At 43.1% G+C, this 143568-nt stretch overlaps 4 protein-coding genes across 7 annotated transcripts; 2 read left to right on the forward strand and 2 right to left on the reverse strand.

Moving 5' to 3' along the window:
* Positions 1 to 7699: 7699 nt before the first annotated feature.
* Positions 7700 to 12743, reverse strand: NUDT2 (nudix hydrolase 2). The gene is made up of 3 exons (XM_050913350.1): positions 12620 to 12743; positions 11847 to 12004; positions 7700 to 8051 (listed from the first exon to the last, which is right to left on the reverse strand). The coding sequence occupies exons 2-3, from the start codon at positions 11977 to 11979 to the stop codon at positions 7726 to 7728; spliced, it is 459 nt and encodes a 152-aa protein (XP_050769307.1). The 5' UTR covers positions 11980 to 12004; positions 12620 to 12743; the 3' UTR covers positions 7700 to 7725.
* Positions 12744 to 19995: 7252 nt separating this feature from the next.
* KIF24 (kinesin family member 24) lies at positions 19996 to 44453 on the forward strand. 3 transcript variants are annotated; one of them, XM_050913207.1, is made up of 12 exons: positions 19996 to 20609; positions 23917 to 24106; positions 25588 to 25685; positions 27748 to 27963; positions 29522 to 29609; positions 31661 to 31782; positions 33382 to 33487; positions 36204 to 36275; positions 36926 to 37035; positions 37971 to 40412; positions 41346 to 41439; positions 43751 to 44453. In XM_050913207.1, the coding sequence occupies exons 1-12, from the start codon at positions 19996 to 19998 to the stop codon at positions 43889 to 43891; spliced, it is 4293 nt and encodes a 1430-aa protein (XP_050769164.1). In that variant the 3' UTR covers positions 43892 to 44453. The 3 variants fall into 3 exon arrangements, with proteins under 3 accessions (XP_050769164.1, XP_050769165.1, XP_050769166.1); XM_050913208.1 differs by lacking the exon at positions 43751 to 44453 and adding an exon at positions 42728 to 43021; XM_050913209.1 differs by lacking the exon at positions 43751 to 44453 and adding an exon at positions 41771 to 41910.
* A 5408-nt stretch (positions 44454 to 49861) lies between these two features.
* Positions 49862 to 86003, reverse strand: UBAP1 (ubiquitin associated protein 1). 2 transcript variants are annotated; one of them, XM_050913531.1, is made up of 8 exons: positions 85953 to 86003; positions 66468 to 66508; positions 61603 to 61727; positions 58194 to 59123; positions 54230 to 54265; positions 53584 to 53781; positions 52003 to 52104; positions 49862 to 50554 (listed from the first exon to the last, which is right to left on the reverse strand). In XM_050913531.1, exons 2-8 carry the CDS (start codon positions 66499 to 66501, stop codon positions 50414 to 50416), a joined length of 1566 nt encoding a protein of 521 aa, XP_050769488.1. In that variant the 5' UTR covers positions 66502 to 66508; positions 85953 to 86003; the 3' UTR covers positions 49862 to 50413. The 2 variants fall into 2 exon arrangements, with proteins under 2 accessions (XP_050769488.1, XP_050769487.1); XM_050913530.1 differs by lacking the exon at positions 49862 to 50554 and adding an exon at positions 50728 to 51022.
* Positions 86004 to 87772: 1769 nt separating this feature from the next.
* Positions 87773 to 110023, forward strand: DCAF12 (DDB1 and CUL4 associated factor 12). The gene is made up of 9 exons (XM_050912869.1): positions 87773 to 87912; positions 88769 to 89040; positions 98115 to 98321; positions 99573 to 99633; positions 102690 to 102883; positions 103968 to 104033; positions 104743 to 104905; positions 108866 to 109050; positions 109830 to 110023. The coding sequence occupies exons 1-9, from the start codon at positions 87777 to 87779 to the stop codon at positions 109986 to 109988; spliced, it is 1443 nt and encodes a 480-aa protein (XP_050768826.1). The 5' UTR covers positions 87773 to 87776; the 3' UTR covers positions 109989 to 110023.
* The last annotated feature ends 33545 nt before the right edge of the window (positions 110024 to 143568 follow it).

The following is a 143568-nucleotide window of genomic DNA, read 5'->3' on the forward strand; positions in this document are numbered from 1 at the left end:
CTCTGCCTTCATGAGTGTTCACTATCTGCTACCTAGACTGGACACAAAAAGGGCAGAAACCATGGTCCTGTCACAGTTTTAGGTGTTGCACACCAGGCTAACAGACATCAGGCATAGTCATTGCATCAAGATGTGACTGTCATCATTTGTCAGATGGCCAGTGAAGCCCATTGCCGACCACTGATAATTCATGGTCCAGTCTGTTTCCCTCTTTCATTTAGTCCCTTATGCAAAGGAAGGTGGTTTCAGGACTTTTCTTGTGAAGCTGGGGTGCAGAACTGAGACCTGAAAATCACATTCAATTCCTCCCCTTATCCTCTCCTCCTCTCCCTTCTTCCACTCCAGGGACCAGAAAAGAGCTGGCGTTCGTAATGACTCTTCTGTGTTTGTCCACCCTGTATTGGGTGATGAGGTTCCCAACCTTCCTCAGGGGAAATTAGTTCCCTTACATGAGGCTATCCCTTACCTTAAGGCTTGATGGCCCCAATGACATTTTCAGCTTTGCAGAAATGCATAAAGAGAAAATGTGATGAATCTGGTTGGCATAAGCAAATGGATTATGAGTATAACCTTTTGACACTAAGAGGCTATATCTCATTCAAAATAAAAAGAGATACAATGGCTTTTTTGGCTGTCATGTGCAGATAAGATGGCCTTTTTACTGAGGTTTTTAATTAGCCAGCTAGAAGATTAACATGTAATCATTACAGTAGTCACAAGTGTTAGCGTTTGTTTAACATGAAGGTAAATACAGCCAATACAAATTAGATACCATAATAAGCTAGTTAAATATAGGCTAGGAAATGTGTGGAACATTTAAGATATGGGAAAAAGGCATGTGAAAAGGGCGTTTGCATTCCCCAAGGCAATGTTCCTGGCAGCCCAGGGCTGCCTTGGAGCCAGGCTCCCCAAATAAGGCTGTCAGGGTAAACACTGAGCAGGCTTTGAATCAGGTTGTGCCACTTAGCGTGTCTTGTGCAAACTGATAATTTTCCTATCAATCCCATGGTTCAGAACCTACTGGAGGCAACCTCTGACTACTCAGTAACAACATCAAAGTCCTATGTGTTTGTTTAGGCCTTTCTCATGCAAGTTTCAGTTGACCATCGACAGACAACTTTTACTTTGGCAGGTTATTTGCTCAATAAATTACACCCCTGTACCCATCGATGCTCGTGCCACAGGAAGGGATGGGGTTGGGATAAGCAGCGGGGAGCCCTGCTGGTATGGGTTTCTTGATCTTGCCACATACATCGGTGCAGGAAAGGGGTGACTATTGCTGTCACAAGATTTCCCACAACCTTCCCTCTAGCAGTAGTTGCTACCCCACATACCCTATTTCTGCAGTAAGACTGGCAAGGCAAAGGATGCCGTTGAGCCTTGGAAGAGGTATGGACTATCTACCACCCTTTTGATCCCATTTCTTCATCTGCTGTGTTAGTAATACCTGTGATGCTTCCACTTGCCTCTTCCTCACACCTCATCCTTTAACAGCTGGTGTTACTTTTTAGACCAATGACCTTATTTACCACCAGAAAACAAGCTCTGCTTTGGCTGTGGATTCCATCTTGAGAGGTTCATTTCATCTTTGAAATCTGGGAGAATTGAAGGCCCCTGATGCATAGGAGGAGGTGATCGCTATTGCACCACATCCTGTTTGCCTTGCAGGGTAGAGGACTAACAGGGCAGAGCTGGGTTCCCTTCCCTTGCCAGGCACCGAGCGTATCCAGGTATTTGTACAAAAGTAAATGATAATCACACACATCTTTGCTTTACTTCCTTCCAAGCTAAAACCATTGATTCATCAAAGACCGATGCCGTGGACAGAGAGTCTTCCGTGAGCTTGACTGACCCACCTCTGGCTAACAAATTTAACAGCACAGTGTCTCCAGTGAAGACCAAACAGGCATACCTACCAGCAAACGAGGGTGAGCACTTTTCTTTTATGAATGCAGATGTGAGAACAGCAGGAAGGAAAGTGTGGGCGGCATCTAGCAATTACTCAAGTATTTTCAATGGTGGTAAATACCCGAGTGCTTCTGAAGAACTTCCATGTGTACCACTGAGTGGTTCAAGGCTTTGCTCTCACACATGTTGAGATGTTTGCCTTGGCAAGCGGTTCAGTGATACAGCCATAGTCTTAACCTGGAGGCACAGCCCTCAGATGTTCTAGGAGCAAAAAACAGGTGTGGCTGGGGAATGCTGAGGAACAAGAAAGTTTCCTTTTCCCTTCTGGCTCCATACAAAGGGGATTTGTGGTTACAGTGCAGCCCCAGGAGGAAGCTGGAGCTTCCTCCAGTTCAACAGTGGAAGCTGCTAATCTGAGTCTCTCTGCTTCTTCCCCCAGATGCATCCCACAATCACTCTAAAAAGCACCATGGAAATCGAGGGAAAAATGCTGGGGCCAGGCTTGCAGGTAGGTCCAGGGATCAGCCAGAGGAGGGAGAGACCAGGTGGATGAAGGTTCATCAGTGCCCCTGACCTTCCCATCAATACAGAGTTACATTCCCCTGGGTCCCGCTGAGGATGCTCAGTAGGGAACGAGGGCACCAAATTACCTGTCAGAAAAACTCCTTTTAGAGATTAAACAAATCCCCCCAGGCCTGGAGTACAAAAGTGAGTAAAAACATGCAAATGCTTTGTCCCAGCTCACCAGGAGAAAGAGAGACCCACTAGCACTGGTGCCTTCCCCCAGCCCTTCTTATTTCGTATCAGAGAGCTGCAAAGTGGGGAAGCATGAACAGTTATTGTCTTCCCAGCAAGAAAGAAAACTTTTTTGTGGCCATTTTCAATAGAAGGATGCTGTGCAGTGTAAAGCAGCTGTAAGATGTTGATCATATGGACAAAGGACTTTTCTTGTTATCTGCTAGTCTTCAGGGACATTACAGGTGTTTTTTGTGGCAATCATGGCTATTGCATAAGAATGGAGATAGGTACAGCAAACACATGATTGTTTTCTATGATATCCTTTCAGGCACCAACTGGAAGACGGCCATGCTGGTCCTCAGCCCTTTGGCATTCATACTGGGATTAATAATACTGACACTCAATGTTCATTACAACAAGTAAGTGAGATTGAGGTTCATTTGGTTTGCCACTCGATCTTGATCTTGGCACACTTCCCCATCCAACACCTGAAGTGTCTGGCTCTGAGCAGATGGGTCTGCTCACCCATGATGTCACCCTTGATGACTTCTCTCTGCCACCCTGTTTCTCCTTCCCACTCACTATCCCATCCAAATGCAGCCGCTAATGTTGGCTCCTCCTCTCCTACACATCTCGTGCCAACCCTGAATGTTTAGGGAATGTGGGCACTACGGTTGCTGAACCCATTGACATGGAGGAGTAACCAAGCGACAGGCAGATGCAGTTACGTACCCTCTTCTCTATTCTCCTAGGAAGAAGAAAATCCTCTCTGCTCTGAAGAGCTCCCCAGCCAACAGCAGCAGAGCTGACTTACGGGAGCCATCTCCCTTACGAAGAGGTCCCCAGCCGTACCTTCCACCATCTCGCTCCCCTTCTTTGAGGCGTGGAGAGATCCTCATTGAGTGGAAAGATGGGACTGTCACTCCTCTTTTTGATAATGCTAATTATCAAATGGACTAACTCTGAAATAATGGAGCTGTTGTTCCATCCTGTGTCACTCTTCCCACCAGGAAGAGTGCCACCATAGCCAATCTCCTCCCTAGCCTTGCTGTTTTGACAGGGAGTTGTAAGCACTGTTTGGGTTTTTTTTAACACTTGAGAACAATCTCCTTGCACAGCACGAGGTTGAAGCAAGCAGAGCAGATTGTTTGGTTTGTATAGGCACACGCTGCTTAGCTCTTCCAGAGCTGATTTAACCTGTAACAAAATCCAGATTTAGCTAAATGAAGCCGAGACTCTTGCCAGCTGCAACTGTCCATTGCCCTGAAATTCTAGAGTTACTGAGCATATGAGAAAGTAAATCCTTGGAGACAAGGTGTAAGGTGAAAAACAGAGCTCCTGATAATCCTTAAATCCTTTTTAAGATCAAACTAGCTGCCAACAGACACAGAAGGCTGTCAGTTACTTTGTCAATGTGAGAACATAACTAATAAGCACTGCCTTCAGGACTCAAAAGATTAAAGAGTCTCCTCCAGATATCTGCCAAAATACTCCCCACACTAAGTTATCAATTAAGTAACAGCAAGTCATTTTTCTAACTTAAAAGGTAGCACTCCATCATCCTCTCTGCATCACGGCAAGGGTCCTGCTGAGAGGGTATGTGTCTCTCAAAATATTTCCATATTTAATGTATTAGACCTTACTATAACACACATCCTCTTTCTTTATGTAGAATGACAAGTAACATCGGTGATGCTTGTCAGGGATATTACATTATCCAGCCATTTTATACCAGCTTCAGTCTCTGATTTCCTACAGTCATACTGAATAGTCAATGAACAGATATGCTGCTCCTGTCTAGAGCGGTAATACAGTTTTTTTCTAGAAAGGAGTAAGGCACTTTACTTTTTCAGCCTTTACACTTCGTGTTAGAGCATAATTACCTGTGACCGTCACACTCAATCCTGATCTTTTCTCAGTGAAACTTGCAATGTCTTAGTGCTTTCCTAATATTCATGAATTTATGCTTTCCTTCTCTCTGATCTTGTGATGACATAAACCGTAATCACAGCTATAAATCAGGAATTATTTGGAGAAAAAAATACTAACATCAGGAAATTACAAGTATGAGCTGCATCAGTGTATTTGTTGAGTAGAGCAAGGGAAACCATATCCTAACCTGTCTCTTACTTAGACTTAAACAACACTTTTCACTTTACCTAAATTAAGTAGTTGTGCTATTTCAGTGGAGCTTGGACTTCTCTAGAGTTTGATTTTATCTAACCTAAGGCAGAAGTAAGGTCTCTAGGGAGTTTAAAGTCTCTGATTTTTTATTATTTTTATTTTTAAACATAGATCCACCAACTGGTAAAAAGTTAACTGCCACAAGATATTATTATGACCAAAAAGTTAGCTGGTCTCAAGAAAGAAAATACAAACCTTATTGGTTCAGGGCATAAAAATCATAGAGGTTGGAAATAAATGCCTTCCCCAGGCAGATTATTCCATAATTATTTACTGGAGGGTTTCCCACACGCTCCTTGGGAAAATATTTTACTACTAGACATAGGCAGAGGAAGAACTCTTTCTTCACCAGTGAGCAGTGAACACAAACAAGAGACAGAATTAATTTCTGACTTTCCAATGTTTCTACTTTAAAACAAACCCAAAGACTTTCGGGTCAAGTTTCCAAATGCATAAGCACCATTTTACACACAAAATTTGTGGGAATACATTCTGTACATAAATTGCTGAAAACGCACACGCCGTCCCTCACCAATTATCACACTTACATCCCTTGTACCTTTTTCTACCACAATTAAGAGCCCACCTTTGAAATTTTGTCAAAGGAGCACATCACCTTACAGTGCATAGCACTTGTTACCCTCCAAAACCTTGACACACTTTGGGAACACTATGTATGCAGTGCCATTAAAATGGAAATACTTACTTGGAGTTCAGCTAACGTGCTTTCCAAAGCAACAAGTGCTTATGTTCATTACTGCTGAATGGGCAGAACAGATGACTTGTTAATGACTCTCTATAATTCATACTTAATATGCTAATCTCGATCATAAACATGAAGGCAGTAACACCATTGTTTACATAGCACTGATTAAATGGTAGTTCGAACAATAATGAAAAAATAAGACTGTGAAGCAGCACAGGCTTTTAACTATTTTCTCCCCCTCTCTTTTACTGGTTGTTATCTTTTAGTTATTTCTCACTGCTTTACCTACATTAGATGCTAGAGACCAAATTTTCCAAGGTATGGACAGAGGAGCTAAAGGTGTGAGTCTTCATCACGAGAGGTCTTAAAAAGCAATTAGCCAAACACCCATCAGGAAAGACTCACAAAATAGCCGATTCTGCCTTGGGGCTGGACCAGGTGACAGTGGGAGACAGCTTCCATCCTCTGCTTCTAAAGGTAGCTGAGAAACACTCAGCAATTGCACAACCTATGTGCTGTTCACTCTCTGCCATCACCTGAATGCAATGCTTGTAAACAATGTTCATAATCAAAATAAAACCTGACTGTAAAATGGAGGAGCACTGGAATTGTTTATGTGTGTATATATACATATTAAAAGCCCCCTTATAGTGCTTCCTTTTGTGTGTGTGTATGTATATATATACACAAAAGGATGCACTATAACAGGGCTTTTATAAATCACTCCACAGGAAGATAACAGAGTCATGAGCAAGACACAACTGTCACAGTGGTACTAACATTATGAATGTATGCTGCACCAAAGGATGAGTGCTGCATAACTGGAGAGTAACACAGTATTAAACTGCTGCCCATATCAGCCCAGTTATGCTGCACCTCTGGTATCACAGGTCCCCTCCAGGGCTGACATGATGCTGATGACCCACGCTTCACTCCCGCAGCAAGGAGGAAGACAAAGTGGAAGTAGAACCCACCTTCTCATACACTTACTTGCTTTGTGAGTTCCAAGTGCCTAAGCAGTAAAGGCTAGAGGAGACGTAGGGAAGAAAGGACACTTGTTCTCCCCCAAAGTTGCCTGGGATTCAGAAAACCTCATTCCTCGCCTAAAAATTTTAATAATGCCATCATGCTTTTTTGGTATTTATGTACCAAAATATCCAAAAGATTATGAACCATTACTAACTGAACATGCATAATCATACAGAGTGCTAACAACCTCAGCTCCCCCCAATGTCAATGACAAAAGAGAGGTCCACAGGAGAGCTGATGCAGGTGAGCTCCTCAGTACCACCGCAGGCTACTGCAATCATCCAGCATGAGTACCTACAGCACAGCACTGGCAGTGCACGTGGCCCTGCTGCCCACACGTGGGTGCAGGCTGCAGCCACAGAAACACAGATGCTATCAAACAGATGCAAAATTGCACATTAGCTTAGATATTGTGTGCAGAAAATGCTGTATTAGGCAGACAGATTTCCCTTTCCCAACCCCCTGAATAACGTATGGCCAAAGTGTCTGTTAAAGAGCAAAAAGGAAAAGAAAGAGGCAAAAGAAGAACTTCAAGTTGATCATTTAAATACTGTATGTCAACTGTTTACTAAGACTCTTTGGATGGAAAATGTTTTCATAACAGTACATTAGTGATGTACATAAATTCATGATACAAACAAACAAGACCTGAAATGATTTGACAAGTTATCACAGCATATCAGTGGAGGAGTTGGGAACAGAACTACTGCTTACAAGTCTCCATTTGCAATGCAAGGTGCAACTTCTGCAGCAATTATTAAAAATCTCCATATGCTAATTTTCTCAACTCTGTAGTTCTACATCAGCAAGTCAAGAAATATCAAGTGTTTAACTTTTCAAAAAGACCTGTGGTTGTTCAGCACTTCAAGAGGGATGGGAGGGAAAGGAAACAAGAAAAGTAGACAGGGACAGAGGAAGTCTTTCTTAGCTCTGGGTTTCAGTTCAGACATCTCCGGCTCATGGTTTAATCAGACCACGCTTTTTTGTGTTAGCTAGGGGAGACAAATGCACAAGCTCTTTAAAAGCTCTTCACTGAATTTGTATAGATTTAAAAAAGAAATCTACATTTCTGCAGCCATGTAGTTCTTCTCCTGGTGAAAAAAAAAAAAAATAAAAAAAAAAAAAGCAGGCCGTGCTTCTTCAAAAACTCCCCTTATCCTTCACAAAAGCATTTGTTCTTTGGAGCAGAGAAACTGATGCACTTCTTTCAACGTAGCTTGCATGTCTTCGTATTCCGCAAATTTGCAAGCATCCTCCAGCTTCAGCCATTGGAAAGCCTGGTGCTCCTCCGAGAGCTTGATTTCTGTGTTACAGTCCTTCATTTCTGCCAGCCAGTAAATGACGGTCTTAGGTTTGCCGTGGACAGGATAGTGCAGTTCTTTCTTGTACCCCTCTATGAGGGTGAGCTGACTGGCCTGAAGACCAGCCTCTTCCTGCGTTTCCCGGAAAGCTGTCTGCAGGTCATCCTCACCTGGGTCCACGTGGCCTGTTAAGAAGGTGAAAAAGTACATCTCTGAGAAGGAAACTCAGATTTTGTTTATTTACTTGACAACTAGGAAACATTGGGAGACAGAGATGAGACTACATTGTAGCTGATACAGAATCAAATGGAAATTGGAGAACAGAGATTGCTTTTCCAACTCTTATGTCTTGATTTGTCTTTGTCTTGTGGCTTTTAGGACCGTTGTTTATCCCACATCTTCTGAAACTCCCAGTGGCCTGTCAGCACTAGACATCTTTTCTTCCCGGTCCTCCTCTCCTCTTCTGGAGCACTCTGCACCTGTAATGTTCCACCTTAGATCATACTGAGGACTGAGTGCCTCATGAATGTTTTTCCTTTATCCAGTTAGAGGGGAAAGTGCTCATCTACAAGAGTCTTAGTTCTCTCTCAACCCTTCCCTCCAACAGAAGCTTAAGCCTCTGTTCTGCAAAACTCTTACTCATGTCAACAGCCCAGAAACAACGGGACCAGGAACCAACAAATACCATTTAAAAGGTGGGTTTCAGTTAGGGGTATTTTTATTTCTCTCCCATATTCCCCTCTGAAATGCAGTAAGCCTAAAAGCCAGTCCTTTCACCAGCTGTGTAGTTCTTCTAGGACACATAATTTATTTTACGTTGCTCAGAATGAGAGGTGCCATTACAAACAACGGATAAATATAACACATCCCCAGCTGTTTGTACTTTTGTTGAGAAATGTCAGATTTGGTTTTCTCATGAAAGCTCCAGACCAGAACATAAATAGAACAAGCCAAGCAAGATCTCAAAAAAGCAACATAGCAGGAGTTGGGAGGCTTCAAGAGGAAAAAAAAGTTAAGCTTTATTTTGCCCCTGCTGTCATGCTATTTTCTATGTAGCTGGCTGCAAATAGCCGTAATTTCATCACAGAGATGAATCTTTCCTCAGGGCCCAGGTACCCAAAGCCACCCTTTAGTACTAGCACTAGTATGTGGGAAGCTCATTTTGCTGTCCCAACAGGTCTCACTCACTTCTTTGTCTGCATATCAGAAGCTTAAACATCTCTTACAATGTGACATCATCTCAAATGTAAAGTATGCTTCTATTTCAAGCAGCAACTGTGCAGAAAACAGCATCTGATGTTGCACTTGATGGCTCGGATATTTGAGATCAAATACGCTGAGGCTTTAAGTAAAAATATTTTCCCCCTGAATCTCAGCACTGCAAGTCAAGCTGTCTCCTTTTTGACAAAGTATGTTTTTCCATAGCTGGGACTTATTACTAATAGTTGAGAAACAGAATCTACTTGGCCTCGCACAGCTGGATTACTTTTACAGTACCCACAGCAAATGCCCACAGAACATCTATGAACAGTAAGTAACCACTATTCTTTATGATAGCCATGATCTGTAGTCACCAAACATGCAATGAGTTGAGGTAGCAATAGAGCTGGAGGGCTGAGATTGAGTTTCAACTCGAAGGATACCAGTGCAACCTCCTGCCCTCCAGCACAGCGAAAGGCAATCACCTCACCCTGCTGTTGATAACCTCAAGTCTAAGCTCAGCAAGTTTCCAACTTTGTGCAGTACAGTCTACCTACTGGGCAGAAAAAGGAGTGCTGGCAGCACCTCACACCATAGCTTCCAGATCCTCCCAGCAGTCTGCACTAATGCAGTTCCAATATGCTGAGGAGGAAAATGAACCCCGTAACCCCTTCCCATCAGCCTTGGCTAGTGCAAAATCACAGTTCTAGGAGCAGAGATGAGGCTGATGAAGCTCATGTGGGGGGATCCAAACAATCCTGTAAGGGTTGCAGCTGCTCAGGGAACTTTTAGAATACCAATGTACAGCTGTTGCTGTAAATTGCCTTTTGCGTGCTCTTGGAGAGATGATTACAACTTCTCATTCTGGCTCCTGCCACATTAAATCTATGTCTGCATCATATACAAGTTATGTTACTGCATCATACAACCTAAGGCTGCCTTTGAAGACCACTCACATCACAGAGAATATATAATGTAATAGCTCCCCTTCATTTATGGCCCCCAAATCTGTACCAAGCTACTATTAAAGGCTGCCATCAGATTGTGGCTTTTGCATGTGGCTTTTGATCTATAAAACCTTAAACAATATGTCGAGGGAGATGATTCTGCCCCTCTACTCCACCCTGGTGAGACCCCACCTGGAGTACTGCGTCCAGCTCTGGAGTCCTCCGTACAAGGAAGACACGGACCTCTTGGAGTGGGTCCAGAGGAGGGCCACAAACACCATCAGACGGATGGAACACCTCTCCTCTAACGAAAGGCTGAGAGAGTTGGCCTTGTTCAGCCTGCACAAGAGAAGGCTCCGCGGAGACCTTTGTGCGGCCTTTCAGGACTTCAACGGGGCTTATAGGAAAGACGGGGACAGGCTTTGCAATAGGGCCTCTAGCGGCAGCACAAGGGCTAATGGCTTTAAACTACGAGAGGCTAGATTCAGGCTAGACACAAGGAAGACATTTTTTACCACGAGGGTGGCGAAACGCTGGAAACCGTTGCCCAGAGAGGCGGTAGATGCCTCATCCCTGGAGACATTCAAGGGTCAGCTTGGACGGGGCTCTGAGCAACCGGATCTAGTTGAAGACGGCCCTGTTCATTGCTGGGGGGTTGGACCAGACGACCTTTAAAGGTCCCTCCCAACCCAAACCATTCTATAGTTCTATCATTTTGAGTGCATGAGATGTATGCCTATGAGTCATTTCAATCGCTTGTCCAGAACTACCGTGTTCCCAGTGAACCTTTCCACATGGGTCTCTCCTCTCACAACCATCAATTATGTCCAGCACATGTTTTTTAGCTTTCCAGTAGGCTGCAAACTCTACTCCCTTAGGCTTTTGGTGAAGTGGACAAAGGGGGAGGTTTGAAAAGTTTTGTTCTGTGCCTTAATAGGAGAGCATAGTTGATACTGTTACAAGCTTTTTCTCCAGTTTGCAAATTCCTGTTTACAAACTGCTCCTGCACTATGCTTTAAGAGCACTGCACTTTACAAAACAAGAAGTAAAAACTAGCAGGAAGAAATCTCAGAGGGTAAAAACCAGCATATATCTACAAGGAACCTGAAGTATTTCTGTGCTGTGCCTTTCCTGGTACCAGGGCTGCGACTATGCACCAAACACTGGCTCTGCCATGTGTCTTTATAGACACGGTGTTGCTCTATGTCTTGGGGCACCAGGCTTGTCTTCTCCTTTGGGGCCTCACTGACGAGCCAGGATGGCTTAGGTGAAGATGGCTAATAAGGTTAGTTCTCCTAGCTGTTCCTCTCATCTCTGCTGCATTAGGTATGTGTTCTTCATCAATGATCTCCTGAACTCAAAATAAACCCCTGCATCTTCTAAGAAAGGTGCTTTAAAGTAAATCATCACCGATTTTAGTTTGCCTTCTAATGTTGCACTGCAAACTGTGACCCTTCTGATGATACATGGGTCAAACAACTGTGCATTGGCAACAGCGGTATGTGGCACAGGGTCAGACCTGACCTAGCTACCTAGTTTCAGTTGTCTGCTCAATGTCTGCCAGAAACAGCATGTATCTGAGGAGCGTGATTGGGTGACCCCTCCCCAACCCCAATCAGTTGTGTCCAATAGTTTATACAGTCACAACTTGCAAAGAATTTCGGCCACAAAACTCCCCACTCAGCTGCACAAACAGCATAATCAGTTGCTACTGTCAACTGATTAACTGCCCCTCAAAGCTGACCTTAGAGGCATTCAGCCAAAGTTCAGTCTGTAATCTCACTCACTGCCGACACAAACGACCCTGAAGTGTGTTATCAGGACAAACATCACCTTTGGGTGGGGTCCAGTGATGGGTCCCATAGGATGTCTGAAGGAGGAGGTATTCAATACCATCAGTGACCTTAGAAGATGGTGCCGACTGCAGCCTCCTGTAGATGATCAAGCCACAAGCTCTCACAGCCATGCCCGTCTGTTAACCGCACGGAGAGCTGTGGAAGAGCACAGAGGATCAAGCAGGAACAACATACAACGTGGAGCCCAGACCAGCTGTATTTAGCCAGCAAACATATCCCAGCATGTGCTAAAAGTCGTCCACGCCTTTGTAGTTACTACACAATTAAACTGCACCTTATTAACTATCTTTGAGCTGTAAACAATTGAGTCCTTTCCTCTTAAAAGAAGAAACAGGAACCTACATAAAAGCTTTTAAAAAAAAAAACTTATCAAGAAGCATGGAATATGACCTGCATGACACTTCTTTGCTGCTGATATATTACAAACCACACTGTAGGGAGAAAAAAGAATAGTAAAGCAAAAGGAAAGCCACCAATTAACACTCTGAAGCTTTTCCACTACAAAAATCCAGAGGCCCTGTGCAAAGATAATACCTCAACATTACTGGAAGTGGCATGCAGAAATAATTGCCCAAGACAGATTCCCTGCAGCAGAGAACTCCTCAAGATGCCAGTGGCAGAGCTGAGAAAATGAATCACAAAGGACAGGCTCTCTGCTGTCTGGGCTAGACATGAGGCTGTTATACAAAACTAAAAGCTTCTTGGCATATGCGTCAAGCACTAATTCGATGTAAAGAGAAAGGAACACACCTCTTAAGTGACAAATATTGTAATCAATAAGCTATGCAGCCAGGACAACTGGTCCTATACAGAAAAAGAGAGAAAGCAATGGAGATGAGAAATCCATGTCAAAGAATACAGCAATTCCCAGTTCCAGGCAAAGCTTTGCATTTTCACAGAGCCACACGTTTCAATAAGTAATAAATTTACACAACACGGGTTCTCCCTGGGATGCCCACTGAGGCATCACAACACCTCCAGTTTCCAAACTGGGAGACCACAGCACAGAGTCCTTCACCACCAACCAAGCCCCAGGATGGTGTTCAGCTCTCTTGGTTAACCCCTCTTTAACCGCCTCAATTAACTTCTGATCAGCCGTGCCAAAGATAACCCCCCCTGCCAGCCGCCAAACCCCCGGGCAGCGCAGGGACCGACCCCGGCTGACTCTGGAGCCAAGAGGCCGCCCAAGGCGGGAGACCAGCACCACCTCCCGTGCGCGCCTGGAAACGCCGCGCCCGGACGCCCAGAGACTAGGCGGCCAAACCTCTCCGAGGGCCGCCAGGCCAGTGGCCCTCGGGCCCCCCCCGCCGCTTCCAGGCACCCCGGGACCCCGCTCCCCTTTCCTCCCGCCCGCAGAGGGGGGCCCCCCGGGGCTGCCGGGCCGCAGCCAGCGGGCAGGGTCCCCGCGCCACCGGGCTGAGGCGAGGGGACCAGGCCTGGCGGCCCGGGGGCAGGCAGAGCCCCTCCGGCCGTTGCCATAGCAGCGGGACAGCCCGATGCACGCCGGAGCACAGAGGCTCAAGACCCAGGTCACCCCCACCGCAGCCGCCCATCGACCCTCACCCTCACCTTCGCTTCCGGGCCGGGGAGTAGGCGGGCCGCGGCGCACGACTGAAGGCAGCCTCAACCAATCACAGCGGGCACAGGCACTGGCGGTAGCTCCTCCCCCCTCGTTCCGTCCGCCCTCCCCCTCCCACCTTCCTCTAGGCTCCGCCCCCTCCGGCCGCGGAGATCTCGGATTGGTTTCTCCCCGCCGGGACACGCCCCATCCGCGCTTCTCCCTCATCCTATTCGCTGGCTGCGGGTGCGAGGCTGCGCGCGAGCGTTTGAAGCGGGAAAAGCGTTGTTGCTATGGAGACGCGGCCTAGTCGCTGCTGCCGAGCGGCGCCGCGGCCGGTGAGTGGCTCCGGGGGCTGCGGGCGGGGAGGGCGCGGCGGCTGGCGGAGGGTGCTTGCCGTGAGGTGAAGGGGACGGCCGCGCCGAGGGAGGGAGGGAGTTGTCCCGGGACCATCACCCTCCCCGGGTGGCAGGGCAGCTCCGCGGCTTCCCTCAGCCCTGTCCCAGCACGGATCCCGAGCTGGCTGCGGTGCGGTCTGCTGGGCCGCCCCCTCATTCGGGCCCCGCACGTCTTTGATGTGTGCGAGGAAGAGAGGAAACAAACCGGGGTGCAACAGCGCAGGGAAGGATGAGAGGGGAGCCCTCACATGGTGGGGTGCAGGGGCGAGGCGGCCGCTGCGGGAAGGGCCCGGCAGCTGGCTGGGTGCGAGGCCCCTACCTGAGTCCTACGCCCCTTCCAGCGGGTGAAGCTATAAAGTTCCTCAGTCTGGGAGTAAATTCAGTGAGGGAAGCTATAAATCCCTATGGGGCTCAATTCAGTGACCATGTGCCCCCTCAGTCATACAGTGTAATTCCAGATGCGCAGCGGTTTGTTTTGATACAATTATAAAATAAATATTGAAAGCCATTTGGTAAATCTTACTGGTGAGAGAAGCTCGGGCACAATTTTCAAATAATCGGCATCCCGATATAACTCGTAGATTATTTTCTTAGCGTGTGGTTGAATATTAGACACTTCCCATTCCCATGCAGCTGTTGTTTTAAGCAGTTGTCGGGGATCAGCTGTAGGATGGAGTGTCTTCTGCTGAGGTCACCAGACTATACTTAGTATGAAGGGCTGATTATGAAAAACAGCAGTCTCTTGCCAATTGAAAAATACTCTGTTGGAAAGCAAAAAAACCCAACATTTAGTTGTTGTTGTTAAGTCTGTTTCAAAGAGCAATGAAATGAATTGTAGTTTTAGTAACCGACTCTGTGTTAGGTATGTCAGTAGCAAAGGAAGTAGGAGTGTTGCTGCAGGGAGGAGACCTGCATCATGGTCCAACTGTAAAATAGTTGTTATTTGACATTGAAAGTATTCCCTCCTCTCCAATTACTTTTACTGTACTGAAACTATAAGTGGTTATCTATTGCTAGTATTCAGCTTTGTTCCTCGTATCTTGAAAACAGGCTGCTACAACACTTGTTCCAGTGAGCAACAGAATGTTTAATACCATGTTGTGTATGTGCACAGGGAGTTGCGCAGTGTAATCCTATGATCTTACAAAGGGATCTGCTGGAACGTCAAACACTGTTTCATAGATCCCTGCCTACTGCATTAAACTAAAATTATGAACTTGTGTTACAGTACAGATTATCTCTTATTATGGAGCTTGTGTTTATAAAAGTGCAACCGCACCCTGACCCCATTCTTCACAGGAATACCCTAGTTTCCAAGGAATGGGGTCAGAATGATTAAAGGTAAAGCATTTTGTGTGGTGCTCTGGAAAAGCAAATTAGCCATTCGCTTATGGAGGGCTAAGTCAGATTTGGCTTTGGATCACAGTTAAAAAAGAGCTTAATGTTCAGATGAATAAGAAATAAAGATGGATGACTGGTGACGTGAGTTAATAAGTCTCCCTTTTCTCTATTGTATGATTGCCAGATCGGCTTTGTTCTGGTCTTCTGCTTCTATACTTCAAAAACCAGCAAACAGTTTGGCACAGACTGAGCCTGTGCTGAAGAAGACTTGTTTGGGGTAACGTGGTTACAAGTAATGAGTACAATACACTGCTATAGCTGTGGTTCGGTGAGGAAACATACCTACCTGCTACATGTATTTATACATTTTATAATTTCTTAACTTTTGTTTTTTTAAGGTACTTGTAAAGCAAAATTATTTACATAATACAAAGTGATAGGCAGGAAAACAAGGTGCTGTTTAGGTTTTGTACACTGATTAACAATTACTGCGTTTATCAGATGCCCTTGAAAATTGTGCCTAATAAAATTATTTAATGATCAGACCAGAGTTTATGATTCAGAATTATTATCTTAGATTATTTGCAGGATTAAATGTATAGTTGCATTAGTTTGCATTTGTAGGAGTGCAACATAAGATTTCTTCACTTTGCCATGACTTAATTTCCCTAGTTTAAAATATGGATATAGTGATACTTGTGTCATGTCTTGGTGGTGACACTCAGGAGTATCAGTGGAAGTTGGCTAAAATTGTCAGGTAAATATGAGTGAGCTGCAGTGGGATAACAGGACATGTGAGTGTTATTCAAGTGAACAGTGCCCTGAGATCTTTAATATATCAGAGATTAATAAGGATCAAGATATAGTGGTCTAAGGCTGCTTTATTCTTAAACTAGTCTATGTAGGGATTTTATGTGATTTATTTTATGCACAGTGACTGACACTCACTGAGTGAGTATCTTTGAAGGCCAGCCTTTTCTCCACTTTTCCAAGTATATTGAGAATGAAAAGATCTGTGTAAGAGCTAATTAATAATTAAAAGTATTTTAAAATGGAGAAAAGCATTTTTAAAATGGAGCATCAGCTCCTAGAGCATAATTTTGTGGCAAGTTAATTTCCTTCAGAATATGTAAAATGTAACCACTCGTTTCTACTATTTCCACCTGACTTTTCTTTTTTCCCCAGCTTTATGACATTTAAAAAACCTCTATTACTGAAACAGAGTGGGAGTTTTCTGATAATAAGCTGTGATCTTATTCTGTGCTTTGAGTTTGTCCCTTTCTATAAAATTCTAATGCTTTTTTACGATAAGTATTTATCCATTACCAGCATCTGGCAGCCTTTTAAGATCTTTGTAAAACTTATTTGCATAAGAAATAAGTTGTAGAGAACTCAGGTGTGCCACATCAAGATGATAGACTGACCGGTCCCTTGTTCAGACATCTCGCATGTTCCAGGAGTAAGGTATATCACCATTAACTGTTTCTCCCTCACTGCTAGCTTGTGTATTAGTAAGTAAAGATGCTCTGGACTTTGTTGATTTCACTGTTTCACTGACCAGCTTCAGCATCTTTTTGTCAGTCGCAAAGCAGCTTCTTGTGTGAGAAGAAGGTGAAAATTTCAAAGTGAAGCTTTCTTTCTGCCAGCTAAAATGAAAAGGGCAACCACTGAACAGCGAAGAATTACAAGTGATGTTGTAATAGAGATGGAGTGAAAAGGTTTTCCTAGGCCTGAGACTATCTGACCTTATAACTGGGTGCTCATGGAGAATTATACCTCCATCCTGATGCACTTCTTTCTCAAAATATGTTATACCCAACTATTTTAAGAAGTCTTAGGTGTTTGTCTCAATCCTGTTTTCAGTGAAGCCACCTATAGCTTTGTGGGGAACAAGACCTGGGCTTTTGATATGAAACTACCACACCGAAGAATGTTATATTTTTCTGCCCCAGGACACAATGTTCTCTCAGGTTAAGAAACAAAATTAGATCCTGACAATAACTGAGGGAATGCTGGCTTTTATTGTAAAAAAGTAGAAGTCCTCTCTTTTTTTGCCAGAAGATGGCATTATCATTAACAGTTTAGGATTCTTGAAAACCTACCAATACTCCTCTTATTTCTTTGCAAAGCCAATTTATTTTGAAGAATTATGTATCTGTTTTAGAAACAGTGGCTTCAGCTACAAAGAACTCTACAGTGTTGGACAAATTGAAGCATTCTTTTAATGAGGAGAAAGGCGCTCCTTTCCTTTAGAGCATTGCCGATTAAAAGGCCAGAAGGGTTTCACTGACAACTGCCATTTCCCCTGAATTCTCTCATGTATGAACCAGACCAAATCTTTTAGAAAATTGTCTACTCATGAGTTTTAAAGTAATCAGAAATGCTGGAACCCATCACCATGACGATTACTTAATTTTTTCCCATGGTTAATTAATTTGTTACTCCTTTATTAGTCAATGTTCGGTTTTCCTAGGTTGTGAAATTGCTCTTCCATGGATGGAGAGACACTGGAGTTATTTCCTGAAACCAGTTAGATCCAGTAAGATTTATTATATCTGGGGAAGCAGAAACAGTTATATTACTTCCCGGGCCAGCTCTTGTTAAGAAGCCATTTAGTTGCTTTCACATGGCACAGAGCCTTAGCCAATAAGCCGTGCAGAGCTGCTTACATGTCTCAGTACTAACCTTCTCGTATGTTCTGCAGTACCTTTATTACTTGGATTTTCCATATTTTGAGAATCCTAGCCCCTTGTTACCCTAGAAAATGGAAACTTGTCTGTACAGTCATTTCTAGCTATTTAAATATATTTTGTTTAATTTTTAATTAGAACCTTGACCTTAAAATTCTTAGTTCTCTCCCTTGTCTGCTGCTTTTGTTTTGGGAAGTGTCTCCATTTTTTGTTCCTTTTTATCCTCTCTTCTCTCTCCTGTGTTCAAGATTATAATTCAAACAAAGGTTAACACTGAATTAGTTCTTGCACTGGTCTTTGGCCACTCTGTATTTAACTTAAGCGTGTATAAAGATGTAGGTGTCATCTAGGATACAGAGTGAGAATAGACAAAAGAAATTTGCTGGGTTGTTTTCATCTGTAACAGATTCTCAGTACTTTGAGACTGGTGTCTTGGCTTTGTATTCTAGCTGCTCCTTTCATCAAACAAAAGAAGTTTCCCATGGCAGTGCATACAGTTACACAGGACCTGTACTGGTGTTGTATTTTAAGCTACCTTATGTAAGATGGGTTATGTTTTTGAAAAAACGCCTTCCTTTAAATGAAGCCTGAAGTTCCTGTGGAATTTTATCTGTTAGAGAAGTTGGCAAATTGTGAATGCTTGTGAAAACTCTTGCACATGAGTCATAGTTAGGCTCTCTGATCTTTGGGTTTGCTAGCCTCTCTGTCAATTTTGATTTCGCCTTCCCAGGATCTAACAATCTCAGCAGTGGCTCTGACTTTACCTCAAGATTCAGAATTGCATTGCATACATATTAAATAAGTCCACTTACATACCAATGTTTTTGTCTTGAAGCTCGTTACTGCTGAATCTTGTAATTTTATTATGGCTAACTACTATCTACAGCTTAGAGTCTAGCTTCTAAGTCATTTTAGATGTCCTCTACTGCACCTTTTGGCCTCTGTAATATCTTACACAATCAGCACTTTAATCTTTATAGTAAAGATAATATATTTTCTATATTAAAGATTATGTTGTACACCTAATGTGTTAAGTAATGATATGGAATTAAATTTGGGGATGGTATTTGGTGACCTTATTTTCTTATATAATGTTATTGTAGAGATGCTTGAAAATCCTGCCAAAGAACTTGCCCTGAATTACAGGTGGAAAAACTTAGTCTTAAATAACTTGGTTTTGTTGAATGTTATTGTAACCTCCAAACATGAGTAAGAGCTGTATTTGCTAAGGTCCTAGACTGAACAAAGATATAAGAAGGCAGTGGGCAACAGATACTTGAAGTGCTATCATTTTTCCATTTTATGGAACAAGTAAAAATATCTGCAGATATTAATCCATCTGGATACAGACAGCTGCACAATGCATTGCTAGGGAGACATGAGTGAAGGAGTTGAGGGGTTTTTGGCATACCTTTCAATGATGCATGTTGCTTTTTTGGGTTTCCCAAGAATGCAAGTATGGCGTTCCCGTAGCATATATAGATTTAGAGAAATTCTGTGTTTCAGATTTTGCAGAATGTTTTGGTTATTCTGCCAAGGACACTTAGAAATGCTCACAAGATTCACGACATACAAGAGAAGGTTATGCAACAAAACTACAACTTTGCTGTAGTTCATCTATAAGATGAATGGTCTTAATTATTCAGCTTGAGGTGAGGACAAACGCAATTTCTTCTCCTTTGATTAGTTAACCAGGGATAGCTGAACCACATTAGACCACATGCCCTGATATTAAATTGAGTGTCTAAAATTAGGCATTTTACATTCTGTAGCTTGAGGACAAGGTTTCAGTAGCTGCGGCATTCATCAAGTAGACATCAGGCGAGTAGGAACTCTGCAGCAGTAAGTAACACTGCATTGTGCATTTCTTACACGTTATTGTGTATTGTCTGTAATTTTGAAATATAGTTTCATAGATAAAATATTTGTTTCATGGTTAGTTTATTGTTGTTATTGCTATATTCTGTAGTGTTTGGCAGTCTAGTGTATTGTAAACTTGGAGTTAAACAAGCTTCTAGGCTAGCTGCAGGTAATGGCTAGTTAATATGTAGTTTCTTCACTAGTAACTTTGTCAGATGTGATGTTTCATATAATTCTAATATTTATTTTGTTTGATTTCTTGTAGACTTTAGCTTGAAGATGGCATCATGCCTTTATGAATGCCTTTGTGAGGCAGAACTTGAAAAATACTATCCCCATTTTGCTGCCTTCGGTCTTCAGAAGATTGATGAGCTTGCCAAAGTTTCCATGAAAGATTATACCAAACTGGGAGTCCACGACATGAATGACCGCAAACGACTCTTTCAGCTCATTAGAATAATCAAAATTATGCAAGAGGAAGACATTGCAGACTTAAGCAAGCAAGATTTTCAACCAAGTGGCCTTTTCATTCAGCCTCAGGTGACCAGATCAGGTCCCCGTAGACAGCTGCGTTTTGAGTCCTTCTTTGAAGAAAATGATGGAACAGTTAAAGACTCTGAATCTGAATCGTATGGTTCATCTGATTTCAGTGCCAATGAAGAGAAGAACAGTGTAGGGGAAATGCTGGGACACGTTCAACCACATGATTCAGAACTGATCAGATTAACTAGAAGAGACCTAAATACTCCTGGAATATGCACAAAAAAGGACCTGAGCTGTCCAACAGTTTCTGATGATATTGCTCCTCTCCTGGGGGATTCTGAAGCTCCTATCGTACAAAGAATAACTCATATTTCAGGGTATAATTACGGACTACCTCATTCCTGTATCAGGTAATAATCAGTCACCTTTATTTTGCTATATTGCAAGTCAGTCATAATTAATTCTTTCTTCATTGTGGAGGAGAATCTGTCTTCTTCACCTCCAAATAAGCAATCCTACCACTACAGAGCAATGCAAAATCTTACAGAGAAGAGAGATATTAATAAGCACTTGCGACTCTCCAAGTCTGGTAGAAGGAATCAGCTGAATTTCACCAGCTGCTACTGACCAAGGTTGTCTAAGAATAGTCTTCATTGTCTTTCAGGATACAAGGCTTTGTTTTCTTGGTGTTTTGGCCAATCTTTCTTTCTCTTTTTCTTTCCATGAGACTATCTTGCAAAACATTTTTTCAAAATATGGCATTGTCTGTTGATAAGTTTGTCAAGTTTTCCCAGTAAAAAGGATACATGTTGTGATGGCTATATTTGTTTATAAAGAAATTTCTGAACTGGAGCTTTAAAAAGAAACAGAACGAATATAACTGGGATGGGATATAGAAGTGGTGGTGAGAGGGATGCCTTGCAGCTGCTCCCCAAGCACATCTGTAACTTTAACACTTTTCCCAGTGTTTGGTAACAGAGGGGCTATGGTTATCTTGAACCACTGGTCAATCTATCCTGGCGACATTTTTAAAGCTCAAAATATTTTTTTCCTGATTCAGCAGCAGAGCACGTACCCCTCTGCACACACATATTACGAGCATCTAGCTCGTTGCAATGCAGTTGTGGCACTTTTGTTTAAAATGCAGTGAAGAGAGGTAGCTGTATGAGGTTGGGGCTTGGTCTGGGAAGGCTGTGTGGAAAGATTTGGTATATGGGAGAATCCATGGAGTCGGGGTGCCAGTTACAACTCCCATTGAGCATGCATGTAGCCTGGAGCAATAGATGCTGTTGCCACAGTGGAAAAGTACTAAGGTGACATAGTAGTTAGAGCACTTAAACTGTGAAATGCAAGACAGAGGCTTATAACTCCCCTTTGCTGGAAGAAAATCATTCCCACCTTCCAGAGAAGTGCACTAACCTCCTACATGTATTGGCATCTTAGTGCATTCTCTGTCTCCTCTAGAAGTTGAGCCAAGGTGCAAGTAAAAGGGCAGGATTCATAGTGCTGGCAAGTAAAAAATTACCAAGTATAACCTAATGGCTCAGCTAGAGGAGTTCAAGATTTTTAATCCTGCGATAGAGCCATGCATCTCCATCGTTCTCACTTTCTTTCCTTGTTCCTTTTTTTTGTAAGTACATACTTCTGTGCCTAGCATTATGGTTCATCTTGTGGGCTTTCTGCATCTTCCTCCTGACATGCCTAAGTTTCTCTTTCTCCTGTTTTGACCACAGAGTACGTGTTGTGCATTCCAGGCTTGGGCCAGTCTGCTGACACTTGGGTTTGTGATTCCTGTTTTGCAAGTGCCTAACTCCTTCACTGCATCCACCCATTCCCGTGTCACCTTGTGATTTGACCACTGTGAAGGCTAATCTAGTCTCATCTATGAGAAACACTGGAAAACACTGGCATGAGTTCAGATGGCAGAAAGATAAAGAGCTCTTTAAATATATTTAAATATATTTTGCACTTGCCCACAGCAAATGGCTTGATTTTGACAGTAGCGGACAGGGCATAGTGATTCTTCTGACCTATTGTCTAATCAGGTTTCTAATGATCTGTGTCACGATTTTTGGTTTTTCTAGTAATAAAAAAATATATTTTGTTATAAAATACAATTTCTATTTAAGAAAGCTTAATAGATAATCTAAACTTCACGTTCAGCATGTAGAATTAAAATGCATTCTGTTCCCATACAAAATATATTCAACTAAATGTGCCTGTGTACTAGAAAGAATTTATGCCTTTTCTTTCATAAACAGAGCCTCCAAGTCTTCAGTTTTTCCTTTCTCCAAATCCTGTAATCGGTCCTTCTTCCTTCAAGCTCTCAGAGCACAACAGGCTCTTTCTGTAGGTCACCAAATCCAGCCTCTGACATGAGAATTAAACTTCAGAGCCTCTGATCATTTGTTTGACAACATTTGGTGCCTAGTGATATCCATAAGCTCACACTAGCTTATGAAGCATCTTATTTCCAGTATCATTGCCTTTCTTTTCAGGGGAAAGAATTTTCCATCTAGACAGAGGGCCTGATCCTGGTTTGCATGGGAAAGCTGTACTAAAATTAAAGGACTCCAGTTACAAGTAAAGATTACTTGTGTGTGGTCTTCGAAGACCGCATCTTGAGATTTATATCTGCATGTCGTATGCTTCTGGGGAATCATGCAACACAACAGCAATGGTACTATAAGCTTGTAGTTGTAATGAGATATTAAGTAACTTGTAGGTTTGGTTTTAATTTATTAGACAACTAGTATATGGTAGTTTTTCAGTTGCTACATTAACGGATTTTAGAAGGGCATTCGGACAGCATGGCAGAAACACTACTTTTGGGCAAGTTGCGGCTTGATTATGACTACTTTTTTCTCACAAATTGACATTCAAATCCAGGCTGAAAATCATTACTCATTTGGCTGAAGACAGCTTGAAAAAGGGAAAGGCAGAATGAATACATTTTGGTTGAATTCAAGCATATTCTGTATGTTGCATCACAAAATTATTTACACAGCAGGTTACTCAATGAAACATGAAATGACCTCAAGTTTCTGAGGTGTCTTGAAGGGAACTAAAGTAGACTTGCCAAAACACAAGAGTGCAACTTTGCCAGTGGTCTGAAACCACATAATTTTTTATGAAAAAAGACCAAAGGGGAGACAATGACGAGATCAATATTTCTAATTTTCTTGGAGCTGAATACGAACATGGTAATACTGTCTTATCCCAGTTTAAGTCATTTACTTGTAACCTGTTTGACAGCCTGTAATAGGAAGAATAAAAGTCAGTATAAGAGGAAAAGCAACTAAATATTACACCCTCTGCTTTTCAAGATCTGCTCATAGTTTTATCTGTACATTATTAAGTGACTAATCACGACTGTGAACAATTTCAGCAAGATTAAATTTCATTAAGTTAACTTGCATATTATGCCAGCTTCAATCACATGTTTGTGGACAACTGAAAATATGCCCGTCCAGCAACAAGTTCAGGAATGTAGCTGTATAAACACCACTATTCTTTTAACAGAAGTGCACAAAAGGCATCATCGATTTAGGAAAAAACAGCAGAAACGTCACCATGTAACAATGAGACATGTTTTGGCGTTTTTTTGATAAGCCATTAAAGACAGAAACATTTATCTGATAAAGCTAACAAATTTACGCATATTCTAGATTCTGTAGTAACCTGATTTTAAAATGTAAACCTACACTATTGTTGTAGATCCAGTACTTCTGAGAAAGAGATTCCATGGACAGAGAGTGAAAAAATCAGAGTGTGTGTCCGAAAACGTCCTCTAGGTCTGAGAGAGGAGCGACGTGGGGAGGTTAATATCATCACAGTGAAAGATAAAGAAACCCTACTTCTTCATGAGAAGAAGGAGGCGGTTGATCTCACCCAATATATTTTACAGGTAACATGCTCTACTTGAATGTTGTGTTTATGCGCCAGTCTCTTGCATGGATGGGATAAAGCAAATTGTGCTTGGAGTTTCCATGAGAGGAAACAGAAAAGGGCTGTCTGCATTTCTTGCACTGAAATAGGTGGTGGGCTCTTCTATGAGCTCAGCATAACTATATTTGAATTGCTCCTGACTTATGCCAGCCTGTGGCAGAAAACCTGAGCCCAGAATTTTAAGCCTCAGAAGCATGTCTCTCGCCGCTTGCTTTGCACGTGGCAAAATGAAACTCTGCTACATGCTGTTGCTGCAGGAGAATTGCCTGCTGCAGAATCTCCTGATAGCTTTCCAGGGTACTTCAGTGAGGAGTTCCCTTTTCACTATTTCAGCGCTGTAGGTCTGTTTCAATGAATCACGTGCACCCTCATCCCCTCCCTTCCTTTGTTCTCAAATGCTTTTGAAAATTAAGTTCCCTTTGGGTCTTTGTTTCTTAATCCCAAATACCTTGTGCTGTCATAGTTCAAATTCTCATTTTTGACTGACAGCACCAGGAACAGAACTGATTTCTAGAGAGCAGCAAGCCATTCTCACTCTACTGGGTGTTATTTTTACAGTCTGGGTCCTAGGAACAACTGTTTGGAGTATCCAGTAAAAATTCAGTTTGCAGCTCTCTCGGGCCCAGTTCATGTACCACCTTTTACGGTGTGACACATGCAGCAACTCGACCCCACTCCCTCCATCTGACTACCTATATTTGGCATTTATGCGGTGCTTATCACCTTAGTATCTCAGTGCTGAAATAACTGTTAATTAATTTTGTTATGTCAGTACAGACAAATGAAATCTTGCTATCAGTCAATATAGTCCAAACAAAAGTATGCCATGGCAAAGGCTGTGTCTATTCTACAGGACCCAGGAGAACTTCTCTGCTTCCAAGCCTGGCTACACACCCTGCCTCCGTTCCTGGTTCCTATAGAAAGGACAGCAAGGGGTACAGAGCAAATGGGAGGTGGTGGGGCATATTCCAGCTCCATGGCTGGGGGACCCAAACTGCAGGCCCATGACAGAGCATATCTGCCCTCTAAGCTGAGCGTAGCTGCTGAGACTCCCTGGTTTAATCTGCCTGTGCGCTAGTGTGGTTTGTTTGTGCATTGTTGAAGTGATTCTCAGTCCTAGAGATCTACCACCTTAATTTACACTGCAGTGAATTTATTAGAGTGCAATGTTAGACACCAGTCCATGGAGACTCTTCTGAAAATGTGATCTTTGCTTCCCTTTATCCCCCCCCCCCCCCCCCCCCAGTCTCCTTATTAGTTGTAATGATGTGTTCCTGCATATGTTGTGCTGCATGGTAAATGTGCTAGATCACTTTGTACCTGATCCAAAGCCATATGAAGTCACTGGAAAGACTTCTGTGTTTAACTTTACCTTTGAATGGGGGTGGAGGGGAAGTGAAACATATTCATTTTCATGTAAAGATCATATTTATTTTTCAGCATGTTTTTTATTTTGATGAAGTCTTTGGGGAGTCATGTACCAATCAGGATGTATATATGAAGACAGCTCATCCTCTCATTCAGCATATTTTTAACGGGTAGGGCATCAGTGCTTACATTTGTTATTTTTTGCCTTGTTTTCCAATTTCATATACTGCTTTAATTTTCCTTTACGCTTTTCATCTTTTGAAAAATACATTCATTTCACCTTTGCCATATACCTTCCCCCTTTTAGAAAGTCTTTGATTGCAATTTTGACAAAATAAATCAGGGAAGACTTTCTTCACATTTGATGAGAAATCTAAGTCACAGAGGAAGTTAAAATTGGACCTCAGGTGCAACAAAGATAAACCATGGGCAGCTTAGAACGAAAAAATGTGTGCCAGGATTTCTGAAGTCTCATCTCCACTCTAACAAAGGCACATTTATCTGTAGAGGAACAGTATTACATCTTTCATGAGGCTGCTGTGAGATATTTTAGCATGTATTTGTACAGTTCACAGGGCAATATAAATTATTTGTGATTTATTTTTATTTTATTGATTTATATTTGCTTACAGGCTTAATCAAGAATTACATACTTCCTCATTAATGGGAAATTGATGGTGGCTTTACATGAGTGATCTTATTTTCATGCAAAGTAACAAGCTTGAATATAATTACATTTTTGAGTCTTTGAAGGAAAGGATTACATATCCATGCTGAAAATTAACAAAATGGAGCATTCTGGTACTGAAAATCTCCAAGTATCATCAGCAGAGACAGAGAGTATCATGCTCTTGGGAAAAGAAAAGTGAAAAAGGAGAATGAGGCTTGTAGCTTGCTGTGTAATAATCACTTAAGGCACAATTCACATTACAGCTAATCCAGTAATGCCACCAGAAGAGATGCCACTGTTTTTTCTCAGCTTTCTCTAACTTTTCTGTCCCTCCTGCTGCATCCCCTTCACTGGCATTGGTCTAATCTGACACTATGGTGAGCTAGTTCTGCAATCTAAGCTGGCAAGAAATTGTTCACTGTGCTTACTGCGGCCCTACATTTTTACCCATTTCTCTGCCAGGGTACTGAGCCAGCTAAAAAGTCTTTTTTTAAGGTAGGGGGGAATAAATAATTTGTTCTGTATTATTTCTTCTTCGGCTGATTCAGTTCCCTGAAGATGTTCACATCATACTTGTGGGTTCAGTGCTTGTATAAGAGCAAGGATGGGGAAGAAGTAGGCATGCAGTAACCTCAACTTAGATGGGCTTGAAGGGCAGTGGAGACCTCCTTGGCATTTTATGTGCATTGCCATTATAATCTTAAGGTGATATGGTGACAAAGCTGGAGCAATCTGGAATAAGTCAAGGCTGTGGTTTCACTAGCTGGAGTGAGTGAACCAAACAGCTCTCTGCCACTAAAGGGGATGATTCTCTTCCTTACCCCCCACTAGACACATTCCCATAGGTTACATAAAGCCGGTTTGGGCATATTTTGTGTTCCTCTGTGAGGTACTTTAATTCACCGAAACAGCAGAAAATTAGCTTGCAAAAGAGTGGAAAGCTTTTTGTTGTTTCAGTGCAGTAAAGTCAAACATCAGAGCCAGCACAGGCAAGGGTGGGTCAAGTGGGGTAGGTCACACAGCTGGGAGCAGAGGAAAGGAAGAGCAAGACCTTCCCCTAGGCAACAACAAGTCTTTAGATTGACTTAGCTGCTGCAGGACTGCAGCCTGGGACAAAGTAACCTTGCTCAGTAAATTATAGTGCTGGGGTGTTAATTTTCATCAGGTACAACATGTGTTAATATAGAACCTGACTTGTGGGTGTTTTGCATCTCATGTCACATTCATTTTTCTCTGTGATTCATAATCAGTAGGATTCCCATTCATAATCCTACGATACTTCTGCAGCATCTAAGCAGCTGGAAGAATAATAATGAATTCTTAGTTTCCTTAAATGCATTTTTGGCATCTGGAAGAAAGGAAGAGAGCCAGCACTCTGTGACGTGCCAGATCTCCATAGGACGTGCTTGGGAATCACTGTTACGTGTTTTGCAGTTTCCCAGATAGGATAGCAAACCAAACCTCATTGCTAAGAGGCCGCTATAGTTAGATATCAACATTGCAGAATCTTTTTTAATAGATCTGAATAAATCAGATGTGACACTAAAAATATATCTTCACAGAGGAAATGCAACCTGCTTTGCATACGGGCAGACTGGTGCTGGCAAGACTTACACTATGATAGGTACTCACCGGAACCCAGGACTCTACGCCTTGGCTGCCAAGGACATCTTTAGACACCTGGAAGCATCACAGTCAAGGAAAGATCTCCTCGTTTTGATCAGTTTTTATGAGATCTACTGTGGACAGCTTTATGACCTGCTAAATGGAAGGAAGAGGTATTTAAATAAAAATACAATTTACTATAAACCTATGGTTATGAATCAGTTGGTTACTATTTATAAATCAGTTACTGTTTCATGCAATTACATTTAACATTGTTAACATGTTAAATAGTAAATGTTATGTATTTAATTAGGATTGTTCCTAGGAGCTACTTAGAAAGGAAGGCAGAATCTGACACTAAATACTGTGGCATTGATAGGGGCTCCTGGTTTTTACTGGGGGGGGGAGGGGGCGGGAATAAGTAAGAATAAGGACCTATGGTTGAGACATGAGCTCATGGTGTTTAGCTTACACGATAATGATATAATAGCTGAACATCCATAGGTAGAGAAAAAACTTTCTTGTGGCCAGAAGTTCTTATGCCAACCATTGTGGAGTCCCTGCCTTTCCCTGCTCAAACATAACCTCTGGCTGTCCCTCCTGCTGTGCCAGTGGGGCTTTGGCTCTTGCCACTCTAGTCTGTGAAGATCCCGTTATCTCCCACTTGTGCTTGACACTGCAGAGTCTGCTCACCCTCTCCCTGAGTGCCTTTACCCGGCAGCCCAGTGACTCAACCAGAGCAAGCCTCTGCAGGTGATGCTGCCATCACCCTCAGTAGTAGCACCTCAGCCCCAGACTCGTTCAGATGGATGTATACTCCTACAGGAGCTCCATCCGGAATGGAAATCGGCACAATTCAGTACATAGTTGGTATAAAAAAAAAAAAAAAAAAAAAAATCACTGTGGTCTGAAATCTCTAAATAAAATAACAGTCACCTAAGATCTCAGCAGTGAAATGTTTTCAGAGTGATCTTGAAGGAACATTACCTGTCAGCTGGAGGCCTGTAGCAGCCTTGAGAGCACTATCCTTAGAGCACACTGGAGGGCTTAAGAGGGAGGCTTTCTGCCTGGGGAAGTGAGCATGTGTTCACAAAGGAAGCACCTATTTCTGTGCATGTGTGTTCCCTTTCTCCAAAACAGTCTTTAAGGAGCAGGTGGTGTAATTCGCTAGGTAAGGAGTTGATTTACTAAGAAAGTGTGTCCTTATATTCTCTGCATGTCCGTTAGCGATCTTACATGTTGTTGAAGGAGATTAAACTTCCTCCCATGTGCATCATTTCTGTGTTCTTCCTGTACACTGTAACGCTTCTGTGTGATTCATAGCAGAGGTGCTCTGAAATCTGACTCTATGGCTATGCGAGCTGCTTTAAAATCCTGTGCAAAAATCTTGAAAACTTGAACAGAGCATAACTTACAGTCTGAACTTCTAGAGAAGTCTGAGATGCAGTTTAAAGAGAGACAGGAACTCTAAAATGTAAACAGAATTTACTTCCCTGTTTTATTATATTCCTGAACTAGCAGAAATGCATTGCTAATGTCTCTCTAACAGTGAAATATCAGTGGTAGATGTTATAAATGAAATACCTCTTCAGCTCTGAAAATGAATGACAGTGGTGCCTCTCCCCAGTCAGTAGCCTTGATTGCTTTTTCACAGTGTCATAGCACTGATGTGTTTTCATTGCTGCTGTTTGAGATTTCAGAAGTCTCCTTTCTGCACTGTTTCATTTTCAGACTTTTTGCAAGAGAAGATAGCAAGCATGTTGTTCAAATAGTTGGACTGCGGGAGGTTCAGGTGGACTCTGTAGATCTACTGTTGGAGGTAACCTCTATGTTTGCGGTTATTTTTTGTCTTCTACAGCCTGATTTGCTGATTTGTGAGTGTCCTGGTTTTGGCTGTGAGCGGCTGCGTGGTGCTTAGTTGCCAGCTGGGGTTAAACCATGACAGTGAGATATGTCATTTACAGAGATTGTTATTTGTTGTGTAGTACATAAGTATGTTCCTGTTTTAAGGTTCTGAAACTGGCAACCCCAACAGAGCACTGAGGAGCACTATTAAAAGTGCCTTTATTCAGTAAGCTTCTTGGGTCACTGTGACTTGTGTTAGCAACATGCAAGCTGTTGATTTACAGCTGTTGCTTCTGCTGCCACTCCTTATGGAAAGATCTTTGCCAAGAAATAGACTGCTATCACTATTCCAGAAATTAAATAGTGTCCCAGCAAGGGACCCTGACAGCTGGATAAGTATTTTCTCCCAGTGTGGTTTCTTTGGCTTCTATGAACTTAGATTTTCTACATTAAAGGTACGTGGATGTGGGACAAAAGATATGAATTTGAAAGTTAATAGAACTAGAAATTAGAAAATACTTAAGATTGAGATATTGATCTGAATTAGGATTAAGACACTGCTTACATAATGATGGGTGGTAACAGCCAAGTAAAATTAGGATCTTTAAACAGTCGCTGACATTCAGCACAAGCAAGGCTTCAGTTTTCCTTCCCTGCCTGGCTGAGCCCTAAAGGGGCACTGGCAAATTTTCTGCATTGTCCTGCAGCAAGCAAGCTGGTTAAATCTGCTTTCTCTTTAGCCTGACTTTGCATAGTTTAATTCCTTTCTCAGTAAAGAAGTGTAAATTACAAGTGTCTGATAGTGTAATTGACTCATTAAAATTGGCATGGTGTTGCCCACTTATATTCCATTTAACTTTGTTCTTCATCTTCCCATTAACTCCAAGCTTCGGGACATGCTTGTGATGCTTCTGCAAATTAGAGTGTAAATTTGCTATATGCTTGATTAACACATTCCTCTGTATTATCACATTCCACACACAGAAGAGCTATTAAATGACTTTATTCTTACAGGTATCTCAGCAAAAAAATTTGATATTGTCCACAGGCCATTTTGAGCACAGAAATGTCACTGGCTTGACTCGGAGCTTCTGAATAGCCTGCAACAGATGTATGGGAAGAGTCTTGAATACATCTCTAGTTATTCACTGATGTTGGCTTTGGTTCAGAAATTATCTGCATTTAGCACTAATATAATGCTCAGGACCTGCAGCAATTGGTTAGGTTGCTGGTTGAGAATTGGCCACTGAAAGGCATGAATAACGCACGTCTGTCAACTGAGAACGTATTGATTTTGTTAGATAATATTTTGATTTCTTACAACCAGAAACAAAATTAATGACTGTTTTATGAATGCCCTGCTGCAGTTGCTGCTAGGCTTTCTGCGATAGTCCTTAAAAGTTTTCAGAGAGAATTATCCACATTTGTATCTTGAAGGAGCCTTTGTCCTTCTGCCTTGCCTCTCTTCCTTGTTTTTTTATTTTGTTGTTGTATTGAGTATAACTGATCTTTTAACCTTGTTCCTTACTCTGGCATAATTTCTTTTAGTTATGGAAATGGAGAAAGGTTTTAGCACTTTAACTGTTTGTTGTTTTCTTTTAAAATATCACTTTCTCATGTAATAGATGGGTACTGTTATCCCGAAAGTTACACACAAAATACAATCTCATTAATCTCTTAGGTTATATCTGCAGACTTGCTTTCTTTCATTGCTGCCGAACTTTTGTTTTTAATTTCATGGTTTGGGTATTTTGCAAATCCAAGTGAATGTGTGATGCAACAGCTTCTTACCTGCAGTATGCTCTCTAAGCTCCATAGTGTCACTGAAGCAAGTCCATATACAAAGTTCTGGAAGAAACATTGGAAGGGATCCAGTCTAACTTAACATCTTCCTTGCACCAAATTTTAAGGCTGTTAAGAACCATTCCTCCTAATATTTCCTCATCTGAGGAGGACAAGACCTCTTTCTGAGAGATTGTGGTTTTATTTACAATTTGCTTGGATTTTGTCCCCCTTATTTTGCAGGTGATTTTGAAGGGGGGGAAAGAACGTAGCACAGGAGCTACTGGAGTCAACTCAGATTCCTCTCGATCTCATGCTATCATCCAAATCCAAATTAAAGATACCGCCAACAGGACATTTGGAAGGTAAGACTAGAAGTGGGAGTCCTCAGGGCTGATGAGGAAGTCAAGCCCAGGGACATCCAGGAGGCAAACAAAGAGGAGGTGTTGAGTTAGTGGGCAGCTGTGAGTTACATCAGAAGATAGGGTTCAAAGGGACTTTGAGAAGTTTGACAGTTGTTTCTGTGTTCCCAGGGAGAGTGCTTAAGCCACATCTGTGAGACCTTTGTCAAACTTGTTTGTAAAAATTTCCAGTGAAGGAGTTTGGCAATCAAATCCATCCCTTCATCTTCAGTGTTAGAAAGCTTTTCCTGTCTGGCGTTAATCTGGCTAAAGGTAGATGTCTGCAATGGGTATATCCACATGTGAGCTTGTCACCTTTGAAGTCAGTAGAAAGAAATAGTCATTTCTGGGATCCAATTCATGCCATTCTGCAGAGTCACCTAAATTAGGTCAGATGGATTTGCCCCTCAAAGCACCTCTGTCCTGTAATTGACTACAAAGGGAGCCTGGGATGACTAGCTCAGGTGGAGATGATTCCATTAGAGATGTTTGCCTTTGGTCAGAGGAATCATAGCACCTCACCTAAACCTCCCTGATAATTTGAGAGTGTGAGACTGATGCTATCTGCAGCAGACAAAAAGAGCAGTTTACTTCCTCTTGTAGTAGCCATTTTATGTATTTGAAGACTGTAATTGTGCCTCTTCTCAGTCATCTTTTCTCCAGACTAAACAACCCCCAGAAATAGGTCTGAGGAAAGAGGTCTAGGTATCTAATTACTGCTGAGTGTCAAAAAACCATGCTGACACACCCTTCCAGCAACTACCATGCAGTCTTCCTTCCAGGATCTTATTTTATATACAAGGCAAAATGGAAGAGCCACAGACAGTGGAGAGAGGGAAAGGTAGAACAGGCAGGCTTAGAAACAGAAGTGTATGTGGTTAGGTAAGTGTGGCATGTGTGGCATTTATTTTGTTACTGAAAGCAAGGTGGAACTGGAGTGGGGAAAGGATCCCAAAATATGCCTATAAGATAAGTCAGGGCTGTTCCAGTAAAAGAAGGGCCAAGACAAAGATACAGTGCAACGGTCTGTACAGCAGCTGGCATCCAGAGCTAGGGAACGTGAGAGGGAGTAATGGAGTTTTGTGGAAGGAAGGGACAAGGAACACTGAAAGCTCAGTGTATTACTTACTACACTGGAAATTTCTGTTCATACTGCCCTGAATTCCCATTTGACAGGGCAGTTGTCTGTTTTACCTGGAAGGAGAATCAAGAAATTTAAATTTCTTTAACTGTGTTCTTAGGAAGCTGCAAGCACAGTGATTATCTGGAGAGATGAATGTGTTGCACTTTAAACAGCTTATCCATTAAACTGTGGAGCACTCTCATCACACGCAATTACACTTTCTGTTATGATTGTGTTAGTGCCAGGATGCTCTGACACTGTTCCTGCTGCTATGCTTATTTTGATGCCTCAGATATTTCCAGTGGGTATTTCTCTTTGTTCAAAAGTAGTTGTCTAATCATTCTTTTGATGTCATGTGTTGCAGCCCTCTGGTTTAAAAAAAAAAAAGGGAAAAAGAAAAAAAAAAGCCTCTGAGATAAATGCAACTTTGTTTTTTCTAGGATATCATTCATTGACTTGGCTGGCAGTGAAAGGGCAGCTGATGCCAGAGACTCAGATCGACAAACAAAAATGGAAGGAGCAGAAATAAACCAAAGTCTTTTAGCAGTAAGCTACTAGCATGTCTGGGGAAGGTTTTGTACTTAATTATTAGCATGTGTTTTAGGATGAAAATGAACCACAAAATAATATATGTATGTATTCCATGGAGGGGAACAAATAACTAAAGTACTAAGCGTGTCCAGTTTAATTTGTCTCACGCCTGAAAGACAATTTAAGAGGGAAAAGATTTTGTGATTAAAATAAAGTCTTTTTAATCCATTCTTACAGCCAGCCAGGTATACTATACCTAACATTTTCCACGCTGTGTTTAATAAGTGTCCCACATTTTTTTTTATAGAAAGTCTTTTCCCTTTTACTTCCAGAGAATATTGGCTTGGGATTGCTGTTTTTGTTTCATAAAAGCACATCTGTTCCTGCTGGTTATTTTCAGCACTTGAACTCAGACTTCTCTTTCAAATCAGGAGTAAAGGACTTAAATATTCAAGAGCATAGAAACTAGCAATTCGTGTGTGGGCATGAAGGAACAGGAAGAAATGCACTCTTAATGCAAACTGTCTTTTACAAGTGTACACAATCACGTAAAGAGGGACAAGGAGCACAGAAGTGCCATCTAAGATAAAGCAGAAGTGCCTCTAAGTATAAATTGTGCGGAAGGCTTTGCACCTCCTTTAATTCAAATGAACAAAGCTCACTGATGACTGAGGGCTTCTCTAAGTGAGACTGAAGACGATATGCCATCAGTGAGTATGAGTCAACAATGCAGAAGTTAGTGCACACAACCTTACCTCTTAGTGTGCTGTAAATAGGAGGTGGCTTTCTCTGTTTTGAGAATGTAGAATGTTCTTTTGCACAGAGGCTTTCCTGCTGTGGAATATTAGCATTCATACTGGGAGACAGCCTGTAAAGTGAATGTGTTTCTGTACCTCATGCTTTCATGAGTACTTGCTGGTGAATAACTGAATGGTATGGGGAGTCAGGACCTGAACAGAAAGGATTCCTGAGAAGTGAGGCTTAATGTAAGCTCATGAAACTCTTTTTAAAAGAACTTTAAAATCAGAGTGTGTGTATTGTTGGTATTGTGTGAAGCTGACTAAATACCTAGGCAGTCTACAAGTAGTGACTGAATTAACTATAAAAGGCATCTTTGAGTAAGTCTACATGACCTGCAGCCTGTAAAACCTCGCTCTGCCCTCAATGATCATAACGCTCTCTTCAGGCCTTAGAACACATGAACTTTGAAGTTTGCTGCTGGTTTGAATATTCATGTTGATTTCAAGTAGAAGATGTTCAGATACTGCAATTATGAGAAGCACAATAAAAAATTAGAATAGTTAGATCTACTTGTTAGAGGTGTGATTTTTAATAAAATGCAGTAAAAGTGAGAAATAAGTAATTTTAAGTGGGTGTATGTAGAATGTAGTAAGGTTTCAAATGTAGAAAGGCTGCTTCATGCTATTATCACCACGACAATACTGTAATCTGCTTATTTTTCCTTCAATGTTTGCTCTAAATGACCTGTCTCATGGCTACACAGTCCATTCCTGCCAATTTTAGAGAGCATCCAGGCTTGATATGGAGTGTGATGCTATTGTGCTTATTCCAGTGGAAATACGGCAAAAAATTGCACATCTCTGAGTTTGAACATGACATCTTTTTCCAAAGGCTGGTAATAAATCAAGGGATGATTCTTCAAGACTACAGGCCAGCTCTGTTGATGGTTATTAACAATAAGAAGATCTAACAAGTTCTGTGAAAGGCATGGGTGTAGCTAGCTGCTCATGTTCTGTTAGATTTAATAGGAGTTTTGTAGCTGTATCTCCGCTCCCTGTGTAGTCTGTTTCATTCTCACTGTTTTGTGTATAGTTCTTATTAGCCTGTCAAAGGTCACAGTGACATGTTCGTTTAGAGAGACAGGCTGTATCTGTACTACCCTCTGAGCGTGGGCTTGAACCTGGGCTTGAACCCAGCTCCCCTCACAGCTCATTGTTTGGTGCTGGTTCCTGCTCTCCCCTTTGGTTGGGTTTGGTGCATTGCACTGGTGTGAAGAGGAAATGGCTTGAGATCAGCTGCCTTCTAACACAGCCCAGTGTACCCACGCATAGATGGGACATCTAGACTGCAGATTATAGTGAGTATGGGGAGGAATATGCACTTAGTAGCTCGTGCTGTCTCTGACTAAGGTATGAAAATATTGCCAGAGTGGCATAAGAAATTTGCACTCTGTTGTCCAAAGTGTTAGGATATTTTTGGAAGGGGAAGAGCTTCTTTTAGAAGAAAGAAATTTGTAAGAGATGGAGCTCAAAAAGCTCTGTTCTTAGGGTACACCTGCCCTGCAAGCTGCAGCATAGCCTGGGGTACACCCAATCTGGCTTCAAACTAGTTAGCTATGGTGCAGGCAGCAGCAGGTCCACAGTAGCGTGGAGCTCTGGGTGTGCTAAACGTGTGTATTTACCCAGCTTCTTGGGTTTTGTCTAGCCCACAGAGCCATCAGGCAGGGCTAGCTGTGCTCTGTCCTGCAGCTTTGCTCTCTTTGAGTGCAGCTAAACTGGCGCTGCTGACTGAACTAGCTGAAGCTGGCCATTCGTGGCTGTGGCAGCAGCAAACTCCCCTTGCAAGGGACATCACATACTAGGAGTCAAAGGTGCATGAGGGAAATAGTACATTCGTAGGTTAGGTTTGATGCAATTCAGTTCCTTGCCAGTGTGTGATTGATACATTTTTCACCCTCTGTTTTTACTTTTTTTTTTTTTCCTTTTGGTAGCTAAAGGAATGCATTCGGGCGTTGGATCAGGAACATGCACATACTCCTTTCCGGCAAAGCAAATTAACTCAGGTAAAACGAGCAGAAAGGCAACAGTAGAGGTTTTCCTGATGAGGACAAGATAAAAAAATAATAATTTAAAAAAGGACATAATTCAATAACTGCTATTAAACTCTTGAAGAAAAGAGAAATGTATAACTCTTCCAAACATTAATTTTAAAGGTAATCACAGAGTTAAGGCCAACTGCCAGTTCCCCCAGTCAATCCTGGGGACTGGCATGGTAAAAACCAAGTAAACCAAAAACTAAAACCAAACAAAACCCCCAAACACTACCTTCCAGACTCATTCAGAGTTACCATCCATCTCCACCCAGTCTGCAACCAATCTTGCATCTTCTGTGCAGTAACAGTCCTGGGAGTTTTCATCAACATTTCTTCACTCCAGTTGTAACATATGCTTTATTCCTCAAAACATATGAGCACCCTTGTGGCACCTGGTGCAAGCGCTTGTTCAGAGCCCTGATTAACACTTGTATTCATTTTAAATTGTAAACAAAGAATTGCAAGACAAATTGAGACAAGAGGACTACATTTAAAAAAAAAAGACAGTAACTGTGCATCACCTGACTCATGTTAAACTGCCTCTGTACACATTGCTAATTTACAGGAAATGCAAGGTACATGAATTGCTAAGAATCTTTTTTTTTTCCTTCCAACCCTAGGTGCTGAAGGATTCTTTCATTGGCAATTCCAAGACGTGTATGATAGCCAATGTATCACCTAGCCACATAGCTACAGAGCATACCCTGAACACTTTACGATATGCTGACAGGTAGGTGATGAAACTCAATCTTGCCAAGGTGAAAAACACAAAGAAAAAGGTAACATATGATGGTTGTGGTTACATTTTATTTTGGCTGCATTGGAAATATTGATTTAGGCAAGAAATGCAATTTTCACAATGCAAAAAAAAATCCTTACCTGTTCCAACTCTTATATTTGGTCTTAAAATTCTCTGGGTCTTGTAAATCCTTTCTGATGACAGCTTTTAGTGATGAAAATATCACTGTGCTCCCTGTAACTGCAGGATTACTAACCTCAGCAATCAAAAGTTTTGTTTTAGTTTTGTATCATAGTTCTGCCTAGAATGTGTGCAAGTCCTTCACCCTCCCTCCTACACAGGAGGAGGTAAATTACAGGCTGTGTAATGCTGGGGTTAAGGGGACAAGAGATGCTTAAGGGGAAGAGGAGTAAAGGAAACAGTTGAGGGGACAGGGTGATACCAGGTAAGCAGCTCTTCACAGTTGCACTGATGAGTCTGATCCAGGAGCAGTATAGCCCTGTACACATATCACCTGAGCTAATTAGCCCCACTGCAACTACTCCAAAAGCCCTAGTTTGTGTCTTGTGGGATTCTATGATGTGCTGCAGAGAGTACTAGCTTGTCTTGAGCTGGCACTGTGCCATGCTGCATTATGAAGTGTGGAAATGCAACGCTCTTACACAGAAACAGAGGCCATCTTCACCCATTTGACCTGTTAGGCACTGTTCAAGGAAGCACTTCAAAATACTGCTATAGACCTTTCTTGAAGTTCAGGCATTTTTGCAGAGGGGTTTTGATGCTTGTGTGGATCACTGACAATTAAAACAGAAATCATGACATTGAATTCAGTGTTTAGCCTCAATATGTGAAAGCATTAGTTTGTTCTGAAGACACTGTTATTTATCTGAAAGCATGACATCTTCTAAAGCCAGCCTCATTTACAGGGTCAAAGAGCTGAAGAAAGGGATTAAATGTTCTACCCCTGTCACAAACAGGCATCGGACAGGTGGAAACATATCTCCAAAACGTGTCCAAAACTCTCCCTCTTTGCCACCTGGGGAAAAGAGCTCTCCAAAGAAAGTGAAGTTAGGCCTCCAGCATCTCTCAAATGCTACAAAAACAAAGGCATGTCCTGCAGCATTCCAGCCACCGAGTGTCCCTTTTACCTCTGCCTTCAGGGGAGTCAACAAAGGACATGCCTACAAAGGAAATCCCAGCTCACCGTGGTTCCACCACACTAGCCCAGTTAAGGGAGTCCTACGGATAGCACATCCCCTGAAGAAGAAAACTGATGATCTGTCCCCGCACTCTGAAAAGAACTCCACTGCGAAGGATTTCATCATCAAAAATGCTGCCACGGCAGAAGAAAAAGAGAGTGGCCAGAGAGACAAGTATATGCAAGGCAGACCACCTGTCCAGTGCCTGAAAGTCCAGACAGTGCAACCTGTTCAGAAGCAGCTTGTTTCTAGAGATGATTTTTCCTTTGGAGATGGAAATCTGCCTTCCGAAGGCAGACAGGAATGGGGAAACACCTTTGCTAAACAACATGTTGAAACCTGGACAAATCTGCCTCCATTTCAGAAGGAGAGGGAAGAGCATTTACGTCTTTATCACCAGCAGTTTCAGCAGCCACCTATTCTACAGCAAAAACTGAACTATCAACCTCTTGAGAGGTTTTTAACGCAATACAAGCCCCAGGAGATTCAAGTGAAGCAGGAGCTGAGCCTTACTCCCACAGAAGTACAGAGCAAAGAGGGAATGCAGCTGGAAGATCTGGATGACAGTGATTTCAGTGAAGATTCTTTCTCACCTGTCTGTAGTCAAAAGAGCGTGAAAAGAAGAAACACCAACAAATGCAGTCAACATTCATTTTTCCTTCATCAAAGAGAACAAGGAACTGAAGAAGAGCAAAAAGGCCAAAAGCGACAGGATTTATTTTTTAAATATGCAATACCCATGCAAGAACATGAACTAGATGACAGCTGGGATTGTAGTGAGGGCAGCCCAAAGACAGAAGAATCCATTAAAAATGCAGGCTGCAGCAAAACTCCATCAGACTGGAGCTATGACTTAACTATTGAGTCCTCTTCAAGCAATACTGCAGAAAAACCTTACTGCCTGCAGGAAGATCCTGCTTGTAACTGGAAAAATGGCAAAGATTTCCTAGCTGATCACAAACAGTACAAAACCAAACACAGATGTCTCATTTACTCCAGTGAAGCCACCTTAACTCCAGAAAAGGATGTTTCAAACTTCGATGTTTCTCCTGTATTGAAATCGGGAACTCCAGAATGCAAAGAGATCGACCTCCAGCACGAAGAGAGGGAAGAATCCACTTTGGAGAGACAGGCTGCCCTTGCAGGAGATGTAAAATGGAAAGCTCGAAAAAATGGAGTTAACCATTGTGGATCTTCCAGTTGTTCCTCAGAATTCACTTCTGAGCTAATGTCCCCTCTCACAGTATCGCTTCTGGACTACAAGGAAACAACCGATACAGACAAAGTGTCTTCTAACCAAGAGAAGTCCCCCCGTGTGAAGCAGATGTTGGACAGGAACATACATGGCTCCCAGAAAAGGTTTGAGGAAGAGGGCTGGCAGTGTACGAGAAGCAGAGCTCTGACGGACAGTATGCTGGAACTGGGGGAGCAAATGCGTCGTGGTGGAAGACATTGTGCCCTGCTGCGTTCCCCACAAACAGGGGACAAGCGGCTTTCACCCACCTGCTGTGATGTGAAGCCATGCTGCTGCCTTCTGGGCTCGGGTTCATCAAAGCAAGGAGTCGTTCACAGTTTATTTGTTGGATGTGACCTGACAGAAACATCTGCAGCTGAATCCACGGGCTCTGGGGGAGAGAGAGAGGGTGGTTTGTTTCTCAGTAACTCAACATGCAGGGAATACTCAGGTGGCAGACAGTGTGATGCTGATGTTAAAGATAATACTGGTAATTCAGGAAAGTCTAACTCAAATCAAGGACCCAGTGTTGAGCCCATGGCTCAGGAAATAGATGTTGATATACCTGAAAAGAGCTATTTTTCAGGTGCACCATGCTTTCTCAGTGTGGGAAATATGGATTACACAGTCCAGTCCCCTTCTCAAGAAAGCAGCCTGCTGTTGCAGCCCAAGTCAGGACTGAGGAATGAGGACTTCGGTCATTCTGAAGACCCAGCCAAGTCATCGTTCAGCAATGAGGAAATAGGGTTGCTAAAAACCAAGTTAATGCAGAGTATTTTCACACAAGAGACTTTTGCTGCAGATTCAGGATATACAACCAAAGATAATAAGCCATTAGCAAATGCAAAGAGCCCCTCAGGCATGTCCAGCAGCAGCTCTCCAAGTGCTACATCAGAGATGGGAAAGTGGCAGAGGGAAGCCCTAGAAAAGGCACAGTAAGTCTTGCTCATCACTGAAGTTTGTCGTGAAACTTAGAAATTCTAGACATGTGATACATTTGCCTTTATTTATATATCATACTCATACGTACTTTTAAAAACCGATGGGAAATCCATCTATGAAATAATTATTTAATAAGATTAATGATAATTTATAGTCATTATCTTATAAATATATGATTGCTTGTTATTTTGTGATATTTTAAAATCTCACAGGAAGCCAGTTATTCTATTAGAGCTTCCTCAGATAATGCTAGAGGAATTAATATTATAATACAAACTGCAGTTTTCAGTAACTAATTGGCTTCCTATAAGCTGTAAAGTACCTAAAATATATCAAACCCTCCCATCAAGAGTCAGCTGATAGCTGTTGCATCCCTATGGGAAGAAAAACAGCTAGAGCAGCTGGGTAGTCACTGAAGACGTAGATGTAAACCTTCAAAGTACTATGAGCTACCACTGTCAGCTCCCAAGGACTGGACTGCATTCACATGACTGAAAATACGTTTTTGGTCAGAGAAACTTACTCAGGTGAATGAACAGCAGCACTGCCTTCCCGCCCTGCCTGTTTTTCACCAAAATGACTTACAACCTCATGGTTTTAAGCCATTTCACCAATTAATTAGATGATTTTTTTGCTCCTAGATTTTCCTATGGTAAAAAGCAGTATGTGCCCCTGTGCTGCCTATGCTAATGAGAGGCTGTGGTCACTCCTCTCTGAGCAATCCTCAGTCTTTAAGGTCATCTTTAACCCCAAACCAGTGCAGTCCACTGCACTTCAAGCAGCACTGGTGTACACTTTCTGAATGCCAGGGACACAGGACAGCAAGGCTTCCTCTGGGGTAAACCTCCTTCAAGGTTTATTGAGGCCAACAGAAATTACAGGTAGCACAGCAGGCTGTGTAACCAGTGGTATATTATGTTAATCAGACAGGCTGTAATTCGGGCCCATCGGCAGCAGCTGGATGAAATGGCATCCTTGTGCTTCAAGGAAGAGTGCTTGATAAATCAGATATCTTCAATGGTAAGTGTTTCAGATGATGATTTCAGTGCCTGTTGAACCTGCATAAATTAGTCTTAGAGATTATTAACTTGAATTAGTGATGTGACATTCCTCGTCAGTTCTTCCTCTCATTCTCTGATGCCTCCCTGAGTCCTAGGAGAGGCCGCTCATTTTCAGTACGTGATGTGTCTTTGCCAGTCTCCATAGGGCCGGGTCCTTGGGGGAGAAGGAGACTGATGAGCCAACTCTGAACCGCTTGTCTCTGATAAAACAGCTTTCTCTTATCTTGCATCTTGGGTACCAGGCTGTACTAAACACGGCATGTTTCCATGTGACCTTTTTCTCCTTACAGGCTGGAGCAAGTAAGTCAATACCACAGAAAACAGCTCACCCCTAAAGCATGACACTGGGATGTCGCAGTTGGTGGCGTAGTGCCACATTGCCTCTTCCTTCTGGGAGTCCCTTGCCTATCACGCTGCAGATGTGCCAACCCCTGGCCCCACTCACTCCAGTGCTCTAACCACTGTGACTTGCATCCTCACAGGCTCTTGACTTTTGACACTCAAGTGTTTCTTGGCTTATCCTTGTCTCGGATGGCAGTAGTGTAGGCTAGACCTAAAGACTGACACCTGCATGGCCCCACTGCTAGCCAGGCAATGCCAGTTCTCTGTTTCTCCTGCATCCAGAGAGATGCATGTCAAACCTGTTGGAGAAGTCTCATCTCTCACTCAGACTATTAACATTTCTCAGTGAGAACCTCCTACCTTCCCAGTTCCCTCATCTTATCAATAAAGCCAAGCTCCATTACTGCATTACATCGTCAAACCATTTTAATTCCTATCACAGTTCAGATCTGAAGTACAGCTACAGCGACCCTGGCCTCGGGGATTTCAGAATGGAGCCACCACATGGCTTATTTGCTGTGATTTCCAGCTGCATGTGATGTGCTACCAGATAACATATAGAAGTTCACAAAGCAGCACAATAGCCATAAACTGTATTAGTTTTGTGGCAGAGAATGCAGTGATACAAACAATCTCTTATTTTTTTAATTTTTTAAAAATCTTTTGAGATTGTTCTTCCTAAGTCTGTTGGTCATTGGACACCAGCCCCCCCCGCCCCCCTAATTTATTTGCCCCTTGCAGCAAGCAACCATTTTCTGGCTAGCAGAATTATGACAAGCTTGCCAGGCCTCCCAGCAGTGTGTGAATAACTTATATCCTGTAGTGTTATTTCACAGCATGACCTTTCTTTGGGCAATGAACTCAGATTGGACTTCCCATATCAGTTTCTCTCCTTCCACTTTCAGGTGGTTGCAGCTTCTCCAGCCATGAAAATGTGGCCGCAGGAGAGACTCCTGCCAAGACCGGCCACATACTGAACCAAGCAGTATTTAAAGTGCTTAAGAAAAATATGCCACAGCAGCTGGGCTGGTCTTCATTACAGTCCTGATGTCCCTGCAAGACAAAGATACAGTACACTAGATAGCTGGAGTCCTGCCAAATAAGCTTTTGCATGATTGATTTTCATGCAGTGGCAGTTGAAGTCCCTCGCCCTGAGGATGCTGACACCTCCCAGCTTCTTAGACACTGACCTATGAACAAAGGCACCAAACACTGCTCTCAGCTGGAGAGCAGAGCAAGTCTGAGTGCTGCCTTATTAATACAAGCCATGCTTAAAAATAACTGCCTCCATTTCAGTTTTAATCACAGTTTCATATCACTTTTTATCTGTGTGGCAGCTTCCTATGGAAAGTAGAGTTCCCCTTGGCCGAGGCTATATACACTGCTAATATGTCATGTCAGATGTAGCAGACCTGTAGCCATGCAGGAGTTGGACTGGCCCTGTGACCTGATGTGACACAATTCCTTCCGTCTCCCAAGAATGGGCTATTATGTCTGATCAGTGAGTCGCCCAACTCACCATTTATTTTCATGATTGCTAGATCCAACACGAGAGTTGTCAGGAACAGAGTTCAGTACATTGTAAAACTGCACGTCAGATGACCAGTCCCTATACCAAACCTTTGAAAGGCTAACCAGTGTAGCATGGTGATAACAGGTGCTTTATACATTTTTCTTTTTAAACCATTGTATTAGCTGTAATTTCACCAACAGATAAAACTACCGGAGTAAGTTAACCTCGGTATTTAGAGGTATTGACCTTTGTCTGTGCGGGTCAGGACCTTAATAAGGAAACACTGATTTAATCTGCTACGCTGCAGAATGGAAAACATGCTTTTATGTACTGCTGCAGTGCATAAAATAGGCTGATTTTCTCCAACCTGCTGCTACTGTTGTTCCCTAAACTTTCCTTTTGCCTTCCTCACCAGGATTTTCAGAATGTTGTGACCAAGCTGGATGAAATCTTGGTACTGAAGTCAAAGTGTATCCAAATGATGCGAGCCCAGCTTCAGCTCTATTCAGCCTCTCCTGGCACTGACAGGTCCCTGCAAACACCTCCACCGGTTTAGACCTTCTTTGCGTACACATGCACAAGAACAGCTATGGAAACAGCCAGTGTTTTGCCGCACTTGGTGCTGCAGAGTGTGGGTGGGTAGGGGATAGCTTTTGGTTTGATGTTTGTGATTAGCGTGTGTTTTAGATAAGGATGGAGAGAATACTGAGTAAATGAGAGATGACTACTTGGCACCACAAGCTTTTGTATTTCCTTTATACCAGTAAGCCATGTTCTTAAGAATAACAATTCAGCAGCCTTTAAATATCTCACCAAGCAGCAGGCAGTCCTGTCCACGGTATTCATAGCAGCTTCTCACATATTAAAGGCACTTCTGTGTTGCCAAGAAAATGAGGGAGAAAGAAAAAAACACTGTGAAGCCAGACACAGGTCTGAACAGAAATGCTCAAAAGGTATCCAGAGAAGTGTTTGCAAACAGAAGCCAGGAAAGAGAGGAGCCATTGTTTGTGAAGTACATGAATGTAACTAGACCATAAGTAAATGGAAGTCAAGGCAGGGCAAGAAGTGCTGTCACTTTCAGAAGAAGGAAGGCAATACATCGTCACATTTTTTCTTTGCTTGGGATGAACGCTCCAGAGCTCCTGAAAGAGGTGGCTTAAGTCATGGGTGATGAGTGGTTTGGTAGGGGCTTTGTACCAAAGGTTCATCTAGCATGTTAATAAGCATCTGGGTTTCATACTGCTGCTAACTGTGAGAGGCCGACAGCTTGCCCGCTCCAAACAACATCTGATCTCTGCACTATGGCGCAGCTGTAGAGTGCTTATCGTCTGGGTTGACAGAATTGACTTTTCACATCAAAGGAGAGACTGGTTAGAGGCGGTGAGCTTTCAGAAGCTGCTAACAGTGCTGTTGTGTGACGCTGGTATTTCAATCAAGAACTACAGAATCATCAGCTGGAACCCTGCAAGAGCTCTGCTGCTGCATGCATCACATCTGAACCACAAAACAAGTCCACTTGCTGAAGCCACAAGTGACCCCGAAACATGCTCAACTGACAACATGCTGTGTGAGCGCTCCCACTCCAAAATTAGGGCTGTTGCAGCACAGTTGGCCATCTCAGTGTCTCCTCAGTAATGCCTGTAGTAGCTCAATCAAAGCCTGCTCAGTAGCCCAAAATGTCAAGGGTAAGGGAACACTGCTGTATGACCAGCTGTGAATTTTACTGCCTGCTGCTTCAGCTACTGTGAGGAGCCCAGGTTTGGCCGAGCAGCAATACAGTAATCGCAGTGACACTCAGTTATCTGGGTTGCATATTTGGTGCAAACACTCCCAGGAATGTCACACAGCGTAGCCCTGGGGAACAGAAGTGCAAGGGGAGGACTTGTAACAGAAGAAGAAAGTCCTACATCAGTGCCCTGACTGTTGGGTTTTTTTAAGCACTGGTTAGTCTCCATGTTACAATTGAGACTGGATTACTCTGTGAAGAAGAGAGCGGGGTCCCTCCAGGGTCTGAGTTTATGGCTCTAAAGATGGTTCCTGTGTCCAGGTTACAGGCCAGCAGCAAGTCACACCTGAACCCAGGTCTCCCTTTCCAGAAGCCTTCCTTGCCAAGAGAAATGAGGCTTCCAGGAACAAGGCTCCGAGTGTCAGCAGTATTTTGGTATTCGTACACAGTGCAGAGCAGTGGTGCCTGACAGCCACCAGAGAGCTATAAAGCAGTGGGACACCCAGCGTCTTGTTAAAACCATGGAGGGAAGACCAGGCATTAAACCAAGCTCCCCTTTAAAACACAAAACTCTTAGAAAGCCTCCCTCCACCTCCTGGGGCCAGGGAGAGCTTTCCCATATGTAAGGTGAGGTGAACACGTGGCGGTTTGGTAGTCATTGTACCTTCTGAAAGCATAAATGGATGTGAGCACTTAGAGTATTTTCCCCAGCACTTTCTCAGTGAGCATACAGAAAACTCGGGGAGCTGCTGAGGAGTTTTGCAACTTTGTTTGGAGCCGAGGAAAAGGTCGGGCTGTAGGACGTTTCCTCCTAGGGAGGAAAACTTCCCCTCCACATACTCCCACAGTTGGGAGATGAGTATTGGTTGATGTACCTTCAGGGTTTTTAAAAAGCAGCTCACCGAAGTACATTCAATAGGCATTTTCAGTCTCTTACCCAAGCTGGCCATTTCTAAAGCAACAGACAAGGAAAGAACCATTTGCACAACCAATAGCGCCATGTCCTAACCTTGGTATTTTCAGAGGTAGTTGTAATAAGACAGATCAGTGACCAAAAATTTCCATGAGCAGAGGAGATGGGAGTTAAGTCAGCTACCAAATTTGAGCCACCTGTGAATCCTGTCCAGTCTACTATGAAAAAGGCAAGTCTGTCTGGCAGATCTGAGCCCCAGTGCAAGTTCCCAGAGCAGGGACTATTCGCTCCCTGGAGGAATGGCCAGGAACACTGAGAAATAACAAAAAACCAAAACAACAACAAAAAAGCAGTTTTCCAAGGTCCGATAATCTTTTTTAAATTGGGAGCATCCAGCCAATCCACAAGACTATACCTTGTTAAATGTAAGATTTTATTATCGGTCTGTCCTCAGAATTTTATTTTTCCCTACTGAATGTGGGACTTGACAAAAACAAAAATAAAAAAAATAAAGCAGCCCTGGCAGTGAAAATCCACCCATCCTTGGCAATAACAGGACTACAGAGATGCTTGAAGTGCTGTGCGCCCAGGAGAAACCAAAACTGGGCTCCTAGTACATGACAGAAACTACGAAAGCTGTTGTCAAAAACAGTAAAGTTCTTCTCTCCACTCTTAAGGTTATTACCTAGATGCTGCTTTAATTCTTGTGTGAAAATGTGCTAAATGAGCATTTTAAAAGTGTCATCCCCTCGCTGCTGTTTAATATTGCACTGACACCTGATATGAATGGTTTTCATTTCAACTTGAGTAACATATGTGAAAGTGTCTGTCGTTACAGCAGTCTAAGAGATTAAGAGAGCCTGGCCACGTACAATCAAATAAATACAGAACTAAAATGTGTTCACTTTTGTATTCAGGTGCAACAAAGACTATTAGTGCTCATGGCAGATGCTTGATATTTTATTTGAATAATTGACATTATTTAAAATAAAATTCAATTTACTACAGAACTCTGGTAAAATTTGTTTTAAAGTAAATGTGATCAAAACGCCCGTTTGTTTGATTGCAAAAGATTAACTGGGGCTGGGAATCAGTGCAAGATCCCCTTCTCACCTGGCCTGTTGACACAGCTGGTGTTTCAGAAGCTGTCCTCCAGCCACCAGCCATAAGCAGCCCACCTGAACAGCCTGTGGCAGCAGCAGAACCACCCTCATGCCAGGTTTTGCTGCACCACTGGCAGAAGCCAGCTGTCTCCCCAGCACGGAGAGCTGCCCAGCCACAGGCCGTGCAGAACGGCTGCTGACGCAGGCTCTGGGGTCGGCGACCCGCGCTGCCCAGGGGTGCTCTGGCAGAGCCAAGGTGCTGCAGGAGCCACGAGGCTGGCCAAAAAGAGCCTCGGGGCACGCTGCTGCCTTGGGGCACGGAGGCATCTGCAGCTCCTGCTGCCTGACTGTAGGGTCTCAGGAGGAACTCACCCTCAAAACAAGGCAGCGACCACAGCAGCACCTCCCACCCCACCAGGTCTCCAGCCATGTGCAGGCAGAGTGGGAGCCCTAGGCTGCCGTGTGGGTGACTGACGGCTCTTCAGTGTCAGAGTCCTTACCAGGCTGCTGCTGTCCAGGAACCATTAGGAGGCAGCTCAGGGCATCTCTGGCTCAAAGCACAACCACCACCATTGGCTCTGCCTCTACACTTCTCACAAGCCTTTCCACCAAGGCACCCAGACCTCAGTATCTGGCAGCAGCTAGCACAAGAAGGCAGAACAACCTCTGACAAAGTTAAAACAGTGCCAAGTACATAAATCAATCTGACCTGAGAACCTAAGGAAAAGCCCTAAAGTCTCAAGTGTGAGCAGGGATGCAGTCATCTTCTCACCAGCTAGCAGCAGGGCGGAGCCCAGCCTCACACCAGCCATCAGCAGGGCCTCCCCACGTCCACGCTGAGCTGTGTTCATAACTTGACAGGAGAGAACAACGGTACCAGAGTAACTAGCAATGCACAGCACCCAGAACAACATTCAAGTCCCATCACGTTGTGTCACTTGTTACACATTTCTTCAGAAGTGCCCCTCCCCTAAGCCACCAGGTTAATCCCCTCACTCCACAGTCTTTCCTTTTGTGAGAAGCCGCCCCAGAAACATGCTTCCAGCCTTCAGCCACCCAGTGATTTAAGTCCAGAAACCTCAATGCGGAAGCAAGAGCAACATCACCAGCGAAGACACAGACGGGCACGTCTCTTTGGAAGGAGGAGACCAGCTTCACAGGTATCACTTCCCATCTTCACCCCTCTGCTCTCGCCTCTACAACAGTCTCCATAAGCAGAGTGGTTACTGTAGTGGGTTAAGAGCCAGCCCCTGCAGAGGGACTGTGAAAAAACTTCACACACATTAACACAACCAAAGAGACGATTTTATGCAGAGGTTTGGGCTAAATAGTTGTTTCTTCATTGGCAGGACTTCTTGCCCCTTCAGGACTGTCCAGTACCAGACAGGGACTTGTTTGGATATTAATTCTGAGAAAACCAAAACAAGCAACACAACCAAATGCTCTCGGCAGTGACAGTAAAGCAGTTTGAGTTTTGTTTTGCAGCTTTTCTGATTAGTCAGGAACCCCATTTCCTTGTTTCAAACTGTCACACTTCTCACCTGGGAAGGAAAGCTGGGCAACTGCTTTACCTGCACCCACAGAGGCAGCAGCTGCTGACCCACCAGCTGCTGAATGTCCTTCTTAGACAAGTTTTAATTTCAGCCCCACCACTATAAGCTGGTGAAGCTCAATGCTACAGGATACGATGCAAGGCAATCTGCCCTGGTCCTGCTCATCATCCATCTCCACATCTCCTAGATACTTGCCAGCTACATCTCTCCTCAGCATCATTTTGTTTTAAGTAACAGTATGTAATTAACACAGTTAAGCACCTCACAGAGAATTCCAGGAGTTAACACTGAACGCAAATTAGATGTTTTGGTCATATGAAGTTAACAACATAAGGGAGACAAATGCCATCTCCTTCGGGGTCCTAATGAGCTAAAACCTCTTACTGAAAAAACCAAAACTGAGGCAACGAGCCGAGTCATTTTCCCCTCCTGAAGTCCAATGCTCCCAGCTCCATGCTCTAACATGAGTTTGGATCCCTAGGCTTAGTTTCTGCAACAAAACAAAAATAAGCCACAGAAAAAAGCAGCACGTTACACCACTGCAGCTGCCTGCCCAGAGACCTCTGGTTGTTCTGCCCACCACAGACAGTGTTCATGCGTGCCTACAGGAGCAGGCAGCACCTGGGCGGGCAGGATCCAGCAAGTTCTTCATCTGCTGAAGCCAAAGAGCATGAGAGATGGGAACCATGACACTGGGAGTTATATTTGAGGGTTTTATTAGTTGTTCTTCCGCAGAATCAAAATATTTAGCAAATTACTTTAAAGATTCCCCAAGACTGCTGATATTTTATGTATTCAGAACTTGAACAATGTACAATGTAATACTTTGAACTATCAAAGCCAACCCAAAACCTGATTTCCAGTACTAGATGTTATTATGTAATTCTATAGCAGTGTGAGAAATGGAACTAATGCAGTGAGTATATTTGTTTTATAGAAAGTGCTTGAAAGAAACCTCCTGCATCACACTGAATATTATTTAAAACAAAAAGATAACTGATCTCCTAGCAGGGCATTGTCTGAAATATCCTATAAGCCTGGGGGATGAAGAATACCGAGCCCCAGCTCTCTGCCTTCAGGTTCAAGAACAAACACAAGTTGCAGGTCCAGCTGGAGTTCACAGCTTACCTGTTTCAAGAGAACTTACACACCACTCAGCATTGGACGCTCATGTCTGGCAGAAGTGTTGGATGCATGGGTAAAAAAAAAAAAACAAAAAAACCACAAGAGGAACAGCTTCTCTCTTTATGCATAGCGACAGTTTCTGAACCAGTGTTTTACTAAGTTACAGACTAACTTTCAACCAAAAAATAAAACTCCATTGCACTAAAGGTCAGATTTAACCAGTTAATCTGGACTGTGACACAGTCAAGTAATTCAGTACAAGCAGACACCATGAAAGCAGCTTCAAAGAACCAAAGCATCCTAGTTTCAGAACCAACTCAATATTCTTGTGTCCGACTCCAGTGCAACAGTGAGGGGGGGGAACCACTCCCGTCTCCACCTATGTACAATTCCACTAGAGGCTGGGCAGTCTGAACTCTCCGTGGCCAAGCTGGAAAAAGGAAACTTAGGAAAGGACACTTCAAAAATTTAATTTAAGAAAGTTGGCTCTCAGTGGAAAGAGAAATGCTGGAGGGATGCACGTGGGCGGGCTTGCTCAGTCACTCTCCCATGTATGTGAAAAGCTGGACTCCTTCCTGCCAAGGGCAAGTCACACCGGACGTGAAGGTGGCGGGGCTGGTCCTGCTCCGTTGCACGCCGAGATTCCAGGAATGTGTTTTCAGCTGGCTCCTGCACGGGCCATTAGGTCTTCCAAAGCGTTGTGTTGGTCGTTGTTATGTAATAATAAGACCTCCTTAATATCTTTTAGTTCAAAGCCCATTTCTTTAAATTGGCTCATTAGTTGGAGAAGTTCTGTGATCTGAAAGACACAGACAGTCCATTATTTGCAAGAGAAAGGATCAGTGCTTGGTGGAGGTTCAGCACAGAGCCAGTCTTCAGCAACTGGGCACCCCGCGGGGTGGATTCCTACTCCCCAAGTACAGCCCCTTCCAGCTCCATTTGGAGAAAGTCCACTCACACCAGAGCCAGCAGACCTCTGAATGCAGTCACCCATGGGGCCTCACCTTCAGTCCCCTGTGTTTGCAGTCCTGCATTTCCAAAATCCTCTTCAGCAAGGGCACCAAAGCTCAGTCAGTGGGGGTGTCTCTCTCCCAGTAGGAAATTTATCAGCCTGGCCCAATTTGGGCTCCCAAAAATGCTCATTAATGGCACCCTGCTCCCCCATCCAGCAGCTCCTGCTGCATCTGAATTTTTTTAAAATTACTTTGACTTTGGGAACAGTACAGGAGCCTTTGCTATCAATTGGCTTCTCGGATCTAGGGCAAACCTGTGGGATTAACACAAACCCTACTGGACACACTGTGTATGGTACTACCAACATCAACCATGAATCCTCCCTGAGCTTTGAAAAAAAATAAAGTGACAAGAAGTGAATCAGCTGATGAGACTTTTACGAACCCTCTGCCATTTACAGTGCCTCCGTTCCACTCCAGGGGAAAGAAAAAAACCAAAAACAAGCAAGCAGGTTGAAATGGACGATCAAGAGATTAGCCATTTCCAATTTTGGGGTTAAGCCAGTAGCAAATGTGTTCCCTGAAGTCAGTTACTTCTCCCATCTTCACACTGTTGTTCCTCTGGTTGCAAGCTCATCACTAAGTCCAAGAAAGGCAGGAAGGCATATATGTATATCTGGAGGGGCTGGGTTGCACCTCTAAAGATTTCATATAATAACTTGGCACACAACAGGCTGGCAGACTTTAAAAGATCCTGCTGTCCTCTGCCCTGGCTACCCGCTCCTGCCTGTGTACCTTTGGTGCTGGTGAAGCAGCCAGACAATGAACCAGACCCCCAAAAATGTATTTTCCAGCTTCTTCCAGAGCGAGCCCTAACCCAATTTGCTGAGCAGCCAGGCAGATGCATTTGTACAAGGGAGAAAATTCACAGCCAGGGCAGGCTGGCAGGGTTTGAAAGATAATTTGCTGCTTCTGAAGTTAACTGTCTCTGTACCAAGCACCTCGCCCAGAAGAAAACTCTGGGTTCAAAACATTACAACCAGAATAAGCAGGGTCTTCAAGAAATCCTGTCCCCATAAAAATGCATGCAAGTGAGAGTAATAAAGCAATGCAGAAGAATTCTAATGCTTTAACACATATTCACTTTATCACCGCAAGGATGTCCTTTGGCAGTCAGTTTTGGAAACAAGGCAGCATTAACCTGAAAGCCAGAATTACATCAGCCAGAGGAACTGCTGCTGGAATTCCCCATCACAGCGCATTCTCTCTATTGCTTAGCATGTTGCGCCCTCACCTTCTCCTCTGAACACTGGTGCATTTCCAAAGCTGCTTCAACAAGAAGTGGATCAAAGCCCTTCTCACAAAGCTGTCCATGTGCAAACAGGTAATCCAAAACCTGTGGGGAATGAAGAAAAGAAACTAAGTTTGCAGAGTGGCATTCAGAGCACACGCGCTTGAATACCATCTCTGTACGCACAGAGGGGCTGAGCACGACTCTACCCCAGGCTTCACCAGGGACTGAGATAAAGTCCTTCCTAGTAGAGTTGAGACATTCTTTACGCATCAGCTTGTTCAGAGAAAACAGACGAGCCCTTCTGTCCTCCTGTGCTCTCCCACCAGCTCTGAACGTCATCTTCCACTCTAGGCAAAGCAGTCTCAGAAGCCTATCTTTAGCCTTCCGTGCCTGATCACTGAGCAGAAGGCAGAAGTTTAACTGTGCTTTTTATACTACAAGTTTTTAAAATGAAATTGTCGGTCCAGCGGTCAAGATGTGTCAGCTTTTAGCTTCCTCTCAGACAGCCGCAAGAGCCGATGCAATCTGAAAGCAGTCAGCCTTTTAAGACCAACTCAGCATACCGGTGAGTGAGCTGCAAATCCCAGCTCACATGTCCAGCAACTGCTGCCAAATTTCTTATCCGTCCTCAGCTTTGAGAGGTATGGGGAAAGGTCAGATAGGTAATGCTAGGTACACGAAAGGATGCAGCCTGCAAATACAGCAGGATCTAAACCCGCCCTCCTAAGGGACATTTTTTCCATTTGATACTACAGTTCACTCCAGCACACAGCTTAAACTGCTCTCGATGCATAGGTAGTGGGCAAGCAGATCAGCTCCACAGGCAGAAGTCACTGGGACACTCCTCCTCCCCAGGCACAGTCCCACCAGGCAACGCTCTGTGCAGCACACAGCCTGCCTAGGGTCAGCATGGAAAGTTTCGCCATGGTCTCCCCACTTGAAAATGTTTGTTTGAAGTGGATCCAAGACCCAGAGCCATGCTTCACCCTGCAGCGCTTTATGCTCTGTGACCTGGTTTTAGCAACCATTTGAGGCAACACGAGGCAGGAAGCACCACAACCAGAGCACACAAAAGAAAGTCAGTCAGTGGTGCCAGGGCTGTCATAAGCCTGCAGGGGCCAATCCCTCTACAAGGAGAGACGTCAGCATCATAATCCCTTGTGCTCAGAACAAGGAAAGTTGGCTGCTTTTTTGTCACACAGCACTAAGCATGGTGTAGAGCCACACTAAGCTTCCTTCAGATGGTTTTGGGGCTCCTGGGAAGACCCAGTACCTCCCCCAGCTTCACGTGGAGCTAAGGGCCCATCCCAAGCTCAGTGCAGCTCCGACCCAGCACCCACAGGTGTGGCTGACTCAAGCAGTCTCTCATCACAAACATGCGCAGACACTCTTTTCTTCAGTTTTGGGAGCCTATACTGCCAGGTGACAACTTCTCTAGCGGTTAATATCGCAGCAGCTACAGGCTGCAACCCCCTGTTAGAATAAAAGTATTCCCCCCTATCCATTTTGCAAACCCAAGGTTGTTTCTCAGCAGAGTCAGCATCCAGCCAAGGGTTTCTTTCCCACTGCACAAGCCCTTACCTGGTCTATGTTCTGTCCCTTCTTCTTCATGGCTTTCAGGACGTTCTCAGGCGAGTACCCCATGTTGACAACCGTCTCTACGCACTGCCTCTCGCTAGCGGAGAGGACCTGCTGTAGTTCAGGAGCGGGGCCACCCGACCGCTTTGTGCAGCTGGTGTTATTGGGCACTTTAGACACTGGGAAATTTTGGTGCTTAACCTAAAGGGGAAAACCCAGAGGCTGAGGCGATGGTCATCTTCTGCATCCCCATATCCTGTTTCTGGCTAGTGCAGAACCAGGATACCCCATGTAATTAATCCAAGAGGCTTTCTAGACTGCCCTCGGAAAGTTACTCACTGTTAGGATGAAACCAAACAGTGCACATAGTCTGACTCCCACCATACTCTTTTTACCCTCAAAATAACAATCAACAACCTAGATTCTTCACAATATACCCTCTCCTACTGGTGGGACCAAAACCTTTCAATACCCAGCCTTTGCAACAGTGAAGGTCCTTATGATATAGCCAAACCCTGTACCTCAGAGGAAGCATGGAGATTGCTTCCTTCACCCCAAGTTTACTCATCACCTATGATTTTCTGTACTCAAAGGAACACTTTCTCAGAAACACGATTCAGTGCAAGCACACAGGTATTTGGGAACTTACCACAGGGATTTCTGTTTCCTTGTAGTCTGGGTGTACCTGTTGGACAACACACGAATAAGATGACTATAAACATTATGCACCAGTGAGCAGAATTTGCTGCAGCTGGGGGAGAAGGGTTTTATGGGAAAGATCTGGGAATAAGTCTACCATACTAGGCAGACTTGCGGTCTGATCAGGCTTCCACATGTGAGATGCTGACATTACACAGTTGTGTGTAGTTATAGAAGAGCCATGATAAGGATCATTTCTTCTCTCAGCACTCTACAAACGGATTATACTCCAAGGATGTGTCCCCCCTCATAATAATTGTAAACTTGTTTATTCTGTCACTGTAACGGCTACATGTTGATACAGCTCAGTGTAACATGCTGGCTCCTGTTCAGCTCTTGACCCAGTGCTACACTGCCTGAATGACAGTGATAATTTTGAAGTCATTGCCTAGAGACTTCTCTTGACTTTTTGACCAGGAGAAGGGGCAAGAGGAACATATAGTCCTTTTCTACAAAGCACTGCATTTCATACGCCATACATGAGCAATGTGGCACCCTGGCTAAAAAGAGCACGTGATTTTTCTACCAACACCCAACACTTGGTCCCATTCCCAGTATGCCAACAAGGCTGGGTAGCGTTCCCTGCTGTACACCTGCTCCGTTTCTGCAGAACCAGGCTGCCAGAGGGCAGAACCAATGCACTGCTTTATACTACTTCACCCAAGATAACAGCAGTGCAAAGGCAGAACTTTGCCCCGCCAAATCTGCACATTTCAATTCATCCATTTAAAAGTCTTCCTGCATTTTAAATAGAATTAGAAGAGACTGCAAGAAATCTCTGTGGACCAAGAGCCTCGTTTTTTTGCGTTTCTTGATACTTATTATGCCAACATAGATTGCCTGAAAGCTTCTCCACTTCTTTCAGAAAGGTCTTCTTTGGGCCCAAACTAAACAACAAAAAACTGTTTACAGAAAAGACAGTTCTGAGAAAATCTATTAGGATTTTGACAAATTCCCTTTACTTGCAAAAAACCCCCAAACCACCACCAAGGAGGTTTTGTTCTGCATTTCTGACCATTTTCATCTCCAGGGTAAGAATTTCTCTTCTAGGAGACAAAGCCTGAGAAATCATCTTCAGTCTGATGGACTGGTTTACCCAAGAATCTCTCCTCATGGTGGTAGAGGGGTTCAAAGCTCTTCGCCCACAACCTCTCCAGGCACTTTTGCCAGAGCAAAAAGCACTAGAATATGGGACACACTGAAATGAGGGTCTGGAGTAGCCCTGAAATCAGCTGGTTATCAAATTGAAGGAAGATGCCTTGTTATTGGTGCTGCAGCCAGAAAAACCAAAACTGCTTCTGACACCAGAGATTCATGAATCTGGGAAAACCAGCTCCTCCTCCTCAATCTATTTGAGCTTTGACAACCTGTGCTTGTGGTCAGTGACTTCAAGGGGAGGAGGGAAACACCTAAAGGAATTGCAAGGGACAAAGCCAGGACTGGTCATTCAGCAGCTGCATTCCCTCATGTCTCAAACTTGCATTTCAGTGCCCTTCAAGAAGCAGACACGCAGTGCTCTCAGTATGTGCTTGCACACTGTGCCTACTTTTAGGGACTTCATACAGAGGCCGGGAGCGCTGCCTGCAGCTGGTGTGCCCGCACACATCATGCTAGTGCAGCAGTATGTATTCTGAATGGTCCACCAGGAGTGCCCCATCCTCCCGTAACCAGACATTTCTGTAAATAAAATGCATCATACTAGTCAGGTCTCTGACCAGCTTTGTTTAATTCCAACCTGTTGTCTTCACTAGTCATTTCTCCCTCTGCCAATGCTGCCAAAAGCAAACCAGTGAGCTTCAAAAAAGAAGAGGAGAGGGGACCACCCAGGACAGAATCAGTGCAGCCACAGAGAAATTACAGGTTTATTTCCGTCCAAAAAATCCTAGATCCAATTCACTGGTAAAGCATAAACTCCAGTGGTAACTCCAAATCCAAAGTTACAACTTCTAGTCTTGCAAGAAAAAAAAATTATATATAAAATCACTGTGGAATACACTGGGACATATAATTGTCCTGAGGCTTTCTAAAAAGGACAGGTTTATTCTTGTGTGGCCTCGCAGAAAAGGGACGCGTGACCCTTCTGCTCCCAGCCACAGGGATGACTGTGACTTCCTTCTATCATTTTCATACTCTGAGGATTTTTGTTACATTTACTTCACTACTTTTGTTGTATTTACTTCAATTTCTTGCAGCTCAGCTGTCACTTTCCAGCCACTGGGACCATATTGTGGAAACATGAAACAAGTATAGTCTGAAGTCTTGGAATTTAAACTGAAAGAACTAGTTCTGTCAGCATACCTATTTCTTGGTTTGCTACTTCCAAAGCAGAAATAGTTTCAAATGAAGATCCTTATTACTTCTCCTAGTAAGTCTATTTTTTCGTTTGTTTACCAGTGTGTATCTTCCCTTACAGCATTCTCAAGATTACACCTTCCCTCTTGGTCTTTAATAAATTTTAATCCAGCATAGAGATTTGAATAGTTAGAGTGAAAATTTGGCCATCTGAATGCCCATCTATCTAGCTGTAAGGAATCTTTCATGTTAATCCCTACAGATGTGTCACGTGTCATACCTCAAGCTTTCACCTCTGAGCTACATACGATCGTACAATCGCCTCTCAAACCTGTGACCTGTAGCAGTGAGCAGCTGCTCAGTGCATTGCGGCTTCTGCCTAAGTTTACTGTATTAAATTTGTTCTAGTGATCAACAAACAGCTGTTCTGCTGTGCTCCGACAAATATACTAGTTGCCAGAATACTGTATTTTGCAATTAATAGTGCATTTACCTAAGCCTGAAAAGACATGAAAGAACAATGGGAGAGAAGCAGTGTCACTTGTTTCAGAGCACATGGTGTCACACAAAAACCTACAGTATGCCAGTAAGACCACAGAACCACTGAAGCACTGCTTATGTTGGACAGAACAAACCACATTATTTTAGAGCCAGCTAGAGGATTTGACTACACAGTTCTCACTAGGCTTCATGAGTATTGGTGTCCAGATCTCAGGTTCTTTGGGAAAAAAGCCCACAGGCTCACTCAAATCTCTGCTCTTATTCACAGAGAGACAAAGACAACAGCTGGCATGAAGTTAAGTGTCCTCAAAGTAATTTTAGAACGTCTACAAGTTTGAGGAAATGAAGTATCAATCTCCCATCTCAGAGGCCTATGGCAACCAACTGTAACGTTAGTGATCTGAGATGATCTTCAAGACTGCTTTTGGCATCCACCAAGCAATCCTTCCACCCTCCTTCACAAGGAAGAGGGTCAATACCAAATTTCAGACCACCATCATTTTCTTTCTTTTAAAGATTAGATTTTAAAAGGATCTCAGGAAGAAAATTAAATGTCTTTTTTTTTTTTAATTTCACTGCAGGTCAACTGCAAGCACTTTTTTCTTTTCTGAATGACACAGCACATCTGTGTTTTTTAATCTATTTTTGCTTCTATTCCTTGAAAAGCCTGCATTTCCCATTATTTCCAGCAAATAAATAAGCAAGCTGAGGAACAAATCTAGAAGAGACTTAACTCAAAACCTAACAGTATTTCAGAATCTGATATATCTCAGTTGGATAAGACAGAATGCAGGACTGTACAAAGAAGGTATCTTATATGCTTAGCTCAAAGGTGTGCAACTACCGACAACAAGAGCTGAAAAGCTGAAAGAAAAATCACCAGAAATGGTCTAAAAATATCAGATTTTGGGGAAACCTGCAGAGTAATAATCTGAGGTTCAGAACTACCAGCATGAAGACCTGTTGGATTGATCAATTTGTCACGTAAATTAAGAGGATCTACACATCACTCACATTAAATGAAACTAAACCCAAAGCCACAGGACATTTTAGAAGCAACATTTGCCTCCACACCTCCACATCTCCCCAGCAACCCCAATTCTAATCCACTGCACGTTTACCATAGTCGCTGTGCTTTGAGATGAGTCGTCTTCTGTACAAACTGTCGACACAGCCAGGGAAGGCAGCCTGGATGAAGAGGATAACGTTGATGTCTCCATGCCACTGTCCTCATTTAGAGCAGAAAGACCAATCATATGGTGTCCATTCAGTTCACTAGCTTTACTCTGAGCACAGGTCTGCAAAGAGCTGAGCAAAGTGCCATTTCGGAGACAGGTAGTGCTGTGGAAAGTGCTCGTGAGCTTTGATGATTTTTGATCACTCTCATCGGAGTCAAGTTTAGGAAAGGACAGGGATTTGATATTGCTCACTGAAGTGATAGGGGACAGGGACACTTTGGAAGACAAAGACATCTTTTCACAGTTTCCCAATTGTGGTAAAGTGATAAAGCCATTGGGTTTGTGAAGGGGCTTGAAGTCCAACGCGGCCCTTTCTATGGATGCCAGAACTTCCTCATCTTGCAATACAGACTCAGACCCTCCTTTGGGCAAAGTATTATCTAACAGCTGGGCAACAATTGGCCCAGTAGTACCAACATGAATTTCAAGAATATTTTTTAATTCCTCCTTATCATCAATAGTTTTTAATTCCAGTTTGTCAAATGGGTCGTCTTCACATTCAAAATCAGCCGGGTTGAAGTCTGCTTTTGGACAAGGTGGACTGAGAACCTTTTGCTTCACAGAGCTGCTATTGGCTGGCGTGGGAGTAAGAATATTATTGTGCTGCAAGCTAGCAAGGATGGGGTTAATAGGAGGAGGCATGGCCTCAGGGCAAGGTCCCTCTGAGAACCTCATTTTGTTGCTGTCCTCTGGAGCTGCTTTTGAGTTTGCTAGAGCTTCTTCTGCCTTGCGTTCAGCCTCTCTTTGGGCAGCTTGAATTTTTTTGATATCTTCAGCCCACTCAATTGTTTTCTTTTCCAGTGAGAAGTCATACTGACCGGGGGTGGAGGGGAAAGGAAAGGAGAAAAAAGATAAATTATAAGGATCATAGCCACTACTTCTAACAGCAACATAAGTAACATAGAACAAGAGCTACATGAATTACCATGGACAGGCATTTTTTTCCCAGCATCTCTTGTAACCTACACACTGGCAAAGTTAGAAGACACCTGAAGTAGTTCATTTTGCCTCTAGCAGCAAAACCTGTCTATAGTCTGGATTAGAATATGATATTTTGCCTCCTTCCTACATTTAGTTTTGCTTTAGAACTACTGATCATCCTAAGATCAGTTTCACAGCCCTCCCACCCTCTCCCCCCAGGACAACTGATGTAGCAAGGGGAAGTCTGCTGCCTTATTAGATGGACAATCATACCCACATCTGGCAACACTGAACTATGCTTGTCCGCAAGTTCCACAAGTCATTCAAGACTACAGCAGAGTATTTTTGCATCCAAAGACCAATATAGTACTACTCAGTTCCCCCTAAAAGATTCCTAAGGGACTTGATATTAGAGTTTTACACCCACTGGTTTAAGAGGTATTAGCATTCTTACCCCAGTGCCAGTGGCTCACCAGCCAAAGGGGATATACCGGCTACACCGATGGTAACAACTACCCGCAGTAGCAGATTTTGCTGCAGTGACTGGCATGACAGGATCCCACAAGCTTTTCTCATTTAACATAAGCTCTTTCAGGGCCAGGTTAGCACAGGAAGGCATTTGTAAGCTACCCACTATCAATTTACTGGCCCCCATAGTGGCTTGGTTGAGAGGACAAAATTCTGAACAGACTAAATCTACTTAAAGCTTTAATATCTTATGAAGAATGAACAGCCTCAAATGCTCTTTAAATAACCACAAAATGTTCAGAGAACATAGCCTACAAGCTAAGTCCAGGGTGTAATCTACCTGTGACTCACAAGAAGTCATAAGATATCCTTGCCAGGATAATGGCACATAACCAAACAGGAGTGCTCTTGCCTTGGGACTGCTAGGTCATACAAATTCCTAGCTCTAAAGAACAAGCCAGCAAGGCTTGCTAGGCCTCTACTCGGCTCTTCTGGGACTCGTTATGTGTTGTGCCACATCCCATCCTACAGCAGGTTCCAATTAGATCCTGGAGACCTGTTGTCTCCCTTCCCTTAGCTCTAAGGCTCGAAGAGGTGTGATATACAATTTATCAGCAAGGTGACTTTGAAAAACAACTCACTGGCAGATGTGCTGGGCACTACTCATTACACATTCTTTGCTATCTGAGTAGAGCTATCCTAGTTTTGTGTGTGTGTGTATAAATATATGTGGTAATATATGGACAAAATTGAGCAAATTTTGTGGCCAATTTTGCTTCGCTGCACTTTTTTTTTTTTAACAGCTCTCACTACAGCTATAAAAAAGTCAAATTGCACCGCAAGATGCATAGTCTATGTAGTCACATCATACTATGCAAGGCGCTGCAGTCCAGTTGGACATACTATACTTGAGCCTCAGCTTGGCAGGAAAATGGAGACGTACCACAATGAAGCCAGCAACAGGACATTAGAGTCTCCTTTAGCTCTCCCACACTAGCTTAACTAGGTGGAAATACACGTATTAGGACAATCAGGTAATCATTCAATGGTTATAATAAAAAAGCCAAGATGTAGGATAATAGGGTAATACGCAGAGCGGGGGAAAAAAAAAGGCAAAAAAGAAAGCAGAACCATCTACAGTAATCTGTCACAGCGGAAGCGAAAACAATCATCAGCTGGGACTGATCAATGAAAGTCATGGATCCAAATGAGAAAACATAGTTCAACTAGATTTCCTGCATCACAACCTGCATTTGGAGATCAGATTTTCAACAGTTATGCTAAAGCAATTGATTTTATGCTACCAAGAGTTTATGGTAACAGAGACATGCTCCTCAAAGACCCAGAAGGCATCCGTACCAAGGTGCAACCGGTCTGCCCTACAGCTGGAAAAGAATTCCCACTCGGAACTGCATAGAAAACAAGAACTGGAAATTTATTTCTTCATCACGCTATTGTGAGAACCCATAAAATATGGTCATAGAAACACTTGTTACCCTCAAACAAGATTCTGCAAATACGCCATAGAATGGGTGTGTCAGTTCTTAGCATTTTTCCTCTTAAAAATGCTACTCAAATTTAGTCAGGGTAACATTTAGACCTGTAACTATTACACAAAAACACTGTGCTTTTTTGAAGTAGATACACTAAAATAAATGCTATTAGGCTTTTTAAAGCGGTAAGAAGTAGAAGCTTTTTGCATGGCCTATCATATTTTTATCTTCCTATACATTCTAACAGATCTTCTGCAACTACTGCCTAGCATACGAAATGACACTACAGGACTGACAAGACTAACATTTGAACACGTGTGCAAACTGCAACTACTTGCAATTTACATCACCACATGTTGGGGGCCAGGGGTGAGGGGGAAGAGAGCGGAAAGGCAAAACACATCACTTACCTGGGCTTCTCTGACAAGCTGAGAAGAATCAGGCAGGCAGAAACCAATGGGTAATCCAACCTTCGCTGGGGTTTTGAATTTGTCTCCTATCTTAAATGGGACATCATCAAGATAACTGAAAGGCCCTAAGATCAAAAGCAGAAATTGTATTAAAAAAAACTTAGGAGTTTAATGCGTTCAATTAAGACTCACATTTCTGTATTTGGGAGCTATTTTATCTCTGCTGTCCCAACTACACCAGGTGACTCAATACAAAGGATGTTGCTTGATCAGAAACACATTGAATCTGTTTGGACTTCATTGCCTCAGTTTTGGTTTTGGTGTTTGGTTTTTTGTTTGTTTCATTTTTTTAATGGTCTAGCCCATAACTATTAAAATAAAAAAACCCACAACAGAACAATCCAACAATTGAACAGATTTTGAAGTCAATATACCCAACATCTTAGCTTGCCTTGTGACAAGACTATCCCTACACAACTGGAAGCTGAAGCTCTCCGGAACTGTCATTTTGTATTAACAGTGTCATTTCTGGCTGTATTCTGTTATGTCTCTATAAAAAAATCCATCGCTTTTTATCATATTCAGAACAGGCTTTAAAATGACCCAGCTTTAGAACAGCTACGACAAAATAAAATCCAGGTTTTGGCATACAAGTAGGGAGTAACATTTGGACAGAAGTGGTCACAAGGGCAAAGTGACCCAAAGTTTAGACACTCCACTTTAACCAAAACACAGTGAAACAGTGCAAGACTATTTAGCATAGCAATTCTGATTTTTGAAACAAGGCAACAACTTATTCAGCTGTCTGATTTGTGATCACTCCAACAAGAGGCCTCAAACCTATTTCATGGTCCTCCATCTGTCCTTTATATCTATCACTTACACGTGGTATTTAAAAAGCGTTTTAGGACGAAACTCTTCAGGCATCATTCAAACTCATGAGGCAGAATCAGTTACAGCTCAACCACCTCCAAGAAGCCAGACTACAGGTTTGTTTTCCTTGAGTGAAGAAGTATTAGAAAACACACAATATAAATTGCACTCAGTTTTTCGATGAACTGAAAGGGGTCTCTTGGATCACTGGTCTAAGCTTTTGGAACTACAGGCCAGGCTTCTGGCTAATAATCTGAAGCATTCCTCTAGCACTCATTTGTAACTTTGCTTTGAGTGTTGCAGATCCAAAGAGACATTAGTGGCAACATCTAAGATGGTGTTCACTGACTAACCTCTTGCTCAGTGAGCCGTGACTTGCCATTTTTATCTGACCCATTTTCATACTCAGATGACAGTTTAAGTACTGTTTGTGTTCCTTCACTGTTGACTCATCTACAACAAGGCAGCCACAGGCTCCAAAAGGATGAGCAGCTTTTGAAAACAGGAACATCCTGTTAATTTGAAGTTAAATGTTTATGTGCTGTCATCACTTAAGCTCTCATACTACGCACTACATTGGCTGGTCCCAGAGTCCTGTTAGGACACAGGTGGTATTTCCTCCAGCTTTGAAACCATCAGGCTGAATAACCTACATCCCACCTGCACCACCAGGACGAAGAAGTGCTCCAGGCAGAATATAATACTATTTTCACTGATCCTTACTGAGAAGCACACACTGAAGCATTATACAGTACAGCATCCAGATGGCACCTCACTGGCTACCAACACCACTATTTGCAACATGACAGCCAAATTGTATTTGAGCTGGCAATCTGAGAACCTGGATATGCCAAAATGTTTGCTTATGCAGAAATAGCAACTGTGGCAGCCTTTGCACTGAGAGTAGTAAATCATGGCCAGGTCAGAGACAACCAGATCTCCTGACTGCTGAGAGTCTGGTGTGACTGCTACTACTATGCCCTGCTTAGTCCCACTGGCATGAGTCCTGCTCTAAGCAGGATGATCCAAGCGAAGCAGGATTACCTCTCTGCACCGATCTCACAGCCTAAATTGCTCAGTGTGCAAATACTTGTCTTATTAGACCTATTGACACAGTAAGTGGTAGACACCTCCCCTTGCACACCTGCTGCCTTTGTCTGAAATAGGTACTAGCCACAGAGAGTACAAGCATACATTGTGGTATTTACATAGCAACACTCTTTGTTTTGGTGCAGTAAAAAAACCTAAACACACCTCAACTAGATGGGCTCCATTGATAGCTGCCAGTTTAACCTCAGAAGCTAGACTAAGGAATAAAAACCTTGCAGTTTCTTCCCAGTATACTGATTTTTTAATAACGACCACTGCTGTAACCTCATCTTGAATATAACTCTGCTACAAAACCTGCAAGCACACATTAAGAAACACATGAAGCGTTTTAGGATATTTGATGGTAAAAAGTCTTTGAGGCAAAACACTGATGCATACAGTATTCACTTTGTTCCAGCCCAATCAAAACAGTACTAGTCTAGTGAACTTAAAATCTGATCCAGAAAGCCAAGAATCCTTTTCTTTTTGTAAACGGATGAACCTTCTGCCTGAACACACTGATGGGTAAGGGTGCAAATTGTTTTAAATGGCAAATTCTAAAACAATAAGCAAAATCTACATATAGAAAGTATTACGCAAGCCACTGTTTCAATAGTCACGTGTTCAAGTGAAGCAATTAAAGGTTTTTTGAACTGTCATTTAATATGGCTGTTAGCCACTTCATCCTTTTAGCAGTTAAAAGCATATTGAGGAAGTTCTGAGAATAGCCCTGGCACAACTGTACCTGTCAGTCTGATCTCTGACACTGCGCACTATATGGTATTCCTGGCCCACTATATGATATTCTCTGCTTCCGTGTAATGTGGAAGTCACTGGGCAACTCATAGAAGTGTCCTCCAGTTTGGTAGCAAAATGGAAACATTTCCGATAAAATCAGTTATCAGTTATGAATGGGGAACAGTTTTGAAACCAAGTGGGACTTAGTTTTTGTGGTCACACAAACCACACTTCCATAATTTTCAGAAATTGGAGTTAAAAGGTTTCAAGTTGTATAGTGACAGTGACAATACAACAGCAATATTAACATACTGCACTTGGTACAACCCATGCTTTTTGTGCAACAGATGAGAACTGAATTTCTAGATGCCACTAATTACCAGAACTTAAGCTTGAACTTCTAATTATTCACATGACAGGAGAGCATTTGAAGTTACATGCTTAGGCATAGTTACAGATGTATGCTAAGAATACCCTTCAAGACATGAAAAGGGTTCCTTTTTCTCCACCCATACCTTATGTTCCCATCTTCATTTCCATCTGAACGTGGTCCTGACCAACCTGCTCTAGGTGGCTCTGCTTGAGCAGGGGGTTTGGACATGATGATCTCCAGAGGTCCCTTCCAACCTCAACCATTCTGTGATTCAACAGTCCTCTAACCTCTAATAAGCAGCTCAACAGTAAGTACAAGAGATGCATCAACTATGTTGACCAATTTCATCAGCCTGCCAGAGACATTGAGGTGAAGGTAGCTGTTGGGCTAGATGCTTTACAGTAAGCCAAAATTCACTTAGTGGGATTAATTCTTAACAATCCTGGAGAAGACTGAAACAATTTCCCTGCTGATTTCTTAAGACATAATAAGCCAAGGAAGTTGCTCCACTACTCTTCAGAAACAGTACTGTGACAGTGTCGCTGGTGTCATTAGGAACAGAGGGTACACAAAAGGGGAGACAAGTTAACCAGCCAGCTTACAGCACCATTTCTTTTGATTTTGTTGTTTTGAAGCCAGGAGCATGTTCCACCACACCATACTGTTTTGAGAAATATTTAAGACAGGTTGAATTCTAGCTCTGAGCAGTGTCTTTGCTAGTCTGGTTTAGGAAGCAGAAGAGAGAAATAAAAACAGACTCAAAAGACAAGCAGTCAGTGTTCACAGAGACCATTCACATATACAAGAGCAACTGCTGAAGAGCTGGCAGCTATCTGAAAGAAATTAATTGTCTTGCAGCAGGATCACTGGGCCACAGCAAAGGAGACCATCTAAAAATTAAGTTTTGATAGGCCATTTTTATTAATCCTTAACCATGTATTTAAGTGAGCCATTTCTTATTCTGTACTTCAACTTTACGCTTGTAGGACTGAATAAAAAGCTCAAGGAAAAATGGAATTCCCCAGGACCCTCTTATCTGAAAGATTATCCAGGAAGATCAAGGCTGAGTTTCTAAAACTGAAAGTTTCTATAGCATGAAAAATCACGTTAGAAATTTCACATGAACCTCCCTTTAATGATTACTGATTTGAAGAAGCTACATTACATACAACAAACTGAACTTTAATGTTCCACAGAAATATTAATCCCCTCAAATGACACCCCATTTTCTAAAACATAAGGACATATACAGGCAAATAATTTTTATGATACCAATCATCTGCATGATACTACGCATCTCAAATGTAGAAGATATTCTCTTCTTCACTTGCCTACTGAACCAGATTAGTCCAATTTAGGAAAAAAAATTCACTGCTGAGCAAAACGCAAGCATAGCTCAATGATATATTAAAAGCTTCACTTTCAATCCAACTTCTCATGTGACTTCCATAGAAAGGAGCTTCAGATCTAGTACCACTAGCAAACATCAGATCAGTATCACAACTGCAGTTTAGCTTTGATTTTTAAGGGGGAAGTGGGGGAAGGGGAAGGTGTTACTCTGCCATGAAGGAGTAGGGAACAGTCACAGGCTGAATTTCAGTTTAAACAGAGAACAGGCACAGCATTAGCAAGCAACTATGTAAGAAGGAAGGCAAGGCACTTCATTCCTAACAAAAAACTAATCAGAAGCTAAACAGATTAGTCTCTATGGACTGTCTAGGCTGGGACATTAGTCAGCAGCAATAGTAGGATTCATCCTGTTGAAAAGACAAGGATGCCAAATTTCACTTACCATGAGAGTCGGATCCCAACTTCTTAGAAGCCATTTAGAACCTGAAAAACATTTTAAAACAGCTTTAACAACTTTATACACGTAGCACAGTGTAAGTCTCTGCAGTTCTACAGAGTGTTATCTCTAGATTACGGGACATGTTGCAGACCCTTGCTGTTTATCCTGTTCCAAAGATAGATAAGCAAACTTATTTTTATAGCTCTGAGAATTGACTGAGCGGACAAATAAGTTAGCCCAGGGCCTGGCAATATAAATGACAAAATGAAGAAGAAAAAAAAACAGCAAGGCAGAGAGTTCCAGATCACAGCGCTGAGAGGCCGCTCTGTCCCAGCCCCATGGAGCACACCCTGCCTCCCTTGGCATTAAGAATAACTCTTCCTACTGGAGATACCACACTGATCCTCTTCAGTTTAATCCCTGCTGCTCTAAAAAGGGATACTATCATATTGGGTACGCAGTCAGCCAGTGTGGCACTTGTCTAGACACACTGGGTAATGCACAGATAACAATACAGGTATACAATAAACACTGCCATTAGGAAGATATTTTCAGATACACACAAGAAAACATTGCTAACAATAGTCCTCATCCACTGCCCGCAGAATTTTACTAACAAATTCTTAAATTTGGATGCAAATCCTACATGGCTAAGATATTAAACACACAAGTGCCTAGCCAGCTTTTAACACAGAGCAGGCCTGTCCTGAGAAAAGAGTTAAGATAGAATTAGCTGTCTAATTAGTTGTCAGCTAAAACGCGGCTCCAGGATGCTTATGGTGTGTTCCATAACATAACTGGTTCTTTTACTAGATCAGAAGTACATTATACAATCTTTCTCAAGACACCACAGCATAATTCTTCAAATAACTGAATTTGTAAGTCCTCCTTTGACATTATGCATAACAAAGAATCAGAGTTGCCCTTTGTTTCTGAAGTCCTCCAGCTCATAGACTGAAATGACCAACAGCCATTCTTCAAAAACATGAAGTTATCTGGTACACCCTCACCAACAGCAGACAGCACTCAAAGCACAACTTGTAGCAGATCTAACATTCACACCCATCATTCCTCAACTGAGGTCTTACTCTCGGTCTCACTGTTTCCATTGCAGATTCCAACTGCAAATGTTACCTTAGAGGAAGTGTGTCTTAAGGTGGGGACTACACAGACAGCTTAGCTATTCCTCCTGGCAGCTGCTGACAGGTCTACGGTCAGGAAGAGCCAGTTTCAAGTACTTCAGGAAAGCACCTTTTGCTGTGCAAAGGTCCCTTTCAACATTCTGTTGAAATCAATAGGTGAACCCACTCTACTGGCTAACGGGAATTCAACACACAGCTAAAGCCAAAGCTGTATGAAGAAGATTACCTGGGTGCAACCAGACTTCATGAAACGCAGCCAGCAGACGCTAGGCTATGAGGAAGTGAGTCACACTGGGCAACTCCAGGCATACCTTGTACATAAAACCCATGTGTCATTCTGCTTGATGTCTGTCAGGTTCTTCTCAGCACATCTCACCATCTCTCTCAACATTGGTATTACATCCAAAACTACTCCACTAAGCCAGAGAACTGGTTTTGGCACTAGCTGGCAACTGCTTCTCAGAAGTGAACAAAGCACTGCAGCTTCAAAGACATAAGAAAAAGGAGGTGAAACAGTGCCGAGCCTGCCATCTCAGGAAGGCTGTCACGGGCAAAGCCACAAGACCACCCGGTACAGTTGCATGTCAGCTACTAGAGCTGAATGGGCTTTACCGGTTCCAGTGCTGCAGAGGAGGAGACTAGACTGCAGACTACAGTACATGAAATAGACCGCATCTTTCAGACCCAGATCACACTGTCAGACAAGCTGCTACGTTGCTAGTTCCTCTGTATAAGAGTAGCAATTAAGACATCAACTTGATTTGTTATTATTGAAAAAGCCAGGCCACATGTAAAATCATACAGCCTTCACCTACCTCACCAGTCCTCTGTATGTCACCGGAGACTGTGACACACCGCCTGCAAGCATGTGCTATGGCTGCCCATCATCCACCACTATTACAGCGGAGCTGAACTAGGGACAAGGCCTCTACACACTTCCTTTAATTTCTCTGACTTCTTCTTTCATGTAGTTACTATCTCAGACTGAAAAGCAAGTGCTTCTTTTCTATAGGATTTTAAAACTTCTGATGAGGGGAAGTAACCTCCTCACTTTGGCAGCTCAACTGACAAGGAAGTTTTTTCAATGCAGCACCAGTTATCTACAGGCAATAGAGTTTATGCTGTCTACCTCATTTACCAGAAGCAGCTTACTCCAGACTGTACCTACATAAAGGACATTGAAAAGAAAATTCAAAGAGATCATTTTCAGAATGATAATTTATATCCCCTCTCCAGCAGGCCATTGCAAGGACACACTAAGGTTACCATCTCACACACTGACCTTAGGTAACTGAACACTAAGTTACTGTGACACTATCAATTTGCTCCAGGGACATCAGGAGCGATGCGTACGAATCCCGCAGAACCAAAGACGTGCATGTCTAACATCCAGGGAGTTTTGCAGTAGTATATCAGTCTGGAGCTGCATAAAGCCTTGGATGTGTCCTCAGTGTCAAAATATCCCACATAAGCAATAAGTATCTTGCTTTTTTTGGCAATCCCGTAGTAGAATCCTAGTGCAGACCAGGCACCTGCATTAACTTCAAGGTGCGGTGGGAAAAATGATTCCTCTGCCATATGCAACACCTTATTTTAACTACAGAACTAGCTAAGGCACATCAATAGCAAGCTAATTGTGAAATGCACCATTTCCAGAGAGACAGTCACACTTCAGATGCACGTAGCATTTGAGTTTATAGCACACTAGCTCTTCTGATGCACTGTGAGCGTTCACTTATTAAGATACCATTACTGCAGAAGGCACTGTCAGCAAACAGAATTGTTAAGCACTGCACACAGCAATGCTACAACAGGCTGCCAGCCACATTTCGTTACCTCCTTTCCGAAGAGGGTTTAATTAAAATAATGTCTTCTGACTAATCAGATTTGAAAGGCTATTTGGGGACCACTGTTACAAGCATCTTGCTGTTGCTCTGTCCTGCTGGCTGGAAAAAAAATATTTGCAGCCAGTTAGAAGGTTACTGATGTTGCTTCTATGCTTCTGGGCATTATCTGAACTGCATTTGCTTAGTCAAAGCCACTACAATGTGCAGTAAAGGTTTCCTTACCTTTGTTACTGCTCTTCTAGAAATTTAAAGGACTTGCTCCCAAAGCCTTACTCCAAACCAGCTAATGGACGACTGCAGCCCTATCACTGTTGCCTTTAATCTCCAGACTCCAGAACAGGATGCTGAAGGGCATCTGTGGGAAAGATGCATGGGGGCACAAATTTTGGTCTGATGCTTTACTGCACATTTTAAATTGACAATGAACATACTCTATACTGTATATAAACTTTTTCAACATCTTTCCTGGGCTAGGGAAACAAGTCAGTTGCATAGCACTACAAGGTTTTCTTACAGCCACCTACAAGCTCTCTTCTATAAATGCTGACCTCCTTAGCCCCATTCCCTCATTCTGGCTAACCCTCTGAAGAGAAGATCAGGGCTACAAGTGCCTAAAATTTATAAGCAACTTTAACATCAGCAGCCACTGAACCAACCTGATGTGAACTCTTCCCTTCCTGTCTGTATGTTCATTTTTCACATAGTACCACTGAGGCAACAGGGCAACATTCTTAAAACCAGCCAGCCAGAGGAGCACAGTACAGCAGAGCCCAGGATGAGGGCAGAGGACCTCAGAGTGATGGTAGAAGGGGGTGGGGGAACAGGAAAACAACCACAACAACAACAAAAAAAACCCAACATAAAGATGCAGAAACAGAGAACTGACAAGATAAAACTGATGACAGAAGCAACTGGTGCAAAGAGATAGATGACAAGCTGGAAAGGCTTGAAGGGAGAGCATAGCGATGACCAAGACAGTCCACCTGGCACATCACCACTTAAACCTGAATGACTACTTAGCTGTGCTGCCAGACAACAAGGAGAACACAGAGGAGCATGACTTGGTGCAGTCAAGCAATACCAAAGGGACAGCCTCATCAAGAGATGAGAAAAAAGTCTCAATGAATCACCAAGAGTGACTCATGGGGAGCTGCTGGGAAGTTGGGGAGTTTTTTTAATTATTATTTCCATGTTCCTTCTATTGATGTTTTCCCTGAAGTTTTTATCTACATTCCTTTTCTTCTGAAAGAGCTGCTACTGGTCAAGTTGGAAGCATCCTACCACTAATGGTACCTGGAACAGCTTTCTCAGTGATAACTGAAGCCAGTTTAACTATTTGTCAAGAAGAACTGGTCTCTTGTTGCTATATCCCTCATTTTGGGGTGCAAGTATGTCTAGATTCCAGACCACATGAATTCTCTGAAGCAACTCCTACCTAAGATTCAGATAAATGAGAAATGTACTTATTATGGGTCAGAGGAAACCCAAATGCCTCAAGTCATCAACCATAATCAAATCAGCACATCTATGATTTTCAGAGAAGGGAGACCCAATCTTGCAACTTCCGTTTTGCCTGCTAATACACGTCGTGGTTTAACCCCAGTCAGCAACTCAGCACCACGAAGCCGTTTCCCCCTCCCCCTCCCCCTCCCAGTGGGGTGAGGAGGAGGAAAGCAAAGGAAAAAAAAAAGTAAAACTCGTGGGTTGAGATAAGAACAGTTTAATAACTAAAGTAACATATAATACTAACAATAGTAATAATGAAATATAATAATAATAGTAATGAAAAGGAATGCAACAAAAAGAAGGGGGGGGAGGAAAAAAAAAACAGTGATGCACAATGCAATTCCTCACCACCCGCTGACCGATGCTCAGTTAGTTCCCAAGCCGCGCCTCCCGGCCAGCTCCCCCCTGTTTATATACTGGGCATGACGTTCCATGGTATGGAATACCCCTTTGGCTAGTTCAGGTCAGCTGCCCCGACTCTGCTCCCTCCCAGCTTCTTGCACACCTGCTTGCTGGCAGAGCATGGGAAACTGAAAAGTCCTTGGCTTAAGATAAGCGCTACTTAGCAACAACTAAAACATCAGAGTGTTATCAACATCATTCTCACACTAAATCCAAAACACAGCACTGTACCAGCTACTAAAAAGAAAGTTAACTCTGTCCCAGCCGAAACCAGGACAACACATTACGTAGTTTAAGTACACAGAAACGAGGATGCATCCATTCACTCTGACTACAAAAAGACAAAAAAGCTTCAAAAAGAAAAGATCATTTTTTTCTCCCTACATTACGTTCATGAACTACTACTGATTTTACACTGAGAAACAGTGAAAAGCAGTTTGATTCAAGTGATTGACTTCTCATGCGTCACAGGTATTCCAGATTTAGACACTGGTTTAAGTTTTCACTGCAACTACTTGTTTGAGTGCAAGTGAAAGGCTATAACCAACACCAGGATTCTGTATATAGCCTCATACAACAAAAACAGAAGTAGACAGTGCCTGTTGCTAAGATAAAATAAAAGTTAAGATTCTCATATCAAAGCCTCCCACCTATGTAAGTGTTCAATCATTGCTATGCAATTGAGATCTCTTACATAGAGGGACAGTAAAAAGCTGATCACAGAAGTTTACTACAGTACAAAATAGATTCTGTTTTCATTTACTGCAGTCTCCAAATAAATGACATCACCCTAAAATCTGCAGCAAATGCTTCTGCTTTGTACCTCTAACAGTTCTGCAAACAATGAACAGTCAGCTGCGTGGAGGTACTCCCCTTTCATTAAGCACAATCATGTTGAAACACTGATAACAGCTCTTTAGATAAAGTTGTTGTAAAACTAGATTTGACATGTTGCAACTACACGCCCTGCAGGAAAAAAAAAGGGGGGGGGGGGGGGGAGAAAAAGCATCATTTTCACTAGTCTTAACAGAAAAAAAAGTTTTAAGTATATCTACAGTAATTCCTTTTAAGTGCTACTGCAATCCAGGGGATAAGGTACATTAAGGTTCTTGGTCTATTTTAAGATCAACAAGAACAAACCAGACCCTCCTTGAAGCAAATAGAGGTATGGAGTTTCCATTCAATTTTCAATGGCCACTGGTTAAAAAAAAAAATCTAGTGACATGTCTTCATCTCATGGGATGTAAGCACAAGTGGTCACCCTACATTTAATCAAATCCAGAGTAGGGATTACGCTGACAACAGGGGTTGGAGGGAGGAAGGGATGAGATCTCTCTGCTGCATACACACCCCATGGATCAACAATCCAAACAGCTGTGACGAGAGATCTAAATTTTGAAGGACAGCCAATGACATCAAACTAATTTAGTTTGTTATTTCCAGTGCAATGACTGAGGGGCAGAGGCACAGGAACCAATAAAATTGCACTTTTAAAAACACTTCCAGAATCTGTGCAAGTAGGAAGGACAGGGAGAAAAGAGCCCCTGAAGAGCAGGTCTGTGTGCAGATCACATTATTGGATTATGAGACAACACTCTTTAGTGATGGCAGTAACATCCATTATGGGGCTGTATATGCAGATGTTGGATAGCATCTTCCTAGCAGCGACAAACATTAGGACAAATTGATTCTTCCAACTATGCCATTGCTTAATGTGACATAGTGGGCAATTAGACCTTCTGCTTCAGTACACATCAATCAAGTGGAAGACAGCTCTTCCAGACATTCGCAGAGAAGCACGGCATCTCTCATTCTGTTGTTCCGTATGGATTCACTGCATTAATATTAGACACCTGTAGTTACGCAGCTATCCTCATGTCATGTCCCACTTGGTTCATTAAAGACACTGCACTTGTTAAAAGCACATACTATTTGGGCTGGTTAAGGATTTAAGGCTCTTAACTGATAACAGCCAGCTCTAGTCCTCCTTTAAGATCCTGACTGTGTATTTGGGACATAAGGTAATTTGCCATACATTTCACCTGGAAATAAGGGAAAACCCTACAATGGCTGAGAAAATCCAGTACACTAATGCACCAGTTTTTCAATCCCTGAATCACTTACCAGCCATACAAGTTTCCAATTAAGTTGAAGCTTATACACCACACATGCCTCCAGAACTACAAGTTTCACAGGCAAGAGCATAAGAAAACTGAAAATTACTTATAGACAGCCCTGTGGTAAAGGCAGATCTGTGCAAGCTTCTCCTTTGGCCAGAGACTGACATGCCAAACGAGTACAGAAGATGCACCTATTCTAAATTCACACATAACTGCTGCAGCAAATGGGTGACCTTTTTAAAATGGACTCTTTCCAAAAAAGAGAGTCCTGTCACAAGAGAAAACCATCTGCAACTAACATCTAAGGCTGGCCTGACTTCCAAACTCAGCAAACAAGGGGATAGCCCAGGTTCTGTCAACTCCAAGAACACACGTGGATTTTAGAGTGTAGTTCCTACTAGCGATTGTTACCCAAGTTATTTAAAGATCATCTAAACAGAAAAGCAGAGGAAAAAATATATGGGTTTACATCTTTTTTTGCTTCTTGAAATCAGCTTCTCTAATCTAGAACCTACAATAACACCAAGGAAAGGGTAGTAAACTAGAAATGGAAGGACCATCTTCGCCTCCTTGAGAGGCAACAGAAACAAGACAGACATTTGCATGATAAACCAGAGCAGACAATATAAATATGCTGTGCAACTCCTACATTCTAGGAAAAAAGCGAGAAAAGATGATCCAGCACTCGTACCACCAATGAGGGCTACAATAATTTCACAATACAGTAATGAAACAAGTCCCAAATTTGATGAGCAGAGCAACTGCTTTTAACTACTATGTTCCTATATCTAAAGTTTGAATAGCAAATACCTACCACTTCTGAGAGCTTAAAATAGTCAGATGGAAAGCATCTGGTAACTATTAACAAATTTAGCTACTTCAGCTTGATTAGCAAAAGACTTCATACTGCTATGAACAAGACAAATCTTTAACAGTAATCTTAGCACTAGCCAGAGCCAGGTATGCACATTAATTCTCCTAGTTAATCCTAGCACTTTAGAAGAAAGCTAATATTTCAATACAACCCTTCTCGAATGAGAGAGATTGCTAGCTAGAGAAAGTTGCTAGCTTCAACAACAAAATAGCCCACTTATTCTGTTCTTTTGGTAAAGATGTATGAAAAAACAGTGGAATATCCTGCACATTTAAAATGTATGCCTGGAACACAGAGCAGCATAAGCTAATTAAAATGCTGCTCTATTTGTTGCCGTGATATTTCAATATTTAACAAGCTGACTCTGAAGTACTTGAATATTATTAATACTGCAGACTTGTCCCAGTTATGAATGAGGAGAGCTAGACAAACGTTCCCAAAATGCTGCCAACGTAACACAGTAAAACAGCTTTTGCCATTAATCAGAACATCCCCTTTTTAATCCCAAACTAATAGACTCTGTGCAGTTTCGGGCTTTTTCTTCCTATGCTCTTTGACCATTTTCTTCCTATGCTCTTTGACCAAGAGAGGTGTACAGGTAGCGGATCTTATATTATCTAGAAACAAGTTCACCTCTGTTGACCATACCAGGACCTGCTCCCAATACTGACACAAGAACTCAAATTATTTTATTGCAGAAAGCAATTTGTATTCTTTTGATAAGTATTAATTAACCAGAATTTAATGCATTTAAACACACTACAGCAATTAAATGACTTGACTTAAAAAAATCCATTCCAAAGAAAGCTATACAAAAGCTGTCACCTTTTCCCTGTTAAAGCTCAGAAGAGAAATGGTACTATTTATTGATGGTTATGGTTTTGGTTAGAAATTTGGTGAAATACAAATGCTTATGGAATTACTTTAACAAAGCAGGCAAAAAATGTAGCAAGAAATCAAGTTGGAGAAAAGTTTTAAAATGGAAAAATAAAATCCGCCAGCAGGTCAAACATCACTTGCCATTTCATACATTTCAACTCAGCCAAAATACGTGTCTACTGCGCTGTACAAGAATAATGGGACCAGTGTTAGACTACTATAGATTCATCAATTTTTCCTCTTATACTTGGGTCACATGTGCTACCCACTCTTACCACACATTTAATATTTTCCCAGCAAAACTCAGTATGGTACTGACAAAATATAGCCTGTTAAATTAACTATTCCACCTACAAACAACTCTGCGTGCCCTGCAGCAAGCAGGCTAAAACCTTCAACTCAGCATGGGAGCCAGTGCTTCAAATCCTAATTGCACCCTCAGTCCAAGCAGTTTAAATACACATAAGGCCACCAGCAGCCTTCTCCCACTCCCTACAAGATCTCTCCCATAAAGTGGTTAAAACTGCTGAACTTTTCCAGCCATGTGACATCCCTGTTTTCCACTAACATACCTCGCTTCCCTCAACTAAGAGCCCCATTCTGAGAATGCAAGTTCCCTGCAAATGCACTTAATTTAGAAGCCACCAATCATGGAATGGTTTGGGTTGGAAGGGACCTTCAAAGATTATCTAGTCCACCCCCTTGCCACAGGCAGGGACATCTTTCACTAGATCAGGCTGCTCAAAGCCCCATCCAACCTGGCTTTGAACACTCCAATGATGGGGTATCCACAACTTCTCTGGGCACCCCAGTGTCTCACCACCCTCATTGTAAAAAAATTTCTTCCTTATGCCCAATCTAAATCTACCCTCTTTCAGTTTCATCTCTCAGTGTTGCCTGTTTTGCAGGAAACAGCCCTATTCACCATAAGTTACTCTTTCACCAAATACACACTTTGAGATACATGAAAGCAGTTGTTCTAAAAACTTATGATTGAAGCCCTGATCACAGCATACCTGGAAAAGTGCGCTCACCAAAACGCTTTTCTGCGAAGTGACAACATAAAACTCACACCATCTCAAACCTTCCTGATTTTCAAAACATACCTCATAAGCTTGGTTTGCCTTTGTCTTGACAGCACTAATGCGAGAAATGTGAATTCCATCTTAGGTGCTACAGATGTGACATTCTTCACACGCTTACTTGACTTCTTTTGTTTTTTGTGCATCTTCTTCCACCTATCAGCATGTCACTGGTACAGTTTCAGCTTTCAATGCTAGCTCATTTCGTCCTTAATTCATGTGTCACTCCTACTAAGCCAATAGGTATCTGTCTTCATCCAACCCTTCTTACCAAGACTGAGACAAGAAAATAACATATACAGAATACACGTCTGAAAAGATCCCAGGTTTTGCTGCACTGAAGGATAAAACTAACAGACAAGGAAAAAACCACCTCATCACTGTTCAAGGTGAACACTCGCTTCAGCTATTTTCGTATGTTTGTTGAGCTGAGGTCTCAGCAGGGACACACTCCTTCCCAGACTAAGTCAACAGAACAAAGGAATCACAACTGAAATATAAAAAAAGGAATCAAGCAAATAAAAATATGGTCCCATTGCAGTAATGCCTAAATAAGAACCAATCTTGTTTCATCTCCAGATGTAGTATCAGTTAAGCCTGCTGTCATGTTTTTCTACCTTGTCCAAACAAGACTGAATGACTGCATTAAAAAGATGACCTAGATGGGAATTACTATCACTAGTCAACACCAAAGTAAATTCCACTACCAGAAGTCACATTTTATATAAGCAGGTTCCACTTGTTTTAATTAAACGTGGAAGTGGTGCATAACGGAGCATAAAGAGCAGGAAACAGTTTTAAAGTGAATACTTAGACCTTAATTATTTCTTGAAAAGGCTTGTTAACTTTAGAGAAGACCAGAGCTGATAGCAAAGATTAAGTTCTGCTCTTTAAAAACACACATGGACAGAAGTATCATTACCGGCTATCAAAGAAAAAAAATACTCTGATGTATGAAAACAGCAGCAGACACCTGAACAGGCTCGGCAAAGTGGTGGTACGCACACCCAGTACACTTCTGGAACTGAATTCATTGGGAACACAGGAAGCTAAGTTGTCTTGAGCGAGCTTGTCTAGTGTAGAAAAGTAGAAATTTATCTTTGTGCAAAGAAGTCAAACTGAGGTTGCCCTCAGCTATAGTGGATATATTACAAAAACAGAATACAATAAGTAAAAGAGCTGCTTGCTGTGTTGTGTATTAGAAAACATCAGTGGCCAACACTACCTGAAGGCAGTACACTGCAGTCCTGAGCAGAAATATCTTCCTTGCAATCTCTTGGTTTTGGAGTTCTCAAACAGCAAAGGCCACTCTATTTAGGACTGCTTAAATGGAAACATAGTCCAACAATGGATTGAAAAGTTCAGGAATGGAAGCCACAAGCAACAGGGAAAAAACAGAGAGAGAGAGTCAGTACATCTGCTAAACAAGGTTCATTCTACGTGTGCAACTGCCAAAGCTGACGTTACTAGCAGTGAAGATACACAAACACGCAGACAATTCTCACTCTCTGAGAAAGAAAGCAGAGCAACTACCCAATCCCCAACACATGACTTTCAAGGATGCTCCAGCTGCTACACTCACCTTTACGTACTGCTTCAGAAAGCCTTTCCACATCACAGGTGTCATTCCTCCCTCCCTGCTATGCAGCAGTCACCAGACAAGATACTCAGTAGATCCCTAAGCATCATAAAATAACCTCTACACCCACCTACCTTAATTCCAATTGTTTCCATATGAAATGAGTTTCAAGATTTACATCTCCTCACTTAAAAAAAACCTGAAAAGGTCTGCTTTCTCTGTGTAACACAACAATTCAGTTTGCCCTCCCAGCGCTGCAATCCTACACTTGTAGTTAATGTTTGGAGGAGATGCGTTTAAGGACTAGTGTAGACTGGAAGCCTGCACTTCCCTACACAGAATGATCTTTCTATCACAAATGTACAGAGCAAAATCCACAAACTCGCAAGGTACTGGCAGCGACAGACACACATACAATTACAAGCCTCCCAATGCCAAGAGCGTATGAAGACTGAACTAGAGTTTCATGCTCAAGCGGAATGGAAAAGAAAGCATAGCCACAGAAAGACACTGCTTTCCACATGAAATCTAGAAGGCTACAGGATATTCATACTGCCAGGAATTGAATACCCTTACACACATGCACACACTTTTCATTCATTACCTTTCCCCTGAGCAGAAAGTAGTTTTGCCAAAATTCCCTTATACCGTCAGCACTGCCTAGTTCTTATATGAGACTTCAAAATAGTTTTCAAGGCACTTAACCAGCAGTAAAACTATCCCTGTTTCGCAGGTGTGGGGAAGGGCGCACAGCTGCAGCAGTTTGCCCACAGTCATCCAGCTCAGCCAGCAACAAAGCCGGAACAGAACCTGTATTTCCTGAATCCCAAATCCACAGCTACCCCAGGAATCTCACTGCATTCTCTCAAGTTTGGACCAATATCTTTGTGCCCCCAATTTTCCCTATCAAATCACTCCTATTCAGCTTTTCATCTTACTATAAAAGTCTTAAGGATGTTCTTCTGGACTGATAATGCAAAATGGGATTTAGTTCAAACTTTATTCCTAAGTTACTACTACAAATTCATTTAAGTCTGCAATTTTGTTATACACTATATATCCAGTCTCGCTCAATGGTATAAACTTTTTTCCTGCAAATAAGAAATTTCTTCAGCAGCTACAATAACGAATGCAACCCCGAGACACTTAAAGCAATGAATAACTAAACAGAAACAGCTCATTTCATGTGCAAAAGCAGCCTTCAGAGGACGCATTAGCTTCATTTCCTCAGGACATTTTGACGGCTCTGACTCAGCTTCAGCAATCTAGCCTTACTTCTATTTTGTAACTAGACCAGAGTAGGTTGCTGGACGAGATTGCTCCATGACCATCCAACAGTCATACCCACAGCTTTTCCTCTCCAAACGCCTAACAGACTGGCAACAATATGGGACTCATAACAGTAGAGAGATCTATCTCAGTGGACCATCTGCTGTGACAAAGCAGCAAGAATTTTTTTTTTTTAAAGAAGGAAAGCAGAAAGACTATGGGTTGACCGTTCCTCAACCGAGATACCAGATTTTCTCCTGTAACCTGAGAATCAGTCCCAGCCTGCCTCTTTTATAACCCATATGTCTGATTCAATCCAGCTTACTTTAGCAAATAAATCCAGTGCTGCCTAACAACAGAACAGGAGCATCACATTTACATTCCTGCAGTAACATCAAATTACAGGAGAACTATGCCTTGAAGAAGGCTTGTAGTAAAATGGATACACAACTTCTCTCTTTCCTTTCAAGCTGGGAGAGAAGACCTTTACATTACTCAGTAGAATCAATTTATCCAGAGTATAGCTAGATCCTTGCACTAAATACTGGTGTATTTCAAGCATTCATCTCCTTGGGAGAGGGGAGAAGGCAGAGACATAGAAGGAAGAACTTCTTCATCCGTCTAATATCATAACACATATAGAATATCCCAAGAGACAGGCAGAACTTCAGAACTGTATACTACTTGCATATGCAATATGGAAGCTCAGGTATGAAAAGGATGACATTATCACATCACACAAACAGATGTGACGGCCATTCTGTCAACCAAATGTGTATTTCTAGAGTCCATCCCCAGCTCCAAAAGCAGCTTAGACCACCTAGCCATACATGCCACATTCAACTTCTTCACTTTGTCTACCTTCATTTATCTTGCATCTTGTAAGACACTGGTGGATTCTTTAAGCTGTATTTATCAAGGCTTTTCCCGTTGAAGATCTTCACATAGAAGAGATTACAGAACCTAACATAACAGTATTACATTTATGTCCACACTTGAATTTCCTAGCTTCCCCTTTGCATACAAATTCAGAAAACTTCAGTAGTGTTAGTTAAAAGCAACATGCTTTTTACTGTCTTTACTTGCATTTTCTTTGCAAAGAACTTACATTACTAAGCACAGGCATCCAGTGGTCTAAGAATACATTACAAGCTTTTTACCAGCTATCAAAAGGTTTCCAGCTAAGTCAACAGAAATCATGTAATAAACTCCCTTCTATGAACCAGAAGGAAGCCTGTAACTGCAGATACTTTGAAAATTGCCCCTGCTAAGACACTAATCAGAATCTAGCAATTGTTCTTCCACAGACAGTTCTCTGGCTTAAAGGAACTGCATTTTGCATTTGTGCAAGCACAAGACTCCTTATCAGCTGTGGGAGTCCTGAAATGCATCTCCCCCCAACTCAAGGTCTGACAGTTCTTCAGATTAAAATGGTAACACAAATATTTGGCTGATTAAAACTTGATAAACAATTTTCTTACCCAAACATTTTCTTTAAAGTATCCTCAGAATAGTATCTAGAAGATGATACTTCAAATAGTTATGTGCTTAGTTGTAAAAGTAATTGCTGGCACAGAGCCCTGCCAGCCAATGACCACTGATAGAATTACAGCTTGATTAACAAATCTACGTCTATAAGGAGCTCACAAATCTCAGAGGCATGTACTACAGAAATCTGCCCCCCCAAATCTTTATGGTTAATTACCCTCTCAAGTGCAAAGTTATTTTACACTACCATAATTTTTCCATCCATATTTGTTTGCAAAACTCCAACTCACACCTGATTTAGGGAATATATTAACTTACTCATTCCCCCTCTTCCCAATAAAGAACCTAAAGGTACTTTCTGAAAAGCACAATAAAAAACATTCTTTTTATACTGTTATTAACACAGCAAGCAAAATGAAACTCAATAATCTTCAGCTTTTTTCTACCAAGAAGTCAAATACACTGGCAACAAACTGCTTGTGGTGACCTAATGTTAATTAAAAGATTAAGAACACATTCTTTTCTCAGAGGGTATGCAGCATAAAGCTTTTCTATTCTTTTGTGCCACACACAATTTTATTCCAGATGATTAATGATAATTTTATTCATATAAACTCCTTTCCCTACTACATGTACCTCCTGTATTTCTATTTCAAATCATTACACATTACTGTGCAAGGACACCACATGATGGTATTAGTCATTAGGGTGGATCCCAGTGTGGCTTTGCTGTATCAGAAAAGGAAATAAATATACTTTAACAATTACTTTGCAGAGTGTTTATAAACCAGGAATCTAGTTTTATTTTAGAGTTCAGAACTGATGAGGTAAATCAAGTTGAACACATAAGCACATGTCTATGTCTAGATTAAGTACAGTGCTAACACTTGACATAGCACAGCTGGTAATATGCATACTCTTAGAAATCCAACATCCCAAACTCAGGGAACAAATCTCACCAGTCATTTCAGTCATGGCTTCATCTGCTGCTAACTTAGAGATGTCAAATGGTGCAAGCAAACACATACATTAGGAAAAGGCTTAAATCAAATCCTTCACATAATCTAGTAGGTAGTTACCACAAATGCTGATCTCCAGCAACATACACCAGATTAACTAAGTGCTCACAACTCTTTACTGCTAGTTTTCATTATATCAACTACCAACAGCCAAGTAGCTTAAGTATGTTCATATTCAGACCATCTTCCAGCTGAAGAACTGACTACTTCTTGGACAGGACTCACGTTCTTCTGATTTCCCCACTTAAAATGTTACTCTGGTGTAAGAGGTTCTGACACAAAATACAGCTGAGAAAATACAAGCTCAGAATTTCCATTTGAACTCCGTCGGTTACTTAGAAACTGTAATACTACTAATGCGACATGGAATTTTGAACCATTCTGCTTTCCCTTCTAGAAAAGGAGATTTAAACCCAAGTCAGATCAATGATATTCTGTTCCCCCTTTGATATACTTCTGCGTTTCAAGTACATTGCAAGCTTAAAGGATTCTGAAAAGACCTTGTAGTATTCAAGGAGGGAAAAAAAAACACCAACCAAACAAACCCAAAAAACCCCACAACCAAGTCTGGACATACAAGCTGTTCTTTCAAAATTTCCCAACTACAGGAAAGACAGTATTTCTTAACATTTAAGAAAATGTCTTCCCCATGCAAGCAAGGATTTGGAACAAATCTGGTCATTTAAGAGAGGGAAAAACCCCAATGCTCAGTTTCTCTTAAGAGACCTCAATGCAAGACTACACTGACTACAAAAGGTCATTAGGGACACAGAACATGAGCTTATTCAGACCAAGTCAGAGGGTCAAAGCATTAAGCAATGCACTTGCATACCAGAGAGGATTACCTACCTAAGCAGTTAACACACAAAAACTGTGAGCTCATGCTTGTATGATCAGCTGCAATCCCAATGATCGATTGTAGAGTTGTACATGCTGTAAGATCAATAGCGTTGCCTTCCTAGTTATTAGAGCAAGCAGACACAATACAGGGAAGATAAACCAATCTTTGATACACTCTAGAAGACCTACTTTTTCAAACAAGCAAGCTATTTATAATTTGTAAACAACCCTTCTTTGCCTTTCCTTCAAACAACAGTTTTCAAAAACAACTTCCAGAGCTTTTCAATTACAGCTCCACTAGACCTTTTTTACACTGTCATTGATCTGAATTGCACTGATCAATTTTAAATAGACAGTAACGCCTTTAGGTAGAGATCTTTGTAAAATGACAGCTGAAGCTCTGGAATTTATGATTGAGAAGACTGGGAGTGATTATGTTAGAAACAAAATGCCAGAGAAGGCTGGACAGAAGTTCTGTCTAATAAGTAAAACTAAATTTCTCACAGATCAGTTTATCCAAATATTCAAGCCAGCACTAACTGCCAAATACAGGAACAAGCTGATGTCAAAAACTGAGTCTGGACATCGACAAAAATATTGAATATCCTCAATTTTCAATCCCTAAAGTTCATGGAAGCAACAGGAAACCATAAGCTTATACAATTAAAAAGGAGGAGGATGAGTAAGGTGATGCCTTCTGTGGCATTATAGCACTTTTGCCACCAGCACCAGCCAAAACAGTTCCAGCTGCCAGTGTGATAGAATTAGATGAGGTGGTCTGCTGGATTGGTCCAGAAACCTGACTCCTATTGTGTTAGAGATTTTTGTCTCCAGGATAACAAGTACTGGGCACTGCAAAACACCATGTGAACAATGGAGATGGAGCTCTTCCAAGTGTTTTTGATGATTTTTTCATCATTAAGGTTCTTCTATCCATCAACATAAACTATACAGTAAGTCTCCCAGCTGATCAGTATATTCTCTATACTGATCAGTGTACTCTTAAAATATTCTGAAAATTGAAGTTCAATTCATTAAAGAGCAGCTAACATTTATTCATTCATGTATCTTATCCCTGAGGTTTCCTTGGTTTTCCCTTTAAAGTCTCAGCTTACACTTGACTTACGCAAAGTGTCTGATCTTAGTAGAAGCAACTCTTTCCTGACTCCTTTGTTCCATAGTGCACTCACAGGATAAAAAAAAGAAGTATCAAACTTGCAGGCCAGATACAGCCAGTGAGACAAGAAAAGTGCAATCACTTTCGGTTTTGTTTCTGAGACTAAAACCATGAGCTTGCAAAAGCTAACTTTAAAGACATGTTTTCTCTCCCCCTCTCCTTAGAATCAAGGTTTTGCCTAAAAGATTTAAGTCACCCAATTGCAATGGTGATCTAAAGCATCACTGCCACTTTTGAATCACAGCTCTGCATGTACAGAAAACTGGTCATTAAGTAGCACTACTGCAAAAGCAGTAACACTATCGTAACACCTAACACCATCCTGCACATGGCACTGAACTCTGCTATGCTGCTACCACACATACTATCTCAGCCCCATTCCCTTCCCCACGGCTAGTACAGTGCTACACCCATAGCTCTGTTCTGTATGCAGAAAAGGAGAGGAGGCGGCCAAACCAGTTTTTTTCCCCCTCCCCTGAAAAATGCTGTTGCAGAGCAGCGATCCCAGGTATTCAGGGTCAGCCCTAGGAAGACAGCAGTTGCAGGAGTGCCTGCACAGGGGCAGAAAGCCCCATGCTCCAAGGATGATAAAGGAAGGAATGTGAGGAAAAAGTCTGGCTAATTCCAGTACCGCCTCTTCCGCTCTTTCCTTAACACCCTAGATCACAGTTGGAGTAAGATTCCCCTCACCAAGCGCCCACAAAAACCTCTTAACCCCATAACAGGCTGTGAGATGCAGTATGCCTTCTATCAGTAGCACAGCCACTGAAGTTACATCACCAGTCACAACTCAGCTGTTCCTTAATGTGGCAATGCTCACTTATCATTTAGGAATATCCACCGCAAAGTGCTTAAATTGGACATGAATGCATTTTTACTGAGTCCAGGATGGCAGCTGTATTAGTTTTACAGCCAAATGCCAGAGTCCATCTGCTTATCTCTATTGTAATGAGACAGCATCAATGTCATAAGATTTCTGTAAAAGTACTTTTTTTTGACTTGTTTGGAATTTTTAAATGATGTGGGGAATAAAAACACTTGATAATGTGATTACTCATTTCCATCTATTGTAACTTCTTTTACTAATTAAAAAAACAAAGCAATCCTAACTTTCCCTTTAAAATGACAGATTTTAAGCTATAAAAACTCAGGAGTACAGTTCTTGAATTATAATAAATAGCTCCATAAAATTGTTAAGTGTTTTACTTCTAGTAAGCACTGAGCTAAACAGCACATAAGGCATTATCAGGAAGTTAGAAACTACAAAACTGAAGTATTCTTACATCAGTGTATACATCATGTATGCCTGCATCTCAAATGCAGAGAAAGATATGATCTTCTTCCCCATTCAAAAGCAGAAGAGCTAACTGGAAAAGATCCAGAAATAGGTAATAAGCATAAACAGAGATGTGGAGGGCTACGAACCATTAAGTAAACAAGACTTTTGCTCTTCAGCCTACAAGATGCAACCACAGAGTGAATACAGTAGAAATCTAAAGTCACAAGTGGCATAGGGAAGATGAATACTATGGTTTTCACAACACAAGAGCCAGAAATTAACACATTACCTGAAGGCAAGCTTGACAAAAACCACACATGCGCCCGCCCCCTCCTCCCACACAAAAGCAGACGTTTTGGTTCTTCACAGATTTAGTTACTTCCAAACATCATGGACACTACCCGTTTACTCAGATTTTAAGAGCAATCAGCTCTTAGAAGGCAAATTCATCACGGGTTATCAAGCAGAAAGGTATTCCCTTGACTCAGGCAGTCCCCAAAACTGCCGGAAAGCAGGCTAGTGTAGGGAAGGGAGTGTCACCCTCCTTGCCTCACCTCCCTCGGGGTCCAGCCGAGGACAGAGTGCCAGGACTCTGTCCCTCTGAGCTGATCGTGCAGGTTCTCCCCTCCATTAAACAGTACGTTCAAAAGCACTATCGAGAGGCCCGGAAGGCGGAGCGAGGCCCCACGCTAACGCAGCGCCCGCAGGCTCGCTCCCCTCCACGGCCGAGGGAGCGGCCCCCCAACCTGCGAGCCCCCCCGGGAGGCCAGCGGCCCCGCAGCCGCCCCGCCGGCACTTCACATCTGCTGAATCAAGACGGGGGGGCGCAGGGTCCCTTGCCCCGGACGAGAAGAAGCGGCGGCGAAGTTCGGGCCCGACGGCGGGGCGGGGGTCCCGGGGAGCCGCCGGCTGCTCCCCCCGCCTAGGCCCCACTACAGGTGGGACCAGCACGCCCACCCCCTACCCCTCCCAGGCCGCTCGTTACCTGAGCGGCGCCTGGCGGCCCCCGGCTGGCGGCTCCGGCTGTCCCCGTGGTCACTGCCCACCGCCCGCCCCTACGAAACCCGCACCGCGTCGCCACCTCCAGCCCCGCGACCGGGCGACGCCATCTTGTCTACCTGCCCTCCGCCTCGACTCGCCCCTCCCCTCCCCCCGGGCGACGCGCTAGCGTCACGTCGCGAGGTCACCTGCCCCCGTCGGCCCAATCGGGAGGTGCTCGCGGTGACGTCACCTCAGCGGGGAGGGGGGGCGGGGCGGGGCGAAGGCGACAGGAGCCCCGCCTTTTTCCGCGAGGGCCGGGGCGGAGGTGGCGGGTGGTGGCGCCGGGGCCTGGGCCTGTCCCCGGCTTCGGCCCTGTCTGGGGGCTGCTCCAGCGCCTCCTGCCCCTCTCCCAGCTGGGCACAGCCACAGGTTCTCCCGGGGATGGATGAAGGTGGCGAGCCGGGCCCAGAGGAGCATTTCGCCCCATACGCCTCAGCCTTTTCCCTCAGCGGCCACGGCTGCCTCGACGCCTGCCCTTGTCCCCTCAGGAGAGACTGCGTGCCCACCCGGCGTGGCTGAGGGGCACTGCCGCCGGCATGCAGCAGAGCACCACGCTTTCCCCCAAGAGCAGCTTTGGCAGCGGGTTTTCAGCCTTTCGAGGGGGCCTTGGTCCGAAAGGGAGGGGTTGTGTCCGAAATGCAGGTGGCAGTCCGTGTGTGTGAGGATGTGGAGAGGGGGATTAATTGTCATAAATCACGACTGAAAACAGCCAAACTAGAATTATCCCTTGGGCTTTTTATCCTCGGGGAAGCTGGAAAGCCTGCGGGGTTCTTTTATAGGTTTTTTTTCAGTTTGGCATTTCACAGCGCCCTTGTCTTTGAGGTTGGTTAGATGAAAACACAAAAAAATGGCATAAAAGGAATGCCTTCTTTATCGGAAAAACAGTATGCTTACTGATTTCATGTGACTTGAGCCACCAGAGGGTTTCAAGGGGTCAGGAGCTGCCTTTATTTACGGTCTACCTGCCCGTCACACGTTTCTCTCTTTTCTCCTCGTCCTTTTTCTCTTCCCTGCAATGTCACTTGCAAAACGGCGATCATTGGGTTTGGGTTGCTCTAATTTTTGCCTCCGTAAGCACAGGGAAAAGTGCGTATGAGCCACGTGGACGCAAGGAAAAGCACGCGTCCCTCCACATCGGTTTTAAAGCGGCACCATGAAATACAAATGTTCCGTACGCCCTTTATCTCCCCTGCAACAGGGGAGCTTCCTGGTGGAACGGAGCACCTCCGCGCCTGAGTACCCGCCTCGCCGCGCACCAAGCAACCTGCACCAGCCCCTCGTAGTCACTCGGGGAAGCCGGGTGATAAAGCCAAGCTGCCTGCTAGCCAAATGGCTTTCCCCCCCGGCGTTGCCCGGCAAGCTTCCGTCGCTCAAAAACAAACGCGAAAAGAAAAGAGCCAGCCTCCGCCTCGCCTCTGCCGGAACCGAGCGGGCCCGGGGAGACCGCCAGCCCCGCCCCAGCCGCCGCCGCCGCCAGGGGGCGCCGCCCCGCCCCGCTGCCTTGGCAACCGCAAAGGGGGCGGGCCAGCTCGCCGCCCTGCCTCCTCCGGTTGCTAGGAAACGAGGCTCTCGGAAGGGGCGGGGGAGCCGCCGCAAAGGTGCGACGCGACTGTCGTAAAAAAGAAAAAAAAAAAAGAGAGAGAGAAAAAATCCCGGGGAAAATGTCGTGAAGCGCGGTCGGCGGGGCTTGCGGCGGAGAGAGTGACCGGGCCCGGCTCCCCGCACTTATATGCCCCGTCCCCCGGCGGCCGCCTCCCCCTCCTGCTCCATGTGGGGTCCGGCCGGGCTCTCGGCCTCTCCTCCTCCTCCTCTTCCTCCTCCTCCTCCTCCTCCTCCTTCTACTATGGCCCGGAAAACAGTTAGCAGGAAGCGGAAAGCGGCGGCGGGTGCCGCCGCGGGGCCCGGGGGGCTCCAGGGGAGCAGGTAGGCCGGGGGGGGGCGGGAACGGGTGTATGGCGGCGGGGCGGGGAAGTCCTTGTCCCCGGTTGGGGGGAACGCGCCGGTGCCCGGCGGGGAGGGGTCACCCTGAGCGGGGGTTACCGTGTCCCGGTGCCCGGTTGGGGCGGGAAAGGAGGGCGGGGAAGGAGGGCGGGGGGTCCCGGTGCCTGGGGAAGGTGTCATGGGGAGGGGGGCGGTGGGGAGGAGTAGTCCCGGCCCCGGTGGCGGGGGGTGTCTGGGTGCGATAGAGCAGGCAGCCCCTCGCCCCGCTTCCTGCCCCGGTGGCGCCGGGGGCTCTCCCGGGTTCCTGCCGCCCCGCCCCGCCCGGCGCTGCCCGCCTTCGGTTGAGCCGTTCGGCCCGTAACCGCCGGGTCCCGGGCTGAGCCCCCGGGCCGACCCCGGGCTGAAAGATGCTGCGGGGCCACCCCAGGCCGGGCCGGAGGAGACCGATGAACGGCGCGGTCGGTATCGGGCGGCCCCCGCGGTGTCACCCCCAAACCTGCCGAGCCGACAGCGGGGGCTGTCGGGGCTGCCCTCTCCTATTTAAAGTGTTTCTCGGCTTCCTTTTGTTTCTATGAGCGTCTGACGTCTCAACGGTGCCGAGCCGGTGTGGGCTGCTTTTAATGTCATCGCAGTGTTACTTCTTTAGTAAATACTTATGTTTAATTTTGTGTTGCTGAAGGCTGTATCAGCATTTCCGAGTTAATCTTCCTGTACAGTAGTCCATAGGTAGTTTGGAAGACTTCAGTATTTTGCTGGGAATATCTTTGAATTTGGAAGGGTCGTGTCTTAAGTTTGTTCTAGTTGCTTTATCTAATTTCCATGCTTCTTTTCCACAGTATGGGTGGGATCACTCAGTTCACAAAAGGAAAAGACTCTCCCCGGTGAAAAGGTCTCTGGTGTACTACCTGAAAGGTAGAGAGGTCCGGATGCAGAATGAGTCCAGCTATCACCGCTTGTTGCACGGATACGCAGCCCAGCAGCTTCCCAGCCTCCTGAAGGAGAGAGAATTTCACCTCGGAACCCTTAATAAAGTGTTTGCCTCCCAGTGGCTGAACCACCGACAAGTGGTGTGTGGGACAAAATGCAACACAGTAAGTGCCACCTCTCTGTTTCTCTTCCCTCTGTTAATTATTCCACCCCCACCCTCAAATGATGCTTACTGTAATCGAAGTATGTAGACTGCCAAGGAAAATATTAGGAAGTAATTAGGAGCGGAGCCAAAATCACATGTAATTAATTTTGAATGAAGGTAATGCTTAACGATGACCTGTTCTCATCTGAAAATATGGCACTGTGCAGATGGCTGCGAACCTGAACGTGAGGCCTGTACCTCTTGCACTATCTGTCTAATCTGCACAGAGTGATTTACATCTGTTTGTGGGATGGAGAGGAACAATGGGGTTGGATCTTTCTCCTTGTCCTGCAAATGGAAAGTTAATGAATGGCACTAGCTTTGCTAAATGGTCACCATCATGCCTGGCAGGAGTTGCTAGTAAGACTCTTTTTTCGTTATGCTCAGTCTTACATGGTTTGGTTTTATGTATGGTTCTGTCCTGATGATTTTGAAAAGTTGCTAGAAAACTAAAAACTATGGTTAAACTCCAGATATTCGTCAGAGTAGCTAGAAATGTTCCAAGCTTAAAAAATGAATTTCAGATCTTCAGGATTATCCTTTGCTTGTTGACTTCGTGATTTTTCACTCCAAATCTGTTTTCAGTGTTCAGGTAGCTTCTCTTGTTTACGTACCTTTATATGCTTCAGCAAAAATTGAAACCTCTTCAAGCTCTTAAAATGATGGTTTGGATTTGAAACATTATAGGGGAATATTAAAATTATGTCCTATGTGATTAATAAATGGAGATCATACTTCTTACGTTATATTCTCTCTGCCGGAGTTAGTAGCCCAACTTCATTGGCTGAGGTTGCAATTTCAGGTATGAAGTTCTGATGGATTCTGATTTAGTGCAAAATCCAATTTGTTCTTTGCAAGTTGGTTAGTGCCACAGAAATGAATCAAGTATTGTAAGGAATGTATAGATCAAGCAGCTCTTAAACTTCAAAGTGTATCAGTTGGTGTGATTGTTTCTTTGCCTCAAGATTTTTTTGCGCCAAGCTGCGCTTAGCGGTCTGACCTGCAAGGGACAGTGGTATTTCTTTTAATTTCAGATGTTCTGTTATTATTCATAGTGATACAGCGGGAGGCTTTCATGCAGTAGCTCTTAAGAAGCAAGGCCTAGCTGTATAACCAAACCAATCTTTTAACAGGAATAAGCCTGAAATAGAATCTCTCTGCCTTCTTTCTCCACATGTGTTCATCACCTCGGCTGGTCATCAGCCAGCACTGTTCATGGAACAGCTTACAGGAGACAAACTCCTGCTGAAACACAAGCTCTCAAAAATCTTGCTTACTCTAGCAAGATGACTGCGTGTTTTATAGAGCTGCAACAATTTTGCTGTGTTCTGTAACTTCTGTAGTTCTAGCGCTGCTGCAGCGAAGATAAATGGGCAAGTGTGTTGTTAATGCAATGTAGCAGAAAATTGTTTGGGGCCAAACAATCATGGAACTGAAGAGGGATTCAACCATATTGTTGTTCCCACTGCATACACTGCAATGAAGTGTATGCTTCCACAGCTAGACTTAACGTTACAGATGGACCCTGTCTTTTATTAAGCAAAATACAACGATTACAAAAGAAGTTACTTCAGCGTTGTGAAAGATTGTATATGAATTACGAATACTGTAATAGCTTGAGCTTGGTTGCTTTGCGTTCACATTTGAACAAGTAGAGTGTTAAACTCTACACTCTAATTATGAGATTTTTCTCTCTCATCTCCTGGGTAAGCAACCTAATAAAGAAGAATTCCTTTGCTGATGCTCATACGCTGAAGTTGTGGCATTTAAGTTGGGAGTAAATCTAAAACAACTTGGTTGACTTCAGTGGGGTTTGCTGCATTGGAGTTGTACATAATTAAAGTTAATGCAACAAAAAAATGTAAACCATAGCAGTTATTTTAATCAAAACTTGAATGTGGCACTGAGAGCTTTTAGCATTTAATTTATAAATTGCCCTTGGCTATGCTGTGCTAGAAGGATTCACTATTTTTAATAACAAAAATACACTCCTGTCATAGAGGAGTAGGTTTGGTTTTAGTCACTTGACAGTACTAGTCACTATAAACACTGAAGAGAATATGGAGCTCTCTGTCAATTCCTCATTTTTATTGAGGCTTATAACTTGTTTAATTATTTGGGGTAACTTTTTATCCTTAAAAATATCCCTGGGTATGATTGTGTATATGAAATAACTTTACTGTTCTCCAATGGATCCTGGTGCTCACAGCTGGCCAGCTATAAGTCAAATATTTGGGTTTGTTAGAGGTGCATGCTTTTTCTGATGGATTTAAAATTAACCTATACAGTCATTCAAGTGTGTAAAAATTCAAACACAATCACCTGGACTTTTCTGAGGCAGGATTCATGTTTGCAAGAATCTCCTTGATCTTGGACGCAATGGGCTTCTTGATGTTTTTCAAATTCAAATGAATGAGGGAGCAAACCTCTGAGAGGTGCAGAAGTTTAGGGTATGTCATGACGGCATCTAAATTACCAAAGGCTGATACTGAGACATCTCAGAAGAAGATGCTGTCTGTAATCAATGTCTTCTGTTCAAGCTTCCTAGAGAAACTTTGAGGCTTATATAGGAGACAAGCTTATGGCAAACAAAAGCACTGAACACGAGATTGTTGAAGTTTTCTTTTTCTTTTTCTTTTTTTACTATTTCAGGAAATGATGAAGAATAAAGCAGCTTCTAAAAAGAAGTTCCAATAATCATTTTGCAGCTTCTTTTGTTCCCTTAGTTCTGTGTATGTGTTCAGGACATAATTCTTTTGCTAATTGTGAAGTTGAGGATGAAAAAATACTAGAGCTGTGAATCATTCCTTAAAGATGAGAAGCTTATTAGTTTCCAGTTGCTTGAGAATATAATTGCCTGGAATCTAATATTTTTGTTTGCCGCCCCGCCCCCCCACCCCCCCGGCAGGCCTGATAGAACTATTTGTGTTTAAAACTTCCTTACTGAATGCTCTCTTCTGTTTTCTCAGGTGGCTTTTCCGAGGCATGAATGGGTTGGTTGCTGAATGCTAGCTGATACCTTTTCTGTCTTTGGTAGATTCATGTGTTGCCTTGGACACCCTGCTGTAAATCACCAGCTCTTGTCTCTTCTTGGAGACTTTATATTTGGTCAAGAGATCCCATGTCTGTTCTGTGCATCTCATACAATTATAACCTACTCTTGTAGTCCTGGGGTTGTAGTGGTGAGAATACAATGCACAGTTACTCTACCATCCGTGAAGATGGACTCTCTATGGGGAAAATTATTTCCACTTGCTTTGCAAGTTAACATATCTTCTGGCTTTGCACATGTAAAGAAGAATCAAGAAGGCTGCTCGTTTCTGATCCCAGGGAGGGAACGAAAAGTCATGCTCCCACAGTTTGTAACTCTACTCAAAGTCCACTGTACAGCGACCGAAACTCAGTGTAAATAAACCTCTGGTGCTTGTAATTGATACTTCCATTCACCTTTTTTTCAGTGGCTTGTGAGTAAATAGCCAGGTGTTGTTTCTTGTCTCAAGAGTATTTGGTTTTCTATCAACTGCATGTGGTACCCATGTCTGTCTTTGGAGTCTGGTAGTTTCTCTGCCAGGTGTGGTGTGGGTCGTTGAGATGCCCTTTAGCACGCAAAGTCTCTCAGTTCTCCATCCTTTGCCATCTGTCGACATGTGTTAACTGTCTGCCAGCCTCCTGAAATCAAACACGGAGGGCAAGACACAAATAAAAACTGACAAATGTGATTTTGGCAGTGAACAAATTCAATGATATCAAAGTGTGTGCCTGTTAGCTAATAGTGCTTCAGAGTTTCATAGCAAGGTGGAGTGCCTGATTGCATGGTCTTGTCTCTGGAAATGCGAATTCAGAGTCAGTCAACTTGCTGGCTGCTTTTATGGCTGCTCACTTCTCAGATGGTTTCTTTATATTTCGGATTGTTTCTCTTTGGACCCTTTCAAGGAGGATGCGTAAGGCCATTACCCACTTGCGTCGCCTGTACTGCACAAACTGTGAGTAGGTTTTGTGCTAAGATTAGTGCGTGTTCTGATCTCCACTGGAAAGGAGACATACCGGTTTGATAGCTTAGTCTTTAAAGAGTCCATGTTTCTTTGGGGCTTGGCATATATTAGTAAATCTGTACTGCCATAGAACGGAAGAACCTTATGCCAAGCGTTTTATGAACATAGAAAAGAGAGACGTTTACAATCTGAATAAAAGGCAAGACTGAGAACTGGGAAAAATCAAACAGTGTTGCTCAGTCTGACCAGCAATGGTATTGGTGTAATGACACTGTACGCATTGTCTTGCTTTTGTTGTTTTGTTAGTAAAAAACAAATTTGAAGGAGAACAATGATGTCATTTTCCAGCTTGGCTGAGAGTGAAATTTTTGTGACCAGCTTCAGCTGGTCTGGAGTTGTGCTGTTGCAGAACGGGATGTTCCCACCTGCTCATTCTTGCTGGTGCTGATGTGTGCGTGGCTGGGGAGTCAGTGGGGTCAGCTTGCTGCTTTGTGTTCAGACAAGTTTTCTTGTAGGGTTGGTTTTCACCAAAGGCAGAGATATGATCCAGCTGACCTTGTAGCTACTTGAGCACTAGTTGCTGTCACAAAGGTGGTGAGACTGGGTGCGTGAGGAGGAAGCACATGGATTCTCAAAGATTGGCTTAAGCCAATTGTGAAACTTCATCGCAATTGATTCTCTCTTAGTGACTATTTTTAGCAAGGCAATGTGTTTATCTTAGGTTTCTTTCAAATGTTAGTATGAATGACAAGAATGTGCCTGTGATTTCTGAGAGCAGTATGTGAAGAGCTGGGGCACAGAGCATATTGTGAGCACTTCTTGCGTGAAGAATAAGCAGTCTCTTTCATGCATGTTCTTTGTGTCTTGTAAATCTACATCCATCGGCTTGTGTAATAAAAGCATGCTTTGTACGATCAACTAAAAGATAGGGCTGCCTGTTCATCTGCTGTTCTGTGTGCAGGGGCAGCAGCGGAGGACATGAGAGAGTCTACGTGCTGCCTTGAAATGGCGTTTCATAGGCCTCTTTTTTAATCTTGCTGTATAAAGTCAATGCTTTCAGTTAAAGATGCATGGGAAGGGCACTTACCTTGAATGAATTGGTAACTTTGGTTGTTTTTTTTTTTTCCCCCCCTAAACTGTTGTGTCTGAAAGGCAGGTCAAAAAATGGAAGTAGACTTGACAGAAGAGCCTGGCAAGCTGTTCTGCTCTCAGTATTGTATATAAGAGAAAGATGGATTTTGTAGTTCAGACTCTGGTCCTCAGATACTCGATTCCCTTCCACAGTCTTTACTTTTGGCAAATTGATTAATGAAGTTCCTTAGTTGATGAAGTGGGGTAGTTTCTCGATTAACTTGGTCATAAGCAGTTTGAAAAGGGGACAGCCACGTCGTAATTGTATGGGAGTCATTTGCCAAAATGACTTCTCGCCACTTGGGCAAAGCAAAAGAAAAATAAGCATACAGCTAGTAGTCTCATGGGGTGTGAAAAGTAGGGCCAGATCATAAAGATTCATGGCTATCACAAGTGTGGTACCTAGCCATGGCTGTCTGCCTTGATCCTCGAGTGATAGCACTGTTACAAGCTGTACATCTGAACTGCTTTAAGAAAAAAAAAAAAAAGAAGAGGGAAGATGGATTTCTCTGTCACGTCATCCAGCCTGTTTCGTTGTTAGAACAAGGTTGTCCTGCAGAGAACAGGATAGCTGAGTCTGCTCTGTTTCTCACAGGTGAAGTGTGGTCCTTGGACTTCAGGTAGATGGCCAAAGCAATCCTGCCTTGGTAAATCCTGGATGTTATTTGGCACGCTAATGGCTGACACGCACACGTTCTACTAGGAGGAAGAACAAAATTACGTGCAAAGCTTAAAATCAAGGGACAAATATGGACAGTTCACTGTTTGGAGGTTGATGGGGGTTTACTGCATCCAGGAAAAGTTTTTGGGACTGGTTTTTAGTTTCTATATAATGAGCAGCTGGAAAAGGAATTTCTATTCCTGCTTGAGATAAAGAAAAATATAAATGTATAGTTCAGCTATCAGGACTTTGTCGAGACTCTTAGAGTCCCGGCTGCTTTGGAGTTATTTGCAGATGTACTTATTTCAAGAGTAGCAAAGGTACCAGTTTGCTTGGAAGAAGTAGGCCAATTTCTGTTTTTTCTTCAAATTTATGTCATTGTGTGCTGTGGTTTTGGCTGCACTTGATTGAAAGCAGTCAATGTCTTTGTACTTTATTTACTGTAGTGTCTTTAAAACTCTTAAAACAGTATTCAAATTTTCTGCATTCTTAGCTGGGTGCCTATCTAATTTCTTAAGATTTCTCCCTTTTTGGCTTCAGAAGTGTCTAACAACTGTTTGGCTTCTCTTGGCTTCTGTTTGCTGGATTTACAGAGAAGATTTCTTGGCAATCAGTGGCGCAGCTTGCAAGTGTGAGCTTCTGGCTTCCTGTCCTGCCCCAGGTGATGCAAGAGTCCTAGCATATGCAGAAGTGCTTGCTTATTTTATTCTAGGGAGGTGGTGGTTGTTTTTAAACTACCCGTAGTGTGCTAAGTTCCTTACCAAGCAAGGGGAGAAGTTACTGCTTAGAACTTTACAGCTGAAACTACAAAGCCAGTCCCTTAACTGTGTGAAGTTTCTTGCCCGAGGAGCGGTTGCTGTTCTGGTTACAGTAATACTGTGCAACTGGAGGAGAAAAGTGAGGAAATGACAACGCAATTCAAGGGCTGATGATGGATTTGAGTTGGGTATGAGTAGGTGAAAGCACTGCAAGATATATATCCTCTTGCTGCTTCTGAGAATATCTTAATTTGCAAACTTGTTACAGGAAAATGATGTTGAGGTTGAAGATCCAGGGCAGAAATGTGAGGGTCTGATGCTTCAGCATTGTGTGTTTCCACGTTCTTTACCTTTTCAGCCCAATTAGTTTAGAGTTTAGCTAAAGGAATTGTGCATTCGAGTAAGTCTTTATTAACCTCGTATCAAACACGGATATACGACAGTGGTGTCAGCATGGAGAATGTGAAGGGTTTTTAATTTCAGTCCTCATACCTGTTGAGATGCTCTTCGAAGTGTGAATCTCTTACAGCTGAAGCACGATTTTCCTGAGTCCGTGGACATCCTGAGGTGTGGATGCGTCTTCCTAATTAGCACTTCTGGTGCCAGCTTTAGGACCTGCAGATGACACCTGCAAGCCTTAATCTTAGGAACTTAATGTTGATTTTGTGGGTTTTTTCAGTAGTTGAAGGAGGATAGGGGAGGGAATTGGGCGTTTCTGCTGGAAGGAAATACTGAGGAGGAAAAGAGGATATGTACTTATAGGGGAAGGACAAGGGAGGATGAGAGGAGAGGGAATTACTGGTCCTGATCCTGCAGTGTTGGTGTTAATTTTCAGGGACGTGGTTAGGGCAGAGGGGCTGATGTGTGCATCATGTATTTACCAGCTGTCTCAGGCAGTGAACTGCATTGTAAGGCTTGGGAGAAGTGAGGAGTGCCTCCCTCCTACTCAGCTGCACTTCAGCTGTTGCCTGACCCCACACCTGCATGCAAAATAAAGAACTAAACATGAAAACTCAGTCCCTGTAGGAACAGTCGTCTGTTTGTGCAAGACTGCTGCCTACAGAGGAAGATCAGTTGCGGGTTGAAGGTGATGCATAATTCTAGACACAACACACAAAGAGCAATGAATGGATTTCAGCTTTCTCTGTAGAATGAGTTTAACATACCATACTTTATCAGGTTTTGATTCGACATTAGTATTCTGCTAGTTCAGTACATCAAGAATCATAGATATTCTGCTAAATTTTCTTGGTTTTTTTAATGCTTATTAAAGAAGAGATCTACAGTCTGTGAGAGTTTACCAAAAGCAACTTGTATGAATAACTTCTCTCTGAGAATGCCTGGATTTCTCTTCTGTCCTTCTAGAAATGTCTGACAAAGGAACAATTTCCTTGAGATGTGTATTTTTTAAATTGCATTGAGTTTTCTTTTTTCTTTGTTGTCGTTTTCTTCTGCATCTTCAGTTCACTTCCAGAGGCTTTGAGACAATGTTCTTTGGTTATAGAAGGAACAAACTTAAGGGGCGGGAGGGGTGGTGGTGGAATTTAATTATAATCCTGGGCTGTGATTCTACATCACTTTCCTTAGTGCCGAGTCAGCTTCAGATCCTCCATTTCCTTGCTTCACTCATGTTCCCTCACAGGGCTCTGTCCCCTCTGTTATACCTATTTGACTGTTAGTGCAGCTGCCCTCTGAACAACATCTGTGAAATGATCGAGCACAAGAGCCTCCCAAATGAAAGTGCACTTTGGCAGGCGATGTAAACCTTTGTTCTGGTTTAGATTGTAACCCTATGGTCGTATATGTTTGAACTGACATAACTCTGGGTATAATGTCTGTTTGAAGAGTTGTAAAGGCTTTATAACTGAGTTTTCTGCCAGGGGACAGTGACATAGAGCTCCAATTTCTAGTGTTTTTGCGGGATGAGGTCTGTAGCTAGATATCTTTTTTTAGATGTTCGCACTGGCAGTACTATATTTAGTTACTATTTTCTGTGTATCACCAGAAAATAAACTCCAATTATATAAATTGATAAAGTGTCAGTTTGCCAAAGCCAAAACTTCACGGTAAGTGTATTATCTGGGAGGCAGGAGGCTTGTGCTAAGCCCCCTGGGGCTTACTGGCTGTTTTGAAGTGGGTCTCTTTCTCACTGTGGTACAGGGAAACTGAAAAACAATATTGTTTTGTCATGGTATTGAACAGGGAAAAGAGTTTGATTCAAGGGTTTTGTTAAATGGGAAACCTCCCGTGACAAATTTCTCTCTTCTCTCTTCCATTGCTGTGAAAACCAAATGGGATGATTGAAATAAAACCCACTGTAATTAAGTTAGTTTACTTGTTTTAAGAAGGAATTTATGCATTTTTCAGCCATACTTGCAGCATTTGTGGATTCCAACTTGAAAAGAATGTCAATTCAAAATAGGGAGGCTATTTGACAATCTTGGTTTTTCTTATCTGTTCGATGATGACTTACATCTGTTTTTTTCCCCAGTTATTTGTGGTAGATGTCCAGACTGGTCAAATTACCAAGATTCCTATTCTGAAAGATCGTGAACCTGGCATGGTGAACCAGCAGGGATGTGGTATTCATGCCATTGAGCTCAACCCCTCGAGGACCCTTCTGGCCACAGGTGGAGACAACCCCAACAGTCTTGCAATTTATCGTCTGCCTACACTCGATCCTGTCTGTGTGGGAGATGTAAGTGGGAGTATTTGGGGAAAGTTTATTCTGTCACTTACAAGAATTACTACTTTGAAGTGCCTAATGTCAGTGCAAGGTTAAGATTTGGGAGTCTTGTAGTGGAGAGTGAATTTCTGAAAGCTTGAAAACATTCCTGATCAAGTTATCTTTTTTGACAAGATATCTTAAATATGAGTGAGTACACAAACATGTGAGACGATTCTCAGGGTTCCGAGTCAGATTTCTTCTTCCTCACCCTCATTCAGGTCTACTTCAGATTACTTTTAAGCACTGAAAATGTAATAAAATCCTAAATGTTAAAGTCTAATTGTGGTGACAACCTCTGAAACTAGTTTTAGTGAGAAAAGCTCTTTTGAAAAATTGAAAAGATGATATAAGTTGTTCAAATTTTCCCCTTCTCCAGTGCAGCTTATGTATGTATTATTCCAGAGGTGAAACTTGGCTTTGAGGATTAGTTCTAACCCACTGGCTTATGGCAGTTTGATAGACTCTGGTCCTGCTTATATTTCTGAAACATCATGAGACCTTTTTAAAATAGCCAGTCTTAAAAAGAAAAAAGGCTGAAATGAGTAGAGTGGTGTCCTGTAAGCACTTCTCTCTCATTTCTCCTTTTTCTTCAGGACTTCACATAGACGTTAACTACAACAGCAGAGGTCAGGTCAGAGTTTCTGCAGTAGCAGATAACCAGCTGCAGAAAGGCTCGACTCTGAAGATTTGTATAACTTGCTGTGCATTTGCGTGCTGCTGTGACTTGGCAGCTTTTCGAACAGAACTAGAGCCTTAGGGTCTTTTTTCCCCCACAGGTTTCTCACATGCTAAAGAAAAGATTCTTGAAGTAATAGTCTTGAAAAATTAATCTGTAGGTCATATATTGTAAACATAAGATTTTGGTTACTTTTTATAGTAGGGATGTGCATTTGAGGAAATAAAAGTATGTAGCTACTTTACAGAAGTAGAGAGTGCTGCTTGCAAAATGGAACATCTAAGTCCTTAGAATTGTGATCGGTTTGTCCTTGGTCAGAGACACTTGGTTGCTCTCTATTGATTATACACTTCAAAGTAAAAAAAATTTAAAATTACTGTTCTGTGCTTAAACTGCTCCAGCTTGATACTGGAATCTTATCTGTATGTTTTTAATGTAGGTCTGTCCTTCTGAGTTTGTACTAAAAATCGAAGTGAAGAATACTTGTCTGCTTTGAGACTACTCTAGAGTATAATGGCACAGAAAAAATCTCTTTTTTCTTTTAGGATGGGCATAAGGACTGGATATTTTCAATTGCATGGATCAGTGATACTATGGCTGTTTCTGGTAAAGTCAATTTTTTCTCTTTTTTTTTTTTTTTTTTTCCTTTTTCCCCCATCTTCTCCAGAATTTTATACTGATGTACAGCACTTGATAGGTCTTAGGGAAGCACCTTTATCAGGGCATTTGAAACCACTTGGAACTACCTTGGCTATTTAAACCCTTCTTGGTCTTAGTACAGTGCTTCACATTATTTTATTTGTAGGGCCCTGGTCTAGATTTGATTTTTCTAGTATCAGAGGGAATATTACTGATTTTCCAGTAGGTGTTGCCATGAGAGGATCTCTAAACACAGTGAGTTACAGGGAAGGATTCCACACAAGGAGAATAATTTCAAGAGGGGTGTTGGTTATCAGTTAGTAACTTAGGAATACAGCAGAGCAATATCAGTTTCCTGAAATCCTATGAAAGACTAATTAATGAAAACTCTGTTTTGTCAAGCTATCAGTACAGTTGTGTGTGTGTGTGTATATATATATATGCACATATACTATGGCAGTTAATACAGAAGGCTGTAATAGAAAAGGTCAGTTATTGACTTTTTAGTGACTAGTTGGATAATCAGTGTAACTTCATAAAGTATTATTTACTTTGGTAAAGGCAGCAATACTAATGCTGTTGCATTAATTTAGTAGTTTACTGTCTTTCTATTCTGACAGGGTGTAGTATTCTGTACAAGGAGGTGTCAAACTGCAGGTGACAGAAAATCATAAGTCTCATAAAAATCAAATACTTGAATTGTTAGTTCAGTAAGATTCCCCCCCCCCCCAAACCAAACCAAAAAACTAATCCTGGAATTTGATTTTGAATTTAATATAACAGTTGATCCTTGCAAGTCTCCAACCCAAGTATCTGCATTAAAAAAACATTGTCAGCTAGTAAGCGTGAAGAGAACAGCAGAGATGATTACAGATATCCAAGGGAAAGATAGGGACCCACTGGAATAGAGGCACAGCATGTGAGATTGAACTGTGTTGCTCTCAATGTTTTCTGCGTGCTCAAGGGTGGAGGTCTGAGTAGAAGACGGCCATGTTCTCTGTTGTATGATACTTACAGCAGGATGCAGGTTCTAGTCTCCAGACCTGAGACACCACGGAAACTTGTTGAAAGCAATTAGCAAGTGTGATTGCTAAACTGAGTTCTTCAAAACTTCACTGATGATCCTAATCAGGAGAAAACAGAGACAACTAACTTCTGACGTTGTTTTAATCTTAGAGATTTCAATTACATCTGTATCTGAAAGTGTGGAGCAGAAATATTTGAACTCCAAACATTGAGGTTGTAGCAAATACCTTTATCTGAATTAAGAAACTAAATGTGTATTTTTTTTTAGTTTCTTGGGGCAGGTTAAATGTCACAGGAAGGAAAAAGGGCATTTGGTCCCGTGGCAGATCACACTGATCATACCGCCTGAGGTTAGAGATTTGGCAGTATACTTTCTCACTGCTGTCAAAACTGTTGTTTCGAGTACAAAGAGGACCAGGGGCTTGATTATTCCTCTTGCTTGTGTTAACTTGAACAAGAAGAAGGCAGGGCTGTGCTTCTAAAACCTGCAGCAGTGTATTTCAGTAGTCCTTAAGCATAAAATTAAACTCTTGACTGTTGCATCAGTCCACTCAGTTGTACTGGCTGGACAAAAAGATTTCCATGGCAAAAGCTTCAGATGGGATGAATAATTCCCAGGATGGCATGAGCCTAGGGTACCAAATGATATTGTCTTTGGCTTCAGGGCTAACCAGTTGAACAACATACATTGACTTTTTCCCCTGCTAGGGCTATTAAAAGGGACAGCTTCCTCCTAAAGTATGTCGGGATGTTTAGAAATTCTACTGCTGAGCGTTCAGCCTCCATAACAAACAAGGTGGTGCCATTAAAAACCATCAGCATGTAAATTGAGTGGCAGGATTTTGTGTCATGGGCTGCCTGCTGCTATGCAAGTGCCATTAGGAAGCTCCTTTTGTATTTGGCTGTAGTGGGTGATAGTGGCAAATGACTGAATCCATCTGTGAGGGGGCAAAGCCATCTCTGCTGTGCTGGACCACCTGTATTGCAACAAGATGTTTTGCTTGACTGTCTTTGCAGCTTATTCCCTATGATGTACCCAAGACTATAAATTTAATAGTCTGATGTAGATATTTGATCTTTTCAGGCATCTTCATTATGCATTCCCTGTGAGAGAAGGAGGGATGTATTTTTGACATTATGTAGGGAAGAAACTGAGGTACATATCAAATCTGTCAAAGCTGACTTAGATGGAAGTGAATTGCCTAAACACCAGAAGGGATGGATATAGGGCCTTAGATTAAGCCTGTGTTGATCTATGAACCAAAGACGTCCAGCTTTCTTCATCCAGTATTGTTACTCTTATTGATTCATATTTTGGATTAATGCCTTCAAATTCAGAAAAATAAAATGAGTTCTTGCTTGTTCAACCTCCGTTCCTATGTTACGTTCTTTAAACAAGAAGTTGCACAGGTTTTAGCAAAATAATTTTAAAAATAGATTTCATCCGAATTGGTACAAATTGTGGTTTAAAATAGCTGTTTCTGTTCAGTTCACAAATGTGTGTGTAGATATCCATAAGCATGCTGGTAGAAATCAAATGAACCCAAATTGGCATAAACCTAAATGAGTTTTCTTGGAGATTTTTGTATTGGCTTAACAGACTGTCAGTCTCAGCCTTGGTAAGCCAGGCTGAACATGCAGGCTATTCAGTCACCTCTGAGTTTATTCTACGTGTGAATCTCTAATGGTAATTGTTGTACAGGATTGTGTTTTTTGATGCATCCTAATGAGTTTGAAAACAGATGAGGTGATCTAGCTGCTTGGAAACCATGTAGACAAACCAGTTGACCGTGAGTTCATAATGTTATGAACTTTACAGCTCAGTAAAATCACGTTTTTGTTAATAATAATTAATCTATAGGCACCAACAGTGTGTTCAGTTAGATTAAATTAATAGTATCCTTTCTTTCTTTCAGACCCTATTGTTTATTCCTTTTTTACAAAGGGGAGTTATGTATATGTGAAGCGGACTATTTATTTATGGACTATTTATTCAGGTTCCCGGGATGGTTCGATGGGTCTCTGGGAAGTCACAGAGGATGTGTTGTCCAAAAGCGATGCCAGGCATAATCTCTCTCAAGTTCCTGTCTATGCCCACATAACACACAGGGCTCTGAAGGATATCCCCAAGGAGAACACGAATCCTGACAACTGCAAAGTCCGAGCATTGGCTTTCAACAATAAGAACAAGGTCAGTAAGATAAGCAAGACAGTTGAGAAGTCCTAAAACTGTCCATATGTATTAGAAAAAGAAAAAAGTGATCTAAATAAAAAATACCAGAGAAGCAACCTAGTATTTTTTTCCCTGATCCTTTTGCATCCTTATATGAGATGGTAGTCTTCATCTGCTGAGTCTGCTTCTGCCCCAAGGGAATGGAGAAGTCCAGTAGGAAAAAAAAAAAGATATCTTTCAGAAGGAACAGTTTTCCTGTGGGTTTGATTTCAGACTTGCATCGTAAGAGGGGGAGACTGAGAATGTTTACAAGAAGCAGATAAAGCATCAAAACATATCTTGATGCTTGAACCCCACTCTTGAGTGCTCTTGCTGCTCTCCTTCCCCGTTCATGAAGACAGCTAACATTCAGGCAGTTCCTGTTTTGATGGCTGAATCGTTACTGGATTGCTCAGCAAGTGAGGTGACTGACTCACAGGGCAGGCACCAGTGCTTGCTTTGGTGTTATTTTGTTGGCGTTTGACGAACAGTAGATGTTAACCTCCCCATGCTAATCTCTTGTTATTACTAGTGGGAGTAGCAATTCATCCTCCACTACTTTTCTTTCTGCCCTCAAAGAACAGAGAAGGTCTGAAGCAAAGGTGGGTGTGCTTTCAGAAGCACGGTGCTCCTGTGGGCTTTATTTTTCATTATAGCTGTTAATTACTCCTCTGTGATGGAGACTTCATATAGCTTTTTCAATAGAGTAGTGCCTGGAAAGAAATGTTTGCTTCAGGGTCAGAATCAGTGTGGGAGCTGCTGAAAAGAATTGTCAGCTCTAGCTTGTGCTGTCTAATAATTCATTATTTGATTGTCTAACAAGATCTATACTTTTGAAGGTTATTTTTGGTTATTTACTGTTTTATTAATTCTTGTTCTACCTGGCACCTTTGTGCTGCATTGCGTTGTATCAAGATCAGTATAAAATGAAAACTTATCTTGATAAGCATGTACAGGATTATGGATGAGTTCAATCCAGAGTATGCAGCCTGCCTAGCAGAGAGTGTGAGTTTGTAAGGACATCTATAATACAGAAACTAAGTCTTTTACTTTTTTTTTATAGGAGCTGGGAGCTGTGTCCCTAGATGGGTATTTTCATCTTTGGAAAGCAGAGCACACACTATCAAAGGTGCTTTTCTGTTCGTTGGTGTTAAATTTCAAAAATTGCCTAGCAGTTAAGGCTGTTCACTATTCTTCATCTCCTTTAAATGCTTAAAGAAAGAGCAGCAGTGTTTCTAAAACACTTAAAATCTTTATGTGAAATGAAATGTCCTAAAAATTAGAACTTGAGGAGAGAAACTCCCCACTCCCCTTATTTTGGAGGGTGGGAAGTGCTCTTAACTTTCTGCCAGTTCTGGGGAGCTGAAGTGAACAATTGCGTAGAGTATGATGGATACTTGATTAGCAGAGTTCATAAAGGAAGTTGCACTTACTTAAGTGTAATTGCAGATCACACCCAGACATATTTATGCTAGTATATGAGGTAAGCTTTTTTGGCTGAGAGCTGATGTCTGTGTAGATGTGCTGAAGAAATAACAGCAGCTTAGAAAAATGTAAAGCCATTTACCAAAATGTCCATTGTTCTTTGCATAATACTTGGCTTCAGCCTTTATCATCTCAGTTTGGTTCAGATAAGGCATCCCATCTCCTTCAGGTTTTTTTCCCTGGATCAGGCTGTTGCTTTTCTCTTAAAGTTCTGTTTTTGTGGTGAACTTATTTTTTAGCTGCATTTTGTTTTTTTTCACTGCAGCTTCCTTGAATGTAGCTTACAGAATTGTTTTATTAACATCTTGCTCTTTTCTCATAACGGCGTTGATTTTTATTTCTTCTGTTTCCAGTTACTTTCCACAAAGTTGCCATACTGCAGGGAGAATGTGTGTTTGGCTTATGGTCAGGAGTGGTCAGTGTATGCAGTAGGATCACAGGCACATGTCTCCTTTCTGGATCCCAGGCAGCCTTCTCACAATGTTAAATCCGTCTGCTCCAAAGAACGAGGCAGTGGTAAGAAACTTGTCAAAGGGTGCTTCAAATGGTTTGCTTGCAAAAGTAGCTATTAAGACTGCAGTAAGATAAGCTTTTAATAAATGGGAAGGGTTTTTCACATGATAGACTAAATCATTAATAGTAATGTGGGTTTTCCTTTTATGGCAGCATTCCTTGAGCAACCAACAAACCAAACGTAGAAGCAACTCTGAAATCTAATGATAGACAACGTTAGTGCTTTTATGATCAACTAAATTGTACACCATCCAAACATTACTGAACTTTTAAAAGTGTGCATTTTACTTCTACTTATTTTTTACTGTGCTTTATTCTGTTTTACTTAATCTCAAAGCAAATCCAGTCTTTGTACCACTATTAATACTGTCTATTCTTGCATTTTTCCCTGGGAATGGAAAAAAAGCATGTTGTCTGCTCTGTGCTATCATATTGGGAGCCTGTGCTGTGGGTGAATGCTTGCTTTGTAATTTTAAAGCCATGAGTGAGACTCTTAATTTTCAATGTGTATTTATTTGCTTTAAATATACAAAAGCTCACTGTTTAAAAAAAAAAAAAAAAGTTTGCAGATTTGAGTGCTGTTTTCCTTTTCTGATGTGGATGCATTATGTCCAATTGAACCTTACACCAGGGCCAAGTGTGAGGGCTTGCAGGGTGCATGGTCCCATAAGCTTCTTCCTAGACTCTTTATTTTCGAGCATGAGAAGGCACTGTGCTGTGATGCCCATTTTAAACCATATTAATCCCAGACTAATAAGTTGCAGTCCTTATTTATCTTGGCTCTAGGCATCCACCTCTTCATTGGGCAAGTTATCAAAAGAGAATGCATGTAGGCAAGGATTAGGAAGGTTTTATTTATGTGGTTACTGGAGTCTGAATGGAGCTGTCTAGATAAATGTCAGGGTCTGCTTCTTTCAGAGATGGAGAAGTTTCTATAATATGAGAAAAGGTGCTTCACCAGCTTGTGTTGTCACCTGAATGTGTTAACAGCAACAGCCTTTGTCCTGACCCACTGTCAGTGAGGGCTCTGGAGGGGTCCTGACAGCGTCACCCTTCAGTATCATAGGGAAGAAATACCAGGTCACTGGAGTGTGGTGCCAGTGCAGCTGGTGGCTGAAAGCTTCTGCCTTGAGTATGTGATCATCCCTGCTGGGGCGTTGATCTATGTGTAGGTAGTATCTCTGGGGCATCTCCAGTTCATGTCTGGAGAAAGCATTTGTTCAATGCTGTTTTCTGTTCTGCATAGTAGGCGGATCTTTTTTCTGGCACGGTGGTGAAGGCACTTAAGCAATATTAATTCCCAAGATAACGAGTGTTTCAACTTTCTATTGATCTGACTGGGACTTGGAGCGGTGCAGCACCTCTAGAAATTAGGCTCTTTATTGATTTGCGGACTAAAATCTGGGTTGACTTTTCAGTACTTTGAAGTGTTACCTGAATGTGCTTTCAACTTCCAAATGCACCTGCTGAACGTGGTAAGTCCACATTAACTTCAGATCATTAGTGTTGTATACAAAAGCAGGTCAGAGAAAGGTTGTTGCTTAGCAAGACTGGAACTGGGGCTGATTTTTACCTAGTGTAACCCTGTCTGCTCTACATGAGAAGGTACCTAATGCTTTTTAGTGCATCTTGTAATGTTGCTTTTCTTAGCAGCTGTACAGGGAAGTGCAGGCCCTGGCTCTAGTTCTTGATCTGCGAGAGCAACTGCTTTCTGCTTGAGTGGCATGCAGTGCGGTGTCATGTACCCTTGACTTTATATCCTGCAGGCAACAATGTTAATGTAGTGGACAGAGCTTGCACGGTGCAGACTCTGCTCCTTGTGTAGGACACGCTACTGCGTCTTCATTTACTTCTGGGATTTGTAGAGCCTCCCTGCCTCTCAGGAGTGAGACTCAATTTGCTGACCCAAATAGTCCAGGTCCACAGGTGGTAGAGTGCTGGCTATGTTGGAGAGCTTACTGTGATCAGTTCTATGCACAGGTTGTGCTTTTAGTTTGATGGGAATGATTAATCTGAGGTACTTCAGCCCCTTAGGAACCAATTTGAAGTGCTGTGCTGGAAAGCCTGTTCTAAACATCATCTTAGTAGTGGGTACATCACGGATTCCTTCTGTTAATTTTTTTGATTGGAGAAAGATCACATTCGTTCTGTATTTTATAGCTTTTTATTAATAAATTGCACTGAAAAGTATGTGTCATCTGCTTTCATACTCCATCACCTCTTTCTGTTAAGTGTTCTGCTGGGTTGCTTGTCAAGAGCACTTTTGGAGCAAACATAAGAGGAGGTCCCTCTTGTGCCTTTCTCCTCTTATCCAAGTGACTGCTCTTGCTGATTGGAGAGGGCTGAAAGCTTTCTGCATGTATTTGCCAGAGCCAGGCCCTTGTAATGGGCATGGGGAGCTGTCTCCAACTTGCTCAGATGCATTTGTAGTTCTCTGAATTAACGTGGAGATTCTTACATGAGTCTGGTAAATCTAATTCAGCAGGTATGAGACTTGCATGGTGGTTTCCCACCTATTAAGCCTGCAGCCAAGACTTCATCTCACATCTGGACCACAATGATGTGGCCTTGCCTGTTCTAAGCGTGTGTCACAGATGCTGGTGGCTGTGGATATAACATCAGGTTGCAGAGGTGAAGGATGAGGATGTGTTTCTAGTTAGGACTCTGTACAAAGGGAAAGGGGAAACTCCCTGGCTGCATCCACACCTCTCGGATGTCTGCTGTCACGTGTACTGCTGGGTGTATTCCAGTATGTTACAAGTTTTGTGACGTTCAGTCCCACTTAGTGCGGTGACAGCAGTTGGCATGTGGATGTAGCTGGCACAACTCACTCTTTTCCCCTCCTGTTTGAACACGTGTTTAGGCTGTAATTCAATGGTACTTCAAAGAGGGCTTAAAAGCTCTAGGGTTTGTAACCTGGCATCATGTTGTGCAGGAAGGAAAAGCACAGACATAGTGGGATTTAATCTGCGTAGAAGAGTTGTTTGGGGTAGAGTGCTTACACAGAACAAACCTTTTGCACAATAAATAGCAATGAGATGACAGGACATTTTGCAAATTGCAAATTCCTGCATACAGAATCTTCCCAAGACTATTTCCAAGGGATCCTTGTTTAGCTGAGGCTTCAGATTAGATTTTGTGAAAACAAAATATCCTCTTTTACTCAATCTGATGGCATAACTGAATTGTGCTAGAATGTTTTGTTTGGACTGGAAACTTGCTGTAGCTTCCCATGTACTGGTTGAACATGGTGGTGTTTAGGTTGCAGGGTTCCTAGCCTGTTTTCATTGCTGGGTGAAGTGCTAAAAGTGCCCCCTACAAAGAATAAGATGTGCTTGTGTGAGAATATTTGAGCGGAGATAGCTTCAAAATTATTTAAGAGCCTGATCTATCTTAGCAGTAAAGTGACTAGCGATTATTATGGTTATACTTGCTTGCAGCTAGCCTATTGATCAGCAAAATGCACTTGGTGGCAGCTGGGCCAGTAATTCTTCTCACGTGGTCACTTATTGCAGCTTGGCAGGTAGCTAGATAGGGTGTGAGCTCATGGAGGAAGCCAATGTGGTGGTCTTTCCTGTGTCTGCTGCCACATACTCGCTCATGGCGTGTTCACTTAGAGGCTTGTGGCAGACAGAACAAAGCTGTTCTTGGTCCTAAGTGGCTTATGATCTTTGCTTATCTGGCAGAGCTGGGGCCTGCTGAGAATGAAGCTTCTTATGGTGCACCATCAGTGTAGCTGATGGCCTCAGAGGAGAAGGGAAGTAGTATATATAATTCAAGCTGCTGTTTCAATAGCATCAATGGGATTTGTCTGCACTGCTCCATAGCAGTGGGGAAATGTGTTGTGGAGAATACTAGTGGTTAGTTCCTCTTAAAGAAAATATTAGACATCAAGCAGCAGCACTGCAGAGCCAAAGCATCCATCTTCCTTACTGTGTTGTATGTACCTTCTCTGTTTGACAGGTATTCGATCGGTGAGCTTCTACGAGCACATCATCACAGTGGGAACAGGGCAAGGTTCCTTATTGTTTTACGATATCAGAGCCCAGAGGTTCCTGGATGAAAAGCCCCCACGTGCCTGCTATGGACAGAAGCAGAAATTAGGAGGAAGTGAAATTTTGAAGTTGACTACTGGGAAAGGCTGGCTGGTGAGTAGCTTGTAGCTGTAGGAGACCCTTTACACAGGAGTGCCGTAGGGCTCTAGAACCGGTTCTTTTTATAGTAATGGGAGCTATTGTATGAAATGCATCCCAGCGAAACAGTGATCATGTAACTGATAACTGTAATCATGGAAAGCAAGAAGTGCTGCAGAATTGCTTACTACAAAAGCTTTATGAAAGGGTATTGAAGGTTAGTTGCTTGAGTGTAAGGCATACTGACTACTGTTCTTATGCACTGATTCATAAATGAACTAGATTTTGTATCTTTATACTTTTGAATGTAATCTAACTTCTAGTTTTCAGAACCTCAAACACAAAATACATTGTCTTCCTTTAAAACCGTGCTACTCTAACATGGTACTCAAAGTAAGAGAGATTTAATTGTGTGCAATTTTAGAAACTGTGGCTTCCTGAAGTAATGCCATGGCAGGCACTTGAGTTCAATTTCCTGTATGTTATCATAAAGCAGTTAATGGCTTTGTCTAACTTCTCTCCATATCTTTTGTATCATTGTGATGTAACTTTAAAAACTAATGAAACTTGGTATCTTCCCTACCCTTCACCTTACCCCCTCCAATGTTTGGCCCAAATGTCCTCAGAAAAAGCTTCAGGACAACTCTGGTATCTTCAAGTTGATCTGTCTGAAGCTTCAGGGAATATTAACAGAAAAGATCCCTTTTTAGGCTCTGGAAGCTACCTTCTGCTTTTGTGAAACAAGGTTTTGGGTTTGTTTGGCAACAATAACAATCTAAACTTTCCTTTAACAGAATCATGATGAAACCTGGAGGAATTATTTTTCTGACATAAATTTCTTCCCAAATGCTGTTTACACGCACTGCTACGACTCGTCTGGAACGAAACTCTTTGTGGCAGGAGGCCCCCTTCCATCAGGACTTCATGGGAATTACGCTGGTCTCTGGAGCTAATGATAACTCTTTATAAACGCTGATCTTTACACAGATTTCCACTTTTCTTTTCCTTTTTTTAACAACAAAATTGTGTGATGCCATTGATTTCTGATTTAAATGCAAGTTATTTTTTGGCAGAGGTTTCTGTTGGTCTCCAACAGTTTTGTACATCTTTTTGAACCAGTTTTTTGCTTTAACCTCCTTGATCCTTTATATGAAGGGTTTTTGAAATCCCTTTTTATTGTATTTACTCCAAATGACTCTTCCCCCACATTTAGGCTAACTTGGCCATGTGCCCCCTCCCCTACTTTGCTGTGAGGTAGGATTCCTTTCTAATAGAGTGGTTGCTCCTGGGCTTTCTGTGAAAGTCTAGGGGCTGCGTGTGTGCAGGTACTTTGTGTCAGTTACATTACCTGGAGTGAGGACTACTTGTAATTAAAAAATATTAAAAATATTTATAAGAGATAAGCTACTACTTTATCTGCAGAGCCTGGCCCTGGCCTGGGTTGATCGTATTTTTTAAAAGTACAAGTCTAATGACACTGTTTATACATAGAGGAATACAGTAATTTTAAGCTGTACTCATTGGAGCCCAGGGACGGATTCCCCAGGGATATCGCCCATCAAGCCCAAACTGCAGAAGTGCAGAAGTTCTCAAAAGTGCATTTGTATTTGAATTGTAGTTTTCAGCAGTGCCAGGAGCAAAAATTGATCTTCTGTTCCTGCTCTGCCTGTCCCAGGTATCAGCCTGCACAACTGGAGTTTGCATAGGCTGTTCTGCAGCATGGCTATTGCAGGTGACATTACATTGAGGGCCTGCAAGGTGCTGAGAGGAAATGGGGGCTGGGGACATGAGTGTTCTTGTCATTCAAAATGAACTAAATCTATCCATTTTCCAGATGAGCCAAGGTTCCTGAGTATGCTGCTGTATTAGCTCATGGGTTCTTCATAAACTGCCTAAAACCCAGGACCTTTTTTGTCCCAGGTTGTGGAAACTTTTCCCATTTTAGCTGTTCTGGTTGGCCATCTCCTCTAATAAGCCAATGGAATAAATAAACTGTTTTTTTTCTCCAAGGTTAAAGAGTGCATTTTGGACTTAACTAACACAAGCTAGAAGCTTTCCATGTAGCAAGATAACTTAAGTTGTGCTACCATCTGCTGTCATCCTGCTTGCTATAGGAGAGGCTCAGTCTTTCCCCAAATCCCCTGCTGCCTTGTGCATTCAGACTCCCTCGAACTTCATGTGGGACTGGGTGGGGAGAATAGGTCTGATGCCCTTTAGGTCCAGCTGTGACGCATGTGGATTCTAGGATGATGGTCTTACCTAATGCGCAGCTAAAATGCAGGACTGCAGGGTGCTCCTCCTAGCCTTTTAGCAGGCACCAAACCCTCAGCTTGTTACTGATGCCTCTGTCCTCTCATAGGATGAATACCTTTCCCCTGCCCCTGTCGCCAGTGGAGCAGAGCGTGCCTGTACCTCACTGCTTTGGTGCCAAATGGGCAGTTGGCTGAAGCTGAGAAGAAAGACAAGGCTGGGACATGCTCTGTTCTCCTGTCTCTGCTGGAGGTCACAGCCACCACTGCAGAGTAGCTGTAGTTCCTTACGCAGTCCCTGCCAGACTGCCTAAAGCTAGTCTGCATGTGTCCTTGCTGTCCCTCTCGTCTTTGTACTCAGTATCTTCATCTGTAACACCAAGCAGTGAGTCTTAGGCTTAATTTCCAGTTGGTAGTGGAGACTTGGATGGAAGTCCTGCAAGGAATGCAGTTCCTTCCCATCCAGGTGGAAATCCTGGCAAGAAAAGAGCTCTCCCAGATGTGCACCTGTCCCAGAAGTATAATTTACTCACACTGAGCACTGACACGGGTGCTTCACAAACAGATCTTCCTGCAGTGTTTCATAATTCTACTTCCCTTGTGGGTTGGTTGCTTAAACTGAATCAGTTCAGTGTTGCGAGTGTGGCTATTCAGGCTTTTCTCTGAAAAGGGGCAAATTATATACCATGGGGTAGCAAAGGAGCTCTCAAATTTTATTTAGAGTTATTCATTGTTTTTTAGAGATGTCATAATGGTGCCTGTGTTGTTCTGTGATGGCAACATACTGCTTTGGTTATTTGGGGGGTTTTGAAAAGTGGACGTATACAGAGAAAAACAAGTCTTGGTGAAGTATGGCAGGATGCGTATTTCTAGGATTACTCCTCCAGCTACTGTGTAAGATCACTCTGTCACAGGGAACACATTCTGCTTAGTTTTTTTTTATTTGGGCTTGGTTTGAGCTGCTGCTTTTTTTTTTTTTTTTTAAAGAAACTAGACACTGGAGTCTACTGGAGTGTCTTCCAGTTCTGCTGAAACAACAGTTACTAGTTAGGCACTCAGTGTCACCAGTGCCGAAGGAGAACTCCTGGTCTGGAAATCCTAGCCCTGATGTTGATGTATTAATTGAATCATATTCCAGGTCTGGGTGAGGGAGCAAAAAGGGGTTTTGTATGGACTAAGCTTCAGCCTCCAAACACGGAGGCTGATCTTTCTGCAGAGTCTCTAAGTTACTGAAGAGGCACCCCTGGAAAGTGTCCCTGTCTGCTGACTGATCTCCCTGAGTACCTCAATGTGTGGTCCCAAAGCCTGGTAGCGTGAGTGTCCTTTTCCTCCTTTTTTTTCTGCATAGGAAGCTTTGGACAATTCTCAGAAGAATCTGGACAGTGATGTAAAATTGCTCAAGTCTCACATGCTTCTGTGTACTCTGCTTTCAGGGTGCTTTCCTGCAAAGATAACTTCTCACGGGGAGGGAGCCATCCTTGTTGCTGTATGAAAATCCTTCCAAAAAAACTGGAAACAAACTAGATAGTGCTGCAAGCACGCAAACAAATTGGGCCAGAGAGAACTTAATTTCTAGCCTGTTTCAGTAGTTTTACATGCTTGTAGCGATACAGATGTTAGTTTCAGAGTATTTTGTGGTTGGTCATATGTCACTTTTGGTCCAGTCAATGTTAGAAATTGAGGCAGAGAAAGGTAATCATATGCCAACTGTCCAAAGATAAGTGATAGGAGAAATAGGAGAAAAAGCCAGATTTTCTTACTTGATTTGATTTTGTTGCCCTGTTGGGTTAGATATCAGAATTGAAATCCAGGATCATGGTAAGAAATGCAGGGGTTTCCGATTGAAGCGCAGGAATGGCTGTACAGCAGGGAATCTCTGGGCTCCGCATGGAGGCGAGTTGCGTGCACCCTGTTGTTTAAATGGCAGATATACCCCTCCGATGGATGGAGTTCAGTCTGGTGACTGCACTTCAGTAGCTTCTTGAATGGCTCACTGTGCTCTGCTGAGACCCAGTGGCATGCACGTTTTCAGACCATCTCACCTTTTCCAGTGTTTCTTAGTGATTTCCCTCCCTTGCTCTTTCCTGCCCTTCAGAATGGTCTGTTTGGGGTTGCCTCCTCCACCCCAAATCATCCCAGTCTTTACTGTAGCAATATTGTACTTGCAGAGGTGACCTCTGACGAGCAGAAATGGGCTTGCTGGCATTTTGTCAAGCCATGCTTGAGACCTTCAACGTGCTTTATTTTAAACGGGGTAGACCTTTGAGGCTGGCTCAGACTGTAGAACTGGGCAGTTGCCCTTGTACATGTTTGACTGATGGGATTGCACAATGACAGTGTATTCCTGGGGGGAACAGACTCTGGTTTATCTCGCATTAGGCACTTGAAGGAGAGAAAACAACTTTAATCATAACAGATCTTCAGACTTTTCTTCCTGCTATTGACTTTTCAGTCATGTGGGATGTTTTGTGCTGCTGGTGAGTGTAGGAAGCAGCTAATTTTACCGCTCAGCTCTGTTCAGTAGACTGCCATGTTAATTTGGGTATCTTTGGGTATTACATTTTCAGTATTCATAATCCAGATAATCAAACTAGTGACTTAATTATGGGTTCAGTAATATCCAGCTTGTAAGTACTGGGTAGCAATCCCTGAGTAACAGTTGGGTCTTATGTGATGGACATTCCTAAGGAAGCAGAAGCTACTTTGCAGTTTTGGCTTGAGCATAGCAATGAGGGTGGTACTCACCCTCTTCACCAAACACCTTATTCCTGGTAATTCCTCCAGCTTTCTCCCTTGTACAGTCAAGTCAGCCAGGGAGAATTGCTAGTGCTCTCCTCGGGTGCTTTCTGGGATTGTGGTAAAGAAGCGAGTCCATTTGTTTGGTTCCCTCATCAGTGCTGCTAGTGTTAGTCCAAGGTGAGTAAATTACCAAAGAATAGTTAATAGGTGTTTGTTCCTAGTCTCAGTTGTTCATTTTCCACATAGATCCATTTTTAAGATTCATTGCAAGAGTTCCCAGTGATCTTACTGGACTTAGTCTGTCCACAAAGGTTACATTCACGCTGTGGGTGACTCCTGTGACTCCCTTAATGAGGGGGACTCCTGAACTTCATTATGGGGATATATTTGCTGCCTCCATTTCAAGTCTTTGGCAGCTTTTTGTATCTTAAGGATTAAGATACTTATGTACGAGTTACTCTTCTCCAGAATTTCATCCTCTTCCTCCACCTGAGCACTTGCTTCGTATGTAGCTTGCAGCTGCAGAGTTAACAGACTAAAGTTATGATCCAGCTATGTCGAGTGGTGGTTCGGTGTCTTAATTTCTGCCTCTCAGCTGAGAAGCACTTAAGACCTTGTGAACTAATGTCCCTCACCTGGTGCACATGTGAAATAAAGCAGGCTTGCCTGGACCCTGCATGGAGCTCACCTGTTTTGTTTGCAAGAAACCAAGACGAGATGGGCTGTCAGTTGCTGCATCTCAGCAAAGCAGCAGCATCTTTCAGCAGTCAGGTGGGAGCTCTGAGATCTGTTTGTGGTGGTCTGATACCCTGATTTTCCATAAACCCACTTTTCCAAGGTGTCTGAGAGGTTCTTCATTAGCTTCTGTCGCAATTGCTGCTATGACAAAATTGCGGAACTGGGGTACAGCTCGTGCCTAGGAACACTGTTGCAGAGCTGTGTGTAGTGCAGGCGGAGCTGATCCTCTGGCCAGCCCATGCTGAGCCCTGGATTCCTATGCTAGCCAGGCACATGCTCTCTAGCTTAAAGCCAAGTGAAAATCCCTGTGTGCGCTGCTGGCCACCCCACTGCCAGACCCCATGGTGTGACCTCAACTTAAAATGCATTTGAGTGTTGCAGTGCCTTCAGTAACTTATTTGAATGCCTCTGAAGCACAGACACCAGGAATTTGTCCATGCTGCAGACAAGGGAGAGTGGAAAGGAGAATACAGTCACATCTTGTCTGAAGGCATCTCCTGCGTATGCTCTCCCTTGCCTCTGCGAGTGGGCACTTTGGTGTGTGGTGAGGATGGGCAAGGGGGCACAAGAGAAATGGTGGAAGCCCAACAGTGTTTGGTATTGCTCTCAAGACTCCTGAGGAATTTAAAAACATAGAGAGGATACTTGTTCATTGCTCAGGAGGTACTTGCAAAAGGGCTTAATCAGAAACATTTTCAGAGAGATCAAGTAGGTATCCCTGTCATTCTTGTTTCTCCATGTTAATTTTCAAAGATTTAAATTAGGAAGTATCTTTTTGCTTGTGGTGCTGGGTTTCTTTATCAAAACCGTGTGGTATTTGGCTAATTAAAAGAATGCTCTTGACAGAAAGGAATCTTCCCAATTAAAAATTGAGTGCCATTTTCTAGTATCCTACTGGGAGCAGTATGGTCTAAGAAAGTGCATGCAGATCTAAAACAGGGTGCTAGGGTTGGCAGAGTTGGGAAAATGTGGTCTGCCTGACCATTTCTGTACCCAAAAAACCACCAAGTAAAACACTTGATTGTATACAAATTCTTGTCATTGGACTGAAACTGAGAGGGTGTGTAAAAACCCTTGGAACATAGTGTGATGTCTCTGCAGTTGTCGATGTTGATTCTTTGACCTCAGAACAAAAATCTAGGAGTCAATACATTGTTTTCTTAGGAACTGCTTTTCTAGATTCCCTTATTAAAAGGGAAAATTCAGGTGCTGAATCTTAAAATCTCATTAAACTTGTACTTTTTATTTGCCCATTCACTTGGTCTCCTTTCCTTTTCAAGGCCTCCCACAGTCTCAGGGTATATAAATCACTATGACTCATCCAAATACTGAAATGGACCAACCAGAGGTTAATGTGCCTTCCTCTTCTGGTACCTTGATCTTTGTAAAGTTATCTCACAAACTCGTCACTGTCTTGGGGCTGGGTACATGCATTGTCTTTTTTTCTAAGATATATGTGTTGAACTTGCAACAGGTTTGTACTGTTACTCGTGACTTGTTCCATTTGTTTTAGGATGTGGTGTAGACACAAATCAATGCACTAGTTTCTCTTGGGCTCAGTCTTACCTGTGACATTGATCAGTGCTTGCTTGTATGTTAATGTGTACACAAATGCTGGATCTTCCCCATTGCCTATGATGTACTTGTATATGATGCACAAACTACACAAGGTGTTTTAAAATGTGCTGTGATCACAACTTGTTGCCTGAGGGTAGGATGTCCTACAGTGAACGGTTTTTAATGTTTTTTTCCAAATATGTTTAATAACATCCAAAGCGTTGTGGGGAAAAAAAAAAATCAGGACTTGCTGATACTTGCTGGCCTTTGTTCTGAATCCAGGGTCTGATGTTTGTTAACAACTCTTGCAATTCCACCCATTTAACAGAGCCTTTCTCAGCTTGCTGTTTCTGTGGTGAGCTGTGCCAGAAACAGCACTAGATCCTGAACTGTCACAGAACCCGTCAAGTGTAGTAGTAACAGCTCTCTTTAAATGTTACAGTGCACATTTTTATCTGTAAGGTAAAACTGTTCAAAATTTTTTATGCAGCTTGCAAATGGAACAGTGGGAAATTGCAGATAGTATGCAAAACCAGCCTGTCTGCACACGAGGCTCAGTGTTCAGGGTTACCTTGTAAATTGTTTCTTCTCTCTGAAAAGCGATATTCTCCCCCCCCCCCCAATACAAAGACATTACACGTTTGGCTTTTTTTTCTGAATTGGCAAAGGATGCTTTTGTTCTTAAACTCAGACTGACATCTGGAATTTGGGCTGAGTTTCTGTCTCTTATGCAGATAGCAGAGGATGGTGTGATTGATACAAATGTCCCTTCGCAGCTGCAAGGTTAATTTGATCATAAAAGCACGGAAACAGGAACACTTCACTTGCTGTGGCCTTCAGTGGGCGTGCATATCCACAATTAACTGAAGTACAGTACTGCATTCTGTTGATCCATGAGGCTACCTTTGTGTTTAGAATCAGCACGATTAGTCATCAGTGTATTGACATTAATACATGGTGAAGGAGCTCTAATGTATGTGTATTTCCTGTGCTAACTGTATCTGTTCTCTCTGTACCCCAGTGCAGACTTAATCTGGAGTTCTCTTTTTAGTTCTTGCTAACTTCAGCGTTTCTTCAAATTCAGTAAGGTCCTGTTTTATCACAGTCACTTTTCAGAGTAGAACAGATGGGTTTAACTTTGTCTTGTAATCTTTAGCACCTTCCTCTTCTCCCATTTCTTCCTAGTTCACCTTTAACAATCAGTTCAAAGCTGCTTGCCTAGTCTGAAAAATATTGAGTCATAATAAAAAGAAAACCTGTAGCCCACTGTAGAAAGATCACTCTGTGCTTTTACCATAAACTTCAGTGGCTGGCTGGCTGCCTCGCAAGTGGAGACGCCACTCCTGTGCAGTCTACAAAAGCTGAAATTCTCTCACATCCATATTGTACGGTGGATGTCAGCAGATCAGGAAGTGGAGGTGCCCTGCGTCTGCACCCAGTGTGTTAAACTGATCAGTGGTGGTTTAGTCAACCAGAGAACTGGCATCTTTTGCTGCTACTCAGTGTCATAACTAAGGATTTCATTGAGGGCAAAGCCAGGAGGGTGCATCAGTGACTTTCTGCTGACTTGATCGCCTGTAAAGGCTTTCTCCACAGATTTTTTTTTTTGTCTTTTGCATGTTTGGTGGATTCTGAAAAAACTATGCTATAGTAGGGCTATGAGCTAAACTCTAACCCTGTACTCAAAAGGCAAAAGTTACTATAATGAGCTTTGGCCAGCAGTAATGCCACAGGCTGGCTAGACTCAGAGATGAGCTGGTAATGGAGCGTTTGAGCAATGGAAGCTTTGAGGGTTTGCTCCATCATGTCTTATGCTTGTACAACTGCAGATTAGTTGCTCCCAGAGCTTGCAAAACTGCTGGTCATCCCTCTTCAGTTGAGATGTGAAGATGCCATGGGGAAGAACCAGTTTCCTCTGTGGTCACTTGCTCTCCCCCTCGTCACTCAAGGTTACCAATGCACTTGTCTCGTTTTCTTGATTGACTAGTGTGCTTTCCAGCTGCCACCAGCCACCTCCATGTGCTTCCTGCTGGGATGATGGAGTGAAAGGGCCTTGTCTGCAGCTCCTTCCACCTGGTTGGTTGTTGACGTGCAGGAGTGTAACAGGCCAGCTGGGATTTACAGCTTCCATTGGCTGCTCTGGGCTTCCCTCACAGTGCAGGTGTGATGGTGGGACCATTACGAAAAGGTCTGGATAAGAAACTTCTAACAGGCTGTATCAGTCTTGTTCAAAACGCTGCGTCTCCATTCTCGGCCTCTCGTCCTGGCCTCGCTCCTGTCTTGCCACCCTCTACCCCTTGGGAACTGAGCAAGTTACCTGTCCTCTCACAGCTTACTAGTTCATGTACCAGTTCTGCAAAGCCTGGAGGCACCTGTTAAAGCCCTACTACAGTTTGAGACTTCTATACTCGCTTGGGCCGGAGCTTGCTGAATTGGGGCCTTGCTCAGAGTCTCCCTATTCATTTAACTCGGCCCTGGATATCTCCCTGGACTGGTATCCCCCTTTCAGTCTGAACGGCTTTGCTCCAAACTCATTCCTGCTCCATGGAGGAGTTGATTCCTGTACTGCTGGCTATTTCAATTTGGTGGCTTTTATTTTTCTTGTTGTTTATTCTGGTGTTCACTGCATATGTATGAAATCATACTGACTTTCTCAGCTGTCCTGAACGTGGTACAGGGGCCCACCCTGTGAGGCATCAGAATTATTTGTGTACTTCCAAGGTGCACAGAAACAAAGATCTCTTACACAAACAAATTTTAGGGAGGAAAAGCAGCTGCATACACACACGTGGAAAGGTATCTCTGGGTAGAACAGGTGAGGGAGCAGTTTAAGAATTTTAAATAGAAGAACAGTAACTGAGTTTTTTGGTTTCTTTTTTAAAAACTGCTTTAACAGGAGGTTTGTCTGTGTTCTAATATACAGAAGGTTGCAATGTAAACTGGGGTTTTCTGTTCATCAATGCAAAATGTGCCTCAACTATAATGCAAAAGTCAGTCTCTGTCGCGCTCTATTTGCAATGGAAGAAGTTTAACTGAAGACTGATTTAACCTGTTTCTTGCTCTTACATGTAATCATCCACACAACAGTCCGTGCTGGTCTTTCCCAAGCACCATACAGCACTATCCCTATTTAAAAGCAAAATGGGGATTGCATTGAGCAGTGGAACCTGCTTAACTTCCTTGGTTTGAGAGAGACACTGGAGACAAGAGTCCAGGTTCCATGTATTTTAAATACAACTTTAAACCAATGCAGCTACTCTCTCAGATCAGCACCACTTCCTACCTTTCCCTCCATTTAGATGGGAATTTAAACCCAGCAATACATGATCCAGTTGATGTGCTTGCAGGTGGAAGATGGGGTTTTTGAAATTTGAGGGTTGAGATTTCTTTTGTGGAAGAACTCAGTGTGGGTGCAAGAGCTTGGATCTCGGATTACAGCTCTTCTGCCAGCTTGCTAAATGCAATCAAGTACTCTGGACTCTTCTGGAGAAGACTGTGGTAAAAGAGCTGTGAAGGTGTAGGCTGAAACTCATCATTTTAAGTCATCTGTGTGTTGCTTGACTACATGGACAACATAACAGTGATTTTTTACAGATTGCTTTCCATGTGTCAGTTACAAATAACTCTTAATTTGCTGTTTGGAGGAAAACTGTTAATAGATACATTTCCAGATCAAATTAAGAGCGCAATTTTCCATCTTGCATTAACCGGGTTACTGTGTTCACATGCCAGAAAGATGTTGCTCTTTGAAAAAGCATGTTAGTGTATGTGGCAATGACCCATGCACTTTTTAAATACCTAGATCTATACATTCTCACCTGAGTATCGTTAACCATGCTGTAGTCTGACAAATGGATCTTTTACTACTGCCCTGTTATATAGATAATTGTAATTAACTGCAGTTTGTTTTTTCCACTACTTGAAGTTGTGTGATCTGAGAACTGGTGAACAAAAAATATTTGTGCATCTTACTATGGGTATCTCTAAATAAAATGTATTTGTATAGTGTGTTGGCTTGGCTGATGGTTTCCTTTATTTGCTAATCATCCCACTGCAAGTAAATCTAGGGCAGTTTGAGAGCAAGTGGGCTTGGGTTTCTCCCTGTAACAGTCCAGCCTCTGTGTTGACATGATTGATTCAAAGGGAATAAAGTGATCTGTTGTTTTTCCTTCACGAGTGAGTGGATTGATATCCCAAGGGTAGGTTCTCAGCTTATTCCTGTTTTTCATAGCTTAAACATCAGTCCTGTTCTCTGTACAGCTGCAGTAACACTCCTTGCTTCCATAGGAAATGTATCTAATGGCAGAGTTGGGACTGTTACACTCTTCAAAGCATCTCCTTCCTGTTCTCTTCTGGTACCTCATTTGTTCTGAGGCAAGAGTTTCCTTTCAACCACTTCATTTTTCTAAGAAGGAAATACCTCTTAGAAGTGTTGGACAGTACAGATACCTATAAGTAGACAGTTAGGTATAGGACTAAGGGTTTCAGGAAGACTTTATGTACCAAAACTGCATCTGTCAATCTTCCACTGTATTTTCATTGCACAGGAGAGTGAGGCCTCTGTACAGCTGTCCTATTTCCCTGCCTCTTCTTCCCTGCCTAGAATTGGGAAGGTTATTTTTTGGAGAGGAGGAATGTCCTTAAGAGATCTAAGCTTTATGTTGGAGGTTAAAATCATGTGTCTAAAAGCAGCTCCTGCATCCCCATTTTCTTCACACTTGGCCTCACCCTGAGGTGCTATTTTCCATGGTCATGGACAAACTGCAGCATTGTATGCAAGCTATGGGAGACCATGTCTCCAGCTGCACCATCTCTGCTCTGTGTAGTACTGTAGTAGGCATTACTGATGCTTGTGGATGCCAAAAGAGGAAAAGGAGAGTCTAAAAAGCGTGTGAATACTATACCGTCATCCTACTGAGCCGTATACCAAAACTATTTGAGAGCTGAGAGATGCAAAAAAAAAAATATCCCTGGCCTTGGAGACATGCAGGAGATGATGAGTTAGATGTGTGGTGGGATGAGGCTAGAAGGCATTGGCAGCAGTACAACCTGTGGCTCCTGGCTTGTCTCCTGTCACAGCCATGGATTTGGATGAGCTTGTGCCAACCCCTCAGTGTGGAAGCTGGAGCTGAACTGCTCCTGAGCTGTGCTGTATTCCTAGATGGTCACGCTTGCTGCTACTCCTCCTTAACACAGAAAGGGTTCCCTGCCAGGCTCATGCTTTTGTTTCTACCCCTAAGCCTCATAAGAAAGTGAGAGGAGGGTGAAGGGACAGTTACTTTAAGCTATAGAAAGGGCTCTGGGAATGAGGGTTACTAACTCCCCAGCTGCATCGGATGCTTTATCGAGTACAGCATCCAGATGGTGTGGGACCTGTCAGCTGATATGCAGGACCAAAAAGGACCTCAGGAAGTATCAAGACAGTCAGTACTCATCGAGCTCCTCCTAGACGTGTGTCCAGCTCAAATCTCAGCAATAAGAGTCCCCCAGCAGCTAATTCTAGCATTCTATTTTGTCCCATCATCTGTCTTGCAGGTCCCCTTGCTTTCCCATTCACTGTGCAGATTAAGCAGTTTGTTCCCTTCTGTCGGGCAGCTCATCTCTTTTTGTTGGAAGGGATTTTTAACTGTTTCATGGTCATGGTCTTCACTTCTTATACTGAACAGTCCAGGTTCCCTCAGTGCTTTCTCACTGGGCGTGCCTGGCATGTGCATGTGTGGCCATCGTTATTTCTAGCTGTGGAACCAAGACGAGATCCATTGCACTCCTTGGCGTGGAGCCTGCAGCAGGTCTACGCTGCTATCAGCTGTGCTTTTACTGTACACTACAAACAAGGTGGCAGTGTACATTATGCCTTTCAACACTCAATCTGTTGCCTGCCTCCAACTCCCAGCCCAGCTGCTGTAGGTTTGCTTGGCTGTCATCACTTCCCTTCTTGGGTGTATTTTGTTTCTGATCTTTGTGACTTGGGATCTCAGCTCTTGCCAGCTGGTGGCACCGCTGTTGCAGAACAAGGAAGCCAAACCAAGACAGCACTGTGGAAATAGTTTCATACCGGTTCTGTTAGTTCTTCCTAGCCATAGCTGTACTCATCTTGTCTGCTTCTGAATGGAGGATCAAGATAGTCTTTTCCAGTGCAAGGTGCTTTCAACATCCAGTAAAGGGATTCATAAATTAAGAGACGCCAGGAATGCAGTGCTTGAACTGTTCTTTGGGCAAGGGCAGCCCATTTTGTCAGAGATTGAAAGTGAGCAAGTTCATAGTGTATTAGAAAACAAGAATCTCTGTGCTTTGTCTCCCAACTTCCTCAGTTCCCCCAAGCCTCCTCATCTGGAAGAACAAATATCAAGATGGCTTCAGCCCCCTGCAAGGCTCAAGGGACTGTGCAGCCAACATAGCATTTGGGAGCTACGGATCAGCTGCTCCAAAGTACCGCCCTGCACGGAGAGTCTTACCTTTCCCTCTTCATTAAGGTGTACCACGAGCTGGGAGAGGTAAGAGAAAAGCCACAGGCCTTAAGTGCAGAGCTGCAGTCAAAAGGTCAGCTAGACAGTTGCTTGGACTGTTTGTGCCAAAGACACAAACAGAGCGAGGGGTCATGTTCCAGGGATGCTGAAGTCTCAGCAGAAAGATCTGTAGCCCCTGTAATCAGTGCTTGTGGTTTTTCCTGTGTTGGCAAAAGTTTCCCTGTTGCAGGGGTTTCCCCTCTCCACAGACCCACTGCAGTGCCTGGTGCGTGTTGAACGTTAGGCACGCTGTCTTGGGTTTGTGTGGCGGGGTTTTAGTAGTGGGGGAGGGGCTACGGGGGTGGCTCCTGTGAGAAGCTTCTAGAAGCTTCCCCTGCTGCAGGCCAGACCCGCCTCTGGCCAAGGCCGAGCCCATCAGCGACGGTGGTAGCGCCTCTGTGATAGCATATTTAAGATGGGGGAAGACTACTTAAAAAGAAGCTGCAGTGAAGAGAGGAGTGGGATGTGAGAGAAACAACCATGCAGACACCAAGGTCAGTGAGGAAGGAGAGGGAGGAGGTGCGGTGGAGCAGAGATTCCCCTGCAGCCCATGGAGGACCCCACGCTGGAGCAGGTGGCTGGGCCCAGAGAAGGCCATGACTCTGTGAGAAAGCTCATGCTGGAGCAGTTCGTGGAGGACTGCAGCCCATGGAAAGGAGTCGCTTCGGAGAAGCTCATGGAGGGCTGACCCCCGTGGGAGGGACCCCACGCTGGAGTGGGGGAGGAGTGTGAGGAGTCCTCCCCCTGGGGAGGAAGGAGCAGCAGAGACAATGTGGGACGAACTGACTGCAACCCCCATTCCCGCGCCCCTGTGCTGCTGGGGGGGGAGGAGGTAGAGGAATCGGGAGCAAAGCTGAGCCTAGGAAGAAGGGAGGGGTGGGGGGAAGGTGTGTTTTTAAGATATGGTTCTATTTCTCACTATCCTACTCTGATTTGATTGGTAACAAATTAAACTGATTTCTTTATCCCCAAGTCGAGTCTGTTTTGCCTGTGACCATAAGTGGTGAGTGATCCCTCCCTGTCCTTGTCTCAACTGATGAGCCTTTCGTTGTATTTTCTCCTTCCCATCCCGCCAGGGGAGAGGAGTGAGTGAGTGGCTGCGTGGTGCGTTGTGGCCGTCTGGGCCTAAGCTAAGACACACACGGACTCATCTACAATAGAAATTTCACAGATTCTAGACAACTGGAAAGGATGTGACTAGATTTAAGGTTGCCTTTGGGGAGACACAGACTGGCACTGGTGCTGTAAAACTCCTCCCCATATAGCTGCTGTATTCTAGGTAAGTATTCACCTAGGGAGCAATGCTGGCTAATTTCTCCATGTGCATGAGCCCTAAAAGAGGTCTTGGAGCCAAGAGGGTGAGGAACAGTTGGTCAGCACTAAGAAAAACACCTAGGAAAGCACGATCCATTTCCTCACTTGCTGTGGTGGCAGCTTGCTTCCTGCTGCTTAGGGCTGCTGGACACCACACAGCAGCTGGGCCAGCAAGGATACCAGCAGAGACCTATTAACCTATAACGACTTCTGATCTTGATCTCCGATAAAACCACTTCGTAGAGACTTTTTGCCCTTCCAGGAAAGAAATTCTAGGAGTAATGATGAGTTGATGCATTTACAGGAGCATCTCTTTCCTGTTAATTGCAAGAAACCAACTTTACCTTTTTACCTGTATAAAAAACAGACTTTGACTCCAAAAATATTATTTTCCCTGTTATCTTGGTATATATACAGCAGGCTGCTGCTGTTGTAATTTGAGTGCATTTGGTTTTGAGGAAAGCTTTTAGTCCTGCGCGCTGGGCTGCTCAACTCTGATTAGGGGAAAGGAAACATCCAGCGCTTGAACATTCTGCACCGAGCAACAGAAAGTGACTACAAGGAAAAGTCTGGCTCATATGACACGGATTTCCCTGTCACCTTTCTTTCTCAACTTACTAACACACTCTTGGAGTGAGAAATGGTCAGAGAGGTCAAGTCATAACCCTGAACGCTGGGTTCTTGTACCCTCCAAATGACAGAATAGCTGAGGTTGAAAGGGACCTTTGGAGATCACCTAGTCCAAACCCCTGCTCAAAGCAGGGTCAACTAGGGCAAGCTGCCCAGGACCATGTCCAGTCAGGTTCTGAACATCTCCAAGGACAGAGACTCCACAACCTCTCTGGGCAACCTGTGCCAGTGTTTGAACACCCTCACAGTAAAAAAAGTTTTATGTTTAAATGGAATTTTCTGTTTTTCAATTTGTGTGTTGTCACTGGGCACCACTGAGAAGTCTGGCTTCATCTTCTTTAGTCACTCCCATGAGTTAAGGGACTGATAAGATCCCCCTGAGCCTTGTCTTCTCCAGGCTAAACAATCAGGGCTGTTTCAGCCTGTACCTGTATGTCAGGTACTTCAGTCCCTTAATCATCTCTGTGATCCTTCACCGGACTCCCTCCAGTATGCCCATGTCTGTCTTGTATTGTGGAGCCCAGAAGTGGACACAGCACTCCAGATGTGTCTCACCAGTGCTGAACTGGTAAGAGGAGGGGAAGGATCACCTCCCTCGATCTGCTGGCAGCACTCTTCCTAATGTAGCCCAGGATGTTGTTGGCTTTTGATGCAAGGGCACATGACTGGCTCATGTTCCACTTGTCCAGCAGGACTTCCAGGTCCTTCTCTGCCAAGCTGCTTTCCAGATGGTTGGCCCCAGCCTGCACTGGCGTATGGGGTTATTCCTTCCGAAGTGCGTAAGTTCACATTTCCCTTTGTTGAACTTCATAAGGTTCCTCTTGGCCCATTCCTCTAGCCTGTTGAGGTCCCTCTGAATGGCACCACAACCATGTGGTGTATCAGCCACTCCTCCCAGTTTTGTGCCATCTGTGAACTTGCTGAAGCTGCACTCTGTCCCACCGTTCAAGTCATTAATGAAGATATTCAACAGTATTGGCCCCAGGACATAGGGTACACCACCAGAGACTGGCCTCCAGCTGGACTTTGTGCTACTGATCACAACCCCTTGAATCCAGCAGTTCCGCGAGTTTTCAGTCCGCCTCACTGTCCATATACTTAGTCTGTAGTTCATGAATTTGTCTATGAGGCTGTTATAGGAAACACTGTTGAAAGCCTTGCTAAAGTCAAAGTGAACAACATCCCCTCCTCTCCCCTCATCTACCAAGGCAGTCATTTCATCTTAGAAGGTGATCAGGTTGGTCAGACCCGACTTCCCCAGTGTAAATCCATGCTGACTACTCCAAATCACCTTCTTGTCCTCAACATGTTTGGAAATGGCTTTCACTACTATTTGCTCTATCACCTTTGCAGGGACTGAGGGGAGGCTGACCAGCATGTAGTTCCCTAAGGTCTCTCAAGCTCACTGATTTGTTCCTGCCATTGCCCATTCCTGCATCTACAAATGGTCCTTTTATAATTTAAAGCAGATGACCGACATTTAACCAGAGTTGGCAAATATCCTTGGACATGCTATTCAAAACATTCTCCTAAAATATATCACAGGATAAAAATGCTTGTAATTTATCCTAAGATGAAGTTTGTGGGAAAATAGCAAATGGTGCAACATCCAGCTTCCAGTTTACAACACTATTAGTTTATTACCAATCAATTACAGGAACGTTTACATTATCTGGAGTAAGGGAGGGTTGAGATTCCACTAGGCCCATTAAAATCCAGCTGATAAAGGCAGATGCTCTCTAAGCACTGCAAGAGGCACTGTGCAACATGGCGCAAGGGTTTTTAAAAGTCTCTAGCAGGGCATGAGGATGTCGATGTGGCCCAGTAACTGAATTAGCTTTGCATTTATGGCACACTGCAGCTGAGCTAATCAGCCATCCCAGAATGAACTAGCTCTGCATGTAAACAACTGGTGTCTCTGGTTGATAAACTTTGAGTTGCCTGTAACTTAAATTAAAAAAGGAACAGATAAAACAAATTTCTCTACATTTATTCCAGTATAAGCTAGTACAAGTTATACCAGCAAAAGGATTTTTTTTGCTTCAAGAACTTTCAACTTCTTAAAGAACAATTCCTAGCAATCATATTGGCCCATCTGTAGACAGTTTTAAAAGCACTAACATGATTATAGAAGTATTCCAAAAATACCTGCTTCTTGTTCCACTAAGAAGCAGGATGCTCTAGTAGTGTCACAGTGGGACAGAAGAAATAGCTGGTTGTTAGCTTATGGACTGACCAGTGTGAAGTAACACCTGACAGTCAGAAATGGTTTTCTGTCACCAGCCCTGAGGTGTCTACACCCAAGAGTTCATAGAAGCATAGAATGGTTTGGGTCAGAAGGGACCTGTGGGTTGGAAGGGACCTTTAATGATCACTTAGTCCAACCCTGCCCCGCCAAGTTCTTTAAGAGCTGGCCAGGGAAACTTCTGGCTTCATGGAGATAATTTTAATCTTTGGAAATTTTAAGAGGCTGGAAGCGTGCCACTGTTTGAGCAGGGCACAGAGGGATGACCAGATACCTGCAGACTTCTTTCCTTGGTGTCACAGGCAAAATAATGGAAAACTGATAAGGGACTTGATTAATAGAGAATTCAAGGCTACATATACAGTTAATGCCAGGCAACAGGGTTGTGTGGAAAATAAGTCTGTTTAACAAAAGCCTATGTAACTCTTAGAAATTGTTTGGCTGATAAAGGTAACAGTGGGCACGTCACAGAATTAAATTGGGCAGTATGACAGAACAAACTCAGCACTCACCATTAGCAGAGCACGCACTACACATTAACAACTGCCAACATCCTCCCCAAAACAGGTGTTTATAGCGAGGTTCTGCAGGATCAATATCAGGCTCAGGTGTGTTGACCTGTCTCAGCAATCTGGAAATAACTACAAAGCCACCACAGATAAAATGTTTTGTGAAAAAGGTTGGAGGAATGGAAAATAACAGTGGGGTTAAGGTGGTTGTGCAGAGCAATTTCAGATTCTGGTCGCATGAAAATGCATCACCTTTTTCATACAGTCAAATTACAAGGTGAGAAAACTTGGACCAAAGGCTGCAGGAGGCACCTACAGAAGAGGGTCTGTCTCCAGGCACGCACTGACTCTAAAGGATGATCAAGCAGTCCAACATGAATTTCCAAGATGATGCTGAGACACGAGGGACTAATGCAGCCCATGGATGTTAGGATTTTTAATGGCCTGGGCTGTATGAAGCCTAGACACAATGATATCATTACCCTTCCTGCCTTCAATGCCATTAATCAATGAATGGCATCTATACCAGAAGGGCTTGCTTCCGCAACCAAAATGGCAACCCTTTCAAGTACAATTGTTGCTGAAGCCTTGCTTCTGCATGCATATTAACACAATCTAATGCATTGGATCCCATTTCTAGACAGCATCTTCAGGAGTTTCACCCCAAGTCTAAATGCAGCAGCAATCCCTGGTATGCCCAAATGTAACATCTCTTGAGACAATCCCACTTTGCAGCCAAGATTTTCAATTGTTCCGCTGTAACTAGAGAGAATTCCTAATTCCCTGCAAACTCAACTCGAACCTGAAAGTCAAGCTTGGTTTCTTTGTGCGGAGCCTCTCCCTTACAGAGTCTGGGTACAACTGGATTACGTTCTCTCTCTGAGGCTACTGGAGTACGTTTTGGAGAAAGACAGTGCTGTTGATGCAGGTGTCATGGGTTAAGGCTGTAAGAACAGTTTGCAAAGTAGAGCAGTATTTTTATTAGACCAAGTGATGTAACTGGGGGAAAAAACAGGCACAAAGAAAATAAAAACTTCAGACTAAATTGTGAAAAACTGCTCTGAACTTCAGCTCAGTTGGACTAGTTGTCCAATGAGCCTGAGGGGCAAGGGTTGCTAGCGTGGAAAGTAGAAGACAGCATTAGCAAGAGGGAAGATGATACACTGCAGCCTGAACCTGTGAGGAATAGATGGTTTTCATTTCTTGCCTGTAACACAGAGTTGAGCAGACTTCTGAACTAGGAACAGGGTGAGATTGTTAACACAAGTGGTTTCCCCCGCTCCTAAATGTGACTGGCAAGTAGAACACCAAAGCACCAGCACGGTGGTTTGCAGCTTGTGGTACGTGGACCGCAGGCTATTTAAAAAATCTGCAGTAGGTGACTGAGAAAAGCAATCCTGAAGTAAGCTTAAACATACAGTCCACTGGGATTTGCACCTGCACTGGATTCTTCTTTAGTAGCTGGAAAACTGAAAAAGTCACAAATCCTTGTAACAGCAGATGAAGTCCTGACACAGACAGTAGGTAGAATTTGCCTGCCAGGCCTGGTCAAACCTTCGCCATGTTTAGTGCAGGGTCTCCTCTCCAAGCCTGATGTACTGAATATTTGGAGCGATGGTCTGTGTCCCCAAGCCTCCATCTGTTTATTCCTTTAGCTCTCCTCTGGAAGCTTCGGCAGTGAAATATGCCATTTTCTCATTTATATTTACTCCATGTACAGCAGAGAGGAGTCTACAATGCTTTTGTCCTGGTATCCTTGTTTAATTTTCTCCTATTCCAAATGCTCCTGGGCTGCATTCTGTGTGATACTCGGAGACATGTTCCAGCTGGCACCACACCATCTGACTACAGCATCCCAAGAGCTCTCAGCCTTTGTTGTTGCGTGCTGCACATCAAATATCCATCTTGATTAGCAAAGGATTGCCAAGTCATGATGAAAGAATGCTAATAATACTGATTAAATCTGCACAGATTATGGAGCCACAGACATGTTTGTCACAAAGCTTGTGAAACTTTGTTTAGAGCTATAATTAATTCCCTCCCCCCAACAGTAATAAAACAAAATATCAACAGCTGCCTCAAGAAAATCAACACTACCTGTGCACTGTTTGGTCTGAATTTCAATTTAGCTCTAAACAACCCTCTGTCTTACTGGGAAAAGATGGGAATAGGGAGGTCTTGCTGCTTCCGAGCAGCAGGAACTGTTGTAGCTCCTGCCCATCTATGTAATAAATATCAAGGTCAGTCCAGGATGCAGGCCGCTTAAGTCTGCCTACTCTGTCTAAGCAGAGAAGACAGAAGCATGCAACACTGATCAATTTTCAGATATTGCTTACGGTAAAATGAGATTTGATGCCCTCTCTACTTACGTGGAGACTATGGAGTCAAGGGACAGAGGATGAGCAAACAGCAGTAAAGGAAGTAAGACCAGAGAAAAGGTCAAAAATCATGGGATGTATCACTGGAGGCACCAGTGGTCGAACAAACAGTCTACTGGTGCCCCCATCACCTTCACCAACCCTGCCCACTCAGCAGAGTGCCAAGCAGGAACCAACTTCCACACAGACTAAGCAAGCCCTGCCTTAAAATGCCAGGCCTTCCAAAGAAGGGATGCCAGAAGGGTACAGCCGCTACATTTTGGGCAACCAGAAGTGCTCTACAGAATGTGAAAAATGCACAGCAGGAAAAAGCCTGAAGAGATAAAGTTCTTTTTTTTTTTTTTTTTTCCTGGCTCACAACCTGAAACTCCTCTTCTTGAGGAGTCAAGCAACCTTGCTTTCTTGCCATCTGTCCTGTCACTGTCCAGTTTAGGTTGCCAGAAGCTGCACCAAGTGCTCTGACATACTTCTGCTGTGCCACCCCCTTGTCGTTCTCCATTAGTCCCTAGCATACTCTCCTTGACCTTTTCCTCCTGTGGTGCAGTTATCCTTTGTCCTGGGATTCCTCCATGTCAATGGGGTGCCTCCCTCTGTCCAGCCTGGCAAAAGAGCATAACACTTAAAAGAAATTAATGTAAGCGCAGAATTGGTTCTAATTTCCTGACTGCTCAAGCACTGGTCTCAGCAACTGTGGAGAGAGAAAATGAAGGAGCCTTTTGATTCCCTAGTCATGCAGATTGTTTAGGATATCAAATAGGTCTGGGATGAAGCCCCCAGGAGAACAATAACTAGAGAAGGAACAAGGGAGCTCTAGAAAGCCCAGAACCCGTGTCGGCTCAGCTTGAACACTGTCTGGGACTGAGGCACCAAATGTAACGAATGTAACCTCGCAACTTGAACAGGCTTTCATGTGACATAAAGCACTCATAATCAGTTCTGCCCAAACCCCACAGGGCAGAAAATAAAAGCCATCTTAAAATAAGAAGTAAAACCTGAAAAAGCTCCTGGTTCGAACCGCTCCTTCTGCCTGCGAGAGAGGAACTGAGCCGTGATTCCGAACGTTCACCCTGTTCCTAAACCTACCCTGCCAGGGCCCAGGCTACGCCCGAGAGCGCTGGGCCTCTGCCTCCCCGCGGCCTGACAGAGCGCTGAGGCGGGGCCGCCCGTTCCCCGCAGAAGCCCTTCCCGGTCGGGCTCCGCCGGCGCGTCAACGCTCCACGAAGCGACCCCAGGAGAAGCTGCGGCCTTCCGCTGCGGCCTTCCCCCGCGGCCTCCCGCGGCGACGAGCCAGCGCTGACGCCCACCGGCGGCGGGAAGGCCCGGCGCCCCTCACGGACACGCTCCCCGCGCCGCCTCCCCTCACTGCGGCCCAGGGGCGGGGCCAACCGCCCCCTTCCGCCGCACGCGCGTTGGGAGGGGGGGCCGATCACGTGAGGGGGAAGGGGCCGGCTTCCCTCGCCCTGCTCACGTGGTGCCGGGGGTAGGCGGAAGGGCTGGTGGATGGGCGCGCGCTGGCGGTGTGTGTGTGTGGAGACGCGCGGGAGGGAGGGGAGAAGGCGGTAGGCAAGCGCGCCTCGTCACGTCACGTGGCGGGGGAGCGGCTTCGCGCGCGCGTGGAGGAGGAGGGGGAGGGGGTGGGAGCGAGCGAGCGAGCGAGGCGCGGGGCGGTCACGTGACGGTGGTGGGCGCCGCTGCTGCTGCTGCTTTGTGAGCACATTGGGCAGGTACCGCGCGGGGGGGGCCGGGGCCGCGCGCGCCCGCAGGGTGGGTGGGGGGGCTGGAGGAGGAGGAGGATGGGGGGGGAGCGTCCCCCTCCCTCGCCGCCCGCCCCGCGCGCGCGGCGGCGGCGGCGGCGGGAGGGGTGGTGGGCTCGCCCGCCCGGAGGAGGCCCGGCGCCCCTCCCCCGCCCAACGGCCGAGGGGCGGCCGTTGCTCCCTCAGCGGCCTGAGGCCCCGGGACGGGTCCGTCGCCCCCCGCCGCCGGTGGCGGGGGGCGACGGACCCGTCCCGGGGCCGGGTCCCCGTCCCGGTGGGAGCTTTTGTCCGGAGGCGGGTGTCTGCCGGGGCCGCCCCTCCCCGCCAGGCCTGCCGCCCCTTCCCGGCCGCGAAGGGCTTGGGGGGATGGCGGCGTGTGAGGGGAGGCGGCTCTGCCCTACTTTTCCTGGCGGCCGCCCGGGGGAAGCTTCGCCCTGCCCTAGATTGCCGGCCCCCCGCAGGGGCGCGGGTAGAGGCCGTTGAGTAGGCCGCGGTTGCGGGCAGCTCTCGCCCTGCTCCAGCCTGGGCTCGTGTGGGGAGGGGGAGCCCACCCGACCCCCAGTGGGTGCCGGGAGAGGTGGGTTGGCTTTCCGCCCTCTTCCCTTTGGGGGAGGGGGTCCGACACCCATCCTCCTTGTTTCTCATCTCCTTGCAGCTGGGGGTTTCTCTCCTGATGGGTTCGTGCTTCTCCTGGCTCTTTGGCTTGGGAGTGTGAGGAAAGGGGGGGGTGCAGCTGGACCCCTCAGAGGAGAAGCGAGGCTGGTGGAGGGAAGCGTGCCTTTGGGCCCCTTCCTAATCTCGAGTGAGGCCAAAGGAGGTCTGGCAGCACGGGAAGGGAGCAAGTGGGTGAATAACTATTGATTTGTGCCTTGTGTAGGGCTTTACTTCCATGTTGTCTTTCCCCATCTCCTTCCCGGATGCTCCCTCGCTGGTGGTGGTGGGGGTAGGGCAGCCGTGTCACAGTCACAGCTACAGAATTCACTGACAATAACATCTCGGCAGCAACAGTAGGTTACTTGAGGACATGGTGATGAATGAAGCGTTCTCTCTGTTAACCTTCTCTACCTAGTCATTCCTCACCCCCGATTATGTGTGGTTGCTGAGAACTGGAAGTCAGGGCCGGGCTTTGCTATTGGGCTGGCTTATGTTGCATTAAAAAACGAAAAAGAAAGCTCTTCTGTGTTTGCTGTTGTTGGTGAAGAAAATTACAGCAGGAAAGTAAACTGGTAGAAACCCTTCTGCAAGAAACTGGATGTGGAAAGGGACATGGTGCACCTTTGGGCCTGATGGCAAGAATCTGAACTCTGTGATGTGAAACAGATTTAAAAATATGTGCTGAAATGTCTGCAGTGCTGTTCAACGCCACCTGGGAGCTGCTCAGGGTGAACCTGGTTTGAAGCTTCTCTCTTATAGGTGTGTTAACATCAGGAGCATGGATGTGCAGAGCCCTCTTGGTTGTGTTCAAAGGAACATGCAGTGTTGTGGAACAGAAACTTTGGGTTTGGTGTGGAGCTATGTAAGGGGAAGCTCACGAGGACCAGCCCGCTTCGTCTCTAGCTACCAAGCAGCAATCATTCCCTAGTCATCTCAATTTGAGTAAATGCTGAATGCTTATAATACAGCAGCAGATCAAGGCAATAGCCTCTGGGGTGGTGGTGGCTGGTGAAATGGGGGGGCCGTCCTGGCATGAGAGCAGCTGTTTTTTTCAAGGAGAGAAACTGGAGCTGGATGTGTGTGAAGGGAAGGGAGGGGGAGGATGTGCAGGCCCAGAGGAGCAGCACTTGCCATTGAAACGGAGCCCTTCACAACAAACGGCAGCGACTCAGCCTTCTGAGGCTTTGCTTTTTTAATATTTACCAGGCCCTTTTAGCAATTCCCTTGGTTATATCACATTCTCTAGTGGAATCTGGGTTTGGATTCCTACCTGACTGACTCAGTATTTATACCTGGGCCCAATCTCTCTGTGGTGGTTTGACCTAACTTGTTTAAAGAATTTATTTTTAACCTTACACTAGGTAACTTGAAAGCAAGCAAGGCCGAATCACTTTGCAGCATTAATGATGTTTTGGGACTCCTGGAGGGTTACGTGGAGAAACTGGATTAACTGGTGTAAACCAATTTTGATGCAGAGTCTGGAAAATGAGCCAGCTTTTGTGTTTATAACATCAACCATCTTGGTAACTTGAAGGAGGGAGGGAGGAGTGGGAATTGGGCAAGCTCTATTTTGCTTTGTTCTAGTTGCAGTTTTATCAGCGTATTGATTTAAAAAAGTGTTTATAGTAATAAAAACAAAGGCATGGAAATTCAGAAATTTAGGCCATTTCACTTGCGTTGTTTTGGCCAGTCTTCAGAAAAGCTCCTGGTGCCATGACTTGCAAAAGAATTTGACCATTTGAGGGGATTTTGGAGTTACAGACTCGCCACTAAAATCTAAGGAAGCCAAGGGAAAACCCAACAAAAAAAAACTTGTCTGTTACCAGAAGCTATTATTTTTAAATTTTTTTTAGTTCTTCCAATTTTTAAGCTAGCATTTTAGAACTTGGAAGCAGATTTTTGATGTTTTATATTTCTTCCGTGGACTTTTATTTTATGTGACGCTTTCCTCATAGAATGCCGTTTTTTGGTATGTTTTTTATTTGTTGCTGGTGTCCCCCTAGTGATACTGATCATAGCAGAATAGTATGCTGATTAATAGTGCTTGAGAAATGTATGCATCATAGGCTGTTAATACTCTGTTAATAATTAGTATTGATAGTACTCACTATTAATAGTAATGTTTACTTGCAATTTCAGTAATGTTTAGTACCACTACTTGGAATAGGTTCTTCATAAAAGAATAGGAATACAACTTTAGGTCTTTTATTACTCTTTTTATTTATCTTTGTCTCTTACTTGGTTAAAGCACACGAGCAGGACTCTGAATACCTGTGCTCTGTGCTCAGGTTTGCAACAGCCTCGTATGACCCTGGTAAAAGAGAAGCCAAGTGACTTATCCCCTTCATAAGATGACAGATTAAAGAAACTCAATGTTGTATTTGTATAGTTGAAAACTATTGAATAGAAGGTGCTAGAGGAAATACAAGTAGTATGCACTTCAGTGTTGTTATTCTGCTAGAGCTTTTTGTTGTATTTTGGTTCTTTCTGATACGATCTGTTCACTTGTAGCCCATTGCGTCCTCTTTGCTTTTCAGAGAAGGCCTAGTTTGGACTTGTACTGTTTTTCATATAACCTCCCTAAACAGGTTATGTTCATTGAAGTGAGAGGCTGGGATGAAAGGTTGTGAAGTAGCTCCTTTGCAATTACTTAAGGTTCATATTTTACAAAAATCATGCAAAGGGTTTCTCCGTTTTGCTCTAACATGAAAGTCCATGCTCTTTAATTTTGGCCATCTAAACTGGCAGTTTGTCGGAACTCCCCATCCACCTGGGGCTCCTGCAGTCCGTTTCACAGGTGTGGTACCTTCAGCCCTTTTCCCCCACTACTTCTCAATGCTGCAAAGAGTAAACAGTGACTAAAGACATAGATTACAGGTGGTACAGTCTGATGCCTAAGATCTCATGGCTTGCTCAGCTTGCTTTTACTACATCATAACTATTTTGCTGAGCATATTGTTTTATTTATATTCTCTCTAGATTATAAAACTTGTAAGATAGATTATGTGAACAACTTTGCGCAGTTCCCTTGGATGGAGTTGTTTCTACTCTCACTTCTCTTGAAATTCTCTTTTTTTTGTCCAGCTGTCTTTGTGAAAGCTGCAAGATACTGTGGCTTCTTTTGAAGGTAAACTTGTCAAGCTTTTTTCCTGTCCCTCCCCAGCTTCTTAAATCAGCCTTCCGGCAGATGAGCTTGGACGAGTCCTTAACCTGGCTGACTGTAGCATTTTGCATTAAAAACAATGGAATGTCTCCTATATTGAGAGAGCTTTGATCTTTCTCAAGACTTAAGGTTTGCCCAAAGTAGTACTCCTATGGTGAACTTTATGGTTTTGGTTTTTTGCTTTATCATACAGGAAACACAGTTTATTCCAGATCTGCAGAAGATGCAGGTTCAACAGAATTTGTGTTAAAGAATCATTTAGTATTTGAATCCAAAGTTAAATGAAGAAAACGCAAATACTTACTTAACCTCCAGATTTGAATCATCAGGTTGCACTTTTTTTAACCTGCTTTAATGGGTTGGGAAAAAAATCTGTCTTAGTCTGTTAGGCAGCCCCATGGTGGAAGGTGTAAAATTTGAATTCAGTAGCTATGATCATATTCCTAAATATTTTTAATGGTTAGCTGTAGAGAGAGGAAGTCTTTTTGCAGTTTTACTGTGTGTGGCATAGGGTTCATCTAGAACATTTCAGTTGTATTTCTTATGACTAAAAGACTGTTCCTGGAAGTAGAATGATGCTTTAGAGACCATTTTGAGATTGCTTTTGAGCAAAGAAGTAGTAGTATTTTTTTCTACTGTGTTTGTTTTGTTCAGTGTTTTGAGGATGGTGGATATAATAATATAGAATGAAGCATATGGCTTCTGAAAGCTTTGTTGTTTCCTCTTTGTATTTGGTTTTAAATGTTAACTGAATCATGGCTACGTTATGGTAAACACTTGGCCGATACCTCGTATTATCACATTGTCCATGTTTCACTGTATTGGAAAGCTATTGCTGATTTCTTTTTTTTTTTTCTTTCTGCATTTATGTTCTTCCTTGATTTTCAAACTTGCATGTTGTCTTAGATGCAGTTTCAGCAACATGAATCTGAAAGGAATCGTGGTGCCAAACCCTGGTCTGCTGTTGGGCTGTACATAATACATTGTATTTGAGAAATTCTAGTCCGTGTTTTTGATGGCTTGTACCCCAAGGGACAGATGTTTCTGTTACTGGGCTTTTGTTTCAGCTTTCAGCCACACGTTCTTCAGATCACTCACTTGTGATCCATTTTGAGACTGACGTAAGAGGGACCTGTGTTACTGATGTTAACTTTGGGTGACTAAATGTGATGAGAGGGAGCAGTACTGCACTTCCCGGTCTTGTGCTTCACTTTCTTTTATTAGCCACTGAATGAATTTCTGAGTGTTTTGATTGTGGGGTAAGTGCAAAGGGGTAGCTGTCTGAAATTCAGTTTAGAGAAAGATTGAAATAGGGTTATGAGCTTGGTAAGGACAAGTTAATGAGTATGCAGAAGTGTGTGGGTTTTTTTTTTTTTTTTTTTTAAAAAGTGTTTGAGAAAACCTTGTATCTTCTGATATGTGTCCTCAACCTGTTGGGTTTCTTTGCTGCTCCTTGATGTCCAGATAGCGGCCAAGCCCAGGAACTTTTCTTTGCATCTTAGGAGAAGACGCTTATTATCTTTCTTGAATAGTTCTCTGTTATGACTGCAAGTATAAAACTCCTTGCAACTTTATACCTGTGCTCCAGTTTTCATTGCTTGCCATTTTATCTGTTGATGTAGTAGTGTATGTTGCTGGATTTAAAGTCCCAGTGACTTTTATCCTACCTGATTTAATTGAAGATAAACATTCACTTGATTTTCTTTAGGTGACTGAGCACAAATGCTAGAGCTTAAGAGTTGTCCCTAATGAAACTTGTGGGGCATTTTTGATAACAGCTTTTCTGTTATAGGACTTCCTTCCCTTTTTCACTTAGAGACTGGCTGAGGTTGGCAGGGACCTCTGGAGGTCATCTTGTCTCCCCCTGCTCAAGCGGGGCCACCTACAGCAGGTTGCCCAGGAGCATGTCTGGACATCTTTTGAGTATCTCCAAGATGGAGACTCCACCACCTCACTGGGCAGCCTGTTGCAGTGCTTGATCACCCTCACAGTAAAAAAGCATTTCCTGATGTTTAGACGGAGCCTCCTGTGTTTCAGTCTGTGCCCGTTGCCTCTGATCATGTCACTGGGCACTGATGAAAAGAGCCTGGCTCTATCTGTGCACCTTCCCTTCAGGTATTTATGTACATTTATGAGACACCTCTCCCCGCCCCCCGCTTTCTTCTTTAGGTTAAACTACTTGACATAGTCAAATGTGTAGTCCTTCAGGCAAACTCAAGGCCATGTGTTCTTACATGCCTTTGAGAAGGAGGTGGATTAAGGATTGAATTTAGTAGGGGTGGTAGTAACAGTAATTCATGACTCTTGATACGTGGAGAAGTGGGTAGGTTTGGGGTATGTGTTTAGAGAAAGTGCAATAAGGTGCATATTTCAAATCCAAATAATTTCTGTGCTTGCAAATAAGGAGTAATTGGCTGTCTCGGCTCTAGCTGAACTGAAGGCTAATTCAGCAGTTCTGTGAGGGAAGAAACAGGTCAGACATTTGATTATCTGATAGTGATAAAATTGCCCAAGTCCTGTTTATGTTCTGTGTAGGAATTGTGTGGATTGTAAATGCTGGTTTCATGTACATACAGCGTTTGGGAGAGGTTAAGCTGAGTTCTTATTGTACTTCTGTATATTGAGCACTTCATTTTATGAAGCTATGTGCGTCAGAATTATTTTTAAAAGTACTTTTTAATGAGAGTAAAGCCAAAACTTTGCAGAATTACATGAGTCCTGGTAAATTAGAAGTGAACTGGATCAGCCTATTATTCTTGCAAATCCAGGTCTCTTCCCCCAAATCCCCAGGATCCCCACAACTGTAGACAGGTTAAAATAAAGTTAGATGGTTAAAATTACTTTATAGTTAGGGATGTTGAATCTGAGGAGTGAGGCTCCTTTAGTACAGTCTTCTGAAATGAAACATCACTAAGATTTAGTTTCTGCTAGGAAACCTACCTCAAATATTTATATGACCTATCTCCCTTGCTGATTATGTTGATTGCTAGGGAGTACTTTTGAGTACTTCAGTCATGGGAGAGAGGGAAGTGAAAACGTGTAACTTCTATATTTCTTCTCAAGAAACAAATCTATTAAAATAGCTGATCAACAGAAGGCATCCTAAGCATTTCACTAGTTATGAAATGACCCAGCTATTATAAAACATGATAAAACATAGGGCAAGAAACCGCAGAACCATCCCTTTTCAGTTGATTTTAATATCTAAGCAAAAATTGAGCACAAACACATATTGAGTGAGGCATCTTACCTTGCAGGCCAGAACAAGTAGGTTTTGAACATTTGAGTCAGACTGTGGTAACTAAAACCTTTTCCACCTAGGAAAAACCAAGTAGCTGTTTGGGATTGGAGCTGAATGTAGGAGGGAACAAATGAAAGAGTTTAGCAGCTGGAGTCAGCATCGGTTTCCTCACCAGGACTTTGTTAAGGAGTGGTGGGTGGCCAGGAACTGGTTTTATGGCTGTAGGTCCCCTTTATCGACAAACCCTGATTGAAAAGCTGACATGCAACTCTTCCTCCCCTTCCAGTTGCTCCATGGTATTGGAGAAAAGTTAGGATCAGTTGTTAGCATCTTCTTTTGATGGTACGTTCTCTCCTTGACTCAGCAGACAGGTCCTAATGCAGTATAGGGAGAGAGGGACAGAATGAGTTGCTTGTGGAAGAGCAGGAGGAGGATGTGGCTTGGGGATAGTTACATGACAGGTTTGGGGTTGGGGAAAAAGAGAGGAAGAGTGTGGTATTCTTGATCACTGATGTGATGGGTTGCTACTTTGATTTGTTTGTTCAAATTATTCAGAGTCTGGCTTATAGCAGCAGAAATCAAATCATTAATGCTGGGGAACCTTAGGTGTGTCTTTACAAGCAAACAAACAAAATTCCTGCTTTGACTGCACTGAAAGTGAGTAATGAAATAACACTGGGAACGATGAGCCCTGGTGAAACACTTGGGGAGGAGGAAGGGGTCTCTGTTCTCCGCATCCGTTTTGGCTATTAAATCTGCTTGGCGAATTACTTGACACTGTGACTGTGTTTCAGTCTTTTGAAATGGTGTTGCTGTTAGTGTGTAGCGGCTGGGGCTTCAGTAATGCGAACTGGAAAGTTGCGAGATTGTTTTGCATCTTACTTCTCCTGGTATTCCTATAAATGTGGTTTTGTTCGGCATTTATGGGTATGTGTAGTGCAGCATTGACAAGTTGCCTTTTGTCCCAGAAGTTTATATATGAACAGACATGCTGTGAAATACTGTGAAAGTTTTTTTAAGATAATCTTTTTGTTCTTTTTTAAGGGAGAAATGTTGAAGGGGAAGGGGATAAGCTATCTCTTCTGGCACTCTAATGGTGGGGAAAGTTAGCTCTGTTTAGAGATTCACTTAGTCCTTCTGTTGAATAAAATGAGACTGTTACCACTTCTTAGATTTCCTGAAAAATCTGAACTTCAGACTTCACAATTTCTCTGCCAGGTGAAGTGACCTCACATAAGCATAGCTCAAAGACTGTGCTAAACTTTGCTATAATGTATATCTAAACTCTACTTACTTTATTCTAGTTAAAGCCTAAAAGCATTCAGCTGGAGACAACACATAAGAGACTGAAAATAGAGCTTTACACTAGGTTGGTTTATCCCAATGTATATTTGGGTATTATGACTCTATCGTATTTTGTACTAATATGATATTTATGGCTACAGAGGTGTAGAGCTCTGCTTTCTTGAAATCTTAAAGACCAGCTTGGAAGAAGTGGTATGCTTAGCTCTTCCAGGACTTCCTTGGAAGGTCAGTTCACAGCAGTTCAGCTTCTGGGACGTGTCAAAGCTTGTTGAAATACTGACCTGTAGTATTTAGCCTCCACGCCTCTTTTTCAGAAGTTGTATGTACTTTTAAAATGACCCAGATTTCTAATTAAAAGAAAAAAAAAAAAGAAAAAGTGGAAAGATGTCCTCAATTTACTTTTCCAAAAACTGTATAAAATTAAGATTTTTATTAAGCTTCAGACCAGTTTAAAAAAAAAAACAAACACCCCAAAAGCTCTTCTTAAAGAAGATGCTGTGAATATTTTCCAATTGTATTTAAATCCAAGATGTCACAGTTCCAAAAGTCTCAAGATGAACCAAAACATCATCATATGTTTCTGGAACTTAGGCTTTCAAGTCTTGTACAGTGGTTGGATATGTAACTAAAGCTCTGGAAGAGTTCAGCCAAAGAAATACTGGTTTACAGTGTGAGAATTTTAGATTAACGTCAATGTAGTTCTAACTCTTAAACAACAACTTGTATTTCAGTGATGTTAAAATCTCTGTTGACAAGCAAGTTCCAGATAAACATTTATTTATTTTTAGTTGCCTCAGAAGTAAAATTACAGCCTTTTGTGGATTCAAATTAGTATGTAAGGTTGACTTTTTTTTTGACTCATGAGGTTTAATCCTCGTTTTGCTTCTCACTTAATGTCATTGTGTTCCTTGGGCTCTTTGTTTTATTTCTTTTTTAAATTTGATAGGAACTGTGATAATTCAGTTGAACAAAGGTTTTTGTTCTCAAATGTGCTTGCATATTAGAATATACATTAAAATCTAACTGATCATCTCTGATGTGGAAGGCCTTACTCTTGGTGCTTTGTGTTCTGGGAGTTTTCTGGGTTTTATTCATGGTGTATATGACATTTGAGAACTTAGAAAGGTTTTAAGGGAAGTTATGTCTCTCACTTTGGGAATGAGATAATCTATTTAAACATGCCTTTTCCTTCCCTTTCTTCTTTCTCTGGCAAAAAATTCTCAAAAGAGCACAAAATGTTTTTCTTGGATGTATTTGTAACTCTTCAAATGGACTTTCATGAATAAGTGGAAGTAAAAATTCTACTCCTTAAAGTTGCTGTTCTCAGCAGTTGCATGTGTACTCAGCGATGTTTAAATGCAGTGTATTGAGAGCTATTTTATCCCATTCTATCAGTCTCTTGCATTTGATCCTGCAAAGAAATTCCTGTGATGTAGTTGTGATCTCACAGTAACTTCCATGACAACAAATCTCAAAAACTCAGACTTCATGGCAAGGTTCTTTTGGGATATCAAAACTAAGGTCGTGCTAACACCTTCTGCCTTAGTTTTAGAGCACAGCAACAGGGTTGGTAACTATTGTTTTTCAAATTTTAGACATGGGAAAATGGAGGGACCAAAAGGACAGTACGTACTTAGATGAGGCTTGTACGCTTTCAAAAAAACACCCTAAACCCCTGCAGAACTGCAAGTTTCAGTGTCCTGAAGGTGAGACAGTGAGCAGCCTTTTAGCAGTTTACTTTCTGCTGATAGCAGCTTTGGGTAAATGCTGTCGTCTTAACCATGTATGTGTCTTGGACTTTTTGCTCTTATCAGAGGAGGCATGTAGAATGACAAGTTGCATTTTTTCTTTTATTATTTTTATTTTCACTTTAGTGAATCAGGTTCTCCTTACTAGTTTTCAAAAAAACATGTTTTGGACAGTGTACTTATTGAGCTTGAAAAACAGTGTGCGTTAAATTGAGAACACATTTAAGGCATCATACCGTTCTGCATTTTAAACTTGCCTACCGTTGGTTTCTCGATATGTTTACAGTGTCATCTTGGCTTTTACAGCAAGTGTACTTAAGAGTCTCCTGTTGTGCTAGAATTTTTAAATAACATTGTGTAAATGACTGAAAATTATTATTGTGATTAAAGAGCTGTTACTTAAGTTTGTAATGCTATTTTAAAAACTTGTAATATTTTATCTTGGTTATCCTTCACTCATCCTTTGCTTGACTTCTGTGTATATACAGCTTTTTGGTTTACTTGGAGAAGATTCAGGTTTACAACACATCTTCTGCTGATATGGTTTTAAAGATTGTCATTGCCAAACCATTTGTTCAGTGAAGTTTTTATAGGTGCAGTATGATCTATAAAGATGATACCTGTAATATTTTAATGCTGTTGCTAGAGTTGAACACAGCAGTTAGCAAAATGTGTATTCCAGGTGCAATCTCAGAATTCACACGTGTACTGAGGGTGAGGTGCTGCAATTAATATAAATAAGCTAACTGTTCCAGAAAGTAAGATGTAAAGAGTGCAAGTCCCTTTTCTTTCAAAACTGAGTAACTTCATGTTGCAGCAGAGTGCTTGGTCTTTTAGACTGACGGTAAAATAGACAGGTGACTAATATCTTCTTGGGAAGTTTTAGAAAACAGATTTTCTACTTAGGCATTTTAATACTGCCTTGCACAGTATATAAACCTGGCATACCTCTGTGGAATCGGGGGCTGTTATTCATTGCTATGCTGTACTAAACTAACGCAGCACTGTACAAAAATATGTTTAAAAGGGAATGTAAGCTTTAAGAAAATAAGTTAAATTTCTGTGAAAAGGAATTTCTTAATGGTCTATCAATAGGAAGGAAGTTTTGAAGAAAAACTTTATATGCTCATTCCGATTTTGCAAACTTTAAAAAAAATTATTCTTTGCACATTTCTTCAATTTTATTATAAGCTAGTCTGGCTTGGAAGGAAATGATGGAGGAGAGTGAGAACCTCCTACTGGAGACACAAAATGTGTGGCAGCCAAACAACATTTAAGTCAGTCCAGACTTGCAGAAAAAGGTAAAGATGGTGGGGCTGGAACAGTGACTGTGGATCTTAGAAGAAGCCTGTGAGTGGTTCCCTCCCACTTGTGTTGGAGAGAAAATAAATACTGAATTAAGTGCAATAAAACTTTGGACAATTTGACATCATATGTGAGTAGCTTGTTGCTTTGGTATCTTCGTTAAAAAGGTTAAGAAACTAAGAAGTGGGAGATGAATTTCATTTTGCTTTTTTAATATTAAACACACAAGAACAGCCTGGATGACTTCATTCCTGCTTTTAGATTTGAATTCTGTGTGGAGGGCTCTTTATTTACCTACTGCTTTCTAGCCTGTTGTGTATTTGAAGTTGTAAAGATTGTTAATGCTTCATCTCTTTGGATAGTTTGGTATCATTTTGGTGCGGATCAGATAGACCAGACCTCATGTAAACTTCTAGAATGACGGAACAAGAGTAAGTGAATTTACATGTGACACCAAGTTGAGAAGTTGTGATCGTGAGGAAAATAATGCTCAAAATC

The sequence above is a fragment of the Gymnogyps californianus genome, chromosome Z (assembly GCF_018139145.2).
Source record: "Gymnogyps californianus isolate 813 chromosome Z, ASM1813914v2, whole genome shotgun sequence".
Taxonomy (NCBI): Eukaryota; Metazoa; Chordata; class Aves; order Accipitriformes; family Cathartidae; genus Gymnogyps; species Gymnogyps californianus.

Bases quoted from the DNA above. Each gene is read 5' to 3' on its own strand.
- NUDT2 (XM_050913350.1), bottom strand. From the start codon at position 11,979: ATGGCTGTGAGAGCTTGTGGCTTGATCATCTACAGGAGGCTGCAGTCG. The intron at 8,052-11,846 runs GTGATGTTTGTC...CCTTCTTAACAG, and splicing joins TCACTGGACCCCACCCAAAG to GCCACGTGGACCCAGGTGAG.
- KIF24 (XM_050913207.1), top strand. From the start codon at position 19,996: ATGGCATCATGCCTTTATGAATGCCTTTGTGAGGCAGAACTTGAAAAA. The intron at 29,610-31,660 runs GTAACCTCTATG...CTTATTTTGCAG, and splicing joins CTGTAGATCTACTGTTGGAG to GTGATTTTGAAGGGGGGGAA. The intron at 33,488-36,203 runs GTAAGCTACTAG...TCCTTTTGGTAG, and splicing joins TAAACCAAAGTCTTTTAGCA to CTAAAGGAATGCATTCGGGC.
- UBAP1 (XM_050913530.1), bottom strand. From the start codon at position 66,501: ATGGCTTCTAAGAAGTTGGGATCCGACTCTCATG. The intron at 53,782-54,229 runs GTAAGTTCCCAA...TTTCCCCTTTAG, and splicing joins AGGAAACAGAAATCCCTGTG to GTTAAGCACCAAAATTTCCC. The intron at 52,105-53,583 runs GTAAGGGCTTGT...CATTCCCCACAG, and splicing joins AGGGACAGAACATAGACCAG to GTTTTGGATTACCTGTTTGC.
- DCAF12 (XM_050912869.1), top strand. From the start codon at position 87,777: ATGTGGGGTCCGGCCGGGCTCTCGGCCTCTCCTCCTCCTCCTCTTCCT. The intron at 87,913-88,768 runs GGGGGCTCCAGG...TATCTAATTTCC, and splicing joins GGGTGCCGCCGCGGGGCCCG to ATGCTTCTTTTCCACAGTAT. The intron at 89,041-98,114 runs GTAAGTGCCACC...TTTTTTCCCCAG, and splicing joins GTGGGACAAAATGCAACACA to TTATTTGTGGTAGATGTCCA.